The sequence below is a fragment of the Cupressus sempervirens genome, chromosome 5 (genome assembly GCF_028749045.1).
Source record: "Cupressus sempervirens isolate cs-2001-9-10 chromosome 5, ASM2874904v1, whole genome shotgun sequence".
Classification (NCBI taxonomy): domain Eukaryota; kingdom Viridiplantae; phylum Streptophyta; class Pinopsida; order Cupressales; family Cupressaceae; genus Cupressus; species Cupressus sempervirens.
The window spans coordinates 11,215,256-11,359,434 of NC_143122.1; the positions used below are offsets into that span (position 1 = coordinate 11,215,256).

The window sequence follows — 144,179 nt, forward strand, 5'->3', positions numbered from 1 at the left end:
TAGAAAATTTGATGTGGCTTCTAGGGGAGTTGATACTCTCTACAACCCAAGGTAGGCCTCAAGGAGTATTATTCTTAGGAAAATATACTACATTACTACTTTACATTCTTGTAATAGTCAGATGTTGTGTCTTTTTAATTGATATGCCCCCAATATGAGAGTGGGAAGACTAGTTGCCTAGAATTGAATTTCTCACTCAATGGGTAATAACTGGGGTATAAAATTTATGTGTATAGGTGATTTTAATACCCTAATTTTTCCTTCTAAAAAGAATTTTGAATTGGTTTATTTGACTAAAAACATACAAGATTTCATCAATTACATTAATAGGGATGATTTGAAAGATGTGGACCTTCGAGGAATCTCATTTGCCTAGTTTGATAATAAAAAAGGTTGAGACCTCATACAAGTTAAACTCAATAGAATACTTGTACATATGGATTATAAATAATTTATCACTCTCCAATCATGTTCAATTGGACAGATGGACTCTTTTGTCATCCTAGACCATTCCTTTATGAAATTATGTGGCAACCCCATCTTGATTTTAGGAAATACATCATGGAGTGGTGGGTTATTTCTATAGAAGGCACAAATATGTATAAATTTACTAAAAAGCTTGAAATGTGATAGATTGGAGCAAACACTCCTTCGGTGACACATTTAATAAGAAAGGAAAAATTGATGAAAAATATCTCAATTCCAACAAACCTAGCCAAAGGAGACAATTTTGTCGATATAGATAGGAAGGAGGAAGATTGTAGAAGTAAGTGGAAGGAGATAATTTCTGTGAATTATTAATCTACAAACTTTAGTTGCGAAATAGATATTATTTCTTACTTTAAACCATACATAACAAAGTAATAAAGTAATGTTGAATAGTAACAGTAACCATGCACATAGATAACTCATAACACCATATTTTGTTAACTAGGGAAACCCTAGCCAAAGGAAAACCCTGGTGGGGATGATACCTGCTAGATAAAACACTGATATGTAAGTTCCTTGTTAGAGGATGGACCTTGTTAGGGGTCAATGAGAAAATTTAGTATAGAGAGTCCATGTTAGGAGACTTTGAATCCCTATTAGGAGATTCCAACCATATTAGGAGTTGTTCCAAGCCTGTTAGGAGTTGTAGTACAGTAGATGCAAGATAAGCCCACTGCCCAAACATGCACTTCCAATTGCAAGAAGAGCTCATTGCCCAAACAAGTAATCAGACTTCTGGAATATAGATTCTTTCTCAGTTCGATCTTAGATCACAAAATATCTTCACAAACTTCACATATATTTCTTTCACAAGAGTTCACATACAATTGCTCAACACAACAGCTACTATATCTTTCATCACAAAATATCCTTTTCATAAATGCCATGCCTTTACATAAATTTTTGCTAGGTCAGCTAAGACCACACTCTACTTTTCCAATTTAGAGTAAACATCTAGGATGTCAGCCCTAATTGGACAAGTAATTATTTTGTAAAAAAAAAATCCTTTCCTTCAATTCCATTGTCTTGTTTCACTTAAAACATGAATATCTTTGTTTCGTACAGTTTGTACTAGCTTTTGAGGTTATATACATCATCATCAACATGTATACAATCTCCATCTAACTTCGCTAGTCATAATATGATGTCAGCAACAAGTTACAAACAAAACAATACACTGATGTACATCAAATCCATACTTAGACAATTTTCTAAGTACTAAAAGCTAAGTATCTTAATTTCTGAAGTTTTATGTAAGCATGTACATCACGCATTACCATAAATGATAACAATTACATATCTCCATCAGCCAATTGTCAAAAATCTCCCCCTTTGAAATTGATGGCAACAAAATAGGGAAAATTGGCTAAGTATCAAAAACTTAACATAAACAACACATTCACATTACATCTATTACAATTTGTCCATCTTACATAAGCTCCCCCTTACAATATAATTTCATACTTCACAATACATTACTTACAATTTTTTATAGTATCTTCTTCCCCTTTGACATCAATGGCAAAGGTTAAGATGTCAAAAATTGCTCAAAAATTGTCCATCTATTGTCAAAAATGTTGTTCTTCTACCTTAAGCTGATAGAATCTTCATGCAATCATCAAAATTTGCCTTAAGATTATCCATACCTTTAGTCCATGTTTCCTTGGTAGATTTAGCAAAGGTGAGAATTGCACATAAGCCATATGATGCAATCTCAACTACATTTAGGTCTGAATACAAAAAGTTAGAATAAGTGTCCTTGGCCTTGACACATTCCTCCAACTGTTTCTCAACAAAAGATACTTTCAGAGGAATAGGCTCTCTAAAATCTGATACTCTTCAAAATTTGTTCCTTTCAAAGTTCCAATTTCCTAATATCATTGTGAATATTGGCCACTTTTCCTTCAAAATCATCAATCTTACAAGATGGATGTTGTATTTGGCTGGATAGAGCCTCTAGCTCATATTTCCTCCAATCTAACTGTCAATGTCTTTAGTCAATTTATATGATAGAGCACACTTAATGTATAGTATCTTACCATCTTGTTGACACTTTTGAAGTTCCTTGATAGAAGTATCAAGACTTATCAAATCATTCTTAATATTTTGACAAATGGTGCTAAACAAGTTAGCATCATATGAAATTTGTGCCTTTGCTTTTGTAACACTTAACAAATTGGTAATTCCTCATCAAATGACTTTAGCACTGCCTATACCCTCTATTCTGGATCTATCTTTGTGTGTTACACTGCCAGAGTACTATGTAGTCTATTAGTAACCTCCATCAAGGTTTTTTGTAGGCACTTCACTATTTTGTTCTTCTGAATGAGTTTTGACAAGGATGAGATCAAGTTAGTTTGATCATCATTATCAGTTGCTAGGCTGGAAAGTGAAAGTGGAGTAGATGAACCAAAAGGTTTAGTGTCATCCTCCCTTTGCTTCTTGACAATTGCCTCTTTGACTCCTCTCTTCTTCTTCTTCTTCTTCTTCTCTTTCCTTCCTTTCATTTTCTCTCTTTTCTTCCTCTTCCAATCTCTTCTTCTCATCTTCTTATGTTTTCTTTATCATTTCTTCTTCTAGTACTCTTTTCTTTACTTCCTCTTCTTTTCTTTTTATCTCATCCTTAAGCAATTTTTGCTTGGCCTCTTCTATTTTCCTCTTCTCTTCTTCTAGTAATTTCTTCTCCTCTTTAATTTGCCTTAGTTTTTCTTCAATATCCTTGGTATTAGGTTCATTTTGTTTGGAACCTTCAAATGGATTAGTATCATCAATGTCAATGGTAACATTGGTCTTATCTATCTAGGCATAGTGTCACTATTTACTAACACTTCTGAGGTTCTGGGTACTAGTGAAGATGCTTCCTTAGAATCTGTCAACATCTGACTTATTGTTGTTACAGTCTCACTTCTTAATTACCCTTCTCACCCACCATAAAAAAAAAATAGTCTCACTTTATTTCTTAGATAAGGTGTAAGATTATTCAATAATCTCATAATTTCTTCTTCGTCGTCAGTCTTGCAAATAGTTCTTAGCATAGACTTCTGAAGTTCTAAATCTTCTTCTCTTACTGATGCCTTCTTCTCAATAAGTCTATCATAGAACTTCTGGTTTACTATGCCCTCAATATTCTTTAGTTTTAGATTATTAGCTATAACGTATCTCATAATAGAGAAATCAATCTAATCTTTCTCAAAATTGTTGTATAAATCATAAAATTTGTTCATCTGAACAAAGTTTCCCTCAATAGCAATAGCTAATATTATCCTTTCTATCTTTGGCTTCCAAGGTTGTCAAGCTTTTCCCACTAATTTCTTTGATGTTGTCACCTTCTCTACTTGTTTGAATTCTTGTTCTTGTTCTTCTTCATTGCTAGACTCAACAATTGTCAACAATGTCTTTTGTCTCTTGCCTGGTCTAGTGGCTTGTTGCTTGACCCTTTTAGTCTTTATGGTCACATCTTCCACCAATCTCTTACATTTTCTCTTTGGTTCACTTGGTTGCACATTTGATGCTATTGCATATGGAATACTTTATTCCAAAGATGTCTGTGCAAAAAATACTAACAAGGGCTGCATATTTAGTATTCCTTGCTTCATGGTTTTCCTAACTGCCTTAGACTCACTCTCAGTCATACTAGCCTCTGATAAATCTTTCTACATAATAGTTTCTATTTTCTTGTGAGATGCCTTCTCCAAGTATGCTTGATGAGCTGATTGGGTAATCTCATCATAGGTTCAAAATATGTATTCAGCTTTGTCCTTTTCTAATTTAAATAGTAAATCAATGTATCCAATTGTTGTTTCATCATTTAATTCATAACCTAAAGGGTCAAGAAATGTTTCCTAAGGTTCTACTACTTGAATATAAGTAAAATTTATATCAACCATAACACAAATTTCATCTTTAAATCTATCTACAATTGCAAGTACAATTTTGAATCTTTGTCTCATTTCATTCTGAAATGTCTTCATAATTAGGTTTAACACTATCCAATATCATATCTGCAAGATGTCTTCTACATACATCTATAATATTTTTTGTTATACACCTATCACTGCTCATTATCTCTGTGACTAATAAATATGGAAATCTTTTAAGCACATGAAATAATATATGATTGATTAGTGACTAAAATCTAAACATGCCATTCTTAGTCCTTTTGATCTTTTTTAGGTTCTTAAGTAGTTGAATTCTTAGAATTTCACTAAGGTTGACTTGTTCCTTCTCAATACATATCTTATATGCTACATAGATGAATCCGGCTAACAATTCATCAATCTTTGAACTTGGACATACAAAGTAGGCAATAATTCTACTTAGAAATCTTACATCATCTTGCTTAATGGTGTTGATCACCATGGTCTTTCCATTATATACTTCTTTGGTATAACTCTAAACTTTCTTCTTAACCATATTCTCACCTATAGGTACACTTCCTTATTTACAACGACCAGTTACTTCATTACTAAGGTCAGCAGAAATATCAACTACACTATCTTGCATCCATAGTTTCCCATCATGTATTCCACTTCATATGATTTGTGTCCACTCATCTATGTCCAATTCATGGTAGAAATGATATTTGAACAGGTCTAGTTCTTTCAAGTGTTCAAATCTAGGCTTCATAGTCATATCATGATTGAAAACTAATTCCATATCCTTGTTCATTATTCACTCCCAATAGATTCAAATTTACTATTAAGATAACTTCTTATATCTTCCAAATATACTACATTGTTCAGAGTAATGGATAATGTTGAGTTAGGGTTTCCTTCTATGGGTTTCATGGAAACAACTTTCAACTTAGAGTTTTCCTCGTTCTCAACATTGTGAACTACTGACATATCCATGCTTCTAGAAAATATGAACTTTTACCAAATAAATTTATGGAAAAACAATAAAATACCTCTTTCCAAAAATAGGGTTTTCTTCAAAATTTCCTTGACAAGTCTCTTCTGAATGTTCTTTACTTTTGATGTGATTGTAATGAAGTGAAAATCAAGTTTGTACACCATTTATTCTATCAATGTGAATTTGCATTAATTGTGTACTTTGAAAACATGAAAAAGCTATCAATCATGTTCTAAAATCAAATAATTTCTCAAGATCATCTATCTAATCTTTAGATGCCACCTGAGCTTTACTATAGCCTCTTTTTATCATGACAAACCTCCACAAGACTTCACTTCATGAAATTCTCTGCAAAAACATATTTTTCATCTTCTGCTATAGAATTAACTTTTTTTGTAATACCAGTAACTCTTACTTCATATCTTGTCTAGATAAGCTCCAAATTACAAGTGAGCATAGGTACCATCTAAACTTAACTCAATACACCTTTTCCCAACTTCGCTACCTCCAATTCAATTTTTGAATGAAGTTTTCAAATTTTGATGTTGTGAACAAGCTTAATTCAACTTAATTGAATCAAACTCGATAGCTGACTTCAATCTTCCTATGTCACCATCATCTAGCTTATCTTTTGAGATGTCCAATCCTTTTACAAATGCCTCATTGAGTTCTTCTTGAAGTTCACTGAATACATTTCTTTGTTCCACATTATCCTTCTTAGTTTTTGAGTTCCTCTCATGGTTTCTTCTATCATTTCCAACATTTCTTCCTTCATTCCTTCTATTTTCAAAGTTTCTTCCATTGTTCCTTCTATCTCTGAAGTTTCTATCCATTCTGCAATACTTTGTTGTATGTTTGAAGTTGTTGCATAACTGACATACTAGTGTTCTACTTCTAGTATTCTACCGATGATCAAGTGCATGACAATTCTGAGCTATGTTTCCTAAGTTGTTACACTTATAACACATGATCTATCTTCTATCTTTGTAAGGTCTTCCATCTCTCGATGTCCTTTCATTAGATTTTCTTCTATCTATAGGGTTAGTATTTCTAGACATTCTACTATTCCTTCTATCATTGTCATACTTAAGTTTCCTACAATCAATTTCTTTGTGACCCATACCATGGTAATTATAAAAATAAAAGTCCTTAACATGATTACATGACTTATTTGTACAATCTCTTTTCATATAACCTATTTCACTACATGAAAAATACTTACCTCTAAATGCATACTTGATTTCCTTGGGAGATTCCACTTGCTTTGATTCATCCAAAATTTCAAATTCCTTGTCTTGTCCAACTTCCTTGGGTTTATCAAAAGATTGATTGGATTCAATCTTATCATTAGATTTATCTTTTTCTTTTGGATATGAGGTTTATTTGCAGACATGTTAATTAGATAACCAAGACTAGTCTTATCATAAGTAGGTCTTTGTATTGACATTGAATTATCAAGCTTTTCTTTGCTAGAATAGAGCTTCTCAAGTTGTTGTTTGCACTGAGTTAATTCATGTTTCACAATAGTATTGTATTTATGAAGTTCTTCATGATCTTCTTTCAATGTTTCAAATTTAGATGTTTTCTTTGCTACACTTGCTCTAAGATCTCCATTCTTAGTCTTCAAATTAGATTCAATTTTTTTAGGATCATTCCTCAAAGTTAACTTCAAACTTGTAATCTTCAATTCAGGTTTCAAGATCTTGTACTCTATCCTCAATTTCAAATAACCATCATCACTAGTTTCATATTTAATAGATTCAAGCTTGGATTTGAGATGTTCAATATTTTTCTTCAATTGTCCAATGTATACTTTGGAGTCTTCATATATATCCTTCATCTTATCTCTTTCCCCAGTAAGGAAATCAATTTTTTTGAGTGCCTCTTCAAAGTTCTTCATCAACTATTCCATATTCATAGGGATCTTACTCAAGTTGTTAAGCCTCTTCTGAGTAACTATGCTCGGATACCAATTGTTAGAAATAGGGTTACTAAGAGGGGGGGTGAATCAGTAATCTACAAACTTTAGTTGCCAATAGATATTATTTCTTACTTTAAACCATACATAAAAAAAGTAATAAAGTAATGTTGAATAGTAACAGTAACCATGCACAAAGATAACTCATAACACCATATTTTGTTAACTAGGGAAACCATGGCCATGGGAAAACCCTAGTGGGGATGATACCCACTAGATAATATACTGATATATAAGTTCCTAATTAGAGGATGGATCCTATTAGGAGTCGACGAGAAAATTCAGTATAGAGAGTCCCTGTTAGGAGACTTTGAATTCCTATTAGGAGTTGTAGTACAATAGATACAAGATGAGCTCGCTGCCAAAAAATGCTCTTCCAATTACAAGAAGAGCTCACTGCCCAAACAAGTAATCAGACTTCTAGAATATAGATTCTTTCTCAGTTTGATCTTAGATCACAAATTATCTTCACAAACTTCACATGTATTTCTTTCACAAAAGTTCATATACAATTTCTCAATGCAACAACAACTAAAAATTTCATTACAAAATTTCCTTTGCATAAATACCATGCCTTTACACAAATTGTTGCTAGATTGGCTAAGACCACACTTCACTTTTCCAACTTAGAGTAAACATCTAGGATGTTGGCCCTGATTGGACAAGTAACTATTTTGTAAACAAAATAATTGTTTCCTTCAATTTTGTTGTCTTGTTTCACTTAAAACATGAATATCTATGTTCTGTACAGTTTGTACTAACTTTCAAGGTTATATACATCATCATTACCATGTATAGAATCTCCATCTAACTTTGGTAGTCATAATATGATGTCAACAAAAAGTTACAAATAAAACAATACACTGTTGTATATCAAATTCATACTTAGACAATTTTTTGAGTACGAAAAGCTAAGTATCTTAATTTCTAAGGTTTCCTGTAAGCATTTACATCATGTTTTGTCATAAATGACAACAATTACATATCTCCATTAACCAATTTTCAACACTTAGATTCATAGATCAACCTCCAAGAATAACAAAAGAAACATCATCCTACCCTTAAAACACAATAAAAATATACTTTTGAAGAAAAAAGAGGATATTGGGAGGTGTGGGTTGTCCAATTCTTCTCTGAAACCTAGGCAAAACCTAAGAAGATAGTTGATTCTAATGTTAGGGAACCTCTTATCAATTCCTTGCTCAGAGTGTTGAATATTGAGGATAATGATATCCTTAGAAATTTGGTCTCTAAGGAGAATGCTAGGAAGCCAGTATTTTCCATGAAAGCGTATAAGGCCCCAAGCTCAAATGAGTTTCCCCCATCCTTCTTCCAGCACTTTTAGGAGATCATAAAGGTTGAATTGACAAGGGGTACTAGAAACTTCTTCAAGGCAGGAAAGATTCTAAAAATGTATGGTCCTAAATTATTAAATTATTTTTGACCTATTAGCCTTTGTAACATTGTTTATAAAGTTTTCTCCAAGGTTCTAGTTAATATGATAAAACCTTTCCTTGGTAATTTTATTGCCTTGACCAAAAAAAAAAAATTCCCAAATCGAAAAATTTTGGATGCAGTAATAAATACTAATAAATTCATACACTCAATGAAGAAGAGTAGAAATACATGCATCACTCTGAAACTGGAAATTTCCAAGGCATATAATAAAGTTATAGAGAAATGTTTTAAGTAGTATTGGAAAGCTCCAACTATTGGTGGTTTCCCTCCAAGGGATACACATGTACTCTCTCTCTTGATTCAAAATTTGTCATGCAATGGTTTATAATCTAGAAAAAATACAAAGAAATTTTCTTTGGATTGGTAATGGGGAGAGAAACAAAATAAGTTTGGTAAATTAGGATACAGTGTGTAATCCTAGAGAGAAAGGTGGGTTGGGATTTAGAAAGATCTTTGGCATGAACAAATCCCTAATGAATAAAATCTAATGGTGTTTGGTTGTGAATCAAACTAGATAGGGAGATATTATAAGGGCTAAATATCATAATAACACCCATTTGTGTATTTTCTAATAGAAAATAATTGTCCCTTGGGCTCTAAAATCTTGAATAATTTTATTTTAAAAAAATTTATCCCTTGGGAGGGTCTCAGATGGCTAGTTGGGAGAGAGAACATAGTGAGATTCTAGGAAGATAACTAGCTTGGGGGAATCATTAATAATGAGTAAATTTGGTCAGCTTAAGGATATAATGAAATTAAACTATGGGGAAAAAGTTAGTCATTATAACACTAGGGATAAAAAGTGGATGAAGATATTGAAAGGAGGGATATGTTATAATCTTGAACCACTTTTTGTGTGACTTCTTGACATTCTTGAGACTAATAGAACTATGTAGTTCCTGGAGGAGGATAGAATTTTTTAGGATACAATAGTATCTTGGAAATTTATTGTTGACTTACCTTCTCCTCTCAAAAATGACTAAACTCCCCAATCATGGAGGTATGTTTGATATAACCAATTGATTGCTAAAATCAATATCTTTTGGTGGACTATTACTCATTGAAATATTTTGACTATTGACTTCTCCTAATAGGAATTCTAGAAGTAGGACTGGAATTAGTAAAGCTCATACACCAAACTAGTCAAAAAGACACTAAGAAATCTAGCCTTATGATATGAAATCCAAAGAAATATAATGTAAAGCAAGATATAAAGCATGAAAAGATAGATTTCAAAATAAAGAGCTAGCTATCAATGAAATATGTACCACTAAATCAAAAGTGGAAATATCATAAGTTGGGTACACCAATAAATATAGGGAAGGAAATGTGAATCAAGGAACAAAACCTAAGTACATAACATAACATACTCACATATATGCAAGTATAGAAAATAGAAGGAGAGGAGATAAAGAAAAGAATCTTTTCAATCCCAATTCTACAAAATTGTTTCTAGAGAGATTAGTGCTAACTGAATGAACAAGGAGCACTAATACAATCTAGGTCTAGGAAGAATAGAGGAAAGATATCAGATTCCTTTAAAAAAATCTCAATGGGTTTGTAAATAAAGCTAGATACATATAAATATATTGAAAGTAGGAGGAAAAGGAACACATCTTTAAGATCTATTTGTACTCATTGTTCTTGATCAAAATGAGTGGAATTTTTTAGATTCAGGCCTAAAATTGTGCAACAAACGAACCCAAAAATCTTTCAGCAAACTATCAAGGTTGAACTGGATCTTGAGGGGTGAACTAGAGCATCAAGGGAAAATTTTAGCATCAGGGGTGCAAAACAACCCTAATTGATTGTGTGCAATGTTGATTCTAATTTTGTAGTTTCAAAGAAAGCTAAGAAGAATACTCTTATCTACAACCTGGTCATCAATTCAATATCTATAATGTTGGAATTCTTTAGAGTAACTGAGAGGGGGGTGAATAAGTTATCCAAGGTCCAGATGTATAAATAAAAAATTTCACATCTTAGCAAACCCATATCCATAAAATAATTTCATCATGCATGCATCCATTAGATTATGCAATCATTCAAACTTGTAGGTTACTATCAAATCAATTTGCAAAAATGTAAACACGAAACATAATAGATTCAATAACACATTTGGCACAATGATTTAACATGGAAACCCAATTTGGAAAAAACCACTAGTAACATGCTACTCATTCTCACCCTTCTAAAGTGATGCCTTATGAAAGGCCAACCCTGTTAAAGGTTACAATGCACACTGTTAAATGTGACCTTTTTAAAGGATCTCAATCACCTTGTTAAGAGTGATCCTTGTTAGAGGACTTTAGACCATTCACATGGAATGTAATCTAGTTAAAGGATTTACAAATGGCTATTAGGTTAACCTTAATCCAAAGGATTTACCCTACACTGATACAATTATTAGAGAGTAACAATAAGGCTTGATCTGATAACAACTTACAACTCCATTTGCAAATTACAAATCTTTATTTCAATCCTCCATTCTGCTTGGCTTTCACATACTTTAGCTCTGATAGCTTGTTCACCCTTCAAGCATCCATACACTTAAGCCTTTTTGCTTTGTTTTCCAATGCAGTCTCTTTGATTAGGTCACTAAATGAAGCAATATCCTAGACCCCTTGTCTTCCTTAGGTTCTTGCACATTACCTACCTTGCTTCTAAATAGTCATCTCTATAAATAGAGAATTAAGATTTTTTTTGTTCATCCTCCATCATCACTTTAGGGTTAGGATAGATTAGGTAGGATTCAATAAATCTACCTCTTATTTCATTCCATTTGCTTCTAGAAACTTCTCCTCCAATCCTCTTTGAATTAACCTAAAATGATTTTTCATGAATTATGTGCCACTAGCTTATCAATCTTATCTTCCACATGGTTCACATAACCCAAGAAATCAAACTTGTCAGCTCAAATTCATTGAATTCTCAATCTTTCTCATAATGTTGGAACTCAGCATTAACTAGCTTTTGATACTCGGCACATACTGTGTTGCTCGGCATCCATTGTGAAATCAATCAACATGAACTAAAGTATATTGGTGCTCGGCATCAACTAAACTTTACTCGACATCAATTTTTTCACTTGGCTTATGCTAAAATTGACTTTTCTTGAATCCAACTAATTTTTTATTTGATTTGCACTAACTTTTCTCAGCACCTACTGTCCACTTGGTCAAGCTTGGTAGACAAAATCTGTTTAACTTGTTCTTCTAAACTTAATCAGTATAACCAACCTTTGCAACCTTAAGTAGATTATCAATGCACTATAATATCATTGTCTTAGCTGATTTTTGTACTCCTTTTTCATATCATAACTCAACCTTTCCTCTAGGTACTATTGTTACATCATTTTGATTAAATACTCTTCATCAATCAAACAAGTGATAGTAATTAAATCATATAAGGAGTTGTCTTACCACCAGATAGTAGGTTTAACATCAATGACAAAAAAATGATTGAAACATATTTATCATACTTCTATCAATCTATTTTCAAAAATTTCTCTCTTTGGCACTGATAGAAAACCAAACTAATTAACCAAAAAGAAAATAATTCCTTGTATTGTATCAGCAAATTTCATCTTCTGAATAGGTTACAAAATTCTATTCTGATCAACAGACAATCAACTCATCCCTATGACTCCCTCTTGATCACTGCTTATATCTCCCTCAACATTATCTCCCTCTTACTAGGTAGATGTAATTAGTAGATACACTTTCTCTTTCAACAGTTAGAATTTCTCCCTCATACTGTGTGCTAGGATTTCTCCCTCATTTTATTTCAGTTCCTTTATGTGCTTTCAACAATGTCTCCCTCATAGGATTTATGTTCAATTTTCTTGTATATCTCCCTCTTTGACAACAATGTCAAAGACTTGTCATCTTAAACATGTAGATATAAATATTTTTCAATTTCTCCCTCGATCACCTAGCTTGTGATTGATTTGCAACTCCATCTCTTTGATTACTTTAGGTAGCTCCTAAAGTAAGATCCACTCCATCAATGTATAACATATGTTAATCAGCTTGTTTGATGGAGGGCACACCTCATGCTCCTTAGATAGCCTTTGATGGGGGTATCACCCCTATTTTACCTCTTAGATACTCATGAGCATCCTTAGGTAATAATGCTTTTGTGAAGTTATCAGCAATTTTTTATTTTGTGTTAACATATTCCATCTTCACCTCTTTATCTTGAACTAGTTCCCTCAAGTAATACTTGATTACAATGTGCTTAGTCTTTGTATGCATCATAGGATTTTTTGATATATTTATAGCACTTGTATTATCATAATAAAGTATCATAGGTTCAATGATTTCCTCCTTCATACCTTTGAGTAGTTGTTTGATCCATACAATATTTGAACAATTTACTACAATAGCAACATATTCAAGTTCAGCAATAGATTATGAAATACAATTTTGTTTCTTGCTAGTTCATGTAACCAGTATTTTTCCTAAGAAAAATGCTCCTTTACTAGTGCTCTTTTTGTCATCAATATTTCCATCCCAATCAGCATCAGTATAGGCTCTTAATTCAAATTTCTCATATTTCTTATAGTATAGACCATACTCCTTTGTTCCTTTTAGATATCTCATTATTCTCTTTATAGCCATCAAATGATTCTCCATGGGATTAGTAGAGAATCTTGTAACTATCCCTGCATATAATGCAATATTAGGTCTGCTATGTACTACATATTGTAATTTGCCAATCATAGACCTATATAATGTTTGATTCACCTCAACTGAATCATCATTCTTTGACAATTTATGTATTGTCACCATAGGTGTACTTACTAGCTTAGAATCCTCCAATTCAAAAAAAATTAGTATCTTCTTAACATACTTTGACTAAGTGATGTATGTACCATATTTCATCTGATGTACTTGCAAACTCACAAAGAATTTGATCTCTTGAAACATAGAAATCTCAAATTATGTCTTCATTTCAATTGCAAAAATATTACATAAAGTATCTTGACCTCCAAATATGATATCATCAACAAAAATTTCAGATAACAAAATACCTTTGTCTTTCTCTATCTTTAGGTACAGATTGATGTTATCATCAGTCCTCTCAAATCCAATCTTCATAAGATAATTATGAAGTCTCTCATACAATGCTCTTGGTGCTTTCTTTAAACCATAGAAAGTTTTGTGTAATCTGTATACCATGTTTTTGTTGTTGGCATCAACAAATCCTTTAGGCTATTCTATATAAACTTCTTCCTCTAATATACCATTCAGAAATGTAGATTAACATCCATTTCATAAACTTTGAAACCTTTATATGTAGAGTAAGCAAGCAAAGTTCTTACTCCTTCCAATCTATAGCAACAGGGGCAAATGTTTCTCCATAGTCAATCCCTTCTTCCTATGCATATCCTTTACAAACTAATATTTCCTTGTTCCTTGTGACTTCACCATTTTCATCTAGCTTGTTTCTGTATACCCACTTGGTGCCAATCATATTTTTGTCTTCTGGTCTAGAAACTAGAGTCCATGTCTTATATTTCTTAATTTGTTCAATCTCTTCTTTCATGGCTTTACTCTAGTCCACATCTTCTGAGGCATCTTTCATTATTTTAAGTTTTTTCATGCTCAGCAAACATGTATCATTTCTCAACTTGCTCCTTATCATTGGTCTAGCATCTTTATCTCCAATAATTTTCGTAGAAGGATGATGTCTCTTGACATACTTAGACAATCTTGGTTCAACTCTAGCTTCTACATGTGGTCTCTCAACTTCTAAATCACTAGGTACCTCTTTGTTAGGTAGTTCAGCATCTCTTTCATGAACACTAATCTCAGAATCAGAATGTGCCTCAACTTTATTTTATAACTTAGCACCTGAATGTAGCTTAGTTCCTGAATGCAACTTGGCATTCATAGTATGTGACTCGACAGTCATTGAAATTTTCTATTGGTTTGCAGCTTATTTTATAGGATCTTCTTTAGTAGGCATACCTTCATAAAAGTATACAAATATTTGTATTCTTTGGGTTCCTTCATAGGTTCAACCTCATATACTTCTATATATTTATCAAACTTCACATTTGCACTTTCCACTACTTTGTTAGTGTTAGTATTTAAACACTTATAGGCTTTACTTCTTGTGGAATAACCTAGAAATATACCTTTATCACTTTTTGCATCTAGTTTACCATTCCTAAGATCTTTGAAAATGTAACACTTGCTTCAAAATAAATTAAAATATTTTACATTGGGTGAGTATCCATACCATAGTTGAAAAGGTGTTAAATGAGTACCTTTCTTGACTTGTACATGGTTCAAGGTATAAATAGTTGTACTTATAGCTTCTCTCCAGTATTTTAAAGAAACATTTTTCTCCATCATGAGTGTCCTAGTATAGTCCATTATAGTCCTATTCCTCCTTTTAGCAATTCTATTTTATGGAGGGTATCTAGGATCAAATGTCTTTCTTTTGATTCCCTTGTCATTACAAAACATCTCAAATTCATTTGATGTAAATTCTCCTCCTCTGTCAAATCTCAAAAATTTCATACTTTTATATGTTTCCTTTTTAACTCTTGCTAAGTGCCACTTAAACATTTGAAAAGCATCAAATTTTTATTTCAAAAATATAATTGTCATCATTCTAGAATAATCATCAACAAGCAGCATAATGTACTTATCTCCTTTGTAGCTTTTCACTTCAATTGGTTCACACATGTTAGTATGAACAATCTCTATTAATTCTTTATAGGTATGAGTCTTACTTTTAAAACTTAACTTTTTCATCTTGCCTAACTGACATTGTTTGCACATTATAATGTTAAGCTTCTTCAACTTAGGCAAACCTCTAATTTTTCTCATGTTACTAATACTAATCAAGTTATCAAAATTAACATGACATAACCTCTTGTGCCATAGCCACACATCATCAAATTCTACAACTAAACAATTATCATCCTCTATATCAAGGTAGAATAGTGTACTTCTAGTCTGATCACCCTTTCCAATCAATTTTCTACCAGTGTCATATATCTTAGCAATCTCATTTTCAAACTCAACCTTACATCTTAAATTATTCAATTGTGACACACTCCAAAAATTATAGTTAAGTCCTTCAACATAGTAAGCATTGTCAAATAAAATCTTTTCTATGAGCTTGATAGAACATTTTCTTTTTATCAAACATCGTGCATCATTACCAAATCTTACACTATTTCTATCATAATAATTCAAGGTAATGAACTTACTTTTATCTCCAGTCATGTGATGTGAACACCCACTGTCAATGATCCATCTATCATTTTTGTTCACACAAGACACAAGTGTAGTTGTCTCATCTTCATCAAATTTTTACTTTATTGCAACATAAACAACTTCATCATCATGATCTTCAAATCCATCTTTTGTTTCCTCTTCAGCAATGTAGCAGGAATTATTGCCTTTGTCTTTATGATCTTTTTTGTAGTTCTTCTCTAGATGTCTAGTAGCAATATAACCAACCTCATTGCAATTGAAATGAATGATAGGTAGTTTACCTTTAAACTTTCCTTTACCTCTATGAAGTCTCCTTGCAAGTAGTTCTTCAAGTTGATCTACATCTTCCTCATCTATATCACTGTCACTAGATACATATTTTGCCTTTTTCTTCTTCTTCTCACCAAGTTCCTTCAATGACAGCTTAGCTTTGAAAGCAGATTCTATATTTTCAAGTTTATAATTATCAAATTTAGATAGCTCAAAATTAGTGAACCTACCTACAAAACCTTCAAGATTTAGAGTATTCCCTAGTATACATCTTAGTTCTTGTATTGTAGAAAATCTAATAGCATATATAGGTAGTAGTATTCTTAAAAAAATTCTTAGTATTGTATCATCATCTATTGTACCAATAGCTCCTCTTATTGCATTAACAACATCTTTTATCCTCAAGCAATATTTAGCAATAATTTCACCTTCTTGTATTCTCATATCATCGAACTTACCTCTGAGACTCTCAGATTTGGCTCTTAGAACATTCTTATCACCTCCATAGATAGTTTGTAGAGCATCCCACATTTTATTTTCCCTATCAAGACTTTTGATATCATCAAACTTAGTATAGCTTAGGGCAGAGGCAATCTTCAACATTACTTGGTTGTGTTCTTTCTTCTTTTTTAGATCTTTAGCAGTTAGGGCTCTAGTAGGATCAATATACTCAACAATAATGGTAGATTGTGGATGATCTCCAAGTCCTCCAAGGTGTAGCTTCATCACACTTTGGCATGCAAAAAATTTATCTCTATTAAGCTGGGGTACTTCTCTTTTTGACATCTTGATCTTTGTGCTTCTAGTACCTTTAAACTAGTCCTCTTAAGCAGATAGCTCTACTACCAATTGTTGGAATTCTTTAGAATTACCAAGAAGGGGAGTGAATCAGTTATCCAAGGTCCAAATATATAAATAAAACTTTTCATATCTTAGTGGCCCCATATCTATAAAACAATTTCATCATGCATGCATACATTAGATTATGCAATCATTCAAACTTGTAGGTTACTGCCAAATCAATTTGCAAAAATGTAAACATGAAACATAATAGATTCAATAACACATTTGACACAATGATTTAACATGAAAACCCAATTTGGGAAAAACCACTAGTAACATGCTACTCATTCTCACTCTTCTGAAGTAATACCCTGTGAAAGGCCAACCCTATTAAAGGTTACAATGCACACTATTAAATGTGACCTAGTTAAAAGATTTCAATCACCCTGTTAGGAGTGAGCCTTTTTAGAGGGCTTTAGACCATTCACATGGAATGTCACCCAATTAAAGGATTTACAAATGACTATTAGGTCAACCTTAATCTAAAGGATTTACCCTAGACTGATACAATTATTAGAGAGTGATAGCAAGGCTTGATCTGATAACAACTTATAACTCCATTTGTAGATTATAGATCTATGTTTCAATCCTCTATTTTGCTTGGCTTTCACACACTTTAGCTTTGATAGCTTGTTCACCCTTCAAGAATCCAAACCCTTAAGCCTTCTTGATTTGTTTGCCAATGCAATATCTTTAATTAGATCATTTAATGAAGCAATACCCTAGACTCCTTGACTTCCTTAGGTTCTCACACATTACCTACCTTGCTTCTGACCAGTCATCTCTATAAATAGAGAATTAAAATATTTTGTCGTTCATCCTCCATCCTAAGTTGGTTCAAAAGTTGGTTGGGAAGTTCTCAAGTATCAAAATTACTATAAGAGCTTTGTAATCGTCATTCCAAATAATTAATGAGAATAAGGAGAAGAAAGAATCATTTTGGGGAATTTTTGTGTCATCAACTATTACTATTTTAATTATTTTTTTGGATTTGTGCTAGTTCCAAGACTTTTATGGCCATGTACATCCTTTAAACCCTATATAATATGTATATTTGGATATTGGTATTGGTTATATTTCTTCTCTCTTTGGTTTGGAGTAATTTCATTTATTTTTGGGGAAGTTATGATCATTTTGGTGAAAGTTACTATTTTCAGATTTGAGAATTCTTGCAAACGGTCATGTTGCAGCATTTGGTATGAACAAATATGGATGTATCAGGAAGTATAAATGTATTCATTGGAAAGATATTTGAATTACCATCTATTTCCTTTTTGTTTGAGACATTTTTATGAATATTTGTGAAAGTTATGAATATTTGAGTGAAAACTGATTTTTAAATGCCTTCAATGGTGTTGCAGACAAAGATTTGATCTTATACAATGATTTATGAATGATAAAAATAAATGGCTTACATATTTGGAAACTATACTCATGAATGGATAATGTGGAATTGGTTTGGGGATATTTGGATTCATTTTAAGAAAGTTATTTGATGCCCTAGGAAGGGTTAGCAATTTTATTTCTGCTTTATAATAGATAAAATGGGTCTAAGTGCAAAGACTATAACTTGCAATGTATTTAGTTTTTTTGTCTCATATTTGAATATGTTTTATTATTCTTAATTTAGAACAATTTCTCCAAAGAGTTTGGCAAGAAAATATTAGAAATGAAAGTTATAAATAATGTAATCAGACATAGAAATATGATTGTGTGAATGAAGATGTTATCTTTATTGGTATATAATGTCAAGGTTCTTTGTTGAAATCTTTGAGATTTTCTTGGTTCCTTGAGGGTGTAGCAGCCTATTTTGAATCCCTTGAGTTGAACTAAGATTACTTGAAGGTAAATATAGAGGGCTCTGCATCAAATTGGTATCAAAGCTCAGAAGATTCTGAGCATGTAGATTGAAGGTGATCTACACCAGGCATTATTGTGGTTGTTTTGGATTCTTGGTATGAAGTTTGTGGTTACAGATTGGTGTTGGTTCTCTCAACTGCAAGGGGTGGACATGAAGGTCTACCAAAGGCCATAGGAGATCATCTTGTGTGTTTCCAATAGACTGGGGAGAGAGGCATGATGGACTCCTAGGTGAGGTACAGAGGTTGTGATGCAACGTGGAAGAGTGAACTAAGGAATGCGAAGCACCATGGAGGTGACCAGCATAGCTCCATTGATGGGAGTCATTAGAAAAAGAGATAAGAAAGTAGATGAGGCATTTATCCAGTGATGATGTAGAGGACAAGATGATGGTTTTAAAGGCATGAAGAGGCAAAGGAAAATTAAGGTAAAGGTGAAGATTTTTGGTCTAATTTTTTTTGCAGGTTATTGGTTCCATGTTTCCAAGAGACTTGGAAAATTTCAAGGTTGGGAGTATGGTGCAGGAGCACATAAAGTACAAGAATATGAGAAAGATAAGATTCCTTATTTGAGATATTTAAATCCATTTGACTCATCTATGTTGTATTTGAGTTAAGATGTAAAGGCTATGAAGCCATTTTGTCATAAATTGTAAAAGTTGTCAATTTGCCCTAGTTGTTCTAGTAAGGTCATGAATTGGTCAAGAGGTCAAACTATGTTTGTAAACCCAAGGAAGGATAAAAATATTGTAAATAATGACTAATATTCCATCATGACATGTTTTTAAGGTTGGAACAAAGTTGTGAGGCCAAAATTTCTAAAATGTAAAAGTTGCTTAAATGTTGCAACTTTAAAACTTTGCAAAAAGTGCAAAAAGGATTAAAGAATGTAACAAGTTGGTTCAAAAGTTGGTTGGGAAGTTCTCAACTATAAAAAGTACTATAAAATATTTTTAATGGTCATTCCAAATCAATTTAATGAGAATAAGAAAAAGAAAGAATCATTTTGGAGAATTTTGGTGTCTTCAACTATTGCTATTTTGATTGATTTTTTTGGATTTGTGCTGGTTCTAGGACTTGTACAGCCATGTACATCTTGGAAACCCTATATAATATGTATATTTGGATAGTGGTATGAGTTATCTTTCTTGTCCCTTTTTTTTGGAGTAATTTCATTTATTTTTGGGGAAGTTATGATCAATTTGGTGAAAGTTACTATTTTTAGATTTGAGAATTCTTACAAACAGTCATGTTGCCGCATTTGGTATGAACAAATATGGATGTATGAGGAATTCTAAATGTATTCATTGGAAATATATTTGAATTACCTTCCATTTCATTTTTTTTTTAGACCTTTTTATAAATATTTGTGAAAGTTATGAATATTTGAGTGAAAACTGGCTTTTAAATGCCTTCAATGGTGTTACAAACAAAGATTTGATCTTATAAAATTATTTATAAATGGTGAAAATAAATGGCTTACATATTTGGAAACTATACTCATGAATGGATAATGTCGAATTGGTTTGGGGCTCTTTTGATTCATTTTCAAAAAGTTATTTGATGCCCTAGGAAGGGTTAAAAGTTTTATTTCTGGTTTATGATAGATAAAATGGGTCTAAGTGCAGAGACTATAACTTGCAATGTTTTTTTTTTTTTGGATAATCATTGAATATGTTTTGTTATTCCTAATTTGGAACAATTCCTCCAAATATTTTGGCAATAAAAGTTCAGGAATGAAAGTTATAAATAATGTAATCAGACATAGAAATCTGATTGTGTGAATGAAGATGTTGTGTTTATTGATGTATAATGTCAGGGTTCTTTGTTGAAATCTTGGTTACTTGAGGGTTTACCAGCCTATTTTGAATCCCTAGAGTTGAACTAAGATTCCTTGAAGGTAAATATAGGGGGCTCTACATCACCCATGAAGGTGATTTCCCGTAATAACCACTTAAAGACATATATGTATTAGAAACATGCAAAGGTGAAGGGTTTTAAGATAAATCAACATTAAAATCTAAGTTAAGATCTCCAAGAATTGTTTAGATTCATTGTTACTCAAATATTTAAACCTTGGAAAAAAATTTGAAGTTGTCTTCTCCTCAGCAGGTTTTCAACCCATGAAGACAATTTTTCACAAGATGACTTGAGGAAAAAAAAAAGATGTTTTATGACTCTTAAATGGATCCTCACACCTCAACCAAGAATTCCCAAATTCCAAAAAACAAAAATTTGAAGATTTGATTTAGAAGGAAGTAGTGGTGGAAAAATGGAAAATGCCTTCTCCTCAATGGGTTTTCAACCCATGAAGACAGTTTTCCATTTTTTCATGGAAATCAAGTTAATGATTAAATCTAACCCCCAAATTGGATGTGAACCATATTAGGATGATTTTGGAATGTGTCAAATCATTAAAGAAGAAGAAGCATAGCAAGGATCTCATCTAGTGGATTTTCCTCAATGGGGCAGCCTAATGGTAACTTTTTGAAACTTAAAGGAAAACGTAAAAGTAAGTAGTGGAAATATAAAAAGTTACCATTGAGTTCAATAGAATAGTGAAAAGACCTCTAGATGTCCATTAAACTCTCACGTTTACTATCCAATAGGTATTTCCTTAAATTCATTCATGTGGCGCAAATTTTGAAGATCAACAAATGAATTGGGACTTTCATATATAGATGGATAACCAGTTGAATAAGTTATTGCTTTTCTTTGATGTTTCTTTCTATCAATACATATAATTTTTGAAAAACCTATGACTATTGCATTCTTTGTCTCATTCACTTTCTTAATTCAAAATCTCATTCACAAACTCATGGCAACAAAGTTCACAGGTTTCGGTGGCTTAACTAGGACCAAGTCCACATTGCAGAACTTCACAGATACTTCTGTTCGCTTCTTTGACATGGATGAATTCTAGAAAAGGTTGAGAAATGAATGAATTCATCACATCACCAAGAACCTCCAAGGATATAGTTTAGTTTAGGTAGCTAGTTTCCTAGTCGTGCTCCAAGCCCCTGAGTTGATTTATGAATGCATTCATCACTACAACCCATAAATTTGGAAAATTGTGCTACCCGATGATATAATGCTAATCTCAATTGATAGGAAAACAATAGTAAACTACCTCCAAGTGCTAGAGCAAGAGGAGTGCTCTAATTTAGGCTTTGATGGAGAAGTCTTAGAATTCTCAGCTAAAAAGATGATCTAGAAGAAAAAAATCATGACATGGTTCTAGGAACCACAGATCGATAAGAGTAAAGTTCCCAAAACCTTGTTTGGGACAAATCTTAAGCTAGAAATCATTGATATTTTGGTCCTCTTACATAGGTTGAAAGGTAAGGTACAAGCTTTGAATTTCTTCAAGTAGTATTTTTTTTTAGTTCAACTAATTTGTTCAAATACCCAATACATTGACTGGGCTCAAGAGGTAAGCAAAATTCTATGCAATGCTCTCTGCGTAGCCAAGTTCTATAACACATTCTACATGTCTTCCTTCTTGATTTGCATGTTGGCCTCATTGCAATTATGGCCTAGCCTCCTGATTTTAGAAAATCTCCATGATGATGTTAAATCTTATGAATTATATCCATGTCTACAATTACAGAATAGTTATTTAGATTATGTTAAGGTGAATGATGCATTTACTATGAGGATTTCCAAGTAGCTATAGGGATGCCCAGAATAGATATTTAGCCTAGAAGCCATGGCCACCATTAGTTAATTTGGATGTTTCTTAATTCATTTCTCATCATTTTTCTATTTACATCTTGTAGCAATTGACAGATTCCCCTTAAAGCTACCAAGGTATCCAAGTTACATGATCGCGTTGATCGAGATCATAAGGCAAGCCCTACAAGTGAATATACTAAGTAGGAGCTTGAAGAAGAAAGGATATGAAATACCCATGGAAGTCAATGCCTTCAGCTATGACACCCAATTTGACACCAAAAATATGATGAAAGTGTTCGAGAAGAAATATAAGTTGGAAATGTATGAAGTCCTAAGGCCCATGTTTGACCCGAATGGGTATGCCAGAGATGTCTTGTAGATAGGGAGCATGATAAAGCACATCACTACCATCAAGGACTATTGGGTTGACTATAAAGATGAGTTTGAGAGTTGTGATTAAGCCTTTGCCAGACTGATAGTTGACCAAGTGAAAATGTACAAGATTAACATTGATGTAGAAGGAGTTGAAGATGACGGTCAGAACATGTAGAGCAACACTTACTTGACTAAGCTATGGAGTACTTAAATAAATTTGAAACCTTACAAAGAAGTTGTGGAATACCTAGATATGATGATGGCCAAAATCTAAAAGAGAACTAGAAAATGGGTCAAGTGGACCATGGCATGGAAAAGTGGGAGAAAAGGTACAACTGCCCAATCATCTCTGAATGTAACAGCAACCTCCTCTTCCCAAAGTGATGCCTTAGGCACAATATTTCCCATCACTCAAGGTCCTTCTCAACTAGCTGATGGAGGTGACCAACCTCATGATAAGAATATCCCCCTTGATAAAACATGTTAGGATGGTTTAGTACCAGTGATTAGAACTGAAATGGAGCCAAAGAAGAAGAAGGTAGAGGAATTGAAGGACAATGAGCTCATGGTAGCCCTCTCACCCCACAGAAATCTTATCACATCTATGAATGTCGTATTACTCCTACCAAGTAGTCCCCAAATACAAGTGATGTACCTTAGAGATGGTGGAAGCAGCGAGAGTGAGTCTATCGAGTCCAACGAAGCTACAAAGAAGACTATAGAAACATAGAAGGGTATCAAAGCTTCAAAACTTATTTCCCAAGTCCAAAAGAACCCTTTCTCTTCAACTACAAAGACATTGACTCTAGTCAAAAGGAAAAATTTTAGTATAGACATGTTGGGGACTACATCTAAGGTGATTAGCATAGAATCATGGCTAGAAGACACCTTGGATAGAAAGAGGAAGAGGAAAGAAGAGGGAGCCCCAAATAAAGAAACTTTATCCCTAGTTATCTATTCTAGATTAGATTTCATTAAAGTTAAGAAGTAGAAGACCCGGTTGATCCATGTCCAAGATCTTGATATAGGGCATTTGACTATGGAGATTGCTAAACTCACTAAGGGAGAATTGAAGACATGTCTGTAGAGGACTTCACAATGAATTCTGTAGGCCTTAGAGAAGTTAGACATGAAACCAAGGTAGGCTTATTGAAATCAACAAATGATGTGATAGAAGGACAACTCAAAAGCCTTAAGCTAGCTAAAGTTAGAATGAAGGCAAAAATTCATGAACTTAATTGCTTCATCTGGAAACTAGTCACCCCATTGGCAAGCATCTCGGGAGTGTCAACCACCAACGACCCTATGGCCATGAACATTCAAGCTATCATTTCCCAGCTAAAAGAATAAAAACACTTTGGGTAGATTGGTAAGGACTAGAGCAAAAAACTCAAGTCTACAGGTCTTGCAATCATAGAGAAACTCAATAATGTAGTACTAAGACTCAAAATAGAGAAAGATAATATCTTAGCTAACTAAGCTACCCTATCAGTAGAGAAAGCCAAGAGTGAGGATTGCATTTCCTTATTTAAAATGATCATCCACATGAAGGCTAAGGAAGTTATAGAGGCAAATATTTTGACTAAGGGAGATGATCCCTTATTTGAATGGCTATAGAGTATGCAATTCAAATCTGAAATGATCCTAGTAGTAGAAGAAGGATTAAAGGAAATAGAAGTCAAAGTTAAGAAGGATTAGGACAAAGACTATGAATTACCAAGAGGCCTACATATAGATTCCCAATCTAGTGGAAAAGGGAAAGGGATAGTTGGATTTTCTGTCATGCAAGAGAATTTCTCTAATTATTTAGATAGCCTAACAAAGAAGTCTTCTAATCACCAGAATAGAGTATCAGAGCTCCAAAATCTTGGCAGGTGTGTACACATGGTTGTAGAGGAAATAAAAAAGCTATTGAATGCCATTAAAGGTCTAGCCAGATAGCATTCCAAGTGGCTCTTAAGATGCACAAACGTTCATGTTCATATAAATGAAGAGTTGATCCCAATCATTGTTGCCAAAGCCTATAAGGAAAACATAGAAAAGGGAAAGAAGGTGAAGTGATTCTTATCTTGACCTTTCATATTTTGATGTAATGGTTGTAACTGACAATTGGCTCCTTTCCATTTGTCAGTTTTGAGGAGATGAACCGATTTGAGTCTCATTTTGTAATGGTCATCTCAGAATCCTATATGTACCTAATTGAAAGATTAATAGATGGTCGGCTAATTTTTGGTGTGAGATGCTTGATATTGCAGAGACAAATTGAATGTATTTTGTGTCAATTATTTACTATTCCATTTTTTTCATGATAAATTAGGATATCTCTTTCAGTTGAATTGAGTTAAGGAATAAACAGAGTTTTGTTCCCCTGTTCAATGCAATAAGTTGTAGATAATAGTAATGTTATTGAAAGTTTAAAGAGATTGTGTTTTTTGTTTTCCTTCAAGTTAGTTCTTTTCTTTGTTAAAGTTAGAAGTTCTTAGTTAAGTAGTTGATTCAGAGAGAAAATCCGTTAACATTTTGTTAATCTTTGTGAATTCATACGATGTGTGAGTTCATAGACTTGGTTAATTTTAAGACTCAAACCTTTGCCTAAGTTAGTTCCTTTTTAGGCCTAACCTAATTCACCTCTCACGTTCTCTTGTCAAGAAAAAACCCCATTTAGATTTAGGAAGAAATGTGATCCATTGAAAATCACAAAACATGAGGGAGTTGTACCTAAGAATTCAAAGGGAAGTTGATCACTGAGCTATGATTTCCCAACTGTTGTAACCAAATATCATTCAAGAATGTTGGGCATTCAAAGAGTAAGATAGAAGAACAATCTATTTTCCAACAAATTTTTGGTGAATTTGTTGGGCAAGTTGAACTATCACTAGACCAATAAACCTATAAGATGAGGAAAGATGGTGCTACCTCATGAGAGCATAGTCCCAGTACTCCAACCTAATCTTGGATTCCAAGATGACCAAGAAGATATAATATCACCCCTAAATACATTTGTTTGGAGGAATAGGAGAAATACAAAGCACTACAGAAATGCCAGCCACATGATAGAAGAAGAAAAAGCTAGAGCTGAAGCACCAGAAAGAGTTGTTTATAGGAGTGAAATCTGAAGAGAAGAAAGAAAAGAAGATTGAGAAGATCAGAGTTGAAATTAACTCAACACCCTAGAACAAACAAGATTTCTTAGAAGCACCAAAGACCAAGGTGGGAAAGACCCTATTTTTGATAAGCTTATAGAACTTGGTTTCCCCATCCTAGAAGTACCTCGATGAAAGGTTGATAAGAAGAGTAGGAGCAAGCCACCTTTACCCCCCAAAAATCAAAAGTTTTCATACAACACTTGCCATGTATTAGCCTTACATGGACTAGTTGCTCCTCTAGTTGTCAATTTTTTACCATAACTTGCTAGGATAGTTATGGTCACCCACTAGGCCACAACAATAGGTCCACTAGTGCTTATTGCATATCATCTACTCCCATCTAGTTCAAGAAAGAACTTTCCCAAATTCTTAGGTGATGGAAGGATCACCACTGATGAACATATCAAAGCCTTTTTGTAGCAACTCACATCCTGGGAGTGGCACATGAAGATGTAGTCGTAAGACTATTTGTAGAAACTCTAATAGAGAATAAAGCAAATTAGTTTTATCATCTAGTCGATGCCTCAAGCACAAATTGGGATATGATGAGGATAGCATTTGAAACAAGGTTCAAAACTACAGAAGATGAGCATGTCTTGTTAACACAATTGACGTTTATAAATATGCAACCTACTATAAGTATGAGAGATTTTCTTGCTAATTTCAATAAGATCAATAGTAGAATCCCTACTATTGATAGACCTACTGTAGGAAATTTGAAAACATTTTTCATAAGCTTGATGCCACCAAATATCAACTATGACCTACAGAGATCTCATCCCACGAACATGGCAAGTGCTCAAAAGAAGGTAGTTGAACTAGAAGATTACTTGATCTCCACCGAAAAATGGAAACGAGAGCTCCAAACCAAAGGGAGTTCCAGTAATACTACTTCATCAAATGAGATGTTGAAAAAATTGTCAAATGAAATTGTTGCTATGAAGAGAAAACATCCCAGATTCAACAATTCTTACCAATGAAATTACCAAAGTCATTCGAGAAGGAATACCGATGGAAAAATTCCATAGCTTATTGGTCTGCCACAAAGATTGGCTATAGAAGTTACACCTAAGAAAGGAAATATGTGTGTTTTCCACTTAACAATAGATCATGATAATAGAATTTGTCTCAAAATGGCCTATATTATGCAATTTCTATCTACTAATGAGTTGAACATCACAACTTATGGTTCTAAGTCAGATTTGTACTCAAATGGCAACTCTAGAAATTTATTTTTAAAGTGTGAGGTAGACTTAGAAAGACAAGATGAATGTTACACAACAATTGATGGAACCTCATACATAGTACTTACCAAGAGCCAAAAACACAAAAATTAGTCTTCCAGTTATAGCCCAAGAAGTGATGGTGCCTCTCCTTTAGCTACCAGTCATATTGATCAAGGAATCAAAACCTCTCAATCAAGTAAGGATAAAAATCCTTTTGATTTCATCCAATTTTGTAAAGACTCAAGGATTCAAATTTCCCCAATAGACTATTTGAAATCTCATCCTTTTAATTTAAAAAGATTGGTAGATCATTGCAAAGAAGATAATTAGACCTTGAACCACAATGTTACCACTAAAAAGGAAGACAATTCATTGACATCTAACCTTTTTTATCAAGAAGAGTTCATAGTTCTAGCGACTTTCCTTGGACAGAAACTACATCCACTCTATGTATCGTTATATATTAATGGGTGCAAGTTGAGCAATTGTATAATCAATTCGGGTGCCTCAGACAATGTAATGCCTTGTCTTGTAGCCAAAGCTCTAGGACTCACTCTTACTAAGGTACATGGTAGATGTTATTCTATGGAAGCCAAATAGGTCCTCCTATTTGAGCAGATCAAGGATACTCAAGTAGTACTGGCCTCCCATATAGAAAAGAAATTACTATTGACTATCCTAGTCATAGATATTCTAGCCACCTATGGACTACTTCTAAGAAGAAGTTTCTATAGAGATTTAGGAGCAGAAGTAAAAATGGATTGGTCTCAAGTAGTCATACCCATAGGAAGCAAGAAAGTAAAGTTAGAACCTAAGGAGAAAGCCAAGTTTACTGTTCTAAAGTCAGATGACCCCAAAGCTTAGATTCTCTACCAGGAATTAGAATTTGGTAACTATATATTGTTCACCGAAGATGTTTCAAGTGACCAAAAATTCAAAGAGCAAGAAGATCAAATTCTTATGGAAGAAAAAAAATCATCATCAATATGGACACTAGAATTTGATGGAAGTTGTTCCTCATCCGATTTTGACGTGAGGGTGGTATTGATATCTCCTAAAGGAGAACCTGAACCCATGCGTTTAAGTTAGAATTTGGGAACATGAACAACACAGTGGAATATTAAGCCCTATTACTTTGGATAATAGTTACAAAAGAAAAAGTATAAAACTATGAAAAGATTAGGGTGATGTAGAGCTTGTTATGTGACAAATCAAGGGGTAGTACTCTGTAAAGAATCATAAATTGAAAATTTTTAGAAATAGGGTCTAGGATGAAATCGAAGGGCTGGACACATTCTCAATTGAATCAGTCCCAAGGGAAACGAACTCTAAGGTGGATTCATTGGTCATTTTTGCCTCCCTACTACTTCCTCATCCAAAATTCAAGAACAAAATGTATCAAGTAGAAATTTTATATAGACCTTCTTTCCTCAACAATTTAGAAGCATGGCAAGTATTCAAAGCTGAAAAAAGTCTAAAGTTATTTCTAGAAGATGCTAGAACTATCTGAGAAAGTCATCCCAATTAAACCAACCAAGAAGATCCTCACAAAAAAGAAAAAAAAAGAGGAGGAGATTGATGTAATACAACTACAAGGTAATATCATTCCCCCATACTTTGTGTCATTAGAAAGATTGTTTAATAGACATGATACTTTCATTAAAGAAAAGAGGATAGAAAAGGGGCCTATCACTGGTGAATATGAGGGAGAAAATATTGGAGACCTACAAAGCATCAAAATGATCAACATCAAAAAATGTTGCTCACTCGAGGAAAAGGAAGCTACCAAAAAAAATTTATAGAATATCAAGATGTATTTGCATGGAGCTATGAAGATTTGAAAAGTTATAGAGGTAGGAAAATGAAACACCAAATCCAACTATAATCCAAAGGTAGGAAACATCATATTTTGGGAGGTTGACAAGATGCTAAAGGCCAGAATCACTTACCCTATTCATCACTCTACGTGGAGAGAAAATATAGTACCAGTTAGAAAGAAGAATGGAGAGATAAGGATTTGTGTGGATTTTAGAAATCTAAACCAGGCATCTTTGAAAGATAATTACGCCCTTCCTAACATGGATTATATACTACAAATAGTAGCCAGAGTTTAAATGATGTCCATACTTGATGGCTTCTCTAGATACAACCAGATAGAAGTGGAAGAGAAAGATCAACATAAGATAGCTTTTTCCACTCCTTGGGGTACATTTGCATATTGTAGAATTTCATTCAGTCTTATCAATGTAAATGACACTTTTCAAAGGTGTGTGATATACTTGGATGACCTTATTATATTCTCGAAGAAGAGAAAAAGTCGCATAGAAGATCTAAAGAAGGTGTTACAAAGGTGTCAAGAACACAAAATCTCCTTGAATCCTAAGAAGTCTATTTTTTGTGGAATAGAAGGAAAATTACTCAGTCATATAGTATCACAAGAAGGTATCAGAATTGATCCTAAAAAAATTGAGGTTCATCTAAAGATTAAGCCTACCTGTGAGCAAGACAAGAGTAAAGTCATTTTTTGGACAAGTGAATTTCCTCATAAGGTTTGTACCTAATTTTTCCAAAACCACTAAGTGTATTGTAGACATGATGAAAGAGAATTCAAGATTTAAATGGAACAATGCCAAAAAACAAGCCTTTCAAAGTATAAATACTACATGTAAGGACCATCTAATCCTTAAAACTAAAAAACATTTAGAAAGATATTCCATCTTATTAACACAATTTACTAGCCATATTTTATTTTTATTTTTATTCTTTAATCTTAAACTAGATTGCTCAAGAGATTTTCACCCTCATATTGTCTATATAGGACTCAATAGTAATTAGCCAATCTAGGCTCTTTTGTCATTGGCCAACTAGTCAGTCCATCGGGCTAATGTTCTATCTCACCAAGATAGGTACTTAAGCATTTTAAGTGGTCATTTTTGGTCATACCTCTACCTCTATGGGGTAGGTTAACAATAACAAGTAAGTGACTTGGAATATATACCTCCATCTTATTGAGATGGGTTATTATAAGGGATATAAATAAGCATTGCTCTTATTAGAGTCTTTCACCCTTTAGGACCAATCCCAGTCTAGGTGGCTTGCAAGAAGTTACACAATCTACCCAGAACTAAGCCAAGGTTCTTTGCAAAGTTTATCATTACCAATAGATCCACACCTTTCCTTGGATTTTGGACCTTTAGCCAAGTGAAAGACCACAAATAAAATTACTAAGTCTTATACCCCTTCTTGGGTTTCGGGCATCCGGTTAGTTATAGGTACCTTCCTGAGGATCTTTAATTTTTGTTACCAAGTTTTTAATTTAAGCTTAGGAATAAATTATAATTTAACAAGGGATAAGTAACCACAACAACTATGTCCAAAGTATCTATGCTCGGGAGGTATTCTTCACCTTCCAGGCTGCCTACATAAACGTATCCACAAGATCAAGATATCAATGGAATGTGCACTTGCTACCGATATGTAGTTCTATTTGTACTAAGTTTGATGGGACTACTATGGAGATGACCCTTTTGGGGCTTGATTCATTTCTGAGTAGTTCTTTGCCATCATACACCCACTCGGGTGAATCAGGTGGTAAGCCATACTATATTTCCTAACTTCAAACTAAAATTTTGTTTCAAAACATAGTTATACTGAGTGAAGAGTTTGCCTATGTGCACGTGCCCTACTCCTTTCCATTATCATTTCCAAAGCTCATTTTTTCTTAATAGTTCAGCATGGTTTTAGTGATTTGATATCCAGAGTTTATCAATTGAAAGTTTTCGTTAAGTTGAATGTGATACAACACATATCATTATCTTTAAGGTATTAACTCTTAGCAAACCAAATTCACCTATTTTAGCTTCAAATGGTTATAAGTTCAAATGCTATTAATGATGGAAAACAAATTCAAAATTTGTTTCTTTCCTAAGAGATTCTAAACAACTTGGTGTTTAGGTTTTAATTCAAGATAGGAGGTTATACCCAGAACTTGTTTGTTGTATACACATTAAAATTTTCCAAAAAAAAATTAAAAATTTTTATCAACTAATGAAGTATTAACTAAAATTAATCCTAGACTTTTCTATAGACTATAAATAAAATAAAAAGCTAGAACCTCGAGTTAGCAAACTGATTGTTATTCCATTAACAAAACTTTTTTATGGAAAACAACTATCATTTTCAAAACTTTTGCTGAAATAAAGGAACTGTCACAAGACCATTTCTAGCAAATTGATTGATTCATTACAATAGTGATATATGATGCATAGTTCATATTTAAACAACTTATAGCCCATAATTAGGGTGTAGCAAGGTGCAATACTTTTCTTATAGCTTCCAGTCAATCATTTATAACAATAGGGCATTATGTCAAGCAATTGGCATTCCTCTATTAACATTCTTGAGAGTACCACTATAGTTCTCAAGTTAACTAAATATTATAATAAAGAAGGCATTAATGAGAACAATAGGTATTTAGACCAATAAATTATTTCTAGACTTTTTTTTTAGAAATTAAAGAAGAGAATTCAGAAAAATAACTAATTACTTTTAGAATCATACACCAGTTTCCAAAATCCCATATAAACTAAAATGGAAATAGCTTAGATTAATTTATCTTAAAAGTAACACAAATACATTTCTTCCACATATTTTCAGATTTGATAAATACTGGTGAAATTTCCATTTCAAGCTTTGCAAAAAATACAAGGACAAAACAAAAGCAACCAATTATCTTAATTTCTAAGTTTTAGAACTGAAACAAAAATCATTACTCAGTTATCTTAGTTTCCTCTAAATTCTAATCATTTCCTAAATCTACAACTACAAAATTTGAATCCAAATAAATATATATTTTCTAGAAATCATGAGTGCATATGAAATTTTTTTATGTAATCTTCCTAACTATCCAAAATGTTAACATAGAACAAGGTTGAGAAGACAAACCAAGTAAATTTAAGAAATACCTAGAGATTATTTTTCTGATATAAAAGGAATAGCAGCCAAAGATACCCGGAATGTGATGTTTTTCTCCTTCTTGCTGCTACTTATGTATGTATCAGTGGTTCCTCCTACAAGAGTCAATGGAGCACACACTAAGAAAGGTTCAATCTTCCCAAATTTATGAGATTCCTTGCAAGTATCCCCCCATAACCCATCAAGAGGGTGCACTCTTCTCCTTTTATTCCTAGCTCTTTTTGTCATTAGAAACCATAGGCCGAACTCTCTTCTCATTAATGTTGCACTCCTTTGGATCAGTCCAAATTTGATTTGTTTATTCCCCAAGCTTCCACATTTCTAATGCCTCTTTTTCCCTCCATTCATAGCCTGTAACATTTTTCTTTCCAGTCCAAATCTGGACATGTCTCATCTCTTCCCAATGTTGAAGAACATTCTTCATTCTCCTCCTAATAGATACGTATGTTTCTTCCTTTTATTTATTTTTGCAAGGAATGAATTTACATATATATATAAATGCATTGGATGTTATTACACAAAGGTTTTATTATACTTTTTATAAATTTTGTTGTATAGAGGTTTTTTTTTTTGTCTTTATTATCCATATGGTTTATTTTTGTTTCATAGCCAAGTAATGCACCATATATATTTTAAAATTTGGCTAAGGTAATTTGGCCATGGCTAGTAAAATGATAGTGTTTAATAATTTTTATTACCTTCGACCTTTATTTGATGGGTTCAAAAATTATATTTAATAATTAGTCAAATACTTAGTTTTAAAATTTTGAAATTATTTATTTGTAAATGTTTTTTTTTTTTATAATTGTTTGAATTCAACTTCTAAGAAATTTTCTTGGTTAATACTTTAGTATATAAAATAAATATGATTAATTAATTTGCTAAGGAAAAAATAACTGTATTTAAATAAAATCTAAAATAAAAATTTACTAATAATTAAATAAATAAAGGACTTCCGAATTAAAAAATCAATTTCATTAAATAATCGCAAAAATTATTCCAACCAATTACCTTCTTCAAGATCCAATTAAACATTCATTTAAATAATTGCAAATATTTAATTAAATTACCTCTAAACAAACACATTAAATATTTATAAGAATTTTAAGTAATTTATCTCTAAAGAAAACACATTAAATATTTAAAAATAAAACTTGATAAATAAAACTTGATAATAAGGTCACATTATACTTTAACAAATTATTTATTGGAATTGTAACAAATGAGCAGTATAGGGGTCGTGACATCCTTCCCCTCTAAAAAAATGTATTGTCTCGATGCATAAAACATGATAAACATGATATGAAGAGACGACATCAGAAACAAGGTATGCATATATATATATATATATATATATATATATATATATATATATATATATATATATATATATATATATATATATATATATAACTAGTTTTATGCTAATATAATTTAACTATTTATAAAAATCAAATCCTACCAATCCTATTTACATGCTTCATAAAGTGTCCAAAACATCTTATATCAAATGCCAATATCTATGCTATCATGTATCAATTCTTCGTAAAGTTTATCAAAATATCATCTAAAAAATATTTAAGCCTTCGTGGAGTTTATCCAAAATAACATCAAAATTGGTAAGTTTATAACTGGTTTTTAGTTTTCAAAATAAAGTTGGGTAATGTTTCTCCATTTCTGCAGTATCTTCCCAAGTTGCATTTTCTACTGAATAAGGATCCCACTGGACTTTACATTGATCCACCATTCTATTATGCAATTGGTACTATCGCCTCTCTATGATTTGGTATGGTTGGATTATTATATTTCCTAGTTCTTCCACCTGCAGTGCATTCCAATTCAAAATATGTTTAGGATCAGGTTTATACCTTTTTAGCAAGGATACATGGAACACATCATGAATACAGCTCAATATTGGAGGCAAAGCTAAGCGATAAGCCATTGGATTAATCTCCTCTAGAACTTCAAAAGGTCCAACAAAGCGTGCGGCTAATTTGGATTTCCTTCCAAAATATATGGAACTCTTATGAGGAAGAACTCTAAGAAACACTTTTTCACCGATCTGGAAATTCTACAGAGTTTTATGTTTATTTGCATAACTTTTCTACCTATCAGTTGCTTCCTTCATTCTCTACCTGATTATTTGTACTTGATTATCCATGTCCTACAACATCTTATGCCCAATTATAACTCTATCCTCCAATCTATCCCAACTTAATGGTGTTTGACGCTTCCTTCCATAAAGTGCTTCAAATGGAGCCATACTAATAGTAGCCTAAAAGGAATTATTATAAGCAAATTCCACTAATGGTAAATATTCCTCCCATTTGGTTTGCTGATCCATACAATACATATAGAGTAGATCTTCTAAATCTTGATTAGTTCTCTCAGTTTTCCCATCGGTTTCTGGATTGTCATTGCTAATGCTCCCATTCTATGTCATCCCAACTACAAACTAGGCTTCATGACCTATTGTTATGACTCTAAACACACCTTGTCATCTATCCTCATGCAGGATAACAAAGAAGGAATGCAAGCTCCTATTTCCTTCATGAGTATACCCCTAAATAACCATGAGTTGAAATATTCTCAAATTGAAAAACATGCTTTCGTCATGGTCAAAGCATTGAAAAATTTCAAATTCTATATCCTACACTCTCATTTCATGGTTCACGTACCTAACACAATAGTAAAGAGTATGTTGACTCAACAAGATGTAGGGTGCAATACCAAAGAGATGTGGGTAGCTAAAACACAAGAGTATGACATTGAAATTAAGCCTACAAAGTTAGTGAGAGGTAACACCTTATGCAAGGCTATAGCAAAGAAGGAAGCGTTGAAGAAGAGTATGAGAAACAATTAGTTTTGGTAGTGAGTCTACGAGACCCTTGGTTCAAAAATATTATATGCCTCCTAACATATGGCGAATGTCCTAAAGAATTGATAGTGAAGCAAAGAAGATACCTCAAATTAAAGGTCTCTAAGTATGTGATTTGGGATGATAAGCTTTTCAAAAGATCCTTAGACAGAACTTTCCTCAGGTGCATAGATAAACAACAACAAAGAAAGATTGTTGAAAACATTTCATGATGAAGCATGCGGTGGGTATTTCTCATCCTTAGTTACTGCTTTTAAGATATTGTGACAATGTTATTATTGGCCCAAAATGTTTAGAGATGCCTACTACTAGGTGTCCAAATGCAAAAAGTATAAAATGTTCACAGGTAGGCCCCAGTGAGTCACACTACCTCTCAGACTAGTGGTAACTAAAGGCCCTTTCCAATAATGGGGTCTTGATTTCATTGGCCCTATTAATCCAACATCTAGTGTTAGTCACACCTACATCATCATTGTAACTGATTACTTCACAAAATGGGTGGAAGCGAAGGCCACAAAGAAGACCACTTTTGAAGTAGTCTATGAATTCATAAAAGAAAATATACTAGTCAAGTTTTGTGTACCCGTTAAACTGGTAATGGATAATGCAACATATTTCTCTTCCACTAAAATCACCAAAAAAAAATTTTATATATGGCATAACAGTCAGTGACTCATTTGACTATTATCCGCAAGGGAATGGTCAAGCCGAATCCAGCAACAAGAACTTGGTGAACATTGTGAAAAAGTTGGTATCAAATAATCAGAGGTCCTAGCACAAGAAGATTCACGAGGCACTTTGGGTAGATAGAGTACTCAAAGAGTGTGATTAGAATTTCCCCTTTTGAACTAGTCTACAAAATGGAGGCTAGTCTTCCCTTACCTCTAGAATTGGCTACAAATAAATTAATGATAGTAATTGAAGATGACATCTATAAATATGGATTTGGAGTAGAGGGTCCTATATTTGAGCAAGCTCTAAGAAGAAAGAGAAGAAATTGTGGATCACATCACACAACATTAGATGCATGTGAAAAAATTGCTTGATAAGAAGACTGGACCACGAAAGTTTATGATAGGAGATATTGTACTACTATGGGATAAACAAAGGGCACCAAAGGGCATGCATGGAAATTTTGATACTCTATGGAAATGACCATTCACCATTCATTGGCCTTTCAAAAATAACTTATTTAAACTAGCATATCCAAATGTTGAAGTACTTCCCCTACCCTACAACAGTCAAGACTTAAAGCTCTATTAATTTCCAAATTAAAAATAGGTAACCCCTATATTGTATCATAATTATGTTTAGTTCCCATTTTTGTTTTTCCTAGATTAGTTTCCCTTACATTTCCCTAATTTAGTTTTTTTGTGCAGACACCTTTTCATTTTTGTAAAACCAAAGATCCTGGATTCCTTGCTTGGACATGGATTGCCCAAGTCCCCAGATAGAGCCAGTTGTTGCCCCACTTCTTATTTTCTAACCAGTTGGAAAAAGTGAGTATTGTTTAGTAGAAAAAGTGATTGAAGTCTTTGGTCATGTTTGAGTCTAGGTCTAAGTCCTTGAGGTTAGGTGATCTTTATCGAATTTTCCTTTTTAACAATATATTTCCCTCTTGTTGGGTAGGTGTTAATTTTACCATGTACTAGTCAGGTAAGTTAGTGCCTAGTCTGATAGAGATCAAATTTTGTCATTTTATGATCAATCATGTTTCATATTCACTCACATCGTGCTACTCTTTGATAAACAGGCATTGGCAAAAATTTGAAAAATATCTTTTTCTCGATGGGTTTTGTACCCATTAAGGTGATTTCCTGTAATAACCACTTAAATACATATAAATATTAAAAACATGCAAAGGTGAAGGGTTCTAAGCTAAATCAAAATTTGAATCTAAGTTAAGATATACAAGCATTATTTAGATTTGTTTTCACTCAAATATTTAAGCCTTGGCGAAAAATCTAAAGTTGTCTTCTCCTCAGTGGGTTTTCAACCCATGAAGACAATTTTTTGCAAGACATCTTGAGGCAAAAAACCATACATTTTAGGACTCTTACATGGATCCTCACACCTCAACCAAGCATTCCTAGCTTCCAGAGATATTTTTGTTGAAGATTTGATTAGAAGAAAGCAGCAGTGGAAAAATGGAAAACGTCTTCTCCTCGGCAAGTTTTCAACCCATGAAGAGAGTTTTATAATTTTTCAAGGAAATCATGTTAATGATTAAATCTAACCCCCATATTAGATGCAGAGCATGTCAGGATGATATTGGAATGGGTTGAATCATTAAAGAAGAAGAAACATAGCAAGGATCTCATCTGGCAAATTTTCCTCAATAGTGTACCCTAATGGTAACTTTCTGAAACTTAAAGCAAAATGGAAAAGTAAGTAGTGGAAATATAGAAAGTTACCATTGAGTTCAATGGAATAGTGAAAAGGCCTCTAGATATTCATTGAACTCTTGTATTTACTATCCAATGGGTATTTCGTTAAATTCATTTGTCTGGCATCAATTCTAAAGATCAACAGATAAATTAGGACTCTCATATATAGAAGGATAAGCAGTTGAATAAGTTACCACTTTTCTTTGATGTTTCTTTCTATCAATACATCTAACTTTTGAAAAACTTGTGACTATTTCATTCTTTGTCTCATTCACCTTCTCAATTCAAAATATTTTTCATGAACTCATGGCAACCAAGTCCGTAGGTTTTCATGGGTTAATTAGGATCAAGTACGCATTGTAGAACTTCACATATACTTCACTTCTTTGACATGTCAAACTTCTAGAAAAGGTTGAGATCTAAACAAATTCACCCTATAACTGAGAAGCTCCAAGGATGTGATTTAGTTGAGGCAGCGAGTTTCCCAAATGTGGTCCAAGCCCCTAAGTTGATTTATGAATGCATTCATCACTACAACCTAGAAACCAGGAAAATTGTGCTAATCGATGATACAATGCTAATCTCAATTGATAGGAAAATAGTGGTGAACTGCCTTTGGGTGCCAGAGCAAGAGGAGTTCTCTAATTTAGGGTGGAGTCGTCTCAAAAAATTTAGCTAAATAAATGATTTGAAGGAAAGAAATCATGAGGACATTGTTCCAGAACCCGTAGAGTGATAAGAGTAAAGTTTCCAAAATATTGTTTAGGACAAACCTTAAGCTAGAAATCATTGATATTTTGGTCCTTCTACCTAGGTTGAAAGGTGAGGTAGAAGCTTTGAATCTCAGCAAGCAGTATTTTATTAGTTCAAGTAATTTTCTCAAATACCCAATACATTGACTAGGCTCAAGAGGTAAGCAAAATTATGTCCAATGCTCTCTGCGCAGCCAAGTTCTATAATACATTCTAAATGTATTCCTTCTTGATTTACATGTTGTCCTCATTGCAATTATGGCCTAGCCTCCCAAGATTAAAAACTTTCCCTAATGATGTTAAATCTTATGAATTATATCCATGTCTACAGTTATAGAATAGTTATTCAGATTATGTTAAGGTGAATGATGCATTTACTATGAGGATTTGTAGGGAGCTACAGGTATGCCTGAAAAGGAGATTTGGCCCAAAAGATGGCCGCCATTAGTCAATTTGGATGTTTCTTCATCCAATTCTCATTATATTCATATTTGTGTCTTGCAGCATTTAATCGATTCCAGTTAAAGCTACCAAGGTATCCAAGCGACATGATTGTGTTGATCAAGATCATAAGACAAGCCCTACATGTGAATATACTGAGCGGGAGCCTAAAGAAGAAAGGATAAAAATTCCCCATGAAAGTCAGAGCCTTTAGCTATGACATCTAGTCTGATGCCAAAAACATGATGAAAGAGTTTGAGAAGAAATATAAGTTGGACATGTATGAAGTCCTAAGGCCCATGTTTGACCTGAATGGGTATGCTAGAGATGTCTTGCAAATAGGGAGCATGATAAAGCACATCACTACCATCAAGGAATATTGGGCTGACTACAAATATGAGTTTGAGAGTCCTGATTGAACCTTTTCCAGACTGATAGTTGACCAAGTGAAAATGTACAAGATTAACATTGATGTAGAAGGAGTTGAAGATGACGATCAGAGCATGTATAGAAACACTTACTTGACTAAGCTAAGGAGTAATCAAATAAGTTTAGAACCTTATAAAGAAGCTTTGGAAGACCTAGATATGATGATGGCCAGAATCTACAAGAGAACTAGAAAATGGGTCAAGTGGAACATGACACGTTGAAGCAAGAGCAAAGGTATGACTGCCCAAGCATCTCCAAATGTAGTGGTAGCCTTTTATTCCCAAAGTGATACCTTAGGAACAATCTTTCACATCACTCAAGGGCCTACTCAATTGACCAGTGGAGGTGACCAACCTCATGACAAGAATATCCCCCTTGATACAACTTGTCAAGATGGTTGAGTACCTTTGATCAAAACTAAAATGGAGGCTAAGAAGAAGAATGCAAAGGAATTGAAGGATGACATGGTCATCGTGGCCCTCTCACCCCATAGTAGTCTAATCCCATCTATGAATGTTGCATTACTCCTAGCAAGTAGTCCCCAATACAAGTGGTGGACCTTGGAGATGGTGGAAGTAGTGAGAGTGAGTCTATCAAGTCCAATGAAGCTACAAAGAAGACTATAGAAATAGAGAAGGGTCCTAAAGCTTCAAAACTTATTTCCTAGGTCCTAAAGAACCCCTTCTCTTTAGCTGTGAAGACATTGACTCTAGTCAAAAGGAAAATGTTCAGTATAGACATGCTCGAAACTGCATCTAAGATGCTTGGTATAGAATCATGGTTGGAAGACACCTTGGATAGAAAGAGGAAGAGGAAAGAACAGGGATCCCCAAATAAAGAAACTTTATCCCTAGCTATCCATTCTAGATTGGCTTTGAGTAAAGTTAAGAAGTAGAAGAGCTTGCCGATCCTTGGCCAAGATCTTGATATGGGGCATTTGACTATGGAGATTGCTAAACCCCCTAAGGGAGAATTGAAGACATATTTGTAAAGGACTTTGCATTGCATTTTTTAGACCTCGAAGAAGTTTGACATGACACCAAGGTAGGCATGTGGAAATCAAAAAATGATGTGATAGAAGGACAACTCAAAAGCTTTAAGCTACCTAAAGTCAGAATGAAGGTAGAAATTTATGAACTTAATTGCTTCATCAGGCAACTAGTCACCCCACTAGCAAGCATCTTAGCAGTGTCAAGCACCACCGACCCTATGACCACAGACATTCAAGCTATCATTTCCCAGCTACAAGAAGACAAGCATTCCAGATAGATTGGTAGCAACTGGAGCAAAAATCTCAAGTCTAAAGGTCTTGCAATCACAGAGCAACTCGGTAATGTAGTACTGAGACTTGAAACAAAGAAAGATAATATCCCAGCTAACCAAGCTACCCTATCAGTAGAGAATGCCAAGAGTGAGAATTTCATTTTTTTTTCAAATGATCATCCATGTGGAGGCTAAGGAAGCTATAGAAGCAAAGATTCTACCTAGGGGAGATGAGCCCTTATTTGAATGGTTGCAGAGTATGCAATTCAAATTTGAAATGATCCTAGTAGTAGAAGAAGGATTAAAGGAAATGGAGGTCAAAGTTAAGAAGGATCAAGACATAGACTATGAATTACTAAGAGGCCTACATACAGATTGTCAATCTAGTGGAAAAGGGAAATGGATAGTTGGAGTTGTCATCATGCAAAAGAATTTCTCTAATTATCTAGATAGCCTAACAAAGAAGTCCTCTAATCACTAGAACAAAGTGTCAAAGCTCCAAAAGCTTGGTGGGTGTGTACACGTGGTTGTAGAGTAAATATAGGATTGGTTGAATGTCATTAAAGATCTAGCCAAAGAGCACTCCAAGTGGTCCTTAAGATACACTAATGTTCATGTTCATAGACATGAAGAGTTGATCCCAATCATTGTTGTCACCCAAGGCTATAAGGCAAAGTTAGAAAAAGGAAAAAAGGCAAAGCGATTCTTATCCCACCCTTTCATATTTTGATGTAATGATTGTAACTAACAATTGGCTCCTTGCCATTTATAAATTTTGAAGAGATGAAATGATTTGAATCTCATTTTGTAACAGTCATCTCAGAATTCTATATGTACCTAATTAAAAGACTAGTAGAAGGTCAGCTAATTTTCGGCATGAGATACTTCATATTACAAAGACAAGTTGAATGTATTTTGTGTCAATTATTTATTGTTCCATTGTTTTCATGATAACTTAGGATATCTCTTTCAGTTGAATTGAGTTAAGGAATAAACAAAGTATTGTTCCTCTATTCAATGCAATAAGTTGTAGATAATAGTAGTGTTATTGAAAGTTTAAAGAGATTTTGTTTTGTGTTTTCCTTCAAGTTAGTTCTTTTCTCTATTAAAGTTAGAAGTTTTTAGTTAAGTAGTTTATTCATAGATAGAATCCATTAAAGTTTCATCAATCTCTATGAGTGCATAAGATGTGTGAGTTCACAGACTTGATTAGTTTTAAGACTCAAACCTTTGCTTGAGTTAGTTCCTTTTTAGGCCTAACTTGGTTCACCTCTCCTATTCTCTAGTCAAGAAGAAACCCCATTTAGATTTAGGAATAAACATGATTCGTTGAAAATCACAAAATCTGAGGGAGTTGTACCTAAGAATTTAGAGGAAAGTTAATCACTAAGCTATGATTTCCCAACTATTGTAACCAGATATTGTTCAAGAATACTTGGTGTTCAAAGAGTAAGATAGGAGAACAATTTTTTTACCAACATTAGGTTGCATTAAATCTTAAATTATTAGCCAAATCACTAGAAAAAAATTCTAAAATTTGCAAAATTATGAATATTCACCATTAAAAAACACCCTATTGTCTTCCACCAAATGCTCATTCTCTATCTTTATAACTTTCACCTTGGCCTCTTTACTGCCTATTGTATTACTTTGCAAGATGCCTCGAGCCCATAAAATCCACCAAGGATTTTTGGTGGTGGATTAACTGTAGCTCCCACTTCTCATCCATCCCCATTCTCCACACCCTTTGGAAACTCTAAAAAAATAAAAATAAAAATTTGGACAAAGCCCAAATTAATGTTAAAAGGCTTAAAATTGAACATAATATTGAGATTGAGCTAGTTGGTTCTGAAGAAGATAATGATGGAGGTTGCAGGGGATCAGGTAGACTAGCCAAGAGTCATGTAAGGTAGAAACAAATGGCTTATAGAGATCGAGAGATTGGTGAGGAGAATTTGAGGTCAAGGCCAATCAAAAAAATAAACCAACAAGGAGAAGGTGGTTAGGAATAAATATGTCAAGAAGGAGGAGGAAGAGGATGATGGTACTGAAGAGGAGACCTCAGACTTAATGGTGGGAGATGATAAAAGAAGATAGAGGCTAGTCATGACTCAACCCATGTGTTTGTGAGTTTCAGTATGAACAAAATTAATTTCACCTCCTATGCCCACTATGTCACTCAAACCACCAATAACACCTCACTAATGATTGTTACCTCCGCATTAAGGATTGGGAAAAGTTGAAAAGATGGTATTTTACCAAACCCTAATGTGTTTCAAGTTCAAGACATAGTGAAATTATGTAAGGGAAAATGTGCAAGTTGCTAGGATCTAGATGGGACCTTGGAGAATACCTACAGTGATATTGAAGCACTTGAGGTCCAATTACTACTCTGGACAAGTGATTCAGGACCTTGTCAAGATTTGTAGTGAAGATGACACATGCATCAGCTACTACATTGTAACTACTCTAACATGAGAAGGTGAATGAAGGTCTTGACACAAAGGACTCTAAGAAGTTGTATGGTTTCATGGTTTTTTATTGGACAAAGGTCCTCATGGTGAGGAAAGAGAAGGAAAAGGCCAAACATTAGGCCTTTTTTGTTTTGTGTTTCCTTTAATATGCTATGGTTTTGTTGGGTGTTCCACCTATTGATACTCTAGAGTGGTCATCTATGGTCTTATTAGACTATAAGAACTTTTTAAGTAGCTTTGGATCTTATGATTATATAATTTTTATTAGGATGGACAATGTTTTAGTGACTAGTATTATGGTTATTCTCATGTTAGTTAAGAACTTGAACTAATTGTGTAAGTTCGGTGGAGAGAGGTATTTGATATTAAGGGATGGGGTTGTGAATGTGTTGGTTATTTAGTTTCTGGTAATTTGATGTGGATGGTTTTACCATTTTTTTGTTCTTAGTGGAGAACTCCCTTGGTTTTTGGTTTCTTTGGTATCAAAAACTATAAATATCAGGATATTTAAAATACCAATTGTATTTTTACAAAAGTTTTAGCATATCTTTATATGTGATTCAAGAGCTTGGAGTTATTGTTGTTTGTGTAAATACAATGTTTTATCAATGTATTTATCATTTAAATTTTATTCATGGTAGTTAATGAATTTTATTTAGAGTATGCATAAGATATTTATCATTTTATGTTTTGATTTATAGACTAAAATGCATGTTATAATATTATGCACTCATGTGTCTTGCCTTGTCTATATAGCTAGAGGGTTCCCTTTCTATTATAAGTCATCACTGCAATCTATTACTTGAATCCTTTGATAGCATAGTATTATTCACTTATATTAGGTGTCTATTGTGCTTTCATTGAAGCTCCTAGTCCTTGAGTAGCTACATCTTTTATCAAATCTTGCATGTTATAAAACATTATGTACTAATATTGTGTTGTAATATAATATACTAATTTTTACATTATTTGGGGTGTTTAGTAGTAATGAGCATTAGAAAATAGCATTTTATGGGCATAGATCCTAAAGTGGTAATTTCAAAGTTTTTGTAGAAACTTCAACATACATGGTCCCAATAAAAATTTATAAACTCTATATTTGATAGCTACAAATCCACATAAATGGACTTTGGACTGGTTGTTTATGGCCTTATTAGACTTTAATAATTTTTTAAGTAGTTTTAGATTTTATGTTTATATTATTGTTATTAGGATGGATAATGTTTTAGTGACTACTATTATGGTTATTATCATGCTAAGAACTTGATTTGGTTGTGCAAGTTTGATGGAGAGGCATTTTTATATTAGGGGATGAGGTTGAAAATGTATTGGTTATTTAGTTGTTTTAGATTAAGGCAAAAAAAGGTTTTGAGGTGACCGAAACCCCTTACAAAAACAAAAGATAAGTGATAAGGATCACCAAGTTTTTCAAGGACCTAAAACTGGAAGTTCACAACTCAAAGGACCAACAAGATCATTTTTGGCCCAATCTTATGAGAACGTAAAGACATATCAAACAAATGTTTGGAGGATTGACTTTTTTTCCTTTAACTGATGTCCATCCATCCTCCACCTTTTCACAAGTCATCTACTAATCCAGAGATAAACCTAAAGAACCCATTAAACGGAAGACAACATTGATTTCCATAGAAGGGAAAAGGGTAGCACCACAGCTAACCCCCAAAACCCTCCTAGGAGAAACATGGGTATCAATGCCCATAGCAATAGGAGATAAGACAGTTGAACCAACACTAGCATCAATGTTCTGGATAGAGATAGCAGCAATAGAAGGGGAAGCCTTAACATTTTGAACCAAAGTCACCTTAGAGACAACATCCATAACATCAAAGATAACAACATTAGCAATTGCCAAAGAATGATCAATCTAAGGTGAGAAATCTACCACACCCCCTTCCTTGGTAACTTTTTGAACCATATAATGATGGTCTAAAACCTCCAACCACCAAGAAGGTGATTTCTTAATCTAACCTTATCAGAGGAACATCATGTAGCAAGATGGCCAGTCTTATGACATTTCCTACATCTAAAAGGAATACCCTCATAATCAAGATTCTGGGTCCGAGAACCATTTGGAGAAGCTAGAGTAATATATTCAAGGAGACCCTTAGAAACATCAACCTCCACAAGAATAGGAGCATGCGTCATCTTAAAAATATCAGAAGAATCTATATCAACCATGTGGAAATCCCCAATGGCCTCCCCTATGGACTCCAAGACTAAATCCAGCCAAAGATGAAGGGGAAGATTTGGTAATCTTAACCATAAGGGTATTTTATTAAGGATTCAATAAGAGGATCAAACCCCTAATACCAGGGTTTGGCCATCAAGGGAAACCTCTCCTCCCAAGAGAAATAATAGTTACACAAAATGGTGTTCCTATCTGTAGCATTTTCAAATTTGACAATAAAAAAGCCCCTTGCCACAAGGTAAATTTGAGTTGTATCAGTTATTAAAAAAAATTAAAAATTAAATAATAAACAAAAAAAACCTTTAGGGCCAGCCCCCTTTGTTTTTGGTTGTTTTAATATAAAAAACTACAAATATCAAGATATTTACAATACCAGTTATATTTTTTATAAAAGATTTAGCATATCTTTATATGTGATTCAAGAGCTTAGAGTTATTGTTGTTGGTGTAAATATAATTTTTTATCAATTGATTTATCATTTAAATTTTATTCATAGTAGTTATTGAAATTTGTTTAGAGTATGCATAAGATATTTATCATTTTATGTTTCAATTTATTAGACTAAAATGCATATTATAATCTTATGCACTTATATGTCTTGTCTTGTCTATATAGCTAGAGGGTTCCCTTTCTATCATAAGTTATCATTGCAATCAATTAATTGATTCCTTTGATAGAATAGTATTATTCACTTATATTAGGGTTCTCTCATTCTTTCATTGGAGTTCCTAGACCTTGGGTATTTACATTTTTTATCAAATTTTTCATGTTATAAAACATTATGTACAAATCTTGAGTTGTAATATTATATACTAATTCTTACATTATTTAGGGTGTTGACTAGTAATGAGCATAACAAAATAGTAATTTATGGGCATATATCCTAAATTGGTCATTTTAAAGAATTTGTAGAAACTTTAACATACATGGTCCCATTAAAATTTCATAATCTCTCTATTTCATAGTTACAAATCCATATAAATGAACTACAGTGTGTTAAGGTTGTAGCTTCAGTCGGATTGACTTGATCTTAGATACATTATTGTTATTGGTAAATCATCATTTCCTATATATACTTATTCGTGTTAAATTATATATATTGTTATACATATTATTATTTTTGTTAATATAATATTATTAATTAAATGATGATTAAATCATAGAGACATGTCTCTTCATGAGACATGTTTCCTCCTCTCATATTTATATGATATTCAAATCTTCATTTGGAACACACCAATACCATGGCAGTGTCATTAAATTTGCGAAAAAATAATTTCATGAAACTTAACGTGGTATTAGAGCCAAACTACAAATGTAAGTAAAATAGATTGCTTTTAGATTGTATATAATGAACCGGGAGGGTCTGCAACAGTAAACTCATAGTGTTCCACATGCAACCAATGAAGGAGTATAGTTGGCACACGTCAAATCCTTTAATCAAACTTTGCATAGCAAGAGCACAAGAGTAAAGGAAAAAGTATTGTCACCAAAGTTGAAGGATCATAGAGTATGGGAAACTCATCGATATGTGATATCTAGATACTAAAGGGAGGTAAGCTTTCATGTAGCATCATATAATTAGATGTGATGGGTAGTACCAAGACAAAAGGGCAACTATTGAACAAACATGTCAATAAGATATAGAACACTAAAACAAATATGAGTTATAGGCAGTGAAAGTATATCAAAAGCTTTACAAAAGGAGAAAGTAAAAGTGAGAATGTTTGGGGTGTTCCTTCTATATTTCATCGTTGTTGATGGTTTCATAGAACTCGAACACAACAAATTCTAGGAAGTGAAGAACTTGTACTAGATATCCTTGCAAACAATACCATTTGAATGGAATCTTCTAGTAGAGAAGGAATGGGTAAACTTTCCATATTTCAGAAGAAACCTTTGCAACAATGACATCTATGTAGACATGGTGAACTACTTGAGTGAAATATTCGAGTAGTGTGGAGCATCTTTAGAGAACTCTAAAGCCACTTGCTATTTAGTGTTCATGGAAAACAAATGGAAAACTACTTATACTACAACTTCCTACAACTTCCCAATTCCTAAAAAGTATATCAGTGTCTTTGTTCTTTATCCCCCTCTTGGAAAATGTTGGTATCAAAGAAAATATTTTGAAAGATAAACCTTGCTACTAGTTAAAGAAAAAGCCAGCGTATGCACATTAATAGGAGCAGATTAATCAAATAGAACATCACAAAATTTTCTAATGTAAACAAGTAAATTGTATTCAAAACTAATATTTAGGAATACATCTCACCAATCCTTTCCATTTACTTGACGAAATTACAAACATATGTTTGAGAATCACTTCAGCTGAATAATAGTTTCACTAGCACAAACTCAACTTCAAACTATAATTAAGAAATTATATGTCAAAATTTATTTATATGCTACAATGAAGATTTACATGGGAGAAGCACATATTCATGAGACCTTGGTGTGAAATGCAATGAGAATAGTAGTGAACTATGCTAGACCCAAGAAACAACTATCAAATAAGAAATCCACAAACATCTCATGTTTCCCTAACTACAACTGCTAAAAGCACTTTCAAACCAGCACCTTAGTGGCAGTTCTAGAAGGGGATTATGTTATTTGTGCAAATGTATAAAAGATTATATGATATCTATATGAAATGCAAGATATATCAATATTAGAACATGAAAATGCCATAGATATGTGTATTTGTGTGACTAAACAATGTTAAATAATGCTAGATAATGCTTAAATGATGCTAAAAACTCTATTATAATGATGCTAAATAGGTTCTCAAATGTTAGCTCTAATATGCCTATAGTAAGGATGCATAAAACTTGGGTCCCTTTGCTCTTGATTTTCCCTTCTATTTATAGGATTGCAAAAGGGGGTCGGGGTAAAGATCTGGGATTTACCTTTTATTGGGAGTAAGGGTGAAACTAAAAATATCTCACAAAGAAAAGTCCAATAGACTTGGTGTGTGAGGATATATAGGGAATTTCAATTCTTTTAATTTCCAAAAAGGGTGGATTTCACTTTTGAGAGAATAATGCTTTTAATTGATTTATTAAATGTTGTATTTCTTTTCAAATTGTGTCTTTATATTTGTCCTTTTTATTTATTTTTTTGATTTTATGAATTGAATTTCCTCTTTGAAAGTGATTTTGGTTTTTAAATTTATAAAAGAACCAAGATTTTAGGCAATTAATTGATTAATTACTCAAACAACTTGACATTGTAATTAATTTGAAAGTCTATTATTTTCCTCGTTTCTCTAATTTTGTCTTTAATTTTCATTGTCTGATTGAAATTCATGTTATTTTGGTCTTTGCCAATTTTAGGGTTTCTACAAAAGATATTATAAGGATTCAAGATTATGATATCACAAACAAAACTTCTTTAAAGTGAACATGCTCATAAGTTGTATGAAAAGTGGAAAGTTTTCTTTATAGAAAACTAGTTCTAAAGACTAACAATTATTAAATTAGAAAAGGCCTAAATAGGTTCTTGTGCATTTCTTGGAGTAGAATCCTAAGAGTAATAGTTGCCAAATAAGGTGACTACTTAAAATAATGTCTTGCATATGGTTGACCTTTAAGATTCTAAAACACTTATTTGCATTGACACTTGTGAGTCCTCTAGAGTCTAGATCTTTTGAAGAACATGGAAGCCTTGATCTATTTGGTAGATATGAAACTCTAATTGCCATGGTGAAACCATTGGTTTCCCAAAATGATGATATGCCAAAAACTTTGAATTTGAATCCCTCAATCTTAGAAGCACTAGAAAGGCTTTCTTTGGCATGTCACACATGTTCTTCATCATGGGATCTCTAATCATGTGACCAAGTTAGCTCATGCAACTTTTGTTGATACATTATCTCCTCCTTGACGTATTAGTGTTCTGAAATACACAATCTAAATAGATATCCTTGTGAAATAAAAAAAATAGTACTTGAGAGAAGAAAAAAATGAAAATCTGACATGAAAATGAGTTATAGTAGTTCATGGACAAGGACAAGACTATTAAGAAAGGTTCTAGTGAAGACTCTTCTCATTAAAAAAACCATTCTAAAATATTGTCAAAAACCACTTGAAATGCTTGCATAAATAAGAATAATTCACCCTAATTCTACTATGAATACCAAATACAAACTGTCTTGAGTTGGAATAGTGTGTATTATCTAATATTGCAATGTCACCAGCTCAAAGCAAGACAATTAACAACAATTGGTTGTCCTTTCTTTGGATTACACAAGAGGGAGAGGATGTAGAACATCCTTGTATAAGAAAGAAAGTCCCCAACTTGTTCTAAATTCTAAGCTTAAGTTGAGTGCACGTCTTTTGATGAATTAAGTGAACATGGATTATTTCAAATGAACTTTGGTTCTTTCAAGTTAAGTACATATTTTTAGGCAACTTAAGGGATGCCTAGCCAAGGGACTTAAGTTATCATCTCTTTTATGCACCTAAGTGACTTAATAAAATATTAGCTTATTTTGATGATCTATCCCTAAAAGACTGAAATCTATATAAAAATGAAGTCTGTGAGAATTTTACATTGTGGGGGGTGAATAATTACCATAATCAATCTTTCATTCCCATTGGAAACATTTTCTGATTTGATGCATAGGGACCTTCATTGGAAGCATTTATATCAAGGATGTTAATGTACAGACAAGTATTTATTATCCTTGAGTATTACAATTATTCTTTTTATTATAGTCTCTTGCTTATATGTATGAATAATAAGAGTCATGTTCCTTGATATAATCTTGTTCCGTTCTTTTGTCTCCAACAACACTCAGATTGCAAGAGTAGAAGAATGGTGCATTGGGTATGTTTCTAAGGCATTAATGCGGGACTCTACCTATAAATGTTTGAAAAAAAAAAAAGTTCAATGATTAGGACTATGTGAGATGAGTATTTTCTAAGAGGGAGCATTATACTTCTTCAAGGCAATGCATGAGCATCGAGCTTAAAATATTGATACGTAGAGGGAGTCTATAAAATACATGTGTGTGAATGCATAATTTTTGATAGGTGTAATCTTGTATACATCATGAGGAAGTAACTGTTGGAAGCATGAATGTTGATGATATTCCTATGTGGGAGTATTATAGAAACATGATTAGATCATTATCATGATGATATGTTACATTCATGTTTGTGTTTGTCATTGATGTCAACATAGCAGTCTTCTATGGTATCTAATAGAAGAACAACAGAAAGATCAAGTTGGTATGAATAGATAGTTGAGTACTTTCAATAAGAGAGGTTAAAGGGAGATACTACTAAGTGTCTAGTATATGTAGCTAAGCTCGAAAGCATAAGATATTAAGTTTGGAAGAAGTTATGCAAGTTTTGGTGAAGATTGTTCTGAGATAGAATTTAATGAGGCATGTTTTGGTAAACTTGTTATATCTCTTAGCAGAGTTGTTATTCTGAGAATTCAAATTTAAATATGTATAGAAGAGATGTTGGAGATGATGTGGCTAAGCTTTCTCATCATAATGTTATGTGTATGGAAATTTATTCAAGTTACAAGGCAAAATATTAATATTATCACTAAGTATAACGTGTTCTTAATGTGGTCCTATAATAATTAATTAAGAAGTTGTAATAGCTAACTTAGGGAGTTGTTGTATGGATTCGATATAAAGGAAGGATATTTTCCTTTATTATGTATGGATGAAAGATCTAATGATTATAAGCAGCACAGAGATCTAAATGTGAAGATAAGCAGAGCAAGGCAAAGGTGAAGGAAAATTCGTTGATGAGGTTTTATAGTATGATCCAAAGTTTGTTACTTGGACCTGAGGTTCATGACCTAGTTTACAAGGTCTGAGAGTGATTGGTCTGATTGACAGGACATAGGAAAGAAGTTAAAGTTTAGTACATACAATTATTCTGCAAGGAATAGTTGAGAGATCAATTGGACAATCAGTTCAGTGATCTTGCCCCAGAAGTTATTTGGACAGTGGGTCCTACTATCTTCTACAACTCCTAGTAGCTTAGCACAACTCCTAACAAGGTTGGAATCTTCTAACAAGGATTCAAAGTCTCCTAATAGGGACTCATATGTATTAAATATTGTACTAGACTCCTAATAGGGTTCATCCTCTAACAAGGAATATTTATATTAGTACATCATCTTGTGGGCATCAATCCCACCAGGGTTTTTCCTCTGATCAAGGGCTTCCTTGGTTAACATATTTGGTGTAATTATGTATATGTATCTTGCTATGGTTGTTGTTTACTATGGTTGAATGCTTAAGATTATTTAAGGTGGATGATAACTAATTCATCCCCCCTCTCAGTTATCTTGGTGGATTGTTGTTTCTAACAATTGGTATTAGAGCATCAGGTCCTTGAAGATAAAGTTTAACAACTTTGGGAGACCCATGGTGAACATATTCAGAAAGGATAGTCTGAAGTTCAATGGAACAAATTATGAAAATTGGAAGGAAAAGATGAAGACACATCTACTATGTATGGGTCCAGGATATTAGATATTGACAAAATCAAAAAAGACAATCATTGTTGAAAAAGATTTGGAAACTTGTACTGAGGAAGAAAGGGAACTTTTCATGTGTGACATGAGAGATAGAGAAGCACTGAAATTGAGTACAACTAGGAAGGATATCAGAAATTATTACAGGTATTAGATCTCAAGGAGGAACCAAAGAAGATGATGAGGTGATATGGAAGATATTGAAGAGCTTTAACACCACCATTTAAGCAAGCGGTTCAAATGATACAATTGTCGTTCTCTTGTACCAAATATTTCACAAAGGAGACATTGCTTGGGAGACTTGAAGCAGTTGAAAATGAGCTTAGACAGTCCAAAGAATTGACCAGAGTAGAAATAGATTTTAGTGCCTTGAATATTCGACCTAGTTTATCAAGGAGCACAAGTGCTAGAGAAGACTTTGCTACCAGTAGCATATCTGATGAGGACAGAAAGATAGAAGAAGGAGTAGCCCTTCTCGTAAGAATAGAAAAGGATGGTAAGAAAATCTTTAAATGTCCTAAAAGGGAGAAAAAGTATAGAGAAAATTTCAAACCTAGAAAAGATAGAGAATGTTTGTATGCAAATGAAGAAAATGATTTTGATGAACAAGCAGTAAGTGGTAGTGATGATGAAATGGGATTTGTGACAATTAAAGAAGAAAGTCCAAAGAAAATAGCTTTGGTATCACAAGTTGAAAAGAAATCTGATTGGATAATTGATAGTGGTTTTTTGCATCATATGACTGGTGATATGAACAAGTTTGTTGACTTCAAGTCAAGATGGAGGCATTGTCAGAGTTGGAAACAATGTAGCATGCCAAGTTAAAGTGGATAAAGCTTATTAGTTGTAGTTCACAGAGAAGACATGCGTGAATGGAGACAAAGATAGAAAGGTAATTGGAACAGGAAACAGATCTAGAGGTAATGTATTTCAGTTGAATCCTACTGAAATGACATGTTTAGTTGCAAAGGTAGATGATAGTTGGTTATGGCATAAGAGATTTTGACATATAAACTTTGATAGCACTATGAAGACTAGTAGAGATTTTCCTAAGATTGTAAAGCCTACTAACACAATTTGCAAGGAGTGTGTATTGGCAAAGCATAACAGAACTTCTTTTCCCAACAAGAATTTTACTACTACAACAAAATTGGAGATTATACATATAGATCTTAATGGTCCTACGAAGACTAAAGAATTCTTTGGTGAAAGGTATTTTATGATTTTAGTTGATGACTTTTATAGAATGATGTGGATTTCATTTCTTAAAGAAAAATCTAAGGCATTTGATAAGTTCAAGATATTCAAGAATAGAATTGAGAATGAATCAGGTGTGAAGATTAAATGTTTAAGATCAAATAGAGGAGGAGAAATTACTTTAAATGAGTTTAACATATTTTGTGAAGTAATGGAATCAAAAGATAGTTATCAACTCCAATAACCCCTGAAAAGAATGGAATTGCAGACAGAAGAAACAGGTCCATAACAGAAGCAACAAGAGCTATGTTAGTTGAGAATGATGTATCCAAGATGTTTTGGAGAGAAGCTATAAATACAACAGTCTACACTATGAATAGAGTGCAAGTCAGGAAAGACACAAACAAGATCCCTTATGAACTATGGTTTAATCACTCACCTACAATTAAGTATTTCAAAATTTTTGGTAGCAAGTGTTATATCAAAAGGGATGATGATATTGGTAAATTTGAAGCTAGAAGTGATAAAGGTATGTTTCTTGGTTATTCATTGAAAAGCAAGGCTTATGGATGTTATAATTTGAGAACTAAGACTAAAATGGAAAGTGCAAATGTAAGAGTTAATGAGAAATTCAAGATACAAGAAAGAATACTTGACTACAATTCAGATGATGAGAATGTTGTTACTAAATCAAGGAATAATGAAGTATTCTTTGAGACTAACAATGATTTGCAAAATGAAGGAGATTTGAGGCAGAAACAAAGCTTGTAACCTTCAACAAAGCTAAGAGTTGAGATAACAACTCCTACTTCAGGTAAGAATATGACAAAGAATCATCCACCCGAGCAGATCATTGGAAGTAGAGATAAATTTGTAATGACAAGAAGTGGAATCAATGAAGAACTATGTTTGATATCTCAAGTTGAACCAAAGAATGTAGACAAAGCATGTGAAGATGACTATTGGAAGCAAGCTATGAAAGAAGAATTGGATCAGATAATGAAGAATGAGACATGGGAATTAGTCCCCAGACTAGCAAACAAGAATGCAATAGGAACTAAATGGGTATTCAAGAACAAGATGAATGAAAAAAGTAAAGTTGTAAGAAACAAGGAAAGATTGGTATGTAAAGGTTACTCATAGTAAGAAGGAATAGACTATGATGAAACCTATGCTCCTGTGGTAAGAATAGAAGCAGTAAGGTTATTATTGGCATATGCAGCATATAAGAAATTCAAAGTATATCAGATGGATGTCAAGTCAGCATTTCTGAATGGAGAACTTGAAAAAGAGGTATACATAGAATAGCCTAAAGGTTTCCTTTAATAGATGACAAGGACATAGTATGCAGATTAAAGAAAGCAATGTATGGCTTGAAGCAAGCACCCAGAACCTAGTATGCAAGATTGGACAAGCATTTGACTAAGCTTGGATATAGCGCCAAAGGTATGGCAGATAGTAATCTATATTAGAAAAAAAATTGATGATGGATTAATGATTTTGGTAATATTTGTTGATGATATCATATTTGGAGGAAATGATGATGAAAGTGACAAGTTTGGAGAAAAAATGAAGAAGGAATTTGAAATGAGAATGATAGGAGAAATGAAATATTTTCTAAGATTACAAATTGTGCAAGACAAAGAAGGAATCTTTATTTCACAGACTAAGGATTTGAAAGATTTACTTAAAAGGTTTGGTTTGGAAACATGTAAACCTATTGGAACACCTATGGTAATTAGACACAAGTTATCTACAAAGGATGAGACACCTATAGTTGAGCAGAAAAAGCATAGATCTATGATTGGAGGATTGTAATATCTGACTCACACAAGGATAAATATAGCAAATGCAGTTGGAATTGTTGCAAGATTTCAAGCTGACCCCAAAGAAGTGCATTACGCAAAATTTAAAAGGATATTTGGATACCTAAAAGGAACACCAGAGTTTGAATTGTGGTATGACAGATCTAATGATTTTACTTTATATGCTTATACTGATGTTGATTGGGCAGGCAGTATGGATGATAGAAAGAGCACCAGTGGTGGAGCCTTCTTTCTTGGAGGAAGATAAGTAGGATTGTACCTCACAAAGTACAGAAGAAGCAGAATATGTTGCAGTAGCAAATAATTGTAATCAAGTTATTTGGATGAAGCAGATGTTGAAGGATATGAGGATGGAATTCAGTGAACTTGTTGTCATATAGTGTGACAACACAAGCATAGTAAATATGTCTAAGAATCCAATGTTGCATTCTAAGACTAAGCACATTTCTATCAAGTATCACATGATGAGATAGAAATTTGCATAAAAGGAAATTAGATTGGAGTATGTAAGCACCAAAGAGAAGATTGCAGATATTTTCACTAAGCCTCTTCCTAGAGAGACTTTTGAGTATTTTTGAGGTATGCTATGAGTTAAGCCCCTTCCTACATCAGAGTAGATGATGCAAGAGTGCATCAATCCAGTGTAACAAAGCACTATTGTTTGTCTGGACTAAATGTTGATGCTTCCTATATGGGGGAGTATCTATGATGGACAGAGTCATCTAGGACTCTTGATGGATGTTGTTTTTAAAAATGTCTTTGGACACTTGAGCAAGTCAAAGACAGTTGTTGCAGAGATTGATGATTGTTGAAACCTTTGACATTGATGTCAATGTGGGGGGGGGGGGGGGAGTATAGCATGAAAAATAGTTAAGTAGAAGAAAAAATAGACTACAGCATGAAAAATAGTTTGATATAGAGCACATTGAGGTATATCAATGGGGAGAATGATTGATGAAAAGGATTTGAAAAGAAAGGTTAACAATATTTTGCAGTTGGTATTTTTGGAACTAGATGTTTTTCATCTACGTTGTCATCAATGCCAAAAGGGGAGATTTTTGGAAGCATGAATATTGATGATATTCCTATGGGGGAGTATTGTAGAAACATGATTAGATCATTATCATGGTGATATGTTACATCCATGACTGTATTTGTAATTGATGTCAACATAGTAGTTTTATGTGGTATCTGACAGAAGAACAGTGGAAAGATCAAGTTGGTATGAATAGACAGTTGAGTACTTTCACTAAGCAAGGTTAAAGGGAGATACTACTGAGTGTCTAGTATATGCAACTAACCTTGAAAACATAAGAAATTAAGTCTGGAAGAATTTATGCAAGTTTTAGTGAATACTGTTCTGAGATAGAGTTTACAGGGGCATGTTTTGGTAAACTTGTTATATCTCTTAGCAGAGTTGTTATTCTGAGAAGCCGAAGTTAAAGATGTAAAGAAGACATGTTGGATATGACATGGCTAAGCTCTCTCATCATAATGTTGCATGTACAAAAAGTTATTCAAGTTACAAGGCAAAAGATTAATGTTATCACTCAGTGTAATGTGTTCTTAATATGGTCTTATAATAATTAATTGAGAAGGTGTAATAGTCGACTCAAAGAATTATTGTATGGATTCAGTATAAAGGAAGGACATTTTCCTTTATCATGTATGGATGAAAGAGAATGATTATAAGCAGCACAAAGAGCAGAATGCAAAGATAAGCTAAGCAGAGCGAAGGTGAAGGAAACTTCATTGCTAAGGTTTTATTGTATGATCTAAAGTTTGATACTTGGATCCAAGGTTTGTGACCTAGTATACAAGGTTTAATAGTGATTGGTCTGGTTAACAGGACAGAGAAAAGAAATTAAAGTTCAGTACATACAATTATTTTCCAAGGAATAGTTGAGAGATCAGTGGGACAGTGAGTTCAGTGATCTTGCCCCCCAGAAGTTGTTTGGACAGTGGGTCTTTTTATCTTCTACAACTCCTAACATGATTGGAATCTTCTGACAAAGATTCAAAGTCTCCTAATAGGAACTCATATGTACTAAATGTTGTAATAGACTCTTAACAGGGTCCATCCTCTAAAAAGGAATATTTATATAAGTACATCATCTTGTAGGCATCATTCCCACTGGGGTTTTCCCTCTGATCAAGGGTTTCCCTGGTTAACATATATGGTGTAATTGTGTATGTGCATCTTATTATGGTTTATGTTTACTTTGGTTGAATGGTTAAGATTATTGAAGGTAGATAAATATTTTAATTATTGGATAACTGATTCAACCCCCCCCCCCCCCCCCCCCCCCAATTATCTTGGTTGACTATTGTTTCTAACAGTAATGACTTATCACCATAAAGTTAAAAGATCGATATCAGATTGAGAGGGAGTCTGATATGCATTCTTGAACGAAGAGAGTCTATAAGGGAGTAACTACAGGACTTGACTTCCCATGATCATTGTTAAGAAGGACAAATATGAGGTGAAATTCCTTGTTAATAAGTTCTCTACGAAAGAAAATTTTGAAGTGAATTTTCTTGAGAAAGAAGTTGAATTAAAAGCCCGTGTTCCACTCTCTACGAGCAACTATGGTGGATCCACCTTTGACTTGGTTAATAGTGGATACCATGTGAGTTATTACATGTTGTGATTATATCATGAAAGGTGACGATCTTTTATTGTTGTGTTTTTAGAGGATTGATATTGTAAGGTGACGATCTTATCAATAGCTTGACCTATTAGTGTGACAAACTACATTAAGTTGTTGTCCTAGAGTTCTAGTAGTCATGATAACGAAAGTATCATGATTATACTTCATGTGTTGTCCTTAAGTGTTGGAGATTAGGATACTTGTCATGATAGAGACTATGACATTGTGATTTCTTATTATCTAATAGACTACATTAATTTGTTGTCTCAAAGTGCCAGAAACTAGACAACTCATATCCTGCTAGGATATAACATATTCTTTTGGTAGGCATCAAGAATTTTTTTATGTCAGTGCACATACTAAAACAATATAAGTATGATGAATATCATATGATTGATATTTCTAGTTGAATCATACTTTAGATGATATTGAAAGATAACATCTAAGTTGATGGATATATATTGATATCCTTAAATGCTTAAGAGCATACTTTGTTCTACAAATCCTCCCTAGCTAAGAGGGAGTGTTAAGGTTGTAGCTTTAGTCAGATTGATTTGATCTAAGATACATTGTTGTTATTAATAAATCATCATTTCCTATATATACTTATTCATCATAGAGATGTGTCTCTTCATGAGACATGTCTCCTCCTCTCATATTCATATGAGATTCAAATATGCATTCAGAACACATTGATACCATGGCAATCTAATCACATTTGCATAAAATAATTTCATGAAACTTAATAGAGTGCCCCTTGTTTATCACATGACAACTGATATTTTCAATATTCTTATTAGAAGTTGCGGAAATATATATTAGTGTATTGGTATCAAGTCATCGTATTTGTCATCTTATTTTTTCTATGAATTAAAAATATATATAGATAAGATTATCATAAAATTATATTAATAATTACAAATAAAAGATTATGATTGTGATATTATGAAGAGCGTTAAAAATAATAAGAAAATTTAAGATATAATAGTTATAAGAAAAATCATAACTATTTTTATTAGAATTATATTAAAAACTAAACCAAATGTGTGGAAACACAAAAAAAAAGACTACCTTCAATTAGTTAAATAATAACTAGCAATTGCACCATAGGAGGTGTAAAGGGAGTAGCCGATAGGCAAATTTGGATGTGATGATTTGATAATTGTTAACTTATTAAAGTTTGAATCCCTTTAAAAATCTTTTAATGATTGAACTAATTAATATTAATTTTTAAATATAAAATAGTTGTCATGTGTAATCAATTTGTAGACATTGATTCATTGGTCAAAGTCTCCGTTGCAGTATTTTTCATTTTTGAATATAATTGATGATGTTATTTTATGTTATACAACTTTGAAAGAAATGTTATTATATAATTAGAATGAGATTTTTTTTTTTTTGCAATTATAATGTTTTAAAAAAATTAGAAAAAGGAAATATTATTTGAATTTGTGATATTTATTTTGTTGACATGCATAATTAGTAAACATTAATTTAATAGCAATGCATTTGTCGTTGCATTTAAACTACAATTTGAAAATTATAATATTTGAACATAACATTATATTAAGGAGATCAAGATTTTCACAATCTATGATAGTTATGGTGCTTAGCTTCTAGATTAGATTGTGTAGAGATTTTTACCATCAACATTTCTAATCACACTACATGAACCTACATTGTTTTACATTTCTTGCTCTCTCATCTTGATGATAGAATGTAGTGTGATTCGAAACGTTGATGGTAAAAATCTCTACACAATTTAATTCAAAAGCTAAGCACCATAAATAACATTATATGTTATTCTCAAATATAAATCCAAATATACTTACTATTAACTATTAGATTATCCAATAACCATAATACCATCTCAATTATCGTTTGGTCGTTTGGCTGCAAGAATTGTCGAATACGAAATTCATCTATGGTGGAATAAGCTCTCTTCTAGTATTCGTGCATTCTTAAAATAAGTTCTAGAATATCATTTGGACCTGTTTGGTTGACTTGGAAGAGGAGTCAAAATATGCATGTTCTATGTTTGGTTGCAACAGTTGAAATAGGAATTCGAATAAGTTTTATTTTATATTTTTTAATAATTAATTTTTTGTAGTTTGGTAATATTTTAAATAAACAAGATTTTTTATTTATAAAAACAGTGTTTTTTTATTAATTTTTTAAAAAGCCAAATTATTTTAATTAAACTTTATTTTATTTTTTAAATTGACTTTATATGTGAAAGATATAACACAACCTTTAAAATTTATTGAAATTCAAAGGACATATTATATTATATTTTAAATTTAATTCTAAATTAAATCAAATTATTTTCATAAGTATAAAAACTAAAATCATTTTATTTATAAATATATTAAAAAATATATAAATATAAATAAGTTGAGATCATTAATATGATCTTTAAATGATCAGTCAACATAGTTTTAGTTATAAGACTAAACACAAGATTTATTTGTAAAGATCATTTTATGAAAGTTCAAAAAAGATATGAAATTTGATATTAGTCTTTTTTGTCATTTAAAATAAATACATTTTAAACGTTGAATGATGTTGACCTACTTTATATCTTATGATGAACGAAGAAAATAGTACAAAAATGCATTTAAGTGACAAAATATAATCAAACGGCAAAGTCATGGATCCAACAAACCATCAAACTAGTTTTATTAAAAACTAGAATAAGAATAAGCTATTTTTATTTCATTTTTTTTAAGAACTCTGTTATGCTCATTTTGAAGTCAAATTAAGATAGACGAATTCTAATTCCAATTTTATATTTTGCGAAAAAACCTCAAATTGACCAATGCTGGTAGGGCCTGCACTCTCAACTTCAATTTCAGAAAAATATAGTGGGGATGGCAGAGAATATTAAAAAGTGAAAGTAAGTAGAGACTGGTAGAGAGAGTCTGTCATGAGAAGAAAGGAAGGGAAGACCAGTCTGCAAACATTAATAAAGCAGTACGTTTCGTACACTCCTTGTTTCCTTCAAAGAATAGATGGGACAACTTCTTCATGAGAAAACTGTCGGCAAGAAACAATGAAAGTTGATAAGAAAGTTGTCTCTTTCACTGCATTTATAAATCATAATAACACTAGTAGTTGCATTTATGACTCCTGCTTTGGTCTTTGTTCCTACCAGAGCTCGGTATGGAGGTAGTGTGCTTGTGTACTGAGCGTGACAAGCAGCATTTATCACAATGGCCAGTGTGTCCAACACACTCTTGATTAATTTCTCCATCATTTTAATCATTTGGATGCCACTTTCTTTCCTTTCCTTGGGAGCCGTTATCTATCTACAGCCCTCTTTAAGCTGACTGAGTTTCTATGAATGGTTTCCTGAGTCATGGTAATTATTATCTTCAGGTACGTCGAGGGATTTTATGAGGGCCTTTGCTTGAGAAGCAAGGAAACAATTAAAAGATAAAATATGAATTATCATATAGATTTTATTGTCAACGTTTCCAATTGAAAATTGGAATAGTTGCTCTCGATCATTAGGAACTGCCAAAATAAATTTGACGTCGTCAAAAGATTATAAAAAAATTTAAAATATAGTTTGGAGGCAACAAATATAGTTAGTTATCAGTGTGTTTATATTTATTTATTTTTGTTATTTTTAATATTGTAGTTTCACGTCAAATTCATTGTAAATAAATTTGTTTTGTTTTAAATTTTTATTGAAAAAAAGATTTATTGATGGAAAAATCATTATTATTATTTTAAATTAACTTAAAGTTGTATTTATCAAAAGTCATCACTTAGTTATTAAAAATGTATTTAGTTGTATTTAAGATCATGTGACATCCAGCATCGGCCGAGTGCCATGCACCCATGCTCATGGGATGCACCCATGCTCATGGGATGTCGTTAAAACATGTTAGTCACTTCACAGACTGCATAGTACGCCTGTCATCTGATGAAGGTAATTTTTTTAAGTATATTATTATTACATCATATTTATACTCTTGCCTTTTTAATTGTAATTTTTTATTATATTAATATGTTTATACCGTGTTTACTAGTAACTTAAAATTTAGTATATTCATTGTAGACAAAATTATAATTTTAATATGTACAAATATTTTTTTTAAATGATAAGTTTTTAGTAAAGTAATAAAAAAATTGTTTAATTTTTTCAATTGATTTCTAAAATTAATAATTATGAAAGAATATTATTTAATAATCTCTCTAATGAAATGTTAATTTTAAATGATAAAAAGTTAACTTTCAAATAAAATCAAAGGAGAAGAATATTGAATAATAATATAAAAATTATACATAATGGTATTCATCTTCAAATCTTAAAATTCTTTATTTTAAATCTTTGTGTCAAGTTATAGATAAAATGCAATTTTTTGGGTTTTTTTAAATCTTTGTGTGAAGTTATAGATAAAATGCAAATTTCCAAACATTATGTTGAATCTGAAATATTTATAAAATCAAATCAAACACAATGAAAGTGAGAAACAAATTTGACAAACTCAATTGTGGAAATTTAATGTATGTTATGTAGAATATATTATAACTTAAGATATAAATGAGAAAAAGAGTGGTAGAAGAGTAAAACACGCAAAATAAGAAAATAAAGTTGGATGATACTTCATTATATTATATAAAAGAAATTAAATTATATTTATTCTTATTAATTTTAAATTATTTATTTTGATTTTTAAATTATTATTTTCTCAAATCTCCTATCATAAGTGTTAAAACATACATATTATATTATTAATTTATTTAATAATGTACAAAAATATTTGATTAGATTTATAAATATAATTGCAATAAATCAATAAAATTAATCTCATTTACCATCTTCCCTGATATTTTACAATTTTATTCAAAATATATCTAAAAATCTTTTATTTATAAAGAGAATAAATAATATTTATTTTCTTAATATAACTAATTTTTTTAATATCAATTATATGATAAAAATTACGAATTTACAACAATAAAATTATAATCATATTAATTATAAAATTATTACTAAATAAAAGTTATACTAATAAGTTATAAAATTAAGTACTTCTATCGGCATAAATATTTGTAAACACTTACCATGATATAATAAAAAACTTACCATTAAAACACAAAAGTATATCTAATTTAATAATAATATGCTTTAAAAATGTCAATTAAAACACGATGGTAAAAAGTTACCGATTGTGAAGTGATGGCATATTTTACGGACGTGGTTGTATGTGTCAAAAAGATGAACATAGCATCCCATGGGCATGGGGTATGGCACTCGGCAGATGCAAATATGTTGCACTGTAGTTGGTGTCGTGACATCCATGTGAAGACATTATATAGATTCTTTTCAAAGACTTTTTCCATGGTAATATGGTATTGGGTACAAAACAGTTTGTAGTTTTGGCCTCTTTTTGTCTATGGTATGGAAGAGTAGAGTGTGTTTGGTGTTAGCATGTTGATATTATATCGTTTGCATTGAAAATTGATAGGGAAACAATACAGTAGCCATCCCAGGTAACCTAGCATAACTAGAGTTCCTAATATGTATGTCAAAATTTGCCTATTTTTCAATGAACCTTAATAGGTGAGTGAAGAGCTTAAAGCTAATCTTTTGGCTTTCCACATTTACGGAGCTCTCTATAGAACTTGTTGAGTGTGAGGTGGTCTAAAAGTGTTATTTTTAAACATTCACCCAAAACTCATTATGTTCACCCCCAATGGCTGCTCACCAAAAAAAAAGGTACCTTTTGTACAAATGGACCAATCAAAACCAAGAAAGCTTTAAAATGATCAACTATTAGTGCATGTGTGATCAACTATTAGTACATGTGATATCATTTTTGGGGCTTTTAATGAGTGGTAATTGGGAGGGATAGGTGACGGTAGGATGTGGTGGTCATTGGAACATGGGCAACAACTGGCTCATTTCCCCTACATGCTTGTCCTTTTTTTTTAATGGATTTTTTTGTTGAATGAGTTTATCCACATAAATTGTGTGTGTTTATATGGTTTGTTGATTCTAATGATATTGTGTGTGTGTGTGTGTGTGTGTGTGTGTGTGTGTGTGTGTGTGTGTGTGTGTGGTATTACTAGATAAAGAAATATATTTGTATTAGTGTCACCTTGTTCTTAATTTACATTAGGGGAAAAGAAATTATACGAGCCTTATTTGTTGGCAAAATGTTCAGCATTCCACTCGAGATTTGTGACAAGGGCTTAATTGCCTCTTGTATACTATAAGTTGAGTGGTTGTATCAAGCACTAACAGATCAATTTTTCGATGCAACGACAACCCCACTCTAGCAAGTGGTATCAAAGCTTGATAATATGCTCAAATCCTTAGACCCTAGGGTAACGTTGAGGGGGAGATTGTTGGCAAAATGTTCAACACTCCCCTCTAGATTCATGACAAGGGCTTAATTTCCTCCTATGTGCTATAAGTTGAGTTGTATCAGGCACTAACAGATCGATCTTTTAGTGCAACGCCAACCCCACTCTAACATTGTTGCTAGTCCTAACCATGTGCTTACTATGCTCTACCATTCAAGGTATCTTATTTGATTTATTTATTAAGGTCAATAGGGATTTTGAAAATTTTCTAAACCTTGAACAAAGCAAAGGGAGCAAGGCTCCTACCCTAAACAAAGATAGTCAATAGGTTGGATGAAATGTGAGCTAACAAGTCATTAACAATTGAGAAGTAGAACAAAAGAAGGAATAAATTTAGTGAATACGCTAGCCAAAACTATGAACAAAAAAAAGAATCACCAATGTCCCACATAGATTAACCCTTGTTAAGAGAAAGTTGACATTTGCCTACAACTTGATTATGAGTTTGAGAAGAGGAGCTTGGGCAAGAAATGTTCTCCATCTGTTAACAATAGTCCAAGAAATACTATCACCCATACTTATATTACAAGAGAGCATGAAGAGAAAGGCTCGCAATGGGCTTAACCCACGTAAAGTAAGGCAAGAGGTGGTCACCCACCTCAAGAGGAGCTTGGAGCTAAGCAACTACTATAGGAAAATGGGGATGTAGGTGAAGTTTCTAAATAGGGTTTGAAAGGCTTGATAAGGCCACATTGAAAGCTAAGGACATGCCATTGTCATTAGAGGATTCATTTGGTGGAGAATGAGGAGCCTATGCAATCAAGTGATCATTATTAGTATTCTTTCACTAGATGGCACTACTTTTTCAGCATAAAGAGAAAAATGTATAGTTAAGTAACCATTGAGAAACATAGACCCTCAATCAAACAATTGAGTCCAAATTATATGTCCAACCATCAAACCACATCCCTATGAAGAGCCTAGAATGTGCCCCATGTAGATAGTAGACTTATCAACCTTTTAGAAATGACTAATAGAATTGACAATAGCCTCGTAATAAGAATCCTCCCAAGATTTGAGAGCAAGATTCGAAAGTCTAACCCACCCCATAAGCACTTTAGTTTGGTAGTCGGGTTGAAGGAAGTTGTCCAAATTTTGACTGAGTGCTTCCCCAAACCGCTAACCCAGCACCAAGTTCTATCCTCGAAAGAAGCAAAGGAAGGAACGAAAAAAACTATGAACATAAAAGCAGAGCTCAATCTTCCTAACCACGAGGGACCTCCAAGAGCTCAATCCCCAATCATACAAGTAGGAATTGAAGATAAAGATTGGACAATTAGCACACCAACCTTAACGTTGATAAAAATGCACACCAACCTTAACGTTGATAAAAATGCTCATTTTCAACCACATTCACATTAGATAACCACCACAGATATGGTTTGGTTCATAGAAAATTGGTGGACCACCCGCAGGGGGACGGGTAGGGTCAGATTTGGTTGACTGAGCAAAGCTCCGAAACCCCTCAGAAGTAGAAAGCACCAAAGGAGGGGTCAGGACAACGTTAGGGGCAAAGCAAACGCTAGAAGCTGGGTTCACTGCCCTAGGCACAGACGCCAACCGCTAGTAATGATAGGAGATGCATTGCCCAACAGATATCAACAATAACAGGGTAGTGGCTAAATAATCAATTAAAATGTAGAGTATGTAAAGACTACGGAAAAAAAAACGAAGTGTTCCTCCTGGTAAGATATGCATTTTAGTTTTGCTAAACTCTGTAGGCAAGGAGAGAATCAACCGGTGCAAGAGACGTCGAACCTGCAGGCACTTTGGCGGGAGAGCAAATCATTGCAAAAAGTACGTTTTCTTCTTTGATTGCTTCACGATGTATTTAAGGCATTTATTGGTTTGCATGAGTTGTGTGCTTATGTAAATTATTTTACATTTATTTTCATGTATTTGCAGCTTTTCACCCTCAAATTCCCTGATACAATGGTTACAATAAAGTGGGGCATATCATGTCCCTCATCATTTTTATGAATATATATTAGATAAAGATTCATTGACATGTCTAGATAGACTACCATTACACATGGCAACACCTAATATCTCGTGCCATTTTACAAGCAACGTAGTATATAAAGATTCATTGACATGTTTAAATAGACTACCATTACACATGACAACACATAATATCTCATGCCATTTTACAAGCAACGTAGTATAAAAAGATTCATTGACATGTCTAGATAGACTACCATTACACGTGGCAACACCTAATATCTCATGCCATTTTACAAGCAACGTAGTATATAAAGATTCATTGACATGTCTAGATAGACTACCATTACACATGGCAACACCTAATATCTCATGCCATTTTACAAGCAACGTAGTAGATGTAGCATTAGCATGTCACTTACTTTCAAACAAAAAAACACCCCTTCTCTCTTCCCTCCACATTATTACCTCTCAATTTTCAAGTAAATTTGATTTCTATTAAGTTTATTTTTACTTTAGACACTAGTATTTTTTTTTCTCTAATTCTGTAGGTTTCTTAAAACATGTGTTCAGAAAGAAAGATACATGAAGATATCAAAGTCATTTCATATTTTTGAATATATGCTTTATATGAATGTTTGTGAGTATACGTATACTTCATGATCATTTTAAAATAGAAATGTGCCTTACCATGGGGAAATGTGTACAACATTCATGTGCTCATATGAATCCGTTTTTTTGTAATATTTTGAAATAAAATACCTTATCACATTTGTAAATTAAAAAATGGTGCACCCATAACATTGAAATCATTTCCTTGATCCTTCATTTACACAAATACCCACATATTCTATCTAATTTATATTTGCATGCAATCGTATAGATCTACTTGATTACACCTACTACTATCCTCATTCCCATGTTATTTCACACCTTGTATCAACATTTCTTGCTCTAAGTTATTTGTACAATGTGTATGAGCAATCTTACACCACATAGAATTGATCCAATATTCAATAGTCAATTTTTTCTAGACTCGCAACTATTCAACTTGATGGCGACACAACCCAAGAACAGAATGGAACCAACAGAAAGGAAAAATTATATTAACTGAGAAAATAAGCTAGTACAAATAGTACAGAGAAAATAAACTTCAGAACATGCCCTAAGGGCTTACAATAGCATAAATCTGAAGAATATTTCTCCTTTTAGCACCTCCTCTCAAACTCCACTCCGAACTGCCTTTTACAATGCCAAAAATCTCCTTAAATAGACCCCGGAGGGTTAAGGCCTAGGAGTACATTCTAGAAAATGCTAGTAGGCATCCACCGACGAAATAGAAGGTTCTAGAAGCTGCGTTAGAAGTCAGTGCAAATCTAGAAGAATCCAGAAACGGTAACCGAACTTCCGGGAGGCATAACTTTTGAACCGTAACTCCGATTGACGAACCGTTTACATTTTCGAAAAGCTCTTGAAGCGCTCTATAGCCCTATGGACAAGTTTTGCTCATCCCCCATTTTTCGACCCTTTTTGAGGTCATTTAATGCCCCAAACCTGACTTTGAAGCATTCTTAGGAGGTCTCCAAAACTCGAAAAACTGCAATAACTTTCAAATCGTGGGGCTTTTTGACCTGGTTCTTTTTCTGGAATGCTCTAAATCACAATTACATTCATCTGGCCAATTCACACCTTCTAGGTCACCAAAATGATGGCCAAATTGCATACTCCTATTTTTTCGGGATTTTCAAACGCACTGATAGTTGAACTATGAGAGTTGGAACTTTTATTTGAGCCAAATGGGTATCCAAAAATGTAAAGACATGAAACAGAAACTAAGTCTAAGTACATTTTTTTTGGGTGACACAAGATTGCCCTTATACCTCTGGATGCTCTTGCATCACAACTAGGCATTTTGAGACAACAATGTATTGTTATCTTGGTATTTAATGGCCATTCATTACAATCCTTTGATATCTAACAATCCAATATGCTACAAAGAAGAATCATTATAGGAATCTTATGCTTTGTAGCACTAAAAGGAACATAACCTAGGATTGCATCATCTAAGATGCTTGCATACCTAACTATTCACTTTGATATTCTAGCACAACCATAAAACTAATCTGATCAAGGATTGACCCAAAAAAAATTGGGCATTACAAATCCAACAATTTCTCCAACGCATTTTTCAATATTGTTAGTCCTTAAAAGTACTAGATTATAGTGAAATAGGTCACACAAATCTATAATTGATAGAATTGTTCTTACAAATCTCAAGTCGCATGTGTCTTAAGGTACAAATTCCCATATATTCAACCCTATCTTGTTTATATTTGCACACTTTCTTATACATCTATCTTGATTACATCTATTTTCCTCATTCTCACCATCTATTTACCAACTTGGCATTAGCATTTCCTTATCCTATGTCAGTTGTACAATGTCCACAAGTAATTCTAGAAGGCGTAGAATTGATCCAAAATTCACTTTTTAAAAGCCTCTCAACTCATAACTATTCTACTAGTCATTTTGAGCCCACAAAGTTTTTTGTTTTTTTGCATAAGTAATTGTTGCCCTTGAATTTTAAGGCATAATCTTTTGGTTTGGAGCACTAAAAAGAACATAATCTAGTATCACATCATCGATGGTACTTGCGTACCTAATTGTTGGCTTTGATATTCTAGCACAACCACATAACCATCCTAATCAAGGGGATCGGCCCAACGAAACTTGGCCCTTGTATATCCACGAATCTCTCCAAGGCATTTTACAATATCTTTCATCCTCAACAACTAATTTGATTGCTAGATTATAGTGAAGCATGTCACACCAATCTACAATTAATAAAATTGTTCCTAAAAATTAAAGTCATGTATGTACCCTAAGACATTCCCTCAATGGGCAATCAATCCTACAAGGCACAAATTCAATTAATAAAGAATTCCAAGACTACAAATTCCAAAGCATATAACAAACTAAGCGTTCCCATTTTAAAGGTGAGTAAAATTTTGTTTAGCATCAAATTTTATCTTCACCATTATTCCACAAGCTATGTATGCGATCTTCCTCGTGATTTCTGAAGTACCATTTCAAAATCAATTTTCAATTATGAATATTAATATTAATTTATATTTAATTGTGTACATTTAATTAATCAGCGTAGATTAGCTTTTAAAATGAGATTTTTACCCTATTAATAATATACTGCAATATAACACCTGATAAACGATGCCCACTGTAAGTCAAAAACAAAGGTCCTTCAAGGATCCACAAAGCATTGCAAATAGACACATGGGATATTCAATTGTTTAGAGAGAAAAGAGGAAATGTTTTCCTGTAACTCTTGATTGTACAGCACCCGCACATCACTAATAAAACTCGCAAAGGACTGCATAATATTATAAATAACATCGTAAAGAAGAAACAAACAAGTCTCAACTATAATACATTGTGCGCCGTCAAAAGAACTTGAACTTCTTGATTTCTTTGGTGACAGTAGTGCATTGCCTGAAGTACTCAAATTCTAGGAGAATTAAGCCACCTCAGATAATAGATACTAAAGGTATTTCCACTAACAGAAAATGCATTTACAACTGGGACCTTAATCATTCCATGGAGATTCCCTCCAATTTTACTGGCCATCTTTCAAATTTTATGCACTACACCTGCTATTCTGAAAATTTGAAGTAAATTTTATTTCCAAAGGTCGTCGATAATCAAATAGATTGAAGACACATGATCCAATATGACTGCAGATAAGGGGACAACTGCTACCAGAGATGTTAAAGAAATGCATGATTTGTACGATGATGCAAGACAAGATCTTTCAATTATTTGCGTATTTTCCTCCAAGTTTGCTTATTAAGCCACATAATCGACAGGGAAAAGAATCAAGGCTGACTGCCCGAGTCCTGTGATAATTCCCTAGGACACCACAACGACGCCAGGCGTGATATTCAGCATAAGCCACAGGATCATTTGCAACCCGTTTTACATATGAAGCCAGACTTCCTAAGGAATTAAATTTGGTCCCATCAATAATAGATTTTGGAGGGACAAAATCCAGAACATTTGGAGCACCAAAATAAATAGGTACAGCGCCCACATCCAAAGCATAGAACAATTTCTCTGTGACATAGCTTTCAGTCATAGTGTTCTCAATGGCTAAGACAAATTTGTAATGTGACATCGCACAGTGAAGATGATCAGACCAACTATGACCTCCACTATCACTCGATCGACATTCCGGATACATTTTCAACGCCATATCTCGTCCACCGACATTGTTTAGACATTTCCCAAATGAATGGTGAGGAAGCAATGAAAGTAATTTTCCTGCAAGTTGATTCCTGTCTTTCAAACATCTCGAGGAAGACCAATATACCAGTGTATCCTGACAGAGAAATACTATAATAAATTAATATGAGAAATAAGAGCATGGTTAAGAATTCCATGAAGAAGAGTTTCATGATACACTGCTTACGCACTCTACCATAATGGCAGCACAACCAAATCAGAACTACACAATAAAGAGGATTGCCAGAGAGATTAATAGATAATATCCACCATATCATAGATGAAAAGTAAGATTTCATAGGCCTATCCATAGGACTGTCAAATGTTGAATTCTAATTTACAAAAAGGAGAGAACTTTGCTATCATGGCAGAAGGAAACCATGGAGGGAGGACAACATGGGTAGTACCACTTACATTATTCTTATAAGGAGAGACGTAATAGTTACGACTATTATGAAAAAGAGCACCAGCATATGTTGCCTGTATATCATCTCCAGCGTGATAACTAACAAAAACATCTGCCGCTGAGGTAGATCTCCTTCCAGCTTCGAGGTCCATGTACACTCTCAATGGTTCTCCTTTATGCCTCTGGCAAATCATCCAAATTAAAACTTCAGTCCAGATGGTTTTAACACACTACATTCAATAAAATTCATATATACCCACCAAAAAAGTTTAGGTGAAGCAATTGATTTATTAGCTTCCCAACAGAGACATAGTTTTAACAAAAAAGCTAAAATATAAACAATCCAATAAAACATGCATATGCTTGCCTATAGATATGTGTGTGTACATACATACATTCCCACTCACACACACATACATTGTCAGCCAACAAAAGGATGTTGCTAGTCTATCTTGAGATGTATCTTCCATGCATTATTCGGCATTTTCTCACCTTAAAGCTTTCTCGCTTGGGCACATACTAGTACTTTTCATTTTTCCTCCTCTTTAGACAGTTTCTCCATGTTATTGCCTCTGTTATAAAATTACAAATACATATAAATGTGCATGTGTAGAGCAGGAATGGTATTGGCTTACACTCACAATCTGATTATAATAAGTGTTATAAGCAGTATGGAGCATGGATGGTTCAGGGGATGGCAATGATAAAAAAAACAACTCCAACGACATATTGTAGGGGTTGAGAGGCAATGTCCCAAATAGATCCTAAGGGCAGTACCCCAAGCACATTTCCTATGGTGATACATGGTGGGGTCGTGGGGTGCAGACCCTGCCACAAAGGCCAAATTAAAGCCTTGAGACCATGCAGAACTTCATGGCACGTCACTTTTCATACATTTATCACTAAGGTTTCTCCAATACCATATTTTCATCATTCTTCAAAGAACCAATAGTGGGACTGGAGAATCTGACAAATTTAAATGATGAGGACTGTACAGTCGAAGATAGGAATACCACCATTCTTGTATCTTTCTTTTGTTTTTCTTCTCTATTTTCTTAGTTCTAGTACATGAGTTTTTAGAAACAACTGACAGAAATCACCAAAAACTAGCAAACATTTATGAAAACTTGATAACAATGTACATCCACCACCACTCTCTACTAAGCCCAAGATCTTGATGGCATAAAAATTAAGAAATTTTTTATCTCAAGCTTCATTAAATTAAGATAAAGAAAATGCACATCCATATATAGTTTGTAAACTCTGTGGGTACTCTTCGAGTTGCCAAGTACTCTCTTAGTTTTTCGCTATGCAAGTTTTCACAAGTTCAACTCTCCCGCTTTTATAGACACAAAAATGTGGGTAAAAATGTTGACGAGTAAATTTTTTGTTTTAAAATGTGTTTTTCACATGTTGGTTCTAAAATAAAACCATGCATCCTATTTTGAGATGTCAAATTTTAATTTAATACATTTTGGAATTGAGTTTAACCAAAAAATATGTTTCTTTGCCAGATATTAATTTTCAGTACATTTAAGTTGCTGAGTTTTTTGTCAACTATTTTCTGAGTTTTTGTGGAGTTCAAAATTTTGGACTTGTCGAGTACTCTTTGAGTTTTGAGTTTGTGAACTATGCATCCATGTAAACAAAAACATGACAGCTATATTAATTATCTATTTTGTCTCCAATAACATTTAAGTATCTCTTTTTTCTTCCAAGATCAACCAATCGTACATGCCATCATGGTTTCTTGTCTATCCAAATCTTCGATGTAAATCAAAACTAATATCATGGCATATTAAAACTGTGGGGAGATCCTGAATTTTTTAGCAATTCAAGGAGCTTCACAAAGTTTCTTTTGTGATTTCCAAGATCATAAGCAAAAACTAGAAAATAACTTCTCCAAACCATGACCACATGATAAGCCAAATGAATATTAGCAGGAGATGAGTAAAATGTACAGTGTAGCCTTGCCTATATAGAAAAGGTGGAAAAGGTTAGCAAGTCTGAAACAGTGATAACTATTGAAACAATAATAACAACTCCTCACAATATGGGACACTTATTAGCTCACTTGACAAGTGTTCTAGTGAGTGGCAAGTGTGTGTGCAAGAAGTCTCACAAAGTGAGTGCACATCTTGACCACATGACATAAGACAAAGTATAAATAATCCCAAAGTAAACTCAAGCAAATGCAAAATAGGTCAAGCAAGGTGGAGAAGATTGTTGTCATGTGGAGCCTAATCAAACTCAAAGGTTAATTTTTCCCCACTTCATTCGGCATGGTTCCCCGCCCTCCCACCAAAATTTCCTATGGGCGTTATGCCAAGGGTTAAGGGAAAACGCCCCTTGCAAGGTCCTAGGGCAGCGCCCTAGGCACACTCCTTGTTGCAATACACAGTGGGGTCAAGGGGCAGTGCCCTTGAAGCCAAAAACGAATTTACTATTGTAAAAAGTGTTCAGAGTTGATTATTTCTATTCAAAGGCATATTCTAGCCCTAATTTTGTAAGTGGCAAAAGTCTAGTATAAAATGGTTTAGGGTTAGGTATTTTATGAGGTATGATGATTTAGTAGCTTCTTTTGGCAGTATTGAGTTGCAAGGGATTACAGACTATAATCAGGTTGAAATCACTGGATAATAAGAATATTGGAGTCGTTATTTGGTGGACGTAACCCAAGGACTGGGTGAGCCAAATTAAATATTTGTATCTTATGTTCTCTTCTCTGCGCTTTATTCTTTTCTGATATTGGTTATATTTGCATGTAATTGTTATTTCTGCCTCTCTAATCCTAACAAAGGTTAGCAAACCCGAAACAATGATTAGCCACTCAAAAGATGTAACATTTGTTAGCTCACTTGAGAATTGTTCTATGGAGTGGCAAAAGTGTGTGCAAGAGGTGTCTTACAAAGGAAGTACACGTGAGGTGAGACAAAATACTAACTAAATTCTAAATAAACTCGAGCAAATATGTATAGGTCATCCAAGGAAGTGATAACAACTAACTAGTATGTGATGACTCTATACACAATTACAATCTTAATGCCAGCTCAAGGACTTCTTGGCAACAACAACTTCAATGGGGTGGGATGTGAGGACATCTCAGGAACATCACCTCTATAGTGAGAAAATCTCAGTGAAATTTACCCTCTAGTTATTAGGGTGGGAAAGAAGCGGTAGGGTGTTTTGTCCTCATTTTAGAATTGCCTTGTTTTTTGGGAGGAGATATATCCATCAACACATATAAAGCAATCACTCTCTGAGACAAACTACCAAGAAATTACAGACCAGGCAGGTACTCACTAAAAAACAAGCCCTCACAAGTTAATGTGCCAAGCTCAATGCAAGTACTTGATGAGACTAAAGCAGACCTGCTGAAACACCAGTTGAACATTGAAATTCATAGACATGCAGCCCTCATTGCGCAATGTTGCCATTTTCAGATCCTCTTGTAGTACAGAGGGTGTTGGATGTTTGGGTTGGTGCAGTAAGATCAGAGGATTGTAATGTCACTAGTGTGTTCTAACTTAAATGGATTAATGGAGATGAACAGCACTTTCTAGTCATTACGGACAATTCCAAGACCTACTACTTAGTATCAATTCATACACCAGTTGATGCGTTGGGAATTCTGGCTGATTTACTATTTATAGTGAGGATTATTTTTGACGGCACAATTCCAAGACCTACTACTTAGTAAGCATCAATTCCTACACCAGTTGATGCGTTGAGAATTTTGGCTGATTCACTATTTATAGTGAGGATTATTTTTGACAGCACAATTCCAAGACCTACTACTTAGTAAGTATCAATTCGTACACCAGTTGATGCGTTGGGAATTTTGGCTGATTTACTATTTATAGTGAGGATTATTTTTGGCAGCGGGTCATAGCTTTGGCTTCCTCTCAACTTCAGCGTGCGATAACTTCAATTATAGAGTTCTATAGTCTGGGCAATTTTTAGGATATTACTATTTATAATAAATGGAAATTTGGGTAACTGGTCTCTCTTTCAACCTTTCCTCAGCTCAAAGTGCAGAGTCTTCAGTTTTGAACATGGTGAATTTCATAAGATTGGAAAATACTATTCTGTTATTTCACTAAAATATTTTAATAAACCGACTTTATCACTTAAGTAAAATTTAGGGGATGTCAAAATTAAGAATGTGAAATAATATTTTAAGACCATTTCATGTGGGCTTTTTAAGGGGAAAAAAATGATATTTAAAAGAGCAAAAAAGAATGCCTCCAAAAGAATAGTTAAAGAACAAAAGAATGTTTGTGGGAAGATATAGCAAAAACGAAAAAAGTTAAAAAAATATATTTTTGAAAAGGCAACCAAAAAGCAAATAAATGTTTTTTTCCCTAAAAGGAGGATTGGGCTCACATTTGAGCATATATGCAGAAGATAATTATTGTTCCCCCTCCTTGCACTTCCTTTCCTTCCCTAAGATAATTGGTTATTGCAAACAATAACTCACATTAATAAATGCATAGACATTTATCTAAAATTCAAAATTCATGTCTGCATATAATCTAGTATAATTATATACATTCATATCTATATAGTTGATATACATACATATGCTTGAGTAATATAACTATTACTTCATGTTGATATGAGATGCCACTACAGAATACAAAATCGAACACTTAGTATTCCAAACGAAACACCACATGTCCAACTCTCTCTTGAATAAGGATGCTCATATGCCAAACAATGTATGTGGATTGTATGATCAAATGAGACAACCTCACGGTTCCTTCTTAGTATGGACTCTCGCTCAATTATAATAATGTGATATGTTGTGTATCACAAAGGAACTTACATTGTTCAATCAATAGATATCAACTACATCATCCACTTCCAACAAAACAAACTACAAAGGAAAAGGATTTCAAAAGATATTCTACTCCTAGAATGCAAGAGATGATGAATGCTTTTGTGACTCTACTAGACTTAGTTTAGCCATCGACGTCAACCAAGCTAGTGCAATCTCCTAAGGTGGAAGTAAGATGTTCAAACTATTACCATTCCATTAACAACATCCATTGATGCATATCAATGTGCAAGCAATAATCGAAGTAAAGGTCATAAGTATGTCATTTGAACACGCAAAGAAAACTTACAATCAAAAAGTAGCTAGTGTTTTGGTCTATGCGAGTTCACCAAATATGCATCCAAAATATTTTGCATTCAACTAAACAATATTTCTAATCAACACAAGTAAATACTACAAGGAGGAAATGTACAAACCATGCAATACTCCAAACCAACACAAGTAATCCACCATGAAGACCAACAATAAATTAGCAATTACTTTGATAGCATTACGGCAACAATTTCAACAAATATCCCCTCTACTCTACTCTATGATGCAGTCAAGGAGAGAGAATCCCCAAAGGCGATGTCTGACCTTGCAACAAGATTAAACCACAGCAAAAATGCCAAAACAAACTAATAAGGAATAAACATCAAAGGAAGAAATATCACTAGATTATGACCAAGTTGGCCTATAAATGCAAATATTACATCATCATTGTCAATATACAACTACAATAAGACATTCCAGCCTTCGGCAATTGATCATCCCTCAAAATTAAGAAACTTCAAACAAACACTAGTTATCCCATTTGCTTCTACCAAATCTTTTCCTATCCTTCTATCTACTAATCACCTAGCCCTTCTTGCAATCTAGCACTACACAAACAAGGACTACTACCCTACTTATATACAAGATCACCAACCACGGGTCAGCTTTTCCAATCATTAATTTCCAAGACAGAGGAAACAGATTACAAACAGATGGTTAGGACCCAAATCCATAAGAACAACCCCAAAATAGATACATCGTGTCATGTCAACATACAAGAGGGTTGGTAAAACATATTAGAACATAGAACAATGTGTCCTTACGCATCGCGTGTCATGAATATTCATTGCAAGCTACAACTCACCACCTTAACCATTAGAACAGGAAAGCTAGTAGAGGACCTGACCAATCTTAAGATAACTTCATCTGGAAACATCAAAACAAGGTGCAAAGTTAGGCAAAGGATCTTCATGATGCCTAGACCACAAAATAAGCATCACACAAGAAAATGAGTCAACTGGATCAGTCGTAACCTAAAACAATAGGAAAATTGTCCAAATGAACATTAAATAGATAAACCAAAAGGAAATATTTTTGGGTGATGCAAGATTGCCAATGACCCAAGGATGCTCCCGCATTAGACACCCAGGTGAAAAGAAAATGTTCCATTAAAGGAACTTATGAACATTTGACAAGATTCAAAACATAAACCCCATGCTTACTCTTGATCCATGAATCCTCTTCATCATGAAGGAAATGACTATGTCAACTTTGCTAATCCACAAATCTTGAAGAATTCTACCACCTATGTTCTGATCAATCTTACCACATTAAGTATTTTGGTCTCTATCACTTCTACAATCACCAACTAATACCTGCTTCAACTTTTGTTGTTGAATTCCACCTCTGACATCTTTCAACAAGGTTGTAATCCACTCACAAGATTTTGCTATATTTCAACATTTACCTATTGTAACACCATCAACTGGATGTCACCTGTCTTCAATTTCATCAAAAAGCATTCGCTCATCAATTCCTTCAACAATTGTACAACCTCAATAACCTTTTCGGCCACCTGTTGCAAATCCATCACCTTCTGATCTAAAGCAGGCTGATCTCCCAAGGTGTAATCCTTCATCATACTTAGGTTCTTAGCTTTCATTCCTTCCTCCTTCAAAGGAAGTAAGGTAAATTTTTGTCATCCTTCATAATAGAAACAACATTCCTTCAACAATCATGAATAGCACCAACATCATTTTGCCAAGGTCTACCCAATAAAACATGGCAAGTACTCATGTTCACTACATCACACAATACTTCACCTTGATAAGGTCCAATGTTGAAATTAAGCCAACAATGTTCCTTCACTTGCGCTATATGATCATCCTAAAACCAACTTATCCCATAAGGATAAGGATGTTTGAGTCCTCTCAATACAAGGTAATCGGTACTTCCACCATCCATTATCACTTTGCAACACTTGCCTCCTGATTTACAAAAAGTTCAAAACAACAGCCTTCTTTGCATAGGCTCTTCTTACTCAACATGACTCTCCTGAACTTTAGAGACTCTCCCATCTCAAGTGTAGCTTCTCTTTGAACAAGTTCATCTTTTTCTGCTTGTTCCTCATGTGTCATTACGTCCCGCATTCCTTTACTTGTGCCAACTAAATATTGGAAAACTTTTTGACCAAGATTCCCAAACTTGAAACAAATACACTTGAACTCGCAATTGTCTCTGCCCTTTCCATGAATCTTCTGATCAAGTTCCTCTTCAATCACAAGTTTGTCTTTGCTCTTGTCAACAATCAATTTATCTCTTATCCTAGGGGTAACTTGTCTTCTTTCCAACTTATCTTTTTCCTTCAAGGCATACTAATAAGCATATTCAATTGTACTAATCCTCAACATACTTAACTCATCTTGAATGTTAAGTCTCAATCCATTAACATATCTTGCCACATTTTCCTTGGATGACTCTTGGTGTCTGAATCTGCTTGTCATCTTGTAGAACTCTTCTGTATACTCCTTAACTGTCAAATCCTTTTTGTTTTATGTTTTGTAATCTCTTAAACAGTTCTAGTTCATGATTCTCCAATATGAGCTTGCCCTTAAATCTAGAAATCATAACTCTCAATCTAGTGATCTTAGGTTCACTATTATCTTCCCTATCATTCAACGATTCATTCCACCATAAGGCAAGATGACCCCGTTAGAAATGTTTAGAATAACTAAGAGGGGGGAGGGGTGAATCAATTACTCAAGGTCCATAAGTACCACTTGAACAAGTAAACATAAAACACTCAATGTTTTGCTTATCATGTTGTTGCTCGGTCTCTACTGTACTGATACTCAAACATAACATACTTTGCTGAATATAAACTATAAAACATATAAAACATTCAACACAAGTTTGACACTAGGATTTTACATGGAAACCCAATTTGGGAAAAATCATCAACAACATGTCACCAATTTTTCACTCTTTCAAAGTGAGATCTGTTAAGAACCAACCCTGTTGAAGGTTTACAATACACATTGTTAAATGTGACCTAGTTAGAGGGTTAATCACCCTGTTAGGAGTGGTCTTATCGGAGCACTTTGATCATTCCATTTAGAATATCACCTTGTTAAAGGATTTACATAGATTGTTATGTCCTTCAAATGTCTGTTAGGTCAACCTTTGTTAAAAGGATTTCAATACAAACTGTTTACAATGATTAGAAAAAAAACAACAGGGTTTTGATCTATATGATTACAACTCACTTTGCAAGTTCGAATCACTGTTCGGCTCATGTGTTGATTTACTAATAAGCTCTCCTCTGTCATCTCTGTTCTTGATTCGCTTGGCAACCCTTCAAGCAATCAACCTTTTCCTTCCAACAAAACTTAAGCCATCTACTCAGATTTCACTTATCACTATCAACAACATTTGCGCAAGCAATCTCCTTTAGCTTTGCATTTACACTTGTGCGTCTCTGATCAACCTTCTTTTGTATGCACCTCACACTCACACTCTCTTTTGAGTTTGGCTTTGTATCTCTTTATATAGGTAACTCTTGCTTTTTCGTTTTCCACGATCACAGTAGATTTTAGGGTTTACGATTAGGTTCAACATGATTCATTGTATCTGTCCACCTTCTTGATCATCTTCTAGAAACTTCTCTGGAATCCATCTATTAGGTCTTTACCTAATCCTCACCTTGAATTTAATGATCCAACTCATCAATCTTATCTTCAACACAGTTTACATATCCCAAGAAATCAACTGAGTCGACTAGGAATTACAATTTCCTCGAATTCATTCTCAACATTGTTGCTTAGCAATCACTAAGTTCTAACACTCAAACATCACTTAAACACTCAGTCATTGTAAAAATTCTAGCTCAGGATCAACTATCTTGCTCGGTCGATACTGATGCTCGGTCAATATTGATGCTCGGTCAACACTAAATTTGCTCGGCACATACTGTGGCTTGGTTGACACTGGCATCACTCAGCATTCCTTAACCTTTTACTTTATTGCTTGGCTTAGCTTAACTTTCTTGATATAAACAATCACTGTGTCTTATCAAAGTCGAACTAATCAAATGTCCATTGTAGCTTCCCTTTCATAACTCAACCTTTCCTCTAGGTGCTATTGTTATGAACAATTTCTCAAATTCTCTTCATCAATCAAATAGATATGACATTTAGATTAGATAGCAACATATCTTATCAATAGATTTGACATCAATGACAATACAACAATTGTTCCAATTGTAAGTTTCCAATAATCTCCCTCTTTGGCATTGATGGCAACATCTCAATATTAGCAATAGCTCAATATCTCAATGTATCTAACTTGGTTACCATACAATCCAAAAGATTTCATTATGATTCTCTTTACTGATTTTCTCCCTCTGAAATAATAGATCTCCTTCTTGGATACATCTCTCCTTCTGTTTATAGATCTTCTACTCTAACCGTTGTATATCTCTCCTCCTTTGTATATTCTCCCTCTTTGGTTTATCTCTCCCTCTTTGACAACAATGCCAAAGACACTTAGCTTTCTGAGCTTCATATACATCTGTATTATGTACATTTTGCATGTTTGGTTGATTTATGTCATCTGTCCATGACTAATTTGTTATGTTGTACTTGACTATATACCTTAGGCATTTCCCAAAGTAGAGTTGTGTTGCATCAATATGTAAGATATTTTGATTAACACATTTGATGCAATGCACCTTGTCTCCTTAAGTAGCTTTGTTTAGGGGAATCGCCCTGAGTTTACCTCTAAGATATTCATGAGCATCTTTAGGTAAGCCTTTAGTGAATATGTTAGCAATTTGTTCTTTGGTGTGCACATATTCTAACTTCACTTCTTTGTCTTGCACTAGTTCTCTCAAGTAGTGATACTTGATAGCAATGCGTTTTGTCTTAGTGTAGGTCACTAGATTCTTTGAAATGTTTATAGCACTTGTGTTATAACAATAGATAACTACTAGATCTGTAATTTCTTCTTTCATACCTTTCAGTAATTGCTTTATCCACATAATGTTTGAACCATAGTTTAAAAATTCGGTATCGGCAATATCTCAGCTGACCCAAAAATTGTGAAAATATTGAAATCGGCAAAAACTCAACGAAGTATTCGGCAATAAATTGGCACTTTTATCGAACATTTGAAAATATACAATTTCTTAAAATATTCTTAAAAATGCATACATACACACTACATTTGTACAACATATAATGATTTGAGATATCTATCATATATGAAGCAAAGTTCTGAGTTAAACAATAATTCATAATTTCATAGCAATTAAAACTTAGTAGATTAACATAGTAATAGAATCATAAACCGAACAAGTATAACTGTATAACATCAAAATATAGATAAGTTCAATACATATAGCAATCAAACTCCATGAAAGTTTGAAATAACAACTTCTGAATACATATTAAGTTCAAGTTTCAGTATCAATGAAAACTAAAAGTAGCAGTCATAAATTGCGTCTACGAGTAAAACTCAAAAAAGATCGCTACTGCTGGGTGAGTGGTGTTGAAGTAGTTGCTGTAGCAACATCCTCAACAGGTGACCTAGTAGATGCCTCACGCTCCACTGAAGCCTCTGATGGATGACCAAGCTCAGGTTCCACCTCATGTGCTGCCACATCTGCATCCCAGTCATCTGCCTCCATCTCAAACTCAGCTAGTTGCTCATCTGTCAATAAAGGTTCGCCCACATCCTCATCTGCACCGTCACCATCAGGAGGAGCAATCCAATCTGCTGAATATGGATCAATGTCATCCAAGTCTAGTGTTGCATATAAAGCTTGCCCTTTCACCTTCTTCTCGTGCAAGAGAAGGTTGTACTTCACATAGACCAAGTCATTTAGGCGTTTTTTAGTCAACCTATTACGTTTCTTTGTGTGTATGTTTTGAAAAGTACTTCAATTTCTCTCGCAACCAGAAGCACTACAAGGCTGCAATAAAAATTTTAGGCGTTGTGGCACCATAATCTTCCCACCACAGATCTACAAGGTTTAAAAAATCATTTATGATGCGGTAAAACTTCCAATAAACTTCACGAGCAAAATAAATGGTATGATAAAAATAAATGCAAGTTCTTTTTTACCTGGCTACAAGGTGTATCTCCTACGCTTGCAATCAGAAGAAGAAAATAATGGGCCCCTCTTCCCTCTTGTAGCTCTGCAACTCATCAAGTATGACGTCTCGGAGGTCCATATCAGCAACCAATCTTCGAATACATGTGTCCACGCCAATTTGAACCTCTGCATCTGCTTTAAAAGTGTCGAAGAAATAGTACTTGGGGTTCAAGTAGTAGGCAGCTGCATGAATGTGTTGGTGGAGTTGTTGGTTCCACCTACGATCAATGATGTTCCATATGGGTCTATATTTTGTCTCATTTGACCTATACAAGTGTTGAATGGCCTCTTTTGCGCTATCCATAGCCTCATATAGAAACCCCATGGGGTTTTTATCCCCATCCACAATTCATAGAACCTTCACCAACGGTTCTGATACCTAGACATAATAAAACATACAAAATCAGCCAATGAAAATATTTCAAAATTAAATCCTAAATCATCAATTAAGATTTGAAAACTTACTTTGAGGGTCTCCTCCATTAGCTTTTCAAAGCTACCATCAAACACAATCCTCACAATCTTCTCTGCTTCAGGCTTCTTGGCATAAGGACTCTCCAACCATTTCTTATCAAGAAACATGTGCCTAAGATCTAACAATGTCTCTGATATGCTTTGCAAATTTAGAAAATTAGTAGCAAAGCGTGTGACCCCTGCTCATACAAGATCCTTACCACTAGTGTGCTCTCTCATAAGACTCAAGACCCATGTATGATTGTAGATGTACTTCGCAATATTCTTGCCATCTTCAACCCTTCTCCACCTAGCTCAGTTTCCCTAGATCCTCAAGAAGCAAGTCAAGACAATGGGCAGCACAAGGGCTCCAAAACAATGTGGGATGTCTCTCCATCAGAAGTCTATCGGCTGCCACATATGCAGCTGCATTATCAGTCACAATCTGGATGACATTAGCCACTCCCACTTCTATTACCACCTCATCCAACATGTTACACAAATTTTCAGCATTTTTCACTTGATTAGAGGCATCAACTGATTTTAGAAATACCAACTGCCCCCCTGAAGCAACTAGAAAGTTGATGAACGTCCTATTCCTGCCATCAGTCCACCCATCGAGATAACAGTGCAACCTTTCTGTTCCCAAACTCTTCTTTGCTCTTCCACAAGCTGATGAATGTTTCTTACTTCGTCATCTAACAACGGCCCACTCACCTCATAGGGAGTTGGGGACTTGAACCCCTTACCAGACAAAGAAATGGAAGTTACCACTTGATCCCAATATGGACTGCACAAAGCATTTAAGGAAAGATCATTCCGACCCCAAAATCTCATAATTGCCACTTTTGTCTTTTCGTGCATCTCTTTGTTCCATGCAGTACCTAGTAAGCCGGGTTAAGCACCAGGAGTGTTACGTGGAACCCAAAAATCTGCTAAAGATCCACTCACACTTCCTGATCCCCGTATCCGAGGCCCAATAGAAGAAGAACTTTCTCCACCTGTTTGTGATCCTATAGAACTAAAAGTCCCCATTGGGGCTGCCATGGCCTCGAATATCCTCTTTTTTGCTGCCTTACTTTGTGCATATTTTTGAAGGTTTGCCATAGCCTCTCTTGTAGCCTCTTCTGGACACTCTAGACACGGTGTAATATCATTGCATGGAATCTTTGCAAGATGATATTTCAATCGGCTTATGCCTGAAGTCATGCATTTAAAGCAATGGATACACTAGATATCTCCTTTGTTTGCTCTTGGGATACCATGTTTCCATAAAAGGGTCCTTTGCTCTGCCACCACCAGTCATCCTGTTTCAATGACACACACAAGTTCACTATACAAAAACGAAAAATCAGATCAATCAATAAAGATAGAAGCAGTGGCACATAACAGATAGAGTTAACTAGCACATGAGTTATGCACTTTAGATAGAAAACAAAACAAACAGAGTCAAAGATTCAAAATACAAAACAAAAATGATTTAGAACTTCAGATACCTACTGGTTTCCCTCAATTAAAATTATTAGTCAGGTTCTTACAAGGTGACAATTTAATGTTTTTTTGTTTCAAGACAAGCTTTCTAGAGATTCTTCACCTATGGAAAACTCCATGGGAGATTTAAATAACCCTGGTATAATATCCAGCTATTCTGACTAGCGTTCCATTTCTTGGTTTCAAGTTTCAACTATTATACTTCCCCAACTGATAAGAGAGTATCTTTGACCTTTCCTAGGCTAATCAAACATCTTTCTATTTAATTTGAGGTTCATTTCTTGTCAATATAACCTGAACAAGTCAAAAAAATAACAGACACACAATTCCAATTAAATGTCATTCTCCATAGGTTGGCATGAACCTTCCTCAATATACCTGTAACAGTTCTAAAGGCTAATGGTGCTAGAGTGATTATCCACTGCCTGATGTAGTTCCACTGGTTCACAATCCTCTAGCCACAGTAGGACCTTATTAATGCTAATAATGGAAATCAAAATTCAATTTTCTGGCAACAAGAACATGCCATTCAAGATGGAACAATTTAAAGAATATTAAACAATCCTGATAATAACTTTATTTCCTTCCACAATCTATAATGGTAAAAGAATAATAATCAGGAGAATAATCTAAATTTTAATAATGAAGATGGAATTGAATGATAATTGTAATACATGTTGACAATTTGTTTCTCAACTCTTAATGGTGGTATAATTTAATATATTTTCTTCCTAATTCCTTAGGAAAGTGCATGTTACTAATGTGTCTCCGAACTCCTGAACCTAAATGGTGAAAATATCACAACACAATAACTTAAGTGATAATTCTTCTGCATGGGAAAATCATCAAGTCACAACACCTTAGGTTTCAACCCACCTCCCCAGAGCACATCATCAGATCATTGTAATTCGAGTCGCTATGCTTTTGCATGTAAAAATTATAATTTACATTGCCAAGGCCAATGTGCTTGAATACCAAGTCTCTAATGTAAGTAAAGAAACAACTATGATTAAAAGCATGATGCTTGTGCAACTTCTTCCAGCAAAGCAAAACTTGATTCTTAAGGCGATATCTTCTACTACTGCAATCATATACATTGGAAATAGCATGTACCAAAATTAAAATCAGCTATGAGAAATTTTTTAGATAGAATCAGATAGAAAATTGTACATTGAAATCCAAATCGCACTGAAATCATAGTCCACATTCCAAATCGCACTCCAAATTGAGTTCAAACTTGAAATCGCAAGTCACTGTCAAATGTTGTTCAAATCGCAGTGAAAGTCGCAAGTGAAGGATTAAGGTTTACCGCAGGAGAGATCGCAGTTGAAAATGCGTTTTAATGCGCCCAAAAAACCCTAAAACAAAGTCACGACGTGGTGAAAAAGTCAACGACTTCATGCATTGACTGTGGCGACCGATTTTTACTAGAAAAACCCACGATTTTATGCGGTATTATGTGTTTTACTCACCGCGATATTAATCCATTATCCAACGGTGAGTTTTTGCTTGTTTTTAATGGCTCTGCAAATAACACGCGAGAACTCGCGATTTTGGCGATTTATCTGCGTTTTTTTTTAACTATGGTTTGAACAGTTCACTACAGCTACCATATACTCAGCTTCAATTGTTGATTGGGGAAATAAAATTTTGTTTCTTGCTTGTCCATGACATCAATCTCTTTCCTAAAAAGAATGCACCTCCACTAGTGTTTTTTCTGTCATCACCATTTCCTGCCCAATCTGAGTCAATGAATACCTTTAGTTCAAATCTATCACTTCTCTTGTAATACAATCCATAGACTTATGTACCTTTCAACTATCTCATTATCCTTTTCACAACCATCATGTGAATCTCCTTAGGATTTGTTGAAAATCTAGCAACTACCCAACTGCTAATTTTCCACTCATGGATCTGTATAATGTTTGGTTCACATCAGCAGATTCATCATTCTTAGAAAGTTTGTCCTGTAGACACAAATATGCTCACCAGTTTTGAATCGTCCATTCCAAAAGTCTTTAGTATCTCCTTGATGTATTTGGATTGAATAATGAAAATACCAAACTTCATTTGACATACTTTTAATCCAACAAAGAATTTGATTTCACCAAACATTGACATTTCAAATTCCTTCTTTGTTTCATTAGCAAATGATTTGCGTAATGCTTCTCTTCCTCTAAACATAATGTCATCAACAAATATTTCAAATAGCAGTACTTCATTGTTCTTACCATTCTTCAAATATAGATTATTATTATCATTTGTCCTTTCAAAACCTATCTTCACCAAATGATTATGTAGTCTTTCATACCATGCTCTTGGGGCTTATTTCATTCAATAAAGGGTTTTGTTTAGTTTACATACCATATTCTTTTTGTCTGGATCTACAAATCCTTCAGGTTGTTCAATGTATACTTCTTCCTAAAGTATACCATTCAAAAATGCAGATTTACGATCCATTTGATATACCTTGAAATTCTTGTAGGTTGAATATGCAAGCAGAATTCTAACTCCTTCAAATCTTGCTACAGGAGCAAAAGTTTCTCCGTAATCAACTCCTTCTTGAGCATATCCTTTGCATACTGGTCTTGCTTTATTTCTTGTTACTTCACCATTTTCATTGAGTTTGTTTCTAAAAACCGACTTTGTTCCAAAGACATTTTTGTCTTTTGGTCTTGGCACTAGAGTCCAAGTATTATTCTTCTCAATCTGTTCAATTTCCTCAGTCATTGCTTGAATCCAATCTTCATTGTCTAAAGCATCTTTTATTGTCTTGGGCTCAAATTCACAAAGTAAGCATGTGTCATCTTAGATTCTTTTTATTGTCATAACACTTGATTCAGCATCACCAATTAGTTGTTCAAGCTTGTGATGTCTTCTTACAAACTTTGCTAGTACAAGTGATTTCCTTCTCTGCTCTTCTACAAGTTCATTTGCTCTTTCTTGTTCAAGTTCTAGTTTGTGTTCTGCATGCTCGGCATTCTCTATATGATGATCGGCATCTTTAGTCTGTTGCTCGACACCCACTCTTTGTTGCTTGGTAATTTGTTGCACCACATCATTTCCTGTTTGCTAGGAAACTACAACTTGATTAGCTTCTTCATTTGGAGTACTGGGAGCACAATCATCCATATAGATGAATGTATTGCAATCTTCAGGTTCTTTGCATGCAGTGTCACTTCTTTCTGCAAACTCATTAATTTTCATATTTGCAGTTTCCACAACTTTGTTAGTGTTAGAATTCAAAAACTTGTAAGCTTTACTCTTGGTGGAATATCCTAAGAACATACCTTCATCACTCTTTGCATCAAGTTTGCCATTCCTATTATCTTTAAGTATATAGCATCTACTTCCAAAGATTTTGAAATATTTCACATTAGGAGCATATCCATACCATAGTTAAGTTCCAAAGGTGTAGCATTTTTACCTTTCTTGACTTGTACTCTATTCACGACATAAACAACAGTACAACTTCTCTCCAATATTTCTTCAATACACTCCTCCATCATCAATGTTCTTGCACAATCCATTATTGATCTATTTCTCCTTTTAGCTATCTCATTCTGAGGAGGGGTCCTTGGTGCTAACATCTATCTTTTAATTCCTCTGTCATTGCAAAATGAATTGAACTCACTTGAAATGAATTCACCACCTATGTCAGATCTCAAGCACTTCAGACTCTTCCCTGTTTCTTTTACAACTCAGGCTAAATACCACTTGAATAACTGAAAAGCATCAGATTTAGCTTTAAGGAACATCACAGTCATCATCCTAGAGTAATCATCAACAAATAAAATGAAAAATTTATCTCCACAATAGCTTTGAACATCAATATGTCCACATAGGTTATATGAACCAATTCCAAAATATCATTAGAAGTATATGATTTGCTTTTAAAACTAAACTTAGTCATTTTTCCCAATTGACATTGTTTACACATAGCATTTTCAGGCTTCTTCAGTTTAGGCAACCCTCTTACTTTCTTCATCTTACTGATATTCACCAAATTGTCAAAGTTCACATGACACAGCCTGGCGTGCCATAACCAAACATCTTCTTGTTATGCAAACAAAAATGTCTCATTAGATAAATCTAGATAGAACAAGTTACCTCTTGTTTGATCACCGCTTCCAATCAACTTACCATCAGCATCATGTATCTTAGCCTTCTCATTATTGAATTCAACTTTGTAACCTAATTTGTTCAGCTATGATATACTCCAACAGATTATAATTAAGTCCTTCAACCTAGTAGACATTGTCACATTTTATCTTGTCAGTCAGTTGAATAGTACCTTTACCTTTTACAACACATTGAATAGCATTACCAAATTTGACACATCCACCTTTGTATGGACCAATATCTTCAAATTTATTTTTATCACCTGTCATATGATTTGAACATCCACTATCAATTATCCATCTGTCACTTTTGTTTACATAAGAGATCAATGTAGTTTTCTCATTTTCATCAAAATCTTCTTTCATAGGAACATAGACAACATCATCATTACTTTCAGATTCATTGTTAGTTTCTTCTTCAGCAATATAACAAGATCTCTTACCTTTGTCATCCTTGTTTCTCTTGTAGGTTCGGTCATCTCTTCTTCCTTTATACTTGCTTTCCTTTCTTTCATCCTTATCCTCTCTATCAGGACACCTAGCAGCAATATGACCAACCTTGTTACATGAAAAACAGATAATAAGTAGTTTACCTTTGTATTTACCTTTTTCTCTTCCAAATCGTTTTGCAATAAGGGCTTCAAGTGCATCAATCTCATCATCAAAACTGTCACTGTCACTCTTCACATGTTTTCCTTTTCTTTTACTATGAACCAACTGTGACGTAAAGACAAATTCAATAGTAGCAGGTGTGTAGTTATCAAAGTTAGACATCTCAAAAACAGGTAGTCTACCAATTACACCTTCCAAGGTCAAAGTGTCACCTGGTGTGCATCTCAATTCTTGAATTCTAGACACTCTAATGGCATATATAGGGAGTAGAGTCCTCAATACCTTGCTTATCACAGTTTCATCTTTGATTTTTCCATTTGCACCACAAATAGCATTGACAACTTATTTGACTCTTGTGCAGTATTGCACTATATTCTCAACTTCCATCATTCTCATGTCATCAAATTTACCTCTCAAGCTCTCTGATTTGGCTCTCAAAACATTATCATCACCTCCATATATAGTTTTCAATTTGTCCCACATTTTCTTTGCACTATCACAATTTTTTAAGTCATCAAATTCGGCATTAGGGCTGAGGCAATTTCTAACATTGCTTGATTGTATTCTTGCTTCTACTTCAATTGATCAGCTGTCAAAGGAGTAGTTGTTACCTTAACATACTCATTGTCCACAAAGTTGATAGCAGCATTACTGATACTGGATATGTGCAACCTCATCAAGGCTCACCATGCAAGAAAGTTCTCCTTGTTCAGCTTTGGTACATCTCTTTTGTGAGTCGTGATCTTTGGCTTCAAGTACCTTCAAACTTTTCTCTGTAAGCACTCAGCTATGCTACCAATTGTTAGAAATGTTTAGAATAACTAAGAGGGCGGGGTGAATCAGTTACTCAAAGTCCATAAGTACCATTTGAACAATTAAACATAAAACACTCACTGTTTTGCTTATCCTGTTATTGCTCTATCTCTACTATATTGATAAAATTACTGTCTCAAACATAACATACTTTGTCGAATATAAATTGTAAAACATTCAACACAAGTTTGACACTAGGATTTTACATGGAAACCCAATTTGGGAAAAACCACCAACAACATGTCACCAATTTTTCACTCTTTCGAAGTGAGCTCTGTTAGGAGCCAACCCCATTAAAGGTTCACAATACACATTGTTAAATGTGACCTAGTTAAAGGAATTAATCACCCTGTTAGGAGTGGCCTTGTCAGAGGACTTTGATTATTCTATTTAGAATGTCACCTTGTTAAAGGATTTACATAGATTGTTAAGTGCTTGAAATGTCTGTTAGGTCAACCTCTGTTAAAAGGATTTCAATACAAACTATTTACAATGATTAGAAAGAAAACAGTAGAGTTTTGATCTATATGATTACAACTCACTTTGCAAGTTCAGATCACTATTCAGTTCATGTGTTGATTTACTGATAAGCTCTCCTCTGTCATCTCTATTATTGATTTGCTTGGCAGCCGTTCAAGAAATCAGCCTTTTCCTTCCAACAAAACTTAAGCGATCTGCTCAGATTTCATTTATCAATATCAACAGCATCTGCGCAAGCAATCTCCTTTAGCTTCGCATTCACACTTATGCTTCTCTGATAAACCTTCTTCTGTACGCGCCTTACACTCACACTCTCTTTTTTGAGTTTGGCTTTGTATCTCTTTAAATAGGTAATTCTTGCTTTGCCATTTTCCATGATCACTGTAGATCTTAGAGTTTACAATCAGGTTCAACACGATTCATTGTATCTATACACTAAGTTCTAACACTCCGTCTCACTTAAACACTTGGTCATTGTAAAACTAATGGCTTAGCGTCAACTATTTTGCTCGATTGATACTACTGCTCGGTCAACACTAGATTTGCTCGGTACATATTGTGGCTTGGTTGACACTAGCATCACTTGGCATTCCTTAAACTTTTACTTTATTGCTCAACTTAGCTTAACTTTCTTGATATAAACAATCACTATGTCTTATCAAACTCTAACTAATCAAATGTCCATTGTAGCTTCTTTTTCATAACTCAACCTTTCCTCTAAGTGCTATTGTTATGAGCAATTTCCCAAATCTTCTTCCTCAATCGAATAGATATGACATTTAGATTGGATAGCAATATATCTTATCAGTAGATTTGACATCAATGACAAAACAACAATTGTTCCAATTGTAAGTTTCCAACAGACCCTTCAACTTAGTTTATCCTAATTTAGTTTGTGCTAACCTAACTCTCTATGGATCTCTAATATCTTCAAGCTCAAAGTAATCCTCTAATTCATTAATCAAATCTATCAATTTCTTCAGATGTAAAGAACCAAAAAAGCATGCAACATCAATTATGTAACTCTTACCCATTTGTGTTATAGCTCTCACCAATCTTTCTTCCTCGGCGGAAATACCAACTTCAGTTGTCTCGAGATCTTTAGTAGCTTCTTCAAATTTATCTTCTGTATCAAGGTTTCTCCTAGCCCCAGCCAAAGCATTTTGGATCTCAATCCTTATCTCATTTCTAAAATTCTCAATCATTTGCTCTAGTCTTCTAGGATTCATCCTTCTAGGAGGCATGATTGCCAAGATGTCAATCTTTAATTCTTCAAGTTCAGCAATCTGATAACAAGTGTTGATTGCCCCAAATTGTTCTAACGATCTACCAACACCAACAATCTGCCTCAAGCAACTAGGTTTGTTCAATAACCAAGAAACTATCGACGTGTCAATCAACTAATCCTTCTTGTGCAACCCTCCACAATTACAGGCTAGATTCAATCTTCCACCACTCCACAACCAAGTTCTCAAGTGTAATCTTCAATCTTCCAAGTAAGCATTCCTTCTCTTGCCACCTTGCACTATCCTCTGGTTGATGTGGATTAGATCCTCAACTTTTGCCACTCCACAACAATAAAGCATGCAAGTCAGAGACACTAAATTTCAAGTGTTTGTTCTTCTCTGATGTAAACCATGCTCTGATCCCACTTGAAGCAATCAATGCTTGCAACAAGAATAAACCACAATGGAACAACCCAAACTAACTAACAAGAAATGAACATCAAAGGAAGAAATATCACTAGTTTATCATCAAGCTGGCGTGCAAATGCAAATATTACATCATCATTGTCAATACACAACCGCAATAAGACATTCCAGCCTTTGGCAGCTGATCATCCCTCAAAATTAAGAAACTTCAAAAAAACACTATTTATCCCAATTGCTTCTACCAAATCTTCCCTATCCTTCTATCTGTTAATCACCTAGCACTTCTTGCCATCTAGCACTGCATAAACAAGGACAACCCTACTTATATACAATATCGCCAGCCACATGTTGTCTTATCCAAACATTAATTTCCAAGACAAAGGAAATAGATTACAAACATATAGGTTAGGACCTAAATCCATAAGAACAACCCCAAATAGATACATCGTGCCATGCAAACATACAAAAGAGTTAGTACAACGTATTAGAACATAGAACAATGTGTCATTACGCATCACATGTCCTAAATCTTCACCACAAGCCGCAACTCACTACCTTGACTATTAGAACAAGAAAGAACAAGAAAGCTAGTATAGGACCTGACCAACCTTAAGATAACTTCATCTGGAAACATCAGAGCAAGGTGCAATGTTAGGCAAAGGTTCTTCATGATACCTAGACCACACTTGAAGGATCACACAAGAAAACAAGTTAACTAGATCAATTATAAGCTAAAACAACACGAAAACTATCCAAATGAACAATAAACAAATAAACCGAAAGAAAATATTTTTGGGTGATGCATTGTCAACAACCCAAGGATGATCCTAGATCACTCTACCTCTAATCTAATGAGTTGCAAATGAGGTCGTGACCTTTAATAGTTGTTCAATTATGATGAATGACCGAGATTGATTCAAGATTGAGGGTCAAGATGAAGTCAACAAAGCCCTATTATACCAAATTGCTACAAGTATTAAAAGTTTGGCTAGTTACAATCGAGCACCAATTTATGGGCTAAGGAGAAAATTACATTGCTTTTATTAACCAGTCATAAAATTGATAAGGTAGAAGTATTGTGTGGACTTCACATGTACAATTAGCATCATCTAATTTAAGGTGCTTGGACACTTGCAATTAAAGCCTTTTGATTGGTCGAAGATGAGTGGGAACTACATCAACATCCTTATCTAATAGACTCAATAAATCTTTTAGTAGTGAAAAAATATCTCTTAACTGTTACATCCCAATTTTTGACCCAATTTAAAATGTTCATATAGTTGTTGAGGTTTCACATGAAGTCGGTTGACGATTAAAATTTGTTATAATCATGTGAAATGGTAAGATGATTAATCATTATAATTTCATATGAAGATGACATGCTAGTTAACCATTATGATAATATTTTAAAGCTATCTTAGAAAGTTGGTTATTTATCATGGGAAGTGAAAAGGCAATTAGCCGTTGTGATTATTTATGATTAATAACCTGTTATGGTAATTATTATTATATTGAGGAATATGACTTAATTGTGGAGAATTTCCTTGCAGGGAACACGTCAAAGGGGTAGAAACATTGTTAGAAAAGAATTGGGCATAGGGGCACCACCATCACTAGGCAAATAGGTACAAGCCTTGAATCACCATGGCTAAGGGTAGACGACTAGGCAAGCAAGAGTGTACGTTGGACGACCATGAGCTAACATGTTAAATTACATATCATTTAATAGTAAAAGAGATCATTAAGCATGAATTCAAAATTGAGCAAGATTGTACCTTTGTAATTGTGTTGTTGGTTGGAGCCTCCTAGTGTATACGCATGTCTTATCATATCAACATCATGATACCTAAATATCTATACATGTACATACATATATATGTGGACATACGTAAACCAATTTCATATATATAAGGACGTATACGCATACTTGATATTTGGCGCATACGTAAGAAATATGTGGTTGAGGTTTACACATGTACACGTATATACATACATACATACACATATAGGTATCTATAGATACCATGATACAATATACTAAGACAATATTATTTCTTTCACCTTGGTTGTGACCTAATATTATTTCATGTGTGACAACCTTTTATATTCTATTTTATTTTCCATCGGGCCTTATAATCTGAGATGGCCATTTTAAATATTGGATCTGATGACTTCTTGTTTGCATTTGTAACTCTCACCACCACCATCTTCTTGTAATTAAGATAACATACAGATGATTTTCTTTATTGTTCTCCCCGCTGCCTGGGAAGCAAACCTCTTCAACTCGCAATTGTCTGAGTTTATATTTGTTTTGCAAGGGACAAACCTTCGGAGCATGGATTACCTTCTGTGTTTTGCATTGTTATTCCTCAGAACTATAGCTAGAGTTCTTACATCCGCTAGACACAAATTCTTCCTACATTCTGAGTTCATATAAACCCAAGTATAGTCATTGGAAAATGGTGCTTGTCGTGCATCTTGGATTGACAAAACACAGCAGCAAGATGTATGAACCGACTCCAGGCAGAGCACATTCAAGGTCTTGCTTTGCATTTCATGTTTGAATCTTGATGTGAACTTTGAAATATGTGCATCTAAATTTGAAGCCATTTCATGGCTCCTGTGGGGTATAGGCAGCCACCCGGTGGATGAGTATGTAAGTGAATAAGGCCTCTTTTCTTAAAGCTCTGATATCGAATCAGAATGCCAATTCAATAGCAAACTTTGATTCATATCCGACTGATATCCACGGGAAGGTACATCCATCAGTTAGAATAATGAATTACAACTGATTGTAGGTGATTTCCATTAAGTATTAATCTCATAACAATGTATGATTTTGCTTAGTCAAATCTATAAAACACACTTTATATAGGGACATCTATTCTTTAGTCCATGAGTTAAGGACAACAAGCATAAGAAGATGTAGGTCAAGTATACATCATGATTTTGTGATGAGTCCAGAAGGGACATAAGAAATTGACTGTGACTATAATTTAGAAAGAACATTTAAACTTACACCCAAAAAATCCATCCAGGAAGGCCATCTTGACTAAGACGAAGGGTGAGCTGAAAATCATTGAACCATGGAATTATTTCTTGCATGAAAAGAAATGAACCATTAATAATAGTAATTGTAAGTTCAAAAGAAAAGAGCTATTAATCAACAAGAGTCAGCCCATGGTAGTCCAAAATTCATATCTTTACGCGGTGGGAATGATACCCTAGTACTAAGATGCTCAATGGCTGATCAAGGTGTTCCATGCCTATTTCCGGGTAAGGAAGGCCTCTCTCGTTAGAGAAAATGTGGGGATAAGTTTAAGGTCCATGGTTAGGAGGTTTAGCCCCTGAGAATGTTTCCCTCTCCACAAGCTGCCAAGAATATGTAATTTTTCTAGAACTACATAACCTATAAAACAAATTTTATAAGAAATACATAAATGCACAAGGAAATAAAGAATGAACTTAAGGATAATAACATTTAAGATGCATAATATTAATAGGTTCCTTAAAAGCAACACCATCCATATCAACAAGTTTATAAGCATAAGTTATACATTCAAACATTTGTTGGTAACACTTTTATAATTTTTATACAAGTAGAAGATATGACGGATTGATTTACATCATCAAATCAGTTATCTCCTTAAATGATAGCAACTTTTCTCGTCAATGTAATTGGTAACCAATTAGATCGATTGATCTTCCAGCTGAACATGGAATATATCTATATGCAAGAGATAGGTTTATCTGATGGATTGTTATTTCAGTCTTTCATTTATATGAATAATGAATATGAGTGTATCTTCTAACAATATTTGATAACCTAAATGATACAATGGTATTTGATGCCCTAATTGATACAATGGTATTTGATGCCCTAAATGATATAGTGGTATTTGAAGGTATTTGTTCCTAAACGGTATTTATGGACTAACCTGGGCTTTGCAAAAGCATCCCTAGACGGAATTTGATTTTGAATTCTACGGTATGTAGATTTTTAAATTCCTTGTTAAATTTACTAATAGTATCTTCAATTGTTACTTATGAAATTTCCATTTAATTGTTTGTAACCATTAATCTTGTTCACATGAACGTATTTGTTATAACTATCTTCCTATGAATATGAAGCATTAACTGTATTTCTTTGATATGCTTGTTGTTAGTTAAGACCCAGGAAAAGTGATTGTTACATTGATAATCAGCATTATCAAGCCTTCAATAGTGATGGCCCAAGTCATTTCATCTTTATGAATTTCCTCTACTTTTTGAAAACCTTCTCATTGCATTCGCTTGTTCTTTGAAATCTTGATTTCTTGAACTTGATCTTCTTGAAAGTTTTGTGTAATTGGATTATTTCTCTTGATCCAATTGAACTCGGATTCCCAAAGGGAACCCAAGTTGAAGATAATTTCCTTTTGTTTGTAGCCGTGAATCTTTGATTCCATCTTCATGTTGGCGCTAAGTTTTGCATTATCACCTTCGTCATCAACTTTGAATCATCTTCTTCTTGAAGTCTTGGCTTGATCTCCCCACTTGTAGATACTCGCATCTTTTGAATTCTTCATGTCATGCTAGGTTCAAGCCTAGGAGTGAAATTCACTTTTCACTTGAATTATCTTTATATCCACGAGCACCTCCATTTTCCTTGAAAACCAATGAGAAAAACTAATAAATTCCAATAAAGGAAGTTGATATCAACAACAAGCAATCCAAATATCAACATGAAATTGGTCTAGCAAGCAATGCTTGAATTTAAATTCCTTCAAACCACATTTGAATTTATTTCTTTAAGCCACATATAAACCAATTTTTTATTTTGATAAGAGGAGGTGAAGTTCGATCAAAATTAAAATGGCTAGAGGAGAATTTGTTCTCCTTTATCAAGATTACATCAATTGAGGACAAAGACCAGTTATGCTAGCCATGAATGGCCTCCCTCATTCTTGGGAATCTTTTATTCGAGAATTAGTGGAAGAGTTGCATTACCCAAATTTGATTGTCTGAGAGATGATTGTATTCAAGAGGAATTCAGATTAGAAGAAAGAAGAAATGGTCAAAAATCTCATCATGAAAAAGATCATGTTCTTGCTGCTCATACATCTAAAAAGAAAGGAAGTGAATGGAAATAAGGAAATTTCAAGGGAAATAGAGATAGGGATTCAAATTTAGCTTCTGAACTGAAGGAGGAGAATCTCTCTAGAATTCTATATTTTAGAAGTGACAAGTATAATCACTTTTCCAAAGATTGTTTATCAAGCCCAAACATCGATTTGTTTTTGCAAATGTTGATGAGGCTTCACCTAATAACGAACCTGGTGACAATTCGAAGGGATTTTTACTCCCAAGAAATTACATATCCTCTGAAATTTAGTTGCTGTATTATTACCATGTTAATGTTTGAATTTGTGGCTTTGAGAAAGTATTAGGACTTCCAGCATCAAGTCTGATCCTAATTAAAGTTTATTTTAATTCATAATACTGGCTGGTCGGTTTAACATTTCCGAGCAAAGGAAATTCTTAAAAAAAATTATTGTTGAATCTGCATTAGTTTTTCCTTTCTTAAGAAGGGTTCTTCCATATTGAATTTCCAGGATCATTTCCTTATTCGGTTTTTTTGCGTTGTTGGTTAAAATACTATAGTACTTATAACTGTGTTTGAGTCATGTCTGGAAATTTAGTTAGCAAGATTCAAGGATTCGTATATGCTGATTTATATGCAATTGATAGAGAATGTAGATGATCTGAGTCTGTTACAAGTACTCTGAAGTGATCAGCAAGCTAGTTGTCTATTTTTCTGCTGGGTAATCAAGACTTCAGTTTAAGGGGAAGAAAAATCATTTCTCTGGGATACACACACAACTGGAGAAGATTGGGGAAATTTTGGGTGGCTGTTGGTTTGATTAGTGATGGGCTCATTACAAAGATTTGTTTGTAAACTCGATCTTATTTTGCTAGGAATTTAAGAATGTTGTTCAATCTTCTGTAGTCTGCCATTTTGACTTGAATTGTTTGAATTAGTTTTGAGGGCATTGTGTGAAGCTTAGAGACTCGGTTTCACAGACTGCTACAATGGCTTCTAGATATTAGTTGCAGACTTATTCGGGTTCTTTGGAGGCTTCGGACAAGTCTTAAAATATTGTAGTTGCATGAGATTCTTATTCCTTGATCCAAGGGGAAGCTAATGCTATAAAGAGATAAGCATTTCATATCCTTCAATAACCTTAATGAATCTTTTATGTACTAAATTCTTTAGAATTGTTGTTCATGTATTCTTTTAGCATTGGTCTATATATTTCTCTTCAGGGTTGTTTGATTCTATGAATTGTTATTAATCTCTTGTTTGCAGGATGAATCAAGGAGCAAAAGGATGATGGATCAATAATCTGAAATCACATATGAGAAAGAATTAATCCAACTGGAGTATTGACCTTACATGAAGACTTAGCTTGAAGTCATGAGCCTAAGTTGATGTCACAAAACAAGGTTGGATCAGCCTTGGATGAAGAGTTTGCATCTGCAAAAAAATTGAGAAAGATGGAAACACTAAGAGTAGAAGAACCTATTCAGATTATTCTTGATCAGTTTCTCTAAGAGGAAGAAATAACAATCAGAGGGAGTTCTGTGACTTTGGAAAAACTCTTCAAGTGTAAATAACTGAATTGCACAGTCTATCTGGGTTTGACTTGAGCATCTTGGCAGACTTTTCTATACAGGCTGATCTAGGATGAGGTCAAGGAAGATAGTCCTGGACTCTAGCATGTCAGAAGTTTGGAAGTGTGTGTTGAAAATCATTCCTCTAAGCTTTGCAGGTAATCTTGAACAAGGACGTCATGAGATTGATGTAAGTGCTTGAAGATTCGGAGGGAGCTTGAGCAGCAGATGGAAAGTGTCTAAGTCCTTTGCAGAGGATCAGCAAGCTTGTGAAGCAATGTGGCTTTGGAAGCTCCTTGTTAGGTCATAAATTGGAGTTGACTGTAATTTATTATAAAAATCAAAGTTGTGAGAATATTATCCCTGTTGTGAGGGAGTCTTGCTGAGAGGTGGTCTCAGCATTTAGTTGTTCTTATTATGAGCTTAATGTATTGTTTTGTGAGAGGGAGAATGTTTAGGTGAAAACCCTTGTAATGCATTTTACTCAAAGACAAAGAAATTTCAGGTGAAAGCCCTTGTAATGCATTTTACTCCGAGACAAATTTGAGCTGAAATCCCTTGTGCTGCATTTTTCTCTGAGACACAGAAATTTAAGGTGAAAGCCCTTATAATGCATTTTTCTCTGAGACAGAGAAATTTGATGTGGAAGCCCTTGTTGCTCTTTCCACTCATGGGAGTGGCCATAGTGGACATCATGTTGAGAGACTCCAAGGCAACATCACGTTGAGTGACTACATAATGAGAGCTTGTGTTTATTCCACTCATGGGAGTAGCCAAAGTGGATGTCATATTGAGAGACTCCATAACAACATCACATTGAGTGAGTCTATGATGTGAGCTTGTGTTCATTTCACACACGGGAGAAGCAACGGTGAACATCATATTGAGTGAATTCATGATGCTATCATGTTGAGAGAATTTGTGATAAAATTTCGCTCTTAACACAAATATGTGTAGCCATTGTGTTTGTCATGTTCAGAGACTCCATGACATGAAAAACTGCAAATGGTATCTCCTTTGACATGAAAAACTGCAGATCATATCTCTTTTGCTAAGAGGGAGTGTTAGAGTTTTTGTACCTGTAAGAGTTATCATTGCTACCTGCAATGATTGTGCTTATCAAATATTGTAAACTCATTCCTGATGATGTTGTTCCCGTTCTTAAGTCTGTGATTGCAGAACAGCTCTTGAACAGTTCTTTCATTCTATGTTGCTGTTGGACAGTTCTCTCTTACTGTGTATCCCGTCTTGTGCTCTATTTCTAGCAGGCATGATAATATGGTTGTTTCCACCTCTCAACTATATCTGCAGTATCTTTCTATGATGTCGTGGTTGCATCTATGAAGTGGTTGTGTTTCATTGCCAACACCTATGTCACCATGTCTCTCCAGCTCATTTGCTTCAGTGTCTTACACATATGTTACAATGTTTCTTACTTCATTCAAAGGTCCTCAGACTTCAATGTTTCAGTTGTTATGAAGGTGAATTGACAGCATTTTGTAACAGTCACTGTCCACAATAATTGAGATTAAAGAGCAAGTGTTGCCAGGTCTAAAGACTGTTTTTTGAGATTCCTGCAGTTGCGAAATAACACCCAAGTCAAGTGCACCTTGAATGCTTGATGAACATTCTGGTATATTTGATCGAATATTGCTTATGTGACGGTGATAGTAGTGGGCGTGTTTTGTAATAATATCAGTGCAAAAGTTATGTTGTATTCTTAGTAGTCATTCTTAGCAATCATCTGTTTTGTATTCTTCAGAGGTGTCGGTTGTTTTTGTTAGGTATCCGTAAGATAAAAAAGGCAATCTGTGTTTTGTAGATGCTTAGTAGGGTACTTGCATGTATTGTGATTGGCAGGTTAGAGGTAGTTTGAAGTGTATTGCTCTGCGATATAACATTCTGTGTGCTACGATGGAAGTTGCGATTTCTGATATGTAATTGCTGTGTCAAGCAAGTGATCTTCTTCAGACATTCTGAGTGAAGATTGTATGATCGATGTGTATCTATTCAGTTACGATAGACGCAATCACTGTATGGTCATTGTGATTGGCAGGACATTGATATTTTGTTTTCAATTCTGCATAGGTTGTCTGTGATTCAAAAGGAGATCTTTAGCAGAGGTTGGAAACAGTGAAAGATCGGTGTCATGCTTTTATAGGGTGATGATGTTGAACATTAGCGTGTAACTTTAATATATCTGCTATAGACAATACTATGTGAATGATCTGTGCATGATAACTTTGGTGTATCAATTATTTTGGATTTAATATCAATTAAGAAAACTGTAAATTTCAAGTAGAGTCTGCTTAGTTGTGATAGGTATTCTATTGATGACAATTAAAAGTTAACAATCACTTGTTTGATCTTGATCTCCTGATTAAGCTTTAGAGCATTGTATTCAGTTGTGAGCATTCTACAAAGGATCAATTTGGTGTGGTTGGGTTTTTCACCCTCAAGGGTTTTCCCAGGATAAAAATTTGTGTCATTTGTTCTAGTGCATTTTTTAGTTTCAGAATATTGTTTCTCTGCTTTTCTGTTTTTAAATTTAACATTGTGCCTTAAAAGCTTAATATCTCCAAGCATACTTGCCAAGGAATGCAGACATCTCACAAGGAAGAGGGCGGACATTTAATGTATCTTGGACCACCCCATCCAAAGGCAGGTAGGAATCCGACTTGACTTTGGACAACCCTGTCCAAGCCCAGGTCGGATTCTGACCTGGTCTTGGACACAAAATCTAAGTTACTTCGTGCTTCGTCTTTCCATTTTGCCTCTCCAAAAATCTTCTCCATGCTTATAATTTGATCAATCATGGTTGAAATCTGAGTCAGGGCATATTTTTCACTAGGCTTGGACAGTCATGTCCAAGGTCAAGTCAGAATCCGACCTGCCCTTTGACTGCCCTGTCCAAGGCCAGGTCAGAATCCTTCTCTACTTTACTAATCAAAATGCTTTGACTACTATTGTTCTTCTTCATTTGCAATTTCATTTTCTTGTTGATTTCCTCCCCATTTCGTTCATCACTCCCTCTTCATTTCTCCTTTGTCAAAATCTCCAAAACTTCATGGTTGCATCCATTTGGCAAACAAATTCAGAAATCCGGTACTTATTTGGCAGGGTGAAATATAAAATATAACATTTTAAGTCACGTATTTTTAATTTCTTATATTTTATGTATATACTGTCAGGATGTTTGAGAGTGGTTTCAGATCTCTAGGAGTTGTAATGGAAATTCTAGATTTTGGGAGATCCAAAAAAATTCAGACTCAGATATATTTCAATAATCGCACACTTCCATCAGTATTCTTTTCCATAACTTTTCCTGACGTTCTAAGATAAATTTGATACTGTGGCAAGGATATTCCAAGGATTCGAATTCATTTCATTACAAATCTCTTGACTTCAATTTCACATCCTTGAATGGCTTGGCCCAACTCACACTCATATCCCTAACTAACTAGACTCCTCAAGAAATCCAAGTTGCTCAAACTCATCTCTTAGACTCGGAGACTTGAAAATTGTCACTGAACTAAGACACTCTGTGACAACTACCCCATTGCCAAGTGAAAAGAGGCGATCTGCATTTGCAATGGGGTGACAGTGTGAAAACCTCACAACACATCATACAACAACAATTTAAGAGGTTATTACATAAATTGCCCTGCTGCATGTATAATTACTTATGTTGTTGATTCTATTGTGGTTGAATGACAGATTGATTGAATGAATCCCTTTGATTTGATCATTCAAGGTATGGATGAGTTATGACTAATATAGATATCTTATATAAATCTTTCTAAAGAAATGCCGATAGTTATCCACTACAAAATTATTAAAATTTAATTTACTACACCCAAAACTATTTATATTAGGAGGGGTTTGTGTTAGAAGTTGTAATCTTTCCTTAGTGTATTTATAAACCAAGGTTAGACCTTCTTCCTTTATTGTTGTAATATATTAGGATATAAGCCAAGGTATCCTAATATATTTCTTTTTTGTCCTTTTTCCACTACATCTTACTTTGTCATCTAGTGGAATATGTGAGGACAAATATTTATTGTAATTTGTAATTTAGATTATTCCTCCTTAAGAGGAATCTCACACTTGGCCTCACACACTTATGAATGGTGGCATTCATAGACATGGGAGTTACATTCTAACTCCTCTCTTTCATCTCTATTTAAGAGATGACCCTCCTCTCTCATTTCTAACGAAGTTTCTTCCTCTTCTCAATTATTGTATGAGCAATTGCTCTCTGCTCTCTCTCTCTTTCTTCTTAGGCTTTTCATGCCTCATTCATAATGTCACAAGGGGTTTTCTTTGCTTTCCCCTTTCCAAATATCTTGTCTCATGGTGTTGGATCTTGAAGCTTTCTCTCTCATATCTTATGGTAATATCTTTTCATGCATTAACTCGCTTAGATTCTTTCCTAGTATTGCTTATTTACATATTTCTTTTTCATTTCTAACATGGTATCAGAGCAGTTTAATCTTTGTTTTGAGTGTTTGCATGAAGGTACCATTCGAAGGAGACTCTTGAGAGAGATTTCACTAATTTTTTTTTAATCTTCTTAAGTTGGAAGAAATTGAAGTTTTTTTGGGTTTGGTTGGTTTACCGCCAAACCTGATTAACTTTTGTTTGCTCTAATTTGTGCAAGTTACTTCTTATTTTATATTAGTTTTCATCTAACCCCCTTTGGCAGGCTTGCCGCCAAAAGGTTTTCCTATCTAGATATCTTTTTTACTATGATCCAATCACTTCCCAACTGCATATTGGATTCTGATGTGTTTGACAATGGGTGCGATATTTTTTGAAGGTTTTATTTTTCTGCCTGTGTTTTTTAACATATAGATTTTTTTTAGCAATTTCCTTATTCTCTTGATCGCTTAAGTCTGTCTTTGCTGTTCCTTTGTGGAGGCAATTTTTAATGCATTTAATCGCACACCTTGCTTCAATCTGATCACAAAGAGTCGTTTTTCGCCTTGGCCTGCCTTGGAGCACAAGAATCTCTCTGCAATTGCTCATTATAGCACTGGATGAGTGAGTAATGTTTTCTTGTCTTTTCTTGCAAGATTCTTTCTTTTTTTTTAGCTCTTGTCAGAAGCATCATTTACTTTTATCATTGCCTCTTGTCAACCTATTTTTGGCATGTAATCATTCATTGTCAGACAGCTCAAACACAAGTGCAATATTTTACTTAAAATCTCTCTTACTCCTTTACGTGGTTTTAAGTAAAAAGAGGAGAAGTTAAGGATAATTTTTTTTTAAAGAAGTTTTCTTAGTATTAAATATTAAAACTAATCAAAGTTTTATTATTTTTTTTAATATAAAAAAAGTTAAAGAGTTTTTTTAAATAAATATCCTCATTTATAATTCCTTTTTTGCCATAATCTAGGAGGATTATTGTCTTTCATGGTGAGCCCATCCGTAATATCTTCTCACTTATGTTCACCTTGCATGGAGATTTTAACTGATATCTAATAATTTATACTTATTATCTTTCTTATTTATCTCAAATTATTTAGGTTTATGAGTTATCTTACACTATTGCCTTCATTATTTAATAATTTGACTTAATTGATCTATCTGCACATGGTTGCAGTTTTATGCTTCTATAGCATCGTTCCATGCCCATGTTGCACTTTATGGTTTTATACCATTGATTTATATTTTTTTTTTTGTAAGTTGCATCGGGAGCCAATTTATTAAGGTTAACTATGGTGGACCCGACAATTTTAAACTGACTTGTAGTTGCCTTATCTGACCCGTGGAGTATCCCTCCAAACTATAATTGGTGTGCACTTACTTCAATGGAGTTTCCCTCCATTTGTTCCACTTTGTTCCTCAATGCGAGGATGATATTTTATGGGGATTTCCCATTTCAATCTCTTTATCTCCTTAGTGTATGCTCCTAGTTTTGATTTAATCATGGTATGACTTCCTACACTTTGCTCATTTTTGAGTGTATAGGTGACGAGGCTACCATATCTTGGAGCACTCCTATATTGGAGACTTTATTTGAGAAAGTTGTTTTGACCCATGTTGATCTTTTTCCTCATGGCAATGATGTTGCTTGTCCATGATGGATTTCTTATTTGAAGGCAATATGTTGTTACTCCTCATAAACCCTTCCTTTGGTCCACTTCAGCTATAATTCTCGGCAAAACTGTAACTTGAATTATTTAGTGCTTGAGGCACATGTTCTACTTATTTATTATTGTCTCTCTTATATTTCTTTGATAAATATACAATGTGATAATGTTCTGCATACTTTATTGCCTAGATTGTGGGTCATGTAGGTGATGGAGTCATGACCCATTCACCTGTACTGGGATGACTCATTAGTGGACTGTCTATATCCATGTGATTGACGCAATGTTGATGCAGGTTTTCATTAGTTGGCCTTGTCTGTGGTCATTTGTGCATTAGTATGTTTCTTTCATGAGAGATTTATTGCATAAAGATTGGTCATTTTGACCCATATTATGATCATTTTTGAGTTTATGACTTATTTTAGATATCATGTTAACTCCATTGCATGTTGGTGAACACATTCATTCATCCTCATTGATTAAATCATTATAACTTCATTTTTTTACTAACTTGTCCATTCAATGTAATTCTACTTGTGGATAGTTGTCTTGTTTTTTGTTCTTTGTTTTTTTTCAGGTGATCCATCAAGGAACCTTCTTGATTTTTCAAATATGAAGATCTGTCTATGCTTCCACTTGATCACATTCAAAGGACTCATGTACTTCTCTTGGATCTACAAATGTTCCATATGGCTTGAAGACAATCAAATTACTTCATATTGAAGATTAAGTTGCAGATTTTTGTAAATTATGGGTTTAATACCCCTTGATGTAATTTCCCCAAGTAAAGATTAAAAGGGGGTGTTAGAAGTTGTAATCTTTCCTTGGTGTATTTATAAACCAAGGTTAGACCTTCTTCCTTTATTGTTGTAATATATTAGGATATAAGCCAAGGTATCCTAATTTTTTTTTTTTGTCATTTTTCCACTACATCTTACTTTGTCATCTAGTGGAATATGTGAGGACAAATATTTATTGTAATTTGTAATTTAGATTATTCCTCCTTAAGAGGAATCTCACACTTGGCCTCACACACTTATGAATGGTGGCATTCATAGACATGGGAGTTACATTCTAACTCCTCTCTTTCATCTCTATTTAAGAGATGACCCTCCTCTCTCATTTCTAACGAGGTTTCTTCCTCTTCTCAATTATTGTATGAGCAATTGCTCTCTGCTCTCTCTCTCTTTCTTCTTAGGCTTTTCATGCCTCATTCATAATGTCACAAGGGGTTTTCTTTGCTTTCCCCTTTCCAAATATCTTGTCTCATGGTGTTGGATCTTGAAGCTTTCTCTCTCATATCTTATGGTAATATCTTTTCATGCATTAACTCGCTTAGATTCTTTCTTGGTATTGCTTATTTACATATTTCTTTTTCATTTCTAACAGTTTGGATGCAACATAGTTATGGATAATAAGTATGCCAAGATCAGTGAATTGATGGAGACGATGAGGGCATGTTAGGAGGGGTTTGGATGCAACATAGTTATGGATGGGTGGATGGACATTAGGCATCGTCCACTCATCGATATCATAGTTACATGCTAAGAGCGCCCATTCTTTCATAAGGCAGTTGATTGTTCAAGGCATCGAAAAGATGCTGATTTTTAATTTGGCATCCGCTGGACAGCTACTGAGGAGATTGGGCCAAAAATGTGGTCCAAATAGTGATAGATGCAGCACAAGTGTGCAGAGCTGTGGGGAAGCTTATTAAGGCAGCATACAAACATATTGGTGGACTAGATTGTTGTGCGCATGTCATGAACAATGCACAAGGACATGGGGAAGATTGAGAGGATTAGAGGAGTGGCCAGTGTTGCAAGAGATGTGCAGAAGATTATCTGCAACCACCACACTTCACGTGTACTCTTCAAGAGCTTCGCAAAGGAGCTCTTGAAATCAATTGAGACTAGATATACATCCTATTTCATTCTTTTGGAGAGAATGCTTGAGTTGCAAGAGCTACTACAACTCATAATTATGACACAACATTGGAATCAATGGGATGGCACCAGGACAGAGCAACAGATGAAGAGTGATGCATTTTGGAGTGATGCAAAATACATAGTTTCTATCATCACTCCAAATTTCCAGGTCATTAGATATGGGGATGCAAAGCAACTACCCACGAAGGGGTGTATGAATGCATCAATTATGTGCTTGGCCACATGAAGGCAATTGTGCGAGAGGACTGTTGTGAGGTTTTCACACCATCGCCCCAAAATTTTGGGGACCCCCTTTTTTTCGATTGCCTTAGCAATTTTTGGTCCAAAGGTTTCAAATTTGAAGACTTCATGTCTTGGACACCTTCAGGGCCAGTGGGGAGAGGGTTAGATTTATTTTCACCCGGTTTCAACTTGATTTTCCAAAGCCACCAATTTCATCCTTAGGCCGAACAAATTTTAAAAGAGCAACACTTGGCAGGATAAAATTGTAAATTTTGCACTTAAACATTTTCTTTTGAAAATTTGGATATAATTGTATAAATTTGGATAATTTTCAAAAAATGAAAATTTTTGTTAAATTTGGTCTTTTGGAAAATCTTAATTATTTTTTTTGTTGAAGAAAATTAATTTTTGTGATGGTGAAATAAAATTGCAAAATCAATTTTTGGCTCTAGAAGAAATTTATTTTATTTTTGTCAAAAAAAAAATTATTGGCATAGCAAAATCGATTTGGGTAAAAATTGCAAAAAATGGCTGTAATAGATTAAATTTGCCTTGAAAACTTTTTTCTTTTAATGAAATTGGTAATTTAATATTGAAAAAATGGCTTTTGGTTAGCCAAAATCCAAATTTAATGACGTATTAATTACTAAACCCCCATTAAATGGAAATATTTAACATCTCCAAGGCATTATTTAATTTCTTTTTGCAATTTAGAACTAATTGGCAATTTAGAAAGTTAATTTTCATCATGGCAAAATTAATTTTGGTTAAGCATTTAATTGTGGGCCATAATTTTGCATTAATTATTTGTTTTTCTTTCTCCTAGGGTCCAAGAAGAAAGTTGGGTATAAGAGGAGGCCTCTCTCCCATTTCTTCCTCACTTCTCGCTTCTCCTTCTCAAGGTGTTGGTGATTTTGCAAGAACAGATCTGCAATCTTTTTGCTTGGCGAATCTTGTGGAGGGCAAAATTTGTGGAAGATAAAATTCTGATTTTTTTAAGAGGCTGCAATTTTTGCCCTAGGTTGGGTAATTTTATTTGGAGGTGAATTGCATGATAAATTTTTGATTTGCAAGGGGATTTGAAATTCTTGAAAGTCATATCCTAGGTTCCAAAAAGTCGCTGTAAGATTATTGGTTAAGGTGAATTTTCATCATCTAGAGTTGCAAGGGGCGCTTAAGCTGACATCCATCTTTCGTTCTAGTCTAAGGATTGCTCCACTTGGTTCTTCTTGCCTTCTGGTCCACCACTCTACCATCCCGTAATAGGGCGACGAGCATGGAGGATGGCAAGTAAGAATCCCATGCGGGCGAACACTAAGAAAGACAAAGAGGATATGATGCCCAAAACACCCTTCTTCTTGAAAATGAGGCGAATAACCAATACCAATGGTGGTACAATAAAAGGATATACAAAAGGCAGTTACACATCACAACCCAAGCGTCAACACTTCCATTTCAACCATGATGAGCAATGTTGAGGTGGCACTTGATTTTGAGGATATCAAAGAAGAGGATGTCAATGAAACAAATTTTGGATCGAGGTTGGATGAGTTGGGGAAGGTTGCTATCAAGAAGAAGCATTTGGGCACCCTTTTCTCTCTCAATGCTTTTATTCGATTTGAGAAAGAATATGAGAAGAATCACGAAAGGATACTACAAGCAGCAAGTGGCATGGCGAAGTCAGCGGAACTCAGGGCGAAGCACACACCTTGTCCTCCTATGGAAGAAGTTAACGAAAGGCTAGCTAAGTTCATTGCCTTAGCTAAGAAGATGAAAGAAAAGGGAAGATTTATATTAGAAGATCATTTGATATAAGCCCAAGTGGCAATTTCCCTTTCTTCTAGAATAAGACAAGTGTCTATTTTTGATTGGCCACCATTGTGGTGCCTTCTCATTGGTTGCCACTTTTTGCACTTTTTTCATTAGTCTATTGATGAGGTGGCGACTTCTCATTGGCCGATGGGGTGGCAACCCTAATTAGGGTTTTGAGGATCCAATCTGGATCATTGATCTTGTTTTGATCTCCATCGTCCGTTGTATTTCTGGCCCCTATCAAAGGCGATTTGCTCTCATTTGTAAAGGGGTTGGAGAAATTGTTGCGAAGATAATACTAAAATTGCTCTCTTTTTCATTGTTGCGATTTGCATGTTGATTAAGAACATTGGGTGTTATTGCATGTTTTCTACTTCCACTTAGCTAGATTTCTTTCAAGTTGTTAAAGTTGGTTTCATTTCAAGTTGCTAAGTAGGAGTTAAAGTAGATGGATAGTTGTATGGTAGCATTGGTAAATGCTTGATAGGGATCAATACTAGGCCACTAGCATTCTAGCGGTTGGTTGGGAAGCTTTGTGTGATAAGCTAGTTTATCATTCCTTTGAATCATTGCACCTGTGGAAGTGAGGTCGTTGGTCAGCTCTCATTAGGTTCGATCCCCGTCCATTTCCTAACCTTCCATTCATAGGAGTAGGAGTAGAATAGTAAGTAGCTGGGTAGTCGAAGCTTAGAGAAGCAAGTTAGAGGAGTAAGTTAAGTATTAGAGCACATCCATTCACCTCCCATAACCATCACTTTCCCATCAACATCATCCCTAGCAGACACATCCTTCATCACCACCACCATCAACATTATCTGCCACTCGCATCTTTCACAAACCCATCATCATCTCCATCATTCCACCAAAGTCCAAGTCATCCTCGAATGAATAGCGTAAGGCCGCCTACGTGATTACCAGCAAATCACATCGATAAAACTGAGCGACTATCTAATGGTGTAAGGAACATTGGAGCTATTGCTTATGTCTTCATGAGTAATACTAATAACTTTGCAAGAGAGGAGTTGCATGGTTGATATCCCATATTGAATATTCAAATCCTAATATGTTATGTAAGTGATACAAAACTCGCATCAACAAGGACCTAACTGTGGCATTCTACAATGAGTACAGTCGTCCTATTATTCAACACAAATGGGACAGCCTAAACACTCCCTTGCACATGGTTTCTTGTGCATTTAATCCAAAGCAATACATTAATGGGCTTGGTAGATTTACATTGATTCAAGATGATAAGGTGAAGGAAGAGTTCGTCAGGTGCAAAGATAGGATGTATGATGTTGCAACTACTAGCCAGATCCACACTGAGTAAACAAAAATTGCTACTCTTAGGGGTTATGATGTTGTGGGAAAGGCGGATATAAGAATTATGGTACATGAGAATCCAATTTTGTGTTGGACTTGTCATTCACCGAAATCAGCAACTACACACTAGCCATTCAATTACCATCTCATTTTTCTAGTTCTTCAGATTCTGAGAAGAACTAGTCTACTTATAGCTTCATCCACTCTCTTAAGAGGAACAAACTTACCTGTAGGAGAGCAGAAAAGCTAGTGATTGTACATAGTGCCTTTTGTATCACTGACCACAAGACACATATACAAGTAGAGCCCAACAACACGATGGGATGTAGAGCCAGAGGAGCCATTACAGATTGATGAGGATGAGGATGCAACAGTTTCAAATATGAGGCTGGTTGGTGTTCCTTTAGCAGATCTTTACCTTGAGGAGTTCCAACAGTTCCAGTGATGAGGAGTTTACCTTGAGGCCCAACCTCCCGAGGGATGATTAAAGGCCTCCCTTCACTACATTTTGACATTTTGTACTTGTTTTGATATCATGCTACTCATTGTAATCATTTTCATGATATTTTTGATATAATACAAATCTTCCATTTCTTGATTCGACAATTTAAAATTTTAAAATTTATTTCAAGTATTCTAATTTCTAATTAGTAATTCAATATTTGAAGTTTCAATGTTCATTGGTCAATGTTAAAGTATTTACAATGTAGTATTCAATATTCGAAGTTTCAATGTTCATTGGTCAATGTTAAAGTATTTACAATGTAGTATTTGGCATTTGCAATTTTGCTATTTTACTTCTTCATAATCATAAATGTCTTTTCGTCTTTTCATAACTAGTAATTTAAATAACATATGTATAGTATATAGTACATACACCCCCTCCCACCGCTCCCCACCACCATCCCCAAATTGAGGCCCTTTCTTCGCATGTCCCGAAAACTCGTCCCTTCATCCCCAACAGTGGTGTAACTATGAGATATGTGTGTGTGCGCGTGCATGCACCCGCATGCATGCATGCTTAATATGGTTGTGGGAAATAAATGAGGCTTTATCTTGTAAATGGGCATTTTAATTGGTAAAGTTTTATCTCTGACTATCTTACATTTCTTATTTCAACAGAACTTGTGATTTTAGAGCAAGAGTTAGGGCAATGTCAAAAAGGGAAGGATTTGGAGAAGCTGACAATTATTGTTCTGAATACTTTGGTGGATTGCATTCCTGTGACCAAAAAGAAGTGGAACTTTTCAATCTCTGCCCCTAGATCGGACTTGTGCAAAGCAATATTGAGATGAAAAACAAAATACATTAACCAGAATGGTGATCAATGAGAACCATTAGAAATTCTCCCACGTGGCACATGAAAGAGATACTTCTAGACATTGTAGCGAATGCAACAAGATTAGCTCATTCCAAATAATTGTACCAATATAAATTTCTGGATAGAAACAAGATATACCGGAAAAAGAAAAGCAAGCGGAGCTAGACTAATTGATGTTTCACATGGAATGAGAAGTCAAAACTAAAAGAGGATTAGCATCATATAAGTAGCTCAAACCTTGATTATAAAGCCAGCCTTCTGCAATAAATTTATAAATTTTACACCAACCTGTATAGCCAAGATTATATTTTGCCAATTTGTCCAAATAGACTAGCTCTTACCATGTTATTGCAAGAAGTGGGCATGTCAAAAGACAGATGTCTTTGTTAGATACCTTTTGCCATTAAAGACTCTCTGTGAGATAGAGGGAAAAAGATAGGACCAAAACCTGTGAGTGGAGTGTAAACATGCACATCTGCATCTGTATTCTTTGTAAGCCAGTGGTCCAGGAGCATCTCCAATCTCACATCACATAAAAATATTTTCTTTTTGCTTGGTGTTTTGCCATGTTGAAGGTTTCAATGACTGTGATTGAAATGTTGAGGTGGGCAGTTTGACACCCTAAGTGCAATCTCTCCTAGAAGCGTTATAGGTGTCCAAGTGATGTTCCAGCTCTGCAGCAACACAAACATGATTGGATAAGGCATCAGAACTGCACAAAGCTACCTTGGTCTGAGGCTGATTTTGCCTACATGAGACTCCAGGAAGTGCTACATGACCAACCTACACCAAATATGTTGAGTGAGAGCCACATAGAGCTAAGGAATTAAAATTTTCAAGGTTGGATTCGACATAGAGTCCCTAGATAATTTGTACTGATGTTTGATCCTACAGCCAGTTACTCCTCCAAGCCAACAAAGTATGAAGCTTGGTGCCAACTCTTTTAATCAGGCATTCACCATTAGCTGGTTACCCACCATCCTTTTTCCAAGAAATGGGAGAGATGGTGGCACATGGCTGAGATCTACAGGCAGTGCAGGATCAACCTTCATGCAGCTAATACAAACAGGAAACCCAAGCCCCAATACACACATGTTTGTCATTTGTCCCTATTTCCGTGGTCATGATCAATTTGAAAGGGAGTTCGGCCATTTGGACACACCATCAGTGAGCGATTGGATCTGACACCACATATGCCTAGCTGGACCAATCAACGATCATACATGGGGGCAAACTTAGCAAGATCACCAGTATTAAAATGCTTAAGTATGCAGAACCTAGGATGGAATCTGGAAGAACCAAGACTTTGGTTAAAAAATTGGTTTTCACCAGATTTCCTGATCAATCACGACTCAGAATGGACAGTTAAGCATTTAATGTGGGACAGAAGGCTGATCTGGTCTTTGAGGATTGTGATAATGGTTTTAACCTCTTTTACATAAATATAGCTGCACCTTTGTATGCAGGGGCATCAAGGCATATAGAGGGAATTTATTGTATTGAAAGAAATCTCACAAGTCTTAGTTGATTGATTGTGAGTTACGGTAGTTGATCCTTACCAGAAACTGTACGAAGAGGTAATGAGGTTTAGAAGCCCATATGTTATCACTCTCATTGTTTGATTAAAGTCTCTGTTTCTAGAAGATTTCCTTTACTTCCATAGCACTCTCACAGTAAGATTTCTGATTTCTTTGCAGTCTTGTGTATTAGACTGAAGGTGTGGACATCCCTTAATTGGTACATCCTAGACCAACTGCTTCAGCTTGCTATTATTGAAGAGGCAACCAGTCTATCCAGACACTGGTGTATATGGACCAGTAATGCATGTGACTCCACTACATTTTTCATGATCCTGCTTTACTGTTCTCATTTCATATTTAATTTATTTTAAATAATAAAATATTAAATAAGCTGCATACAGTTCATTTAAGTATGTAAATGCTATTTAGTTTCAATACTCAAGGCTAGGACTCCTGAGATGAAGAGATCAGTTTTGATTGATAGTCTGACTGAATTGAAAAGTCATTAATAGCATAGGTCCCATACAACAGAGCAAGGTTATGAAAGGCATTATAATATAGTAATCACATAAGAATATAGCCATTAATGAAGTAGTAGTGAGCTGGAGCACATATTATCATGATGATCTAGGTTCAAAACCCAATCGGTTAATGCTATGAATGTTAGAATAAGTCATTACGGAACTGTAAACCTGCTGTTGATATTATGACTTATTCTAACAATGAATCACGTTCAGAACCTAGGTTCTTCTAGACAGTTTGTAGACTAAGTCATCCATCATGACCAATTTCCTCAAGTAAGCTTTTATATGTAAATCCTGGAGAAGATAGGGTATCGCATACCATTTCTTCAAACCTTGAAGGACACAATAAACTACATTTTACGCCGTATTGGGTAGGTTTGGGCAATAATTATGAGATTCATTAACATGATAATGGTCAAATGCCCTAAAAGACACTAGAATACAGCAATGCCATATGTCTCCTCCTAGAGTTGTGAGCAATCTAAATCGAGCCTTCCCATTTTTACAAGCGTCCAAATTTGGTGTCATGAGTCGGGGAAATCTCAAAAATTATAAAGTTCGCTTGAAACACCTCCAAAAATTAAACCGACGGGCCTCGTTTGATTTAAGTTTTAGATAACTATTACAGGAAGAATAGTATTTTATTTGGTCTCGCATTATATGGAATTTGAAACATCCAAAAAAATAAATCAAATGACCTGTTCCATTCGGTGTAAATCATTCCAAGAGGGGGAGTAATTAATTTGCTCTCGCAGAATATGGACTCGTCACAAAGCCATGAAACAACCAAAGCAATTAAGTAAAAACTCATTCGATCAAAGAAAATTACCATGGAAGGAGGAGTGGTGGTCTCGAAAAGCCTGGCCTCTGGCTGATCTGCGAGAATCTTAGATTTGGTCCAGAGACAGCTAAGCCCGCATCTGCAAGAATATAGATTGTCCAAACCGTCTGGAATCCATGTCCACCCTTCAACCAGAATAGAGACATGCTTTATCTTCAAGGCATTGCAGGGGATCCCATCAGGATCTTGCAAGCTGGTACTGTTGTTATTCGTTGGCAAAAATCTCATCACTTTTTGTCTGTAATTCTCGCATCCTACTCGGACATCCCATTTTCTAAACGCACTAGATAACTCTGTAAACGGTTCTTCGAGAAATGAAGCGGATTCATCATAGTCTCCATAGGTTTTTGTGGGTTCTAAAGCATACGATGAAATGGGTAGCTCTATAAACCCAAATAGAATGAGAGACATTAAAAATAGAGTTACCATAGCAAAACAGTAATACATAGATTTGACCAGGGTCTTTGAATATAACATCATGGCTTTACGGAATCTGATCTCTTTCGCTAGACAGAGGGACAAAAAAATATGCGCCCGAGCCAGGGGAATGGCAACGTTGGTTATTGTGAACTCCTCCCCATGAAAAATATGCCTATGTCACAGGGATGTTTCCTCGGGAAACTTCGCCTAAAAATGATATTGAATTTAGGTGGGCAAAGGTTTTCATGGCAATACAACAGATAGAACAGGTAGAAAACAAACAGGGAGAAGTTTGACTTGATCATTGTATTTAGGGGCACATTTGGACCCTCTCCTTCGATTAATACTAGAGATGAAATAATGCTACTTAAGGGTCTGTTTGGTTCGTGGAATTTAAAAAACCGGGATTTCTACAAATTTTGGTTTAGCCAAATCAAGGTTTTGCAAATCTTCATTCCGATTTTGGCTACTTAATATTCATTGTATTCGTTGTATTATTCGTTGTAGTATTCAGTGTAATTTAATTAAGTTTACTAGTGTATGATTTTATGAAAAGAAAAAGATAATAATTGAATAATAAAAGACTTAAGAGCCTGTTTGGCAATCGGAATTAGATTGGAAAAGATAATAATTAAATAATAAAAGACTTAAAAGGGCTTGTTTGACATCGAGAATTAGTTTGGAAAAGATAAAATTGAATAATAAAAGATTTTAAAGCCTTCTTTGGCACCGGGAATTAGATTGGAATAGGCATATGTTAATTTTTAAAATTTCTAAGCCTTTGTTTGGGTGCACCAAATCATAATTGAGAATAGGAATACGTATTCCCGTTTTGGCCCAAACATGAACATTTGCAATTCCACCTGAATAGGTGGAATTGGAATACGTATTCCTACTCCTATTTTACTTTTTAATATTTGATGAAAATTTCAAGTCCATGCCCATGAGCATAGCCACCAAGAGCCCCACAGTCATGGAAAATGGCCAATTCTGAAAAGTGTCATTGCTCTTGCACAAATCATCTATGGATCATATGCATCAATTTTGTATATTGAGACTGCATGATAAAACCTCAAGTCTGTGTAGGGATATGAAGCATTTTATGACCCCGTTGATAAGGAAAATCATGAGGAATTTGAATATTTCCTAGCTTTTTCCCGTCCTGGATACTCTTTGACTCGTACACAATGAAATTGTGAAAAAATCTTAGAATGTGATCGTATGGTTTTTAGATCGAACTATCACATCATTTGTTTGTTATTCAAACTCCAATTTCAATTTTGTCTAACCAAACAGAGAATAGGAATACATATTCCTAATTTTTATTCCAAAATAACAATTCCTATTTCCCCTATTCCTATTCTCAGAGCCAAACGGAGTGTCATAGTTCTTATGAATATTTTTTTTAAAAAAAGGTTTTAAAAAATATAGGTAAATTAATTTATAAGGTCTTAAAGATTTTGATCATGGATCTTAAATGCAATATGTTCTATTTGGAAAGGTCCTTGTGAGCCTAAAATTCAATGTTTTAAATGGTTGTTGTTAATTGATAGACTTCCTATTAAAAGAGATAATCAACATTCTGATATTTGCAATATTTGCAAGTTACCTGAAACAGGTAGACATATCTTATTTGATTGCCTTTTTGCTAAAGAAATTTGGAATTTATTTGATATTTACTATCCCATTAGTGTGAGCATCATTGAATTTGTTACCGGTCATATTAATGGGATTAGTAAGGACGCTAATTTCTTCCGGAATATGTTGTCCTCTAACATTCTTTGGCAGATTTGGAAATGCAGGAATGAGGAAAAGTACCAAGGTAAGCCAAGGGTTCTTACTGAGTTTTTTTGAAAACTCACATTTTAAAATCTTCTTGCAGGTGCAAAACACCATAGTGATTGAAAAGGACAAATTAAGTAGATTTCTTAAAGATGGGCAGGCTTCTTTCTTTGTTCACGATCTTAAGTATGGCTATCACTAGTGAAGGACTATGGATAATCTGCGGATGTTTGAGCACACGTGTTGGAAGCTGATCCAAGTTATTAAGAGGAACCATAATGCCAAGAAGGAGGATATCTTTATGTTGTCCCAGATTCAGGAATGGAAGACTATTGTTTGGATGGAAGGCCCACTTGGTTGGAACACTAGGGTTGATCTATACTAAGATATCTTGTACTACCCTTGTGTTGTTCGATTTTTTTTGTTCTTTGATGTTCTCTAGCTGATCTTTTGCTTCTATGACTCTAGTTTGAGGCTTTGCCTCTTTTGTAGTGCTCGTAGTTCTGTGTAACCTTTTTTTGATCTCTCTATATCTAATAGAAAAAATGCAATATGTTAAATTGGTTTTCTAAAAGACAATAATGATATACAATTAGAGTTGAATAAGTACATGACTTGAATAATAATTGATTATTCATTTAATAATCATAGCAATTGATAAAGTCAAAATAGAGGGAAAAGATGTTATAGATCATATTATGAATATCTGAGACTTCTCTCAAAAGAAAGTAAGAGACAAAGTTTCCTTCCATTAGCTAGAGTTGTTATTGAAGCTCATGAATAGTATGTTTAAGTTCATTATTCACATGTAGAGAAAGAAGAAATGAAAACAACATTGAAAGACTAGAGGTGCACTTTATCAAACAACACTTAAAACTATCCCGCGACTTCTCGTTCAAGTTTTAAACTTTGATTGCATGACTTCTAATTTAAGATGTTGAATGCCACAAATAATTTAGAGGCCTTATGTAACTAGGAATGTATTTTCTACAATGTAGAAAGTGTTGGTTTGGTTTTCACTTCGAATTTACCTAATGCATCTCTAAGTGAATGTTCAAATTCCCTTTGTGAAAATTAGGGTTTTGGGTTTTAATTTGCTAACCCCAATGAACCCTAATTTTTGTTTCACTAAGTATTGCCCTAGAAAGCCTTTGGATTATGTTTACATATCATGCCCTTTGAAAAAAAGGGAATGCACGAGAAAATTTTGATAAATACCCCCCTTTTTTCTTCCTAAATACCTTTTAAAAAGTTGTTTGCATTATCTAACATTATCTTAGGTCTCCAAAATAATTTTAACCCAAGCTTTTATTTTAATATTCTACAGGTTTATGTTTTTGTTTTAAAAAAATATTAAGTAATGATAACCCTTAATCTTCCTTAAGATCAAGGGTAATCACTTTGCTGCCAAAAGAAATTACAAGGTATTTACTCTTGCTGACATAGTGACAAGGCAATAGTTATCTGCCGGACCTAGTCAAAAGGAGCAAGATTTCAAGAATAACGTCTACACCATCAGATCTTCTCACAATCGACGATGATTGCTTTTTTTCCAAAGGAAGTTGTGCGGTTTTTATCCTTGGAAGCATAGCAATAACCCGCCACATGGATATGTGGCGAGACCAACCCTTATGGAAAGTGTCATGGGTTTCCATGTCATCAAAAGGTGGTCTAGATGTTAGATTTCCATTTGCCACGAGGGATTTACTTTGAAAGAAATGAGATGTTGGTATGTATCGTCAGATCTTTTCATGATCAATGGTCGCTTTGTCGCCAAAGGAAGTTGCAAGATCTTTACCCTTGGTGACATAGCGACCTAAAGGAAGTGTCGCAAGCCCACATTGTGTATAATACAATTATCATGTGTTCTACCCTCTGATGCAAGGTTAACAATGGTCATCACTTTGTCACCAATGAAAGTTGCTCGACTTTTAGCCTTGGAGACATAGCGAGAACATGACACATGTCCAGAGGCATAAATGGGTCCTATGTAAGTTGCCAACAAGGAAGGAAATGGCTCACGTGGAAGGATTCAATTGGATTGACTACTAACTAGGAAGGTTGAAGCCGAGTCATAAAATGTTTTATTTCTTAATTGGCAGATTCTTCAAAAATCGGCGGCCAATTTTCAAATTTGAAGGGTAATGTGACTTTGTTTCTTTGTGATCCATTTATGAGAATTAAAGCTCCTCGTGTGAAATAAAACAAGGAATATAGTGTAGACAATTAAGAATTTCTTCATGCAAATGTATTTTTTATTTCTCGGAGCCAGAACCTATTGAAGAGCCTATTTTCTTGTTTGGTTGAATCATAAAAACTTTCTATATCAACGATTCATTGTAGCATTCAAAGAAGAGACAAGAAAGCCAAGTGTCTCAATCCTCATATAATTCAAAGAATTCTGGTTTCTCTTCATTATTGTCCAATATGCCTCCAAAAAAGGGTTTCTCTGGGAAGGTAGAATATGCTAGTAGAAATATCCATGATAATTTTCTAGAACAATTGAGTGAATCTATAAATGAATCGACCCAAATAAAGAAAATAGTTCTTATAAACCCTAGATTCTAAATTGTAGACAGTTTGTTTGATAGGGAAAATTGGACTAGGGATGCCATAACTTCTGGAATAGGGCTCCAATTGTTTAAAAATGGTTCTTAGAGAGGAAATTATTTTCTCCCCACAAAAATATTTGGAATTTTGATTTAGGTAAGTTAGTAGTTCCTGGGGTTTTTATGTATTCAGATCTACTCACAGTTGTAGCCCTAAACTATGACCCATTATCTAGGATGGTGAGGAGAATAGATGGGGAATATTGAATGAAAATCATTGTAGAAGAAATTCAAGAAGTTTTTAGAATGGACCCAACCATAGATTATCATGAGATCGTTGATTTTCAGGGATTGGAGAAGGAATATTTGTCTCATAAAGAGCAAATTAGGCAAGGGGCACTAAGAGGACACTTGGCCACAATTGGTAATTTGACTTTTGTTACAGCATCAACTAAAGAACCTTTCAAGAAATAGTTTTTCAATTCTAGGGCCATAGACATCTACATGACTTTGTGCAAGGTCTTTGGTGTAGATGAACAAGAGTTTGTGCCAATAAAGTTTATGTATGTGATGATACATATCTCTTCCTTTGGTGTGGATATTATTTTTGACTTTGCATCTTATCTGGTAGAAGAAATTCACATAGGTCTGATTGGAATTGCAAAGGGGGAAATTGAGAAAACCTTTGGTTTCTATTCTTTATTGATGCATATGTTTTTATATAAAGGTGTTACTTTCTTTGAAAAGGAAATGGTGTCGATAAGAGAATATGAGGGAGAATCTCTGCCAGTTCAATTATGGACTGCAAATATGACCTTGGATGCAGAGGGGGCTAGTTTTGTGAGATTTGATAGATACTTTGCATCTAGGTTGAGGAGCCTGTTATTAAAGGATAATCACAGGATACCTAAGGCATTGTTAAACTTCATCAGGCCTATGGATAACCCTACTAGTCTAAAAGTTTCACATAATTGGGCAAATGTCATACCATACCATGTGTCAACAGTATTTAGAGTATATGGATTCCAAGGAACTCCACATGTGCTTCCCTACCAAGTACCTCTTAAGGTGGGAATAGCTGAGATGTTATGGCAAATAGGTAGTTTGGAGGAAGCACAACTGATTGGTTGGTCTAGGGGCTATATTTTCCCATCTTGTACAGTTGCTCATCAATTCACAATCACAAAAGGTGGTTGGTTGTTTTTGCATAAATTCTTAGACCCATACAAAATGGCTATCTCTCATGATCGTTTTAATGATAGTGAAGGTTTTTTTGAATTTTTCAGACAAAGGGCTAAGACTAGCACTAAAAAACATCAACCCTACTTCCCTGAAAATGTAATATGAAATGAATTCTCTCTCCAAGAACAAGAGATCAAAAAGGAGAAATGGAGAGTTTATTCCATGGTCTTAGAATTTATTAATTGTTTTGACAAAGATTATAAGCCTTTAAAAGATGCAAAGACAGAAGCAGATAAGTTGAATAAGTTAATGATCACTTTTCTAGAGATTATGGAGGCCGTGAATGAAAAAAAAAAACCCTTTTTATCAAGTCTTATCCTGACAAGGCCTGAGAAGTAATGAAAAAATTATCTTTTACCCCTATAATAGGATCAGGACAATTGATCATTCAAAGGAGGTCTTGTTATAATATCATTAAGAACAAAGAGCATGCATTTGACAAGGGTAAACAAATAGTTGGATCAACTAGTATTGTTTTGGAAGAGAGGCCTGAAGAGCCAAAGCCCAAGAGGCAAAAGATAGAAGAAAAACAAGTATTCCAAATAGAAAAATACTCACCCACTCAATCCCCATTGCATGTAGGAGATGAACAACTCACTAAGGAGCAAATGGAGCAATTAGGATTCCAAGGGGGAGTTTTTATTACTGTTACACAAAATTAGAAGAAGGAAATCCTCAAGAGCCTCCCATGCCTAGCATTGAGCTAACCATTACTAATTACAGAGGAAGAGAAGTGGACCCTATGGTAGAAAAAGCTAGTCACGAATTTCTTTGTAATGACAGTTTTGTTAAATCAAGAGCTTTTTATCGATTTGCATGGAGAAAAAATATTGAACAATTTGAAGAAAGGTGTAATAAGAGGAAGGCAAAGCATGTTGAAATGGAAGAGGCATCTATAAAAGATCAAATAAAGGATGAGATGATGCAAGAATTAAAAAGTTTGACCCCTCAAGAAGGAAGGAGAATGATAAAATCATTTGGGGTTTTGCTTTTACCAAATTGGGACATTGCAGATGTCATGGTCTTTAACACTATTACCAAGCAATTTAGTGTAGATGAAAAGGTGAAAAAAAGAGCTAAGAGGTGCTAAGTTCGGTAAGATCATGTTGCCTTAGTGATTTGGTCTATGAGAAGAGGATCTAGAGCCGGTTCCTCTCAGCCTAGTAATACTGACATGATAGGAAACTTGATTGTAAAAAGGATAGAGGATACTCCAAATGAAGAGGCCAGAAAGCTAATTGTTGGAACAACCAACCTCACCCTAGCCACAGCCAGGAGGGAGAAAAAGGAAAAAAAATATAATTACAAGAAAAATATGAACAAGTTATGGGGGCTTACAATAAAGGAGTGTAGAAAAGAATGGAGCTTGAGAATAAGATGACAAGATAGTCTAGCAAACCTAGAATTACTTATCCTTGTCCTCCAATTGAGCCTTTAAATCAACTCCTCTTATAGAAATGTCAGACACCCCACTGAGACCTCAATATGATACAGCATAGGATTTTGAAGAAGAAGAGAGAAAACTTTGGGCATTACATGTGGAACTAGATATCTAGTATGAGGACAAGTTGAGGAAAACAATTATGTATTTGGTAGATAAAATTGGTTGGCCTACATTTTATGAACAATTGACAAAAGTAATGAACATATGGAATGAGCTGAAAGGAAATGAGGATGCTTTGAAGCCGATTGTCAATAAATGGAATAATAGGGACAAGGATGTCACTCTTTTATGTTTTTTAGTTATTAGTTTGCCTTGTGAGCAAATAGAAAAGACTTTTGACTTGACTAATGATCTCTCCAAGTTTGATAATAAAAGGGTTGCATTGTAGAGGAGAATCATAAACTATCTTTCAAAATATATGAGCAGAAACTTTGAACTTTTCACTCATGTGCTAAATAAAATGGACAAATTGAAAGATAAAGAGGAATGGGCCACATAATTGGATGACCTGTTATGCCTTAGGCTCAATAAGGTCATAAATGAAAATGGACATGCATGGTTGGCAAACACAGCTGAAGAAGTTGTTAAAGTTCAAATATTTTATGATTCTTTAAGAGAGGAATTTATTGAAATAGATAAACTAGGAGAATATGTGTTGAAGAAACAACATGAGATTTTGAGTTTTAATTGGCCGGATGATTCACTTTTTGACAAGTGGATGGTAGATTTTGTCCTTTTAAATTAGTTAGTGCTTGGTGAAACTGATGAGGATGAAATGGAACAAGATGAGTTACAAACAATTGATGCCTCGGTTAAAGTAGAAGAAGACAAAGATAAACAATCAACTATAGTAACAAGCATAGAGGTCCAAATTAATGACTTGGCAGCATGAGAATCAAGTGTGACTGTCAGTCTGTTAGTACAAGATGACATGGATGGAGAATCCCGAGTTTAGCTTAGTTCTCAAATATCAGAACAGGGTCCATCACAAGCAAGTCCAATGGTCACATGCTCTGAGGAATGACAATTATGACAAAGCCAATCACATATTCCTTAGCAACAAAGAAGTTGCAACAGAAGTGGTCCCACAAAAGAATATTCATGATGTAAATCATTCTATTACACCAATTTTTGTCTTTAGTGACAGTACTTTTTGTAAATATCTTTTTGTCACAAGGATAGTTGTCAATACTCTCTAGGCCTTAAGCTTGTTGCACTTCATATTATATATATGAGATTCCAAGGCTAGAGAGGGGGTCTGAACTATGATGTAAATTTCAGTTTTCTTGCTAGGTTTGCACTCGGTCTAGTTTCCTTGATGTCAATTTTGTGATTTTTTTCTTTGCAAATTTAAAGATACATTAATTTTGAAGGATTAGGTGGTCTTGTCATGTGTTGTGAAGAGTTTTATTCCAAATGTTACATGTTTTTTAGTGAAAATTAATACAAAGATGAATCACCACCATATTTGTTTTCTTTGAGTCTTGTCTCCACTATTATTGACTAGTCATCTAGAGATTGTATGGGCAAAGCTTGTTCAATTTAATGCAACTAGGATAGGTTGTATATCAATTCATTATTTCTTTTAATTCAATGAATTAAGTAAATGCTTCAGTAATATGATATGATTTCTAGGCAGTAAGAGGGATTTACATAAGAATGAGTTTTAGGGAAAATTGTTGATAATATTGATGCAATGCAATCAATTAGGTCACAATAGTTGGGTAGACTCTGAATCCCTAGGGATGAGGCATTGATCAATTATTTCAGTTTGCATATGAAGAAATCATGGATAAGCATCAAGCAAAATCTTAAAATCAAAATCAGTTTAACTTTAAATATATGAAGAATATCATAGTTGGTCCATACTTGTTTGCATTTAATCTCTATGTTTTAGTTAGTTGCTATTACCCATAATTACCTATAAATCTGAGAAGAATTATGACCAAACATCTACTATAGTACATGAGTATTATAATAGGATGTCGTTGAATGAATGAAGTGTGAAAATAGTATCAAGTTTTGAATCTTTTTATCCCTCATGTGCACCCACCTTGGTTTTGCAGAGCCTAAAGAGTATAAAATCTTTATGATTTTGTTGAAGTTGGGTCCATATCTAAAGACTTCTTAGTTGAGCATAGGAAATAGCTAACCCTTAGACTAAATTTCTTTTCACCATCTTGGTATCAGGCATTTTGCTACTTGGTAGTTTGAAACACCAACAAAAAGTATCATGCTTAAATGAGTAAAATTACTAGATGTATGTGATCATTATAGGCATTAGTAGCCATGCATGTATGCAATGCAAAGCATGTGGAGAGAAGTAGGGAAATGTAAAAATAATAGTTTCTCATGACCATTAGAAGTATTTGCAACACAATAGTGGAGTGTGGAAGTCTCTATCAATTAGTATTCAAAAAAATATTAGAAGTAGCATTTTGGTACCAATATTTACAAAAGTAACAATTGAAGTTGAATGCAAGCATATACAATTGTCTTCTTCTAGTACCTACAAATTTTGTTGAGTGGTTAGTTCATTGAAATTATTATTGTATAATAAAGGTTAATTAATATGAATTTGTGAAGTATATATAGTTTTTGGAGGGCTAATATAGTTACCTTTTATGGTAGCATTATTTGTTTATACATAATCAAAATGGTACATGTGATAATGTTATTTTGGTTGAGACCGAACTTGTTGTGTATTTTAAACTCATGTCGAATGAATATCATTGTTGAGGGATAAGTCATATTTTAAGAGCAGTAAATATTGTTTAATGGTAGTTTTTTAAGGAATGGTGCATTATTTTATTTTTCTTTTCTTTGATAGTTTCTATTGAATGTAGAGAGCATGTGTAGGGCATATCTTCAACATATTTATTGCAGTGAGCAATTTCATTGTCCAGTGCACCATGAATTTTGGATGTGTAGATATCTTTAGGGGAAAATGTGTGGAATGGATTGGAATAGGCATTTGTAATATTTACATTTTTAATAACTTGTAGAAAATGTGATAGTATTAGTGCATTGCAAGGGAAAGCCATACTGAAATCAAGGGAGAAGAAATTTTGAAATAGTTACCTCAAATATTGTGTACAATAGTCCATGTAGTCTTTATATTGTTCTCTTATCATTAAGTTTACAAATAAATGTTGGAAGACTTCTCTGAAGAGAATACTATTGATCAATTTTTTTTAGCAATATTCCTATAGTCCAAGGCTAGAATTTTATTTTTCTGTAATTGTTCCTCAATTTGAAAGTATTGTTGCACAAAATTTGGATGTATGTATAATTGATTTTGAGTACTAGAGTTGGTTTTTCAAGTGAACACTATAAAATCTAAAATAAAATGATAAACTAAGAGAGAGGTTTTAAATAGACATACATGGAAGTTGAGTGTATAAGTTTATCGATGCGTTTGGCCATACCATTATAGCCATCCTTGATGTTACGAATGTTGAGTACCTTTTATGTTTGCTCCCACAACAAAAAAACCTATTGTTCAATCAAAAATTTAGTTATGCTTGTGATAAATTACTGTATACAGTTATACTTGGAATGAACTTGTAGTCATTTGAAAGTGGTGAAATTTTTTGAATTATGTTGGCTTCTTTTAAGATCAGTATGCAGTCATTATCTTTGTGATCGTAATTTATTTTTCAGGCAATGTCAAAGCCTATTATCACCATTCACATGCCTAGGATTATGTTATTTTCAAACCAATGGATAAGGTTTTCATTTACATTTAGTGTTATAGTCATATTTACTTATGAGTTTATAAGTTCCATGCGTAAAACTTTGTACATGTCTTGGTTTCTCTGTCCAGCACAACTTTATATACTACAAGCATGATGCCTTTGAAATTTGTCCCTACTTTTCAGGCATTTAGATCTTCAATTGATATGGATTTTTGATTATTTACTTTTCTCCTGTTACAAGTATGGAAATTGTTGGTCTCTCTAACTATTCATGTCTATTAGTGTCAAACACTTAGTCATTTACTAGGTAGAGTCAGATGGTCATCACTGCAACTAAGCTACTCTATATAGGTCGAGTCATTGGTGCAGGAGCACCTAGGCTAACCTCTACTACTTAGTCAATTTTGGCTTGTACTTGACTCTGGCCAAGTCAAGAAGTTAGTGTAATTTGGTTGAGGACCTTAGAAGGTCTTGTTTTATGTTGGTTAGGTGAATTAGTCACTAGGACTAAGGTCACTAATTAACCTTGGTTTGTTGTTATTTCAATTTCCTAGTGTTAGGAGCTTAGCTTAAGTTGGAGTCTTAAATGTGTTCTAAACACATAATGGTTGTTGTAAAGATGCCATAAGGTCATAAATGGCTTTGGATCCATGAAAAATAGGTGGTTATGAGTCCTAGAATATAGGATTGAGGCACATGACAAAGTTTCCAAATGTTGAGAAGAAGTTGTCTTCAATTTTGCAATTATTGCAAAAGAGTGCATGCCATTCAAGTATCTTTGGATTTCCTAAGTTATAGGATGGTTATGCTGCATCCAATAGGCCCTAAAATGAAGGAAATGGCATCTAATGATACCTAATACTCAAACACAAAGTATGATGGAAGCATTGTAATAGTTTAGAGAAAGTTTAGAGAGCTCTGCAAGCATTTTTAGCAGATTTTTACTGGTGTTTGTGTTGACAGTCATATTTGATGGACTGAACGACTAAATATAATTCTTGATTAGTGTTCTATAGGTTGTTTATGAACTTTTTAATTTGAATATCAGGTCATTTTGAGTTCTTCTAAGTACTGGTTTTGGGCGTTTTAGTTCAGGTAGTCTATTTTCAGCTTATTTTGAGTAGTTTAGAGAGTCATGACTCCTCCATGAAATCTAACCATGGATAATCATTCATGATAGATGGAAATGGAAGAGGAGTAATTTTTTTATATATTTTTAGGAGTTAGGAGTTGTGAAAGCATGAAGAACTATATATTATGCTAGGCCCTAGGCGAGTTTGTGCAACCCGGTTAGAGGTTTAGAGGTGAAAAGAGTGAAGAAACATTGTATGGTTGTACGTATCCGTACTGCTCCAGGAATTTTTCATGAAGATAAACATCATATATGTCCATTATTTGCATATAGGAGTCATACCAGTCATTTAGGATTTTCTTTGAGCAAGTTTGCTATCAAAACCACAGTTCAGTCCTAGAAATCAGGCTTATGAGGCATCTTGTCCTTGTTTATAGGAACCCCCTGTACGATCACTTTCAAACCTAGAACCCTTAATGAAAGTTTTAAAAATTCCAAAAGGGTATCCAAATAAAGTTTTATTTTTTGGATTTGTTTGGAAAAAATTTACTAAAAAGGGGAAAAACGGACTGGTGAAGACTACAAGGAAATAAACCTATTTTAAGGTCTCTACATGATGAATTGCTGAAGCTGATTGGAAGATGATTCAAGATACTTCCAAAATAGTTCAAATGGGAAATATTATGATTTTTTTACATGATGGAGAAGACCCCTACAATTTTGGAGCATGTTTATAGAGATTTGGCACTTAGAGCCTTCTAAGTGAGTGTGGAGAAGTGAATCAAAACTAGGGTGTTGATCATTCAAGGTGAAGTTTTCAGAGATTGACTCTTATAGAAGAGTTTGAATAGGTATTAGTTAATGATCTAAGCCTATTGGAAGATCCTATAGAGAAATAGGATACTAGGAGGCAAGTGAAGTCTCTTGGAGGGTGTGAAAACAAGCCTTGGAGTTTTATCTTGCACCAGTCATGAGAAAGACTTGTATATATTGAGCTCTATAGGAGCTAAGCAAGTATGTGGTTGCTGAGTATTCTCAATGTAAGTTGAGTATAATGTTTACTGAGCAGTTCAAGAATATTGAAGCTAAGCTATATAGAAAGTACTGAGCATAATATAGACCAAACGTCAATAACATATATAATGAGTGTCGAGTGTCAAAAACAGTAAGTGTTGAGCAACACAAAATTACATTCAAATCAAGAATGATACAAACATTGAGGTAAATTGTTTCAAGCTGACATGAACATGATATTTGTGTGCTAAAATATTGCCACACTCCTATAAATCATTATATCCAAGATTTCTCAAGAATGAGATCTCAAATGCTGACTCATAGCTCTCTATTTATGGAGTGCAAGAGTTTGTAATGGAGGCCCTTAGTTTGACCTAGTTTGTGCCCATGCAAGTACACCATAAAATAAGACATTCAAAGAGGAAAAGCAAGAGTGCTAGTCTCCATGATCATAAAATATGCATGCAAATGAAGATGCAAGCTAATCTAAATGATAAAAATGCAAAGAACTGTAAGAAAGGAAATCTAATCTATAAAAAGAAATAACAATTCAAGATTAATTTATGAAAGAAAATATGAAAATGCAAGGATGAAACATGATGATGGAAGCCATGGATGCATGAGAGAAGAATAAAAGAAGAGATAAGTTGCAATGAAGCTCCAATATCCAAACCCCAATGCTCAAACTCCTCCAAAATTGCTCTCCAAACTTGTAGTATAACAATACTATATCCACTAACTGTATTATTCTTATTATGAAATGAGAAGAAAATGACTCCTTATATAGTCAAGTGTGGAGGCGGGAGGCTTCTCACAACCAATATGGGATAATAGGGTTTGATCCATGTGAGACAAAATTCCACCAATGAGAAAAGAGGAGTGTTTGACAAGAAAGTGGAAAGAGGAAAAAAGAAACCCACTTAGAAATATGTGCATTTAAGTGTAGAGAAAAATGATTTTTATTTATTTTATTTCCTTTTTTCATCACAAAGAGATGTTTAAGTGAGGATTTAATTTATTTAATTAAAAGAGGGATTTTGTTTTAATTAAAAGGGAGATTTTCTTTTACTTAAATAAGACTTGGGATAAAATGATCAAACCTTAGGAAATATTGAAATAATTGAATTAATTACAATTATATCAAGGAAAATGATTTGAATTGATTTGATAAAATGTTGCAAGACGGTGATTCAAGCAATTGATAAATTGATAAATGGGGGCCCATAGTCTAGGCAACCATTTTAGGGTGAATACATTTGCCCCTCTTTGACTAATGTGTGGTCGATTTGGGAACACATGTAGTCAAAGAATGCAGTTGAAGTGTGAGGTAGACTCGAGATCACAAAACAACCCAGATGTGTGGTCGATTTGGGAACACATCAGGACAAAGAATACAATTTTTATTTGAAAAAGACAAGGTCAACACCCCTGTAAATAGGTAATTGACATGTCTAAGATAAGAATCTCAAGCAAGATTGCCCCAAGCAAAGCAAAGATTGATAAAGCTGAATCAAGGATTGAAGTTTGATAGGTACTGCTCCCTCATGATCAAAATCAAAATGAGCTAGAGGAGAAATAACAAATTGATAAATTTGATCAAATCAAACTAAAGATAAAGTTCTTTATGTAAGATGAAAGATATAAGGATCACATAACTAAGGTAGATCATCAAGCGTGAAAGATTATGCCCCAAAGTTGAATTAGAAGAAAAGAAGTGCGGTGAAAGCAAATGGAAGATAGAAGTCTGGAAGAGGTGGAAAGAAATGACAAGAAGAAAGAGAATTTTCCTTAAGAAAGAGAATGCTCCAAAATCAATTAATTGTTTAAGATAGAAAATTTCGATTGAGATCAGGAAAGAAGATAAGGAAATGGAGATCAAACATGACCATAGGATAAGTGCAACAAATTGTGGTGCCAAAAGGGGGGTATAAGTAGCCACATTTTTTTTTTTTTTGAAATCAACAATTTCTAAAATTTGAAAAGAATTTGAAGATATTTACGCTCAAAATTTTAAGATATGACAAAAAAAATAGTAGTAGTCCTTTAAATCTTGTTTCTAAACTACTAATTTTTTTCAAAATGGTTTAGTTGTAGGTCGTCAAAAAATGGGGCCATTGAAAGTGGTATTGATTTTTCAAAAAAAAACATAACACATTGCAAAGTGTGTCCCCCTTAAAATTTTAACTCTTTTTTTTGAAATTCTTTAATCGCTCTAGTCAAAAATTACCTAACACTATGTAGTTTATCCCATATTTTTTAGGTAATTTTATAATGTGTATTTTTTTAATGAATTTTTTAATTGGACACATCCCAAAAACATGTAATATCTATGTGCCCCCCCTAGAAATGATTGAAAACTAATCTAAAATCAAAAGTTATTTTTTTCAAAGTGTGTAGAATGGAGTCTAGTTTTAAAAAAACTAAGTTGTTGCAAAATTCAATGAATGAGCTAAAATCTACAACCCAATTAGTGCATGGGTTTTTGATAGAAAATGGACATACATTCAAAAGAAAATATAGTTGAAAGGCTTGAAATAGTTCAAATTAAAAATAAATTATATGGTTATATAGCTAAAATAAATATCTACAATGTCATGTAACCTAATTTTATCGATACTCAACCATTAGGAAACTTGAAGGGGAGCACCCAAGAAATTTTAATCATATTTTGTATGTTTGCAGAAAAACACATCTTAGACTAGTTTAGAGACTTCAAACCTTTGGGTTGGATCCCCAAGGCAAAACTAAGCATTAGGCTTAGTAGAATCCAAAGCTTTAAATAGCGTGTGTGCTCAATAGTGCATGTGTGCTATTTAAAGCATTTTTATAATTTAGGCTTGCATAGCGCGTATGCGCTTTAGTGTGCATGCACTCTTAAAGCCTGAATTTCAATAGAGGGAAGGAGAGAGAGAGAGAGAGAGAGAGAGAGAGAGAGAGAGAGAGAGAGAGAGGGGGGGTAGAGAATGAGAGAGAGTAGAGGATGGGGAGAGAGTAGGAGGTGGGATAGTGAGAGAGGGAGGGAGAGAGAGAGAGAGAGAGAGAGAGAGAGAGAGAGAGAGAGAGAGAGAGAGTAGGGGATCAGAGAAGGTGGGATAGGGAGAGAGGGATGAAGAGAGAGAGTAGGGGGTCAGAGAGGGAGAGAATGAGAGAGAGGGAGAGTAGGGGATGTGTGTGTGTGTGCGAGAGAGAGAGAGAGAGGGAGAGAGAGGGAGAGATGCATGTGAGAAATATATAGTAAAAGAGAGCAGTGGGAGAGAGATTTAGCTAGAGAAATATGGAGATGACAATCAAGATAGATACATGAATATATATAGAGAGAGAGAGTAGGGGATGGGAGTGTGAGAGAGAGAAAGAAGGGGATGGGAGAGAAAGAATAGGGGTGGGAGAATGGGAGAGTGGGAGAGAGGGGGATAGAGAGAGAGTAGGGGATGGGAGAGAGAGTAGGGGTGGGAGAGAGAAGAAGAGTAGGGGATGAGAGAGGGTGGGGTAGGGAAAGATTTTTCACATAGTGGGGGGAGAGAGAGAGAGTAGGGGATTAGAGAGTAGGGGATGGTGTGTGTGTGTGTGTGTGTATGTGAGAGAGAGAGAGTAGGGGATGGAAGAGAGAGATTAGGAGGTGTGAGAGAGAGGGAGAGAAAATGGGATGGCAATGTGTGTGAGAGAGAGAGTAGGGGGTGGGAGAGACACATAGAGAGACAGAGAGAGAGAGAGAGAAAGAGTATGAGGGAGGGAGGGAGAGAGAGAGAGAGGGATGAGAGGGTGTGAGTGAGAGAGAGAGTAGGGATGGGAGAGAGAGTGAGAGAGAGTAGGGGGTGGGAGAGAGAGAGGATGGGAGAGAGAGAGTGAGAGAGTAGGGGATGGGAGAGAGAGAGAGTGTGAGAGAGAGAGTAGGGGTGGGAGAAAGAGAGTAGGGGATGGGAGAGGGAGAGAGAGGGGGGAATAGGAGTGAGAGTGAGAGAGAGTAGGGGATGGGGGAGATAGTAGGAGGTGGGGGAGGGAGGGAGAGAGAGGATGGGAGAAAGAGTGTGTGTGAGTGAGAGAGAGAGAGAGTAGGGGGTGGGAGAGAGGGAGACCGAGAGAGAGTAGGGGATGGGAGTGTGTGTGTGTGAGAGAGAGAGAGAGAGTGGATGGGAGTGTGTGTGTGAGAGAGAGTAGGGGGTGGGAGAGATAGATAGATATATATATATATATATATATATATATATATATATATATAGAGAGAGAGAGAGAGAGAGAGAGAGAGAGAGAGAGAGAGAGAGAGTAGGGGGTGGGAGAGTGGGAGTGGGAGGGAGGGAGAGAGAGAGAGAGAGAGAGAGAGAGAGAGAGAGAGAGAGAGAGAGAGAGTAGGGGATGGGAGTGTGTGTGAGAGAGAGAGAGAGAGTAGGGGGTGGGAGAGAGAGAGAGTAGGGGGTGGGAGAGTGGAAGAGAGAGAGAGTAGGGGATGGGAGAGGGTAGGATAGGGAGAGATAGATTTTTCACATAGTAGGGGAGAGAGAGAGGGTAGGGGATAGGGGGAGAGAGGGAGAGAGAGAGAGAGGGAGAGAGAGAGAGAGTAGGGGATGTGAGAGAGAGAGAGTAGGGCATGAGAGAGAAAGTAGGGGATGAGAGTGTGTGTGAGAGAGAGAGAGAGTAGGGGATAGGAGAGAGAGAGAGTGAGAGAGTAGGGGGTGGGAGGGAGGGAGAAAGAGAGAGTAGGGAATGGGGGAGAGAGAGTAGGGGGTGAGAGAGTGGGAGGGAGAGGGAGGGAGAGGGAGGGAGGATGACAATGTGTGTGTGTGTGTGAGAGAGAGAGTAGGGGGTGGGAGAGTGGGAGGGAGGGAGGGGGGGAGTGAAGGAGAGAGAGAGAGAGTAGGGGATGGGAGAGGTGAGAGAGAGTAGGGAATGGAGAGATAGTATGGGATGGGAGAGAGAGTAGGGGTGGAAAGAGGGAGAGGGAGAGAGAGAGGGAGAGAGAGAGAGAGTAGGGGATGGGAGAGGGTGGGAAAGGGAGATAGATTTTTCACATAGTAGGAGAGAGAGAGAGGGTAGGGGATGGGAGAGAGAGAGAGAGTAGGGGATGGGAGATAGAGAGGGAGTAGGGGATGGGAGAGAGAGTAGGAGAGAGAGAGAGAGAGAGAGAGAGAGAGAGAGAGAGAGAGAGAGTAGGGGGTGGGAGAGTGGGGGAGAGAGAGAGTACGGGATGGGAGAGAGAGTAGGGGATAGGAGAGAGAGAGTAAGGGGTGGGAGAGTGGGAGAGAGAGAGAGAGGGAATTGTGTGTGTGAGAGAGTAGGGGGTGGGAGAGTGGGAGGGAAGGAGGGAGGGAGAGAGAGAGTAGGGGATAGGAGTGTGTGTGTGAGAGAGAGAGAGAATAGGGGATGGGAGAGAGAGAGTGTGAGAAAGAGAGTGTGAGAGAGAGAGTAGGGAGGGAGGAGAGAGAGTAGGGGATGAGGGAGAGAGAGTAAAAAATGGGAGAGAGAGAGAGAGAGAGAGAGAGAGAGAGAGAGAGAGAGAGGAGGGGATGGGAGAGAGAGAGTATGGGATGGGAGAGAGAGTAGGGGTGGGGGAGTGGGAGAGGGGGAGAGAGAGAGAGAAGGGGATGGGAGAGGGTGGGATAGGGAGATATAGATTTTTCACATAGTGCATACACAGTATAGTGTGCATGTGCTTTAGAAGGTGTGTGCGCTATAGTGCATACGCACCTTATGAAAATACCAAAAAATGGTCATAATGAAAGTTTGGGTCCCTACTGATCCATATTCTATTTTTTCCCTGTTGTGTGTTACATTGTTCTAACAGAAAACACAAGTTTCATGCTATTGGAAGTTAGCAAACACCATATTCAATCATTGGATACACTATTGAAGGTTTTTTGAACATTCTTTCATTCTATTGGAAGCTAGAAAACATCAAATTCAATCATTGGATACACTATTTGAAGGCTTTTTGAATATTCTTTCTATAGAAAAGGTTAGTGTAGTCCTTTTTTATTTGTTACTATATAGAGATAATTTTGATTATAATTTGAAAAGTTGTTTAATATATAGTGAATTCATTGAAATTTGTATGTTTGAATGAATTGTTATTTGGAAATAGTTAGAAATTTGACAATTTGTTTAATATATATTGTGTATTCATTGAAATAAATTGTAATTTGTATATGTATTTGAATGATTTATAATTTACAAATTGTAAGTGATTCATATGTTTGAATAATTTGACATATAGAAATCATCATCATGCCAAGGAAGAAACCAAAAACTCAAACAATAGAAGAGAGGGAGAGGGATTTGGCAATTAAAAGAGATAAAATGAAACTACTATGTGAACAAAGAAAATTACAAAGCAATAATGAAGAATTGTCTTTCCAAGAGGAACAAGAACCACCTCTACAAAGAAATAAAGAGGAAGAATTGGAAAGACAAAAAGAACAAATGAGACTATTATGCTCAAGAAGACAACTGAATTGTGAAGCTACACCATCTTCCAATGTTGGAGTCATATCATCATCTCATGTTGAAGAGCCACTAATTTGTATATCTGACGATGTACACATTCCATCATGTCATGTTGAAGGCACAACATCAACATATCAAGTAGGTAATATTCCATCTTTTGCATCTTATTGCCAAGGCACATCATCTTTGGTTCAAGGTACGCAAAACACTCAACCTTATGTTGATGTTAAAAGTGTTGAGGGAATGGAAGAGATTATAACACCTTCTAGAATACATTATAGAAGACCAAAATATTTGATTGATATTGATGCTAACATTTCGAAATCAATTCTTAACAAGATTAGCAAGCGTACTTGTCAAAGAAAAGTTAATCATATGTGAAGATTATTTTTTGAAGAATTAAATATTACATGTCAATGCCAATTATTTTTTGAAATGATGAGGAATTTGAAATTTACGCCTATCACAAAGATTCTTGGACTAAGAATGATGGACGATTCAAATGAAAAAAACATTGTAATAATCTAATGAGTGCATATGATAAAATGGGTTCTAAATCACACACCAAAGATAGTAATATCACTAGATGAGTACTTAAATCGACAATAGTAAGTACTCAAATGAAGAAAGATCGACTCATGAGAAAGACAAGCAAAACATTGAAAATTAGTGGAGGTACTCTAAGGAGAACCATGCTAAGGTATGAGAGATTGGAAGATCCAACAAAAATTATGAACATTTAGCGGTTGACTATTGCGAAAGGATAAAGAAATTAGTGAAGCTTTGAAACTATTGATTGAAGATTTTTGGACAAATAACACACGTGTTTCCCCTAATCAAAGAGATGTTGTAAGAAGGAGGACTAGTAGTCAAAATCATGACTCACATGTTAAACATTTTTTGGACTCAACTCAGACACAATTTTTTGAAAAATTTATTGGTATGTATCCTCAAATTATTTTTTGAGATAGGTAAACCTTTTTGTGTGAAGATAAATCTCACACACACAACTTGTTGTTGTAAGATACATATTGAATTTTCTAACTATTTTGATGTTTTTAGGCATATATGCGTGTTTTTGCATTCTAAGTTTGTTTTGCAAAATTGTGACATGAATAAGCCACCTAGATCTTTAAGGGAGTCCATATCCAACATTTTATGTGAAATAGGGGACGACCAACAATTTTACAAGACATCATGCTTGGATGGTACATGCTTATTTTGTGGTTCTTTGCAACTTTTATCAACTTGTGAACATATGGATAGTACACATGCAATTAGAAATAAAATAGTAGATTACAGAAAATATAAGACAGTGACATATGCTTTAAAAGATGGGAAACAAGGTAAAAGATGCAATTTAGTCATTGAAAAGATTCTAATGTACGTGTTCATGAAGATTTTTTTTAAAAAAGATTATTTATGAGTATGCAAGGCATACACATAGATCTTGATGGTTGAATTTGCAATTCAAGTTGTGTAAGGATACATTTTCACTAGATACCATTGTTTCGGTTATAGACTTCATAGAGAACTACACACTACAACCACAAAATGAGGTACAAAAAAAATATTATGCTTCTCAACAGATTTCCATATTTGTTCACATAACATTCATGCATTCACCTAAAAGTACAAAGGATGACAGGAAGATTTTGAGGGAGTACCATTTTTATGTCAGCAATGATTGATCACATTCTATGGAATTTGTACATGGTTGTTTTCAACTATTTTATGGAGATTTGGCTAACAGGGGCATACCATATCATCAAAAAATTATTTGGTCAGATAATTGCACATCTTAATTCAAGAATGCACGAATGTTCTATTGGTTGAGTAGGATGCCAGTTGTCTAGAATTTAATATATGTAGAATTTCATAGAGGTTGGTCATGGAAAGAGAGAGCACAATGGTGTAGGTGCATGCATCAAAAGAGCCTTAGCTCATAAAGAACTAAAGTGCAAAGATGGAGCAATATTGACAGATGAAAAATCCATCATCCAGTGGTGTAATGCTATAATGGGTCCAGGTAAGGAAGGTGAGTCTACAATTTGTAGATTTTTTTGGTTCATAGATAATACTAATATTGCATCATATGAGGATTGTTGCACACTAACAGGATCAAGTGATTTGCACTCTTTTAGAAACTCTAATGCAAGTTCATGGAGTATCCACACATGAAAAATGACATGCTATTGTCCATCATGTGTAGAGGAAAAATGGGATGAGTGTGAGTCGACTAAATGGGTGGACAAATGAGATATATGGATTTTGGACCCAATTGACACCTATCATCCCCCACAAGAACTGGAAATGGTAGAGTTGGATTCATCCATTGACTTTGACCACTTGTCTATTCTAGTGCAATGTGGTAATATATATCTTTGTAATTTCAATATGTAACTTTATAACTTTTACCTAAGTATTTGTTGAATTAATGACTTTATTTTGTACATTTATCATTGTAGGCCATGTTTTTGTTATTATTGCACCTGATGACAATGAAGAAGGGAAAAAATATTATTTATGTCATTGTGTCTAGGCCAAAAAAATTTGGATTACTCGGTTATGAATGGTGAAGATTTAGAGTACCATATCAGTGCAGTGGTTGTAATTGGTACATGGCTTAGATGATATACCATGAAGAATCCTAACTTATGGTTATTTGAGGATTGGTAAATAGAGAGGAAGATTCTTCCTTATTTGAATCTTATTGTCACATCAAATGTCCACTTGATAAAATATGGTGGAAAATCATATAATAAGACTCTTTGTAAGGTTCACGAGTCAAACCATGAGGCAATACTTGAGACATTAAAATGTAGAGTAGATCCAGTTGGTTCATTAGATTGAGTAGGGAGAGAGGGAGGGAAAAATGGAGAGATCAAGTGAGTAAGGAATGGGAGAAGGTGGAATACGGAGAGAGGGATGAAGTAATGGAGAGAGAGAGAGAGAGAGAGAGAGAGAGAGAGAGAGAGAGAGAGAGAGAGAGATAGGGATAGGTGTTAGAAATTTGTTTAGCACTCCCCTCGAGATTTGTGACAAGAGCTTAATCACTTCTTGTGTACTATAAGTTGAGTGGTTGTATCAGGTATCGATAGATCAATCTTTTAGTGCAATGGCAACCCCACTCTAAAAGTGGTATCAGAGCTTGGTCATAGGTTCGAATCCTCAAACCCTCAAGTAATGCTGAGGGGGAGATTGTTAGAAATTTGTTTAGCACTCCCCTCAAGATTCATGACAAGGGCTTAACCACCTCATGTGTACTATAAGTTGAATGGTTGTATTAGGCATTGATAGATCAATCTTTTGGTGAAACAATAATCCCACTCTAACAAGTTGTTGATATATGATTGACAAGATCACTTGAGTAGAAAATTGTTGAAAAAGACTCTGTGTTTTCAATCATTGTCTTGTCACTGATTTCAAACCTGGTACATGTTGGTAAGATAATTTCTTATATGTTTCAAGCACTATCACTTAGTTGATTGATGAAGAGGATTTGATCAACAAGATGTAACAAAAGTACCTAGAGGAAAGGTTGAGTTATGATAATGTATTGAAGTGTAAGAATCAGTTAAAACAATGATAACATAATGTATTGATGATCTACTTGAGGTTACAAAATGATTGGTTACACTTAGAAATTTTAGAAGAAAAAGGTTGGACAAATTTCATTTTAGAAGGTGCCAAGCAAAGTTAGTGTAAGCCAAGCAAAAAGTCAGTTAGAGCCAAGTGAAAGCAATTTCTAGTGGATGCCAAGCAAATTAGTACATGCTGAGCAAGATAGTAGAACTCGAGTGATTTTCAATTGATGCTGAACACCAGTAAAATCCAGTTGATACTGAGTGATTCTATAGTAGATGTTGAGTAATATAGTATGTGTTGAGCATCAGTAAATTGATAATGTCGAGCTACTGCATTATGATAAAGATTGAAGATTCACCAAATAAAATCTGACAAGTTTGTTTTATTGGAACTTTTAAATTAGGGGAAAGATAAGATTGATAAGTTAGAGGCACATAATCATATGTAAACCATTTTGGAGGAAAATTCAAATGGATTCTATGAGAAGTTTCTAGAAAAGACAAGATATGGGGTAGATACATTGTATCCTACCTAATCCATCCAAAACCCTAATTTTTGAGATGGATAATGAACGAGAAAAAGGAGTTCTAATTTCCTATATGTAGGGATGACTGGTCATGAAGAAATGTTGGATAGAGGTCAGATATTTTTGGATGTGAAAATCTGACAACAAGAAGGGAGAGGGTTTGCTTCATCAAGTGACCTAAGAGAAGATGTCTACAATGGCGAGCTAAGAAAGAAGGCTAGAAGAGGATGGATGCTTTAAGGGTGAACAAGCTATCAGAACTAAAAAAATAGGAAGCCAAATAGAGTTGAGGACTGAATAGTGATTTGTAATCTGCAAGAAAGGTTGTAAGTTGTATCAGATCAAAGCTCTATTGTTACTTTCTAATAATTGTATTAGATTAGGGTAAATCCTTTGGAGAAAGGTTAACTTAATAGTCATTGGAAAATCCTTTAAAAAGGTGGCATTCCAAGTGAATGGCCTAAACTCCTCTAACAAGGCTCACTTTTAATAGGGTGATTGAAATTCTTTAACAGGTCACATTTAACAGTGTGTGTTGCAACCTTTGATAGGGTTACCCTTTAACATGGCATCACTTCAAAAGATTGAAAAAGGAGTAGCATGTTACTGGTGGTTTTTCCCAAATTGGGTTTCCATGTTAAATCATTATGTCAAGTGTGTTGATGGATATGTTGTGTTTTATGCTTTATACTTCTGCATGTTAATGTTACGGTAACATATCAATTTTAATTAACACACAATGAATGCATGCATGGTTGAGAAAATTTTAAGGGGTCATTGAATTGTGAATTTTTTTATTTTTTACATCTAGACCTTGAATTACTAATTCAACTGCCCCCAATTTATTCTAAAAGAATTCCAACAATTGATATTAGAGCGCAGTTGCTTAAGAGGATTAGTTTTAAGGTACTAAAAGCATAAAGATCAAGATGTCAAAAAGAGAGGTACCCAAGCTAAATAGAGATAACTTTCTTGCATGGAAAAGTTTGATGAAGCTACACCTTGGAGGACTTGGAGATTATGCACAAACTTCCATTACAGTAGAACATGTTGATCTAGCAGGAGCCCTAACTACTGAAGATTTGAAGAAAAAGAAAGAACACAATCATGTGATGTTGGAGATTACCTCTGCCCTTAGCTATGCTGAGTTTAAAGATATCAAAGACCTTAAAAGTTCAAAGAAGATGTGGGATGCCCTAAACACCATCCATGGAGGAGACAAAAATACTCAAAGAGCCGAGTTAGAGAGTCTCAAAGGTAAGTTTGATGACATGAGAATGGAAGAAGGTGAAAACATTGCTCAATATGTTGCTAGAATAAAAGAAGTTGTTAGTGCAATAAAAGGTGCTACTAGTAAAATAGATGATGATATTATGCTAAGTAAAGTCTTGAGAACATTGCTACCTGTGTATGCCATTAGAGTGTCTACAATCCAAGAGTTAAGATGTATTCTAGGGAATGATCTAACCTTTGAAGGTTTGGTAGGGAGACTCACTACTTTTGAGTTATCTAATTTTGACAACTATAGACTAGAGAGTATTGAATCAACTTTCAAAGAAAAATTTTTACTAAAGGATTCTAAGGAAGTGAAGCCAAAGAAAAAGAAAAGAAAGACAAAGTATGCATCTAGTGATAGCAGTACAGATGAGGAAGACATTGTACAATTGGAAACATTGATGGCAAGAAGATTTCATAGAGGAAAAGGTAAATTCAAAGGTAAGTTGCCTATCATTTGTTTCAATTGCAATGAAGTTTTCCATATTGAAGCAAGATGAACACAAAAGAAGAACTTTAGAGAAGGGAATGAGCACAAAAATAGAAGAGAAGATGATGGAAGAGACTACAGAGATAAAGGCAAGAAGTCATGCTACATTGCTAATGAAAATAACTCTAATGAAAATGATGATGAAGTGGTATATGTTGCAATGAAGGATGAATTAGATGAGGGTGAAGCTACTGCACTTATGACTTGTGTGAACAAGAATGACAAATGGATCATTGACATTGGATGCTCACATCACATGACTGGAGACAAAAGTAAGTTCATTTCCTTAACCTATTATGATGGAAATAGTGTAAGATTTGGTAATGATGCACCATGTTTAATAAAAGGAAAAAGGTCTATCAAGCTCACATACAAGATTTCATGTGATAATGCTTATTATGTTGAAGGATTGAATTATAACTTGTTAAGTGTGTCATAATTGAATAATTTGGGATGCAAAGTTGAGTTTGAAAATAAATCAACCAAGAAATATGATACAAATGAAAACTTAATTGGAAAAGGTAATCAAACTAGGGGTAATCTGTTCTATTTGGATATAGAAGATGCTACTTGTCTTATTGCAAAATTTTATGATGTATGGCTTTGGCACAAAATATTATGTCATGTTAACTTTGATAATCTGATTAGTATCAGTAACATGAAAAGAGTTAGAGGTTTGCCTAAGTTGAAGAAACCAAAAATAATAATGTGCAAACAATGTCAACTATGCAAAATGACAAAGTAAAGCTTACACCTCTAAGGAAATACTTGAAATTGTTCATACCAACTTGTGTGGACCTATTGAGGTGCAAAGCTACAAAAGGAGACAAGTATATAATGCTACTTGTTGATGATTGCTCTAGAATGATGATAGTCACATTTCTAAAACAAAAAAAGATGCTTTTCAAATGTTTAAATGGTACTTGGAAAGAGTTGAGAAAGAAGTAGGTAAGAGATTGAAATTCTTGAGATCAGATAGAGGAAGTGAGTTCACTTCACATGAGTTTGAGATGTTCTGCAATGATAGAGGAATCAAGAGATAGACATCAGAACCAAGGACCCCTCCACAAAATGGAATTTCTAAAAGAAGAAATAGGTTGGTAATGGATTGTGCTAGAACACTTATGATGGAGAAAAATGTTGCTCTAAAATACTAGAGAGAAGCTGTAAGTATTGTTGTGTACACCTTGAACCGTGTGCAAGTAAAGAAAGGTACTCACTCAACACCTTTTGAACTATGGTATGGTAATCCACCTAATATGAAATATTTTAAGGTATTTGGAAGAAAATATTATATTCTTAAGGATGTTAGGAGTGGAAAGTTTGATGCAAAGAGCGAAGAAGGTATATTCCTTCGCTACTCCACAAGAAGTAAAGATTATAAGTGTTTAATCAGTAACACTAACAAAATTGTGGAAAGTGCAAATGTGAATTTTGATGAGTTTATAAAAGCACATGAAGTTGAACCTACAAAAGAACCAGAAGATTACAAGATATTTGTATACTATTACGAAGGAATGCCTACTAAAGAAGATGTTACAAATCGTGTAGCAAGCCAACAAGTTTCAACAACTGTTGAGTCACATCCTGTGAATGCTGAGTTGCAGAATGAGGAAAATGTACAATCTAACTCTAAGATTAGCATATATGAAAGAGATGTTTAGATACCCGAGGGAGATGCACATAGTGATACTGAAGCTGAGAGATAGGATGCAGTGACAAGAACTAAGCCAAGATTATCCAAATATGTCAAAAGACACCATCCTGTAGATGAAATCATTGGAGACAAAGATGCAGGGCCAATGACAAGAAATAAGTTGAGAAGTGAATCACATTTGCTAAGCATGAAGGAACCTAAGATAGTGAGAGATGCATTAGAAGATGATGATTGGTATGAGGCTATGGAAGAGAAAATTCAATAGATAGAAAATAACAAGCCTTGGAGCCTAGTTCCTACACTAGAAGACATGAATGTGATTGGAAAAAAATGGGTATTCAGGAACAAGTTAGATGAGAGTGGTGAAGTGACAAGAAACAAAGCAAGACTAGTTTGCAAAGGGTATGCACAAGAAGAAGGAATTGACTATGGTGAAACATTTTCCCTTGTTGCAAGAATGAAAGGAGTAAGAATTCTGCTTGCTTATGCTGCATATAAAGGTTTCAAAGTTTATTATATGGATGTTAAGTCTGCATTTCTAAACAACATATTAGAAGAAGAGGTCTACATAGAACAACCAGAAGGATTTATGGATAAAAACAATAAGAACATGGTATGTAGACTGCACAAAGACCTCTATGGATTGAAAAAAGCACCAAGAGCGTGGTATGGGAGACTTTAGACTTATCTTGTCAAGATTGGATTTGAAAGGATAGATGATAACATCAATTTGTACATGAAGACAAATAAAGAAAAAGGTATACTGTTATCTGAAATTTTTGTTGATGACATAATATTTGGAGGACAAGATGCTTTGTGTAAAGATTTTGCAAATCAGATGAAGCAAGAGTTTGAAATGTCAATGTTTGGTGAGATCAAATTCTTTGTGGGATTACAAGTCTATCAAATGAAGTATGGTGTATATATCACTCAGTGAAAATATGTCAAGGAGATATTGAAGACATTTGGACTTGAGGATTCAAAACCAATAAGTACACCTATGGTAACAACACTCAAGCTATCAATGAATGATGATTCAGCTAAGGTCAATCAAACATTATACAGATCCATGATTGGAAAATTGTAATATATAGTACATAGAAGACTTGGTATTGCATTAGCTATGGAGATAGTTGCTAGATTTTCTACTAATCTTAGAGAGAATCACTTGATGGCCATGAAAAGAATAATGAGATACTTGAAAGGAACAGAAGAGTATGGTTTATACTATAACAAGAATGAAAAGTTTGAACTGAAAGCCTACACTAATACTGATTGGGCTAAATATTGATGATAGAAAAGCACCAGTGGAGGAGCATTTTTCTTAGGCAAAAGACTTGTTACATGGACAAGCAAGAAATAGAGTTGTACTTCCCAATCTACTGCTGAAGTAGAGTGTTGCTGCTATTAATTGCACAAACATTGTATGGATCAAACAACTACTAAAGGGAATGAAGGAAGAGATCACTAAACCAGTGACACTTTATTGTGATAATACAAGTGCTATAAATATATCAAAGAATCCTTTTATGCATACAAAGACAAAGCACATTGCAATAAAGTATCATTATGTAAGGGATTTGGTTCAAGACAAAGAGGTGAAGATGGAATATATTAACACTAAGGAACAAATTGCTAATATCTTCACCAAAGCATTACCTAAGGATGCTTATGAGTATCTAAGAGGTAAATTAGGGGCTATACCCCTATCAAAGGTTATGTAAAAGATAGAGGGAGTACCTTGTATCAAAAAAGCTGATATTCATCTCATACAAATTGATGCAGTTGATCTTACTTTAGGAAATTGCCTAAAGTAATCACAAAGCTAGAATTACAAATTAGTCACAAGCAAGATGGCAGAGGGAGAAAATTGATGAGCCTACAAAAGCTTATATTTGCATATATCAAGATGCTAAGTGTTGAGTACATGTCTTTGGCATTGTTGTCAAAGAGGGAGAAAGTATAGTAAACTAATCAAGTGCATACTGATCAAGAGGGAGATGATCAAAGTAGATAATCAAGGGAGAAAGTACATAGAAAGTACAATGCCCAAGAGTACATCATCAGAAGATAAGAAGAATGAAAGAAAGAAAGAGGGAGAAAGCAAAAAATAAAAGAGCGAGATATTCAGATATTTTGTTGATCCATGGAAGAAGAGAATGCTATGTTTTGTAACCTAAGAGGGAGTTATTGATATAGGGAGAAGTTTTATTCACAAGCTTTCTTTTTGGTATTGCCTTACTATTTTAACCTAGATAGTTCATCATTTGTTTGACTGGTTGATCAGTTTGGTTTGCCATTAATGCCAAAGAGGGAGATTGTTGATATATGATTGAAAAGATCACTTGAGTAGAAAATTATTGAAAGAGACTGTGTGTTTTCAATTATTGTTTTATCACTGATGTCAAACCTGCTACATGTTAGTAAGAAAATTTCTTATATGTTTCAAGCACTATCACTTTGTTGATTGATGAAGAGGATTTGATCAACAAGATGTAACAAAAGTACCTAGAGGAAAGGTTGAGCTATGATTATGTATTGAAGTACAAGAATTATTTAAGACAGTAATAACATAATGTATTGATGATCTACTTGAGGTTACAAAATGATTGGTTACACTTAGAAAGTTTAGAAGAAAAAGGTTGGACAAAGTTCATTTTAGAAGGTGCTAAGAAAAGTTAGTGCAAGTCGAGAAAAAAGTCAGTTGAAGCCAAATGAAAGCAATTTCTAGTGGATGCCAAGAAAATTAGTAGGTATCAAGCAAGATAGTAGAAGCTGAGTTATTTTCAATTGATGCCAAGCACCAATAAAATCTAGTTGATGCTTAGTGATTCTTTAGTAGATGTCGATTAACACCATATGTGTTGAGCATCAGTAAATTGATAATGTCAAGCTACTGCATTATTATAAAGATCAAAGATTTTCCAAATAAATGTTGACAAGTTTGTTTTCTTGGAACTTGTAAATTAGGGCGAAGATAAGATCAATGAATTGGAGGCACAAAATCTTATGTAAACTGTTTTAGAGGTGAATTCAAATCGATTCTACGAGAAGTTTTTAGAAAGACAAGATATGGGGTAGATACATTATATCCTACCTAATCCATCAAAAAACCAAATTTTTGAGATGGATAATGAGTGGGAAAAAGGAGTTCTAATTTCCTATATGTAGGGATGACTGGTCATGAAATAATGTTGGATAGAGGTCAGAGAGTTTTGGATGTGAAAATCTAATAAGGAGAAGGAAGATAGTTTTCTTCATCAAGTGACCTAAGAGAAGATGTCTGCAATGGCAAGCTAAGCAAGAAGGCTAGAAGAGGATGAATGCTTGAAGGGTGAACAAGCTATCAGAATTGAAAAGATAGGAAGCCAACCAGAGTTGAGGATTGAATAGTGATCTATAATCTGCAAGAAAGGTTGTAAGTTGTATCAGATCAAATCT

At 34.4% G+C, this 144,179-nt stretch overlaps 1 protein-coding gene across 1 annotated transcript; it reads right to left on the reverse strand.

The window, feature by feature from the left end:
• Positions 1–69,094: 69,094 nt before the first annotated feature.
• On the reverse strand, positions 69,095–114,250 carry FUT13 (fucosyltransferase 13). Its single transcript, XM_089828449.1, has 3 exons — positions 113,535–114,250; positions 70,429–70,602; positions 69,095–70,111 (listed from the first exon to the last, which is right to left on the reverse strand). Exons 1-3 carry the CDS (start codon positions 114,024–114,026, stop codon positions 69,545–69,547), a joined length of 1,233 nt encoding a protein of 410 aa, XP_089684575.1. The 5' UTR covers positions 114,027–114,250; the 3' UTR covers positions 69,095–69,544.
• Positions 114,251–144,179: the final 29,929 nt, after the last annotated feature.

What these genes read in the sequence shown, in the direction of transcription:
- FUT13 (XM_089828449.1), bottom strand. Translation starts at nt 114,026, where the DNA reads ATGATGTTATATTCAAAGACCCTGGTCAAATCTATGTATTACTGTTTT. An exon ending in CCACCACTCCTCCTTCCATG is followed by an intron (nt 70,603 to 113,534) that starts GTAATTTTCTTT and finishes ATGATTTGCCAG; the next exon opens with AGGCATAAAGGAGAACCATT. An exon ending in TCTCTCCTTATAAGAATAAT is followed by an intron (nt 70,112 to 70,428) that starts GTAAGTGGTACT and finishes TTTCTCTGTCAG; the next exon opens with GATACACTGGTATATTGGTC.